Genomic DNA, 144,179 nt, shown 5'->3' with positions numbered 1-144,179 from the left:
ATCCTTGCCCATTTTGGTTTTTTGTATTTTGAAATGTTTGAAAATATTTATTAAAAAGATTTGAATAAAAAAAAAGGTGCAAAATGGTGTGTGAAAACAATGTAAAAAAAGAAAGAAATGGTGTAAAAAGAGTGACTGTACTCAGGGTGCCAGCAGCACGCCTGAGCTGCCTACGTACCCCTCAGCTAGGGATCAAGCCATCCGTAGTTCGGACGGAAAGGTGAGAAATATTTACAAAAATGGTGTAAAAAGAGTGACTGTACTCAGGGTGCCAGCAGCACGCCTGAGCTGCCTACGTACCCCTCAGCTAGGGATCAAGCCATCCGTAGTTCGGAACAGATTTTCCTAACTACACTCTAATGACTCGAGATTTTTGAGATTTTTGATTTTTCAGATGTTTTTGATTTTTTCGACACAAGAGGACAAAATCCTATCATCACAAGGGGAGGACGGACTCCTGATATCCCGCAAAGGTTGGACAGCATCCTATGCTTTGCGGGGGGGAATGAACAGAATAACAACTCTGCAAGGGTTGGACAGCATCCTATACCTTGTAGGTGTGGATAGAAAAAAATGCGGAATGAACAGAATAACAACTCTGCAAGGGTTGGACAGCATCCTATACCTTGCAGGAGTGGATAGAAAAAAAACGCACGACTTGATGAGAGGGTGGACAGAATCCTACCCCCTATGATGATAGGACAGACTCCTAAAAGACTGAAGGATTGACTCCTATGCTGAAGACTGACTCTGAAAGATGGAAGGACGGAATCCTAAATTTTATGAAGGGATAGGACAGAATCCTAAACTCTATAGGGGTAGGACAAACGCCTAAACCCTAGGATGGTAAGACTGACTCCTAAACTCTCTAGGACTGACTCTAAAGAGGAAGAAATCCCTTAACCTGCGGAAACTCTAAGGCAGGAAGGGAAGGGGTTGGCTCAAGATACATTCCGTCATAGCCTCTGCCGGGGAAGTTTTTTTAAAAATCGACGAAGGTATCGAATGCTAACGACAATCTCGAACTCCACACAAAACATATGTAAATCGCAGCACCACCCTAGCAGCAATGATGTGCACATTAAAAATATCATAACATCAAGAACAAGGCACAAAGAGATTTGAAGGTGGCGATCTACACTTACAGTAGGTACACTTACAGTAGGTTGATGCTACGGACAGCTCCTTGATTCTTTGGGAAGTCTGCTAGCAATGGTGGATTCACGGACACGCAAAGGCAACAGACGCAGCCCGATGTGAGAGGGACGATGGCGGTATTAGACGGTAATGGGATGACCCTCTTCTCCTTTCTTCGGATTAGATACAAAGAACGAAAATGATGGGAAATTTGGGGGGGTTCGAAGAGGGTTTGGTGAAATGAAATGGGTTAGAAATAGATCATGAGTAAAACAGGGGATGTGGGTGGAAGAGAGGGATGAGATGGGTTTGGAGAAGAGGAAATGAAAAGAAGGTGGAAATGGGCAAAGGAAAAATGAAATGGGTTTGGAGAATTAAAAAAAAAATGGTTTTGATCGCTGATGGTGGTGATTGGGCAAAAATGGAGGGAGTGGGATGAGCTCACAGATGGAGGAGATGGAAAGGGGAATGGGGGTAATCGGATTCCGATGATGGCTGCCGGAGGAGATGACCGGAGTCTTCTTCCTCCCTCTCTCTCTCTCTCTCTGTCTTTCTCTGTGTATTTATTAAACGAAAATGGGGTTTTCAAACAGAGGTGGGTTGGATCGGAGATGGTGAAGGGAACAAAGGGGAGAATCGGGTCTGCTGGGGTTGGAAAATGAGATTTTGGGGAAATGGCAGAAGAGGGTGGCTGAAAGGAGAAGAAATGGGGTTGGGGATGATGGCTCGGTGGAGGAGTGGCCGGAGTAATGTTGCCGGAGCACTCCCTCTCTCTCTCTCTCTTCTCTCTCTCTCTCTCTCTCTCTCTCTCTCTCTCTCTCTCTCTCTCTCTCTCTGTATTTCACTAAATGAAAATGGGGTTTTCAACTGAGGTGGGTTGTAGAGGAAGGAGATGAAGATGGGGTTCGATGGTGGCTCGCCGGAGAGGGGTTTTGGGAGAAAACCGAAATGGATTTTGGCAAAATAGCAGAGGATGGGTGGATGTGGAGGAGGTGGGATGGTGGCTGAGGATGGTGGCCGACGGTGGTGGTTGATGGAGGTTTTTTTTTAAAAAAGATGGGTTTTGGGTTTAATGGGTTTTTCAAAAATGGGTTTTGGGTTTGGGTGGTGCGGTTGGTGGTGGTTTGGGTGGAGTTCGGTGGTGATTTGGGTGGAGTTCGGTGGTGATTTGGGTGGAGGGAAGAAAAAGGAGGTAAGGTTGGGGGCTTGCCGGATTTGCAGAGGTGGAGGTAGGTGGAGGTGGTGGCTGGCCGGAGAGGGGTTTTGGGAGAAAACCGAAATGGATTTTGGCAAAATAGAAGAGGATGGGTGGATGTGGAGGAGGTGGGATGGTGGCTGAGGGTGGTGGCCGACGGTGGTGGTTGATGGAGGTGGTTTTTTTAAAAAAGATGGGTTTTGGGTTTAATGGGTTTTTCAAAAATGGGATTTGGGTTTGGGTGGTGCGGTTGGTGGTGGTTTGGGTGGAGTTCGGTGGTGGTTTGGGTGGAGTTCGGTGGTGATTTGGGTGGAGGGAAGAAAAAGGAGGTAAGGTTGGGGGCTTGCCGTATTCCGGCAAGCTCGCCGGAGAAGAAGGTGAACGTGGGTTTTGGGTTTTGCAAAAATCCGTGTGGAGGTTGAAGATGTGGGTTTGGTCGAGCGGTGGCCGGCCGGCGGGAGTGGATGGATGGGGGTAGAGAGGAAGAAGAAGGTTTGTGGATGGGGGCTTGCCGGATTCCGGCAAGCTAGCCGGAGAAGAGGGTGTTCATTTTTATTTTGTTTCTTCTTTTTTTTTTTTTTTTTTTTTTTTGAAATGGGTTTTGCTGGTTGATGATGGTGGCTGTGGATAGGGTAGAATCGGTTTTGGGTGGCCGGAGTTGGAAGGGGTGGTGGTCTGTGGTGGATGGTTTTTTTCTTTTTTTTTTCTTTTTTTTTTGAATGGGTTTTGGGTGACAGAGGAGGTGCAGAGGGGGTTCGGCCGGAGGTGGGTTTGGGTGGTGGCCGATTTGGGTGGAGGGGAGGAGGAGGATATGTGGAAGGTTGATGGTGGTGGTGGCCGGAGTAGGGAGGAGATGGAGGGTGGCCGGAGTAGGGAGGAGACAGAAGAAGGTGGGTGCCGACGGTAGGCTTGCCGGATTCCGGCAAGCTTACCGGAGAAGATGGTAGCGGGAGAGGAAAATGGTGGACGGCAGCGGAAGAGGGGAGATGGCGGCCAATGGAGATGGGCGGCTGTGGAGGAGCTTGGCCGGAGGAGTGGCCGGAGGTGGAAGAAGGTGATGGCTGTGGGTTTTTTTTTTTCTCTCTCCCCTTTTTTTTCTGCTGTTTCCTCTCCTCTGGTTTTCTCCTCTGCGAGAGAGAGATCCCATGAGTGGGAAGACTCATCATGAGGAGAGGAACTCATGATGAGTTCTTGTCCCCCTCATGTCCCCCCCATTTCCTCTAAATTTTTGCAAAAAAAATAAATAAAAAATAAAAAACAATTTTCAAATGGCATCGGATGCCATACGAAAACCAAAACTACTCATTACTCCCATTTTAAAAACAAAGAAAATGATGACTGTCCTTATTCTCTCTTTGAATACAAGCGGATCCCACATTAGTGGGCCCCACACAAACGGGTCCCACATCAGCGGGCCCCACACAAGCGGGTCCCACACCAGCGGGCCCCATACAAGCGGGTCCCACACAAACGGGTCCCACACCAGCGGGCCCCACACAAATGGGTCCCACACCAGCGGGCCCCACACAAGCGGGTCCCACATTCTCTTTTGCTCGGATTAATTCCATTCGAATACGCGGGTTTAGGGCCCTGTCAAAATGGGGTGTCTACACAGGGCTGGGTAAATATCATCAGGGTTTGACTGAGTTCCCTGAGTTTGAATCATTCAACAGTCTATTTGGGCTGGGATACAAGCCCTCAAAGAAGGAAGTTAAAGAAATGAAACAGTTGATGCGGAAATGGGCTGAATGTCGCCGAAGAGGGTTAGAATTACCAATGGCGCCGATTAATTTGACAATGAACGGCCGGCTCAGACAAGTGGGTGCAGATGTCCCTTTCTGTGGCTTTGCCGAAACTTGGCTAGATGAGAATTCAGGACAGAGGTTGCCAGGTTTTGAAATTTTCTTTAATCTGGAGTTAGAGGACAAGTAGATCGGTGTGCAGACAGAAGCTGAGTCAGAAGCTGATTGGGCAGAGCATATAGAGCCGAGCCTGCTGAATTCAATGTTCCTTGAAGATTCGCAGATTATTGATGTGATTGATCAGAGGGCCGTGATTCTGAATCCTACTCACTTAATCACCCCGGCAGAGGAACCATTGACTAATTGGACCTTTCAGGTCATACCTCAGGTTACTTACCTAAACAGTCGTGTCCCTTCAAAAGAGTCTGTTGTTCGTAAGTCCATGTCAGTCTTTGAGTCTGATTCAGAGTCTGTTTATTCTAACAATTCTTTTGATGCAGGTACCATAAAGGTCGAGTCTCCTAAGGTCGATGGTGATTCCTTTTCTTCCAGCAAGATCGAGTCAGATGCTGTTTCTATCGTTGATTCAGATATTATTTCCGTACATAGTTCAGAGTCAATTGACACAAATGTCAATCTATACGTTGAGTCTGTAAATTTGTTTCAAGAATCTATTGTAAAGCCCGATGTGGGTAATTCATCATTTGATGTACTTGATTCAACATTCAATGAAATAAAGGACTTTTCTGAGTATATTTCTGTCCCTACTTTTATTTCTACTGTTTCTGCTTCAGAATCTGATAAACTTAATAATAACAATCAAGACTCCCCCTCTGATGAGGATGTCGACGACACTCCCCCTGAAATCAAATACATGATTCAACAGGATGAGAGTCGTCGAGCAAAACCACTAGAAGAGGAAATTGAAACCGTGAATATCGGTGATGAAACCTTGATTCAGGAGATTCGAATTGGCAAAATTTTATCTCCTGAAGAACGTGAGGAATTAATCACCTTGCTCAAAGAGTTCAAGGAAGTTTTTGCTTGGTCATATGATGACATGCCAGGATTAAGTGAAGAAATTGTTCAGCATCGCTTACCCTTAATCCCTGGTATTAAGCCAAAGAAGCAAAAACTCCGAAAACTCAAAACTGAATGGGAGTTGAAGGTTTATGAAGAAGTAAAGAAACTGTTAGAAGTAAAATTCATTCAAGTGGTTGAATACCCAGAATGGCTTGCGAACATCGTACCGGTGCCCAAAAAAGACGGGAAAGTTCGAATGTGTGTCGATTTTCGAGACCTGAACAAGGCAAGTCCTAAGGATGATTTTCCTCTTCCAAATATTGATCTCCTGGTTGATAATACAGCTGGTCATGCTCTTCTATCTTTTATGGATGGATTCTCAGGCTATAATCAGATTAAGATGGCGCCAGAGGACATGATGAAGACAGCGTTCATTACTCAGTGGGGTACTTACTGCTACAGGGTAATGCCGTTTGGTTTGAAGAATGCTGGTGCTACATATCAGAGGGCTGCTACAACTCTTTTACATGATATGATCCATAAAGAGGTCGAAGTATATGTCGATGACATGATTGTGAAAGGCAAGACTCGACCTGAGCACACTGTCGCACTGAGAAAGTTCTTTGAGCGAATCAGGAAATATCAGCTTCGTCTAAATCCGAATAAGTGCATCTTTGGTGTTACATCAGGAAAGCTCTGAGGGTTTATGGTCAGCGAAAGAGGGATCGAAGTAGACCCACAAAAGATTAAGGCGATTCAAGAAATGCAGCCGCCGAAGACAGAGAGGCAGATCCGAGGTTTCCTTGGCAAAGTTCAGTATCTGAGAAGGTTCATAGCACATCTGACGATGACGTGTGAACCCATTTTCAAGCTTCTGAAGAAAAATTCCTCGAAGAAATGGAATGAAGACTGTCAGGAGGCTTTTGAAAAGGTTAAGCAGTGTCTATCCTTGCCCCCTGTTTTATCGCCAGTTATTCCAGGTCAGCCGTTATTGTTGTACTTGTCTATCACAGATACAGCGATGGGTTGTATGCTTGCTCAGCAAGATTCCGAGTCTAAAAGAGAGAAGCCCATTTACTACATCAGTAAGAAGATGCTAGAGTATGAGTTGAAGTATACAGTTTTGGAAAAGACATGTCTAGCATTAGTTTGGGCTACCCAGAGGCTTAGACATTATTTGCTTTCAAGCAAGATCTTTTTGCTTTCACGGATGGATCCGCTAAAATACTTGTTTGAGAAACCCGCCCTTACAGGAAGAACCGCAAGGTGGTTGTTATTATTGTCTGAGTTTGACATCACCTATGTCACTCAGAAATCAATTAAAGGGCGTGTCGTTGCTGAACAGTTGGCTGATGCACCCGTTGAAGAGAATGCTTTTCTGAAAGCAGAATTTCCTGATGAAGAGATCATGGATATTGAAGAAGAAGCTTCGAGTACTAAATGGCTTATGTACTTTGATGGAGCTGTAAACAGTCGAGGACAAGGAGTAGGAGCTGTGCTTATATCCCCTTGGAAGGAGTATATTCCTGTATCTATCAAGTTGCAGTTTGAGTGCACCAACAATATGGCTGAGTATGAAGCTTGCATCGCCGGGTTAGAGGCAGCCCTAGCTTTGGAAATTCAAGATATTGATGTGTTTGGGGATTCTATCTTGATCATTTGCCAGATTAATGGGCAATGGAAGACTCGAGAAGATAAATTGATCCCTTATAACACTTATTTGGAATCTTTGGTCAGAAAGTTCAAGAACATTACGTTCACTCACTTGTCAAGGACCAGAAATCATTTTGCTGACGCTTTGGCTACTTTGGCCTCGATGTTAGACATTTCTATATCAATGGAGGTTCAACCGCTAGTTGTCAGACTTCAGTGGGCCCCTTCGCATGTGAATGCAATAGAGATTTTAGCCAGGTGTCCAGATGGGAAGCCATGGTATATAGATATCAAGAATTTTATTGCTGGTAAAGGGCATCCTTCAGAAGCTTCAAGTAAAGAGAGGAAGACTCTTCAGAAGTTGGCTGCCAATTTCATTATTTGTGGTGAAGAGCTGTACAGAAGGTCATTTGATGGCATACAGCTTCTCTGTGTTGATGAAGACAAAGCTGCAGAGCTTATTGAGCAGACCCACGAAGGAGTTTGTGGACCTCATATGAATGGGAAAATGTTGTCAAGAAAGATTTTGAGACTTGGATTCTATTGGCCCACAATGGAAGCAGACTGCTTCGCATTTGTGAAGAAATGCCATAAGTGTCAAGTCTATGCAAATCTTATTCATGTACCTCCTTCGGAGTTGCACTCTATGACTTCTCCATGGCCGTTTTCAGTATGGGGAATTGACATAATTGGGAAGGTTCATCCGAAGTCTTCGAGCGGACATGAATACATTCTGGTCGCAATTGATTACTTTACGAAATGGATTGAAGCCGCTTCGTATGCTTCCATTACTTCGAATACAGTTGCGAAGTTCATTCGTGCCAATATTATTTGCAGATATGGAGTGCCTCATGAGCTGATTTCAGATAATGGGTCGCATTTCAAGAAAGAGGTGTTACACCTGTGTGAAGAATTTAAAATAAGACATCACAAGTCATCTCCTTACAGACCTCAAACAAACGGGGCTGTAGAGGCTGCGAATAAGAATATCAAAGTCATTATTAGCAAGATGACTGAGACTTATAAGGATTGGTCGAATAAGCTTCCATATGCCTTATGGGCTTATCGGACATCGATCAGATCTTCAACAGGTGTAACTCCGTATTCTTTGGTGTACGGAATGGAGGCAGTCCTCCCTGTTGAGATAAGAATTCCCTCTTTGAGAGTGATGATGGAAGCTGACTTACCAGAGTCTGAGTGGGCTAAAGCCAGACACGATGAGCTGCAGATGATAGATGAGAAGAGGTTGAGAGCCTTATACCATATCTAAGGATATCAGAGGCGAATTGAGAGAGCTTTCAACAAGAAAGTCCGTGTTCGTGATTTGAAGCCTGGAGATCTTGTTTTAAAGTCCTACAGGGCACCGATATTTGATCCGAGAGGTAAATTCAGGCCAAACTGGTCTGGTCCTTATATCGTCGATGAAGTCCTGCCTGGAAAAGCCGTAAGACTCCTCAATGAAAATGGAGAAAAATTAAATGAACCTACAAACCTGGATCAGTTAAAAAAGTATTATGCTTAAATATACCAGTAGGCCGTCTTTGATCGACCTGAGCTCTGAGCCAACAGCCTAAATGTTTTAAATCGTTTTGCAAACCCTTTGGGCCTCTAAAACAATTTGTTTCTTTGATAAACCCAAACCAGGGGCATTTTTTATATATATATATAAAATAATAATAATAATAAAGAAAGTTAGTTTGAACTACGTTATGACCTGATCCCTTTTTAAGGGTACGTAGGTAGCCTGATCAATTCGGGTTCGATCACGTCTTTTGCAAAGCCAAATGGGGCGAACTACGCGGATCTGATTCCCATTTCTTCAGGGATACGTAGGAAGTCTGGAGGGTCCAGATTCGGTCCAGTAACATGCAAATACATTAGGGTTTAGCCTTTTTGAACCTAAGCCTACCTAAAAGTCCTTCTGATATATTTAGGCCCAGGTTTGTAGAGAAACAGAAAAAAAAAATGATGGAGTCTTAGACCCGCTAAGCTGAAAACCCGAAAGGGCAGTTTAGGCAAAAATCTGGGCACTGGGCCTGCTGGATGGAAAATCTGCAAGGGCAGACAGTCCAGGCAAAAATTAAGGCATGCGGTCCGCTAAATCGAAAACCCAAAAGGGCGATTTGGTCGTGGCAGGACTTCGTGAAGGACAGAGCTTTCTGAAAGCCGGTTGAACTTCTATTTTTCTCTTTGGCTCTTCTTTAATGTCTGAGTAAGTGCCATCAGAGCTTCTTTTGCTACTCTTTGAGTAAGGAAATTGAAACTAAACAATCTGAAGGGATAATAACCATGACGGAGATCTTGAAAAGAGGTTGAAACATCTTAAAACATGATATTTAAAAGACTCTAAGAGTGATGGACCTTTGACCCTTTTAAAATGTTTATCAGTTTAAGAAGCAGATTCAGTCTCTTTTGGAGTCTTGTTTAAAACTCGTCAAAGTCTTTGGTCATTATCTGTCAAAGTCAGTCTGTTGTCAAGTCGAAGTCAATTTTCAGAGTCCTGTTTAGTCAGTATTCCTCCCAAAGCCGGGGTGATAAAGACTCAGAGGCTCAGAGAGGCAGAGAATTTGTGGTTCCTGTGGATAATGTAAAGCGGAGCAGTGTTCAGATGTCGGCAAGCTTTTAGCTCAGTTCCGGTATCAGCAAACGACAAAGATGAGAAAATTTTGAGCATAACAAGTTTCTTGTACCGGTGAAAAGCCTTGTAAACCCGAGTGTTTACTTGAAAAATTTGTTGTAATCTCAAATGTTCAGTAATAAAAGCCTTTGGCCCATTCCCTTTTGTTGCTCTCTAATGAATTTTGTCATGGAAGTAATCATACTAGGGGCATCTTTTATGACTTATGTCATAAAAGATGTCAAATAATCATTGATACTTGAGATAAATATCTTTATAAATTAGAGACTAGAGAAGTTCGAACACTCTTTGTATTGAGCTTTTTAGTCAAGTTGTTCTCCTTTGGAGTTAAAATTTATGGAAAAATCTTTATCCCAGAGGAGTTTAGAATTTACTCCAGCGATTTTTAAACTTTAATAAGAATGCTTTGCGTCTTTGAAAAAGGTTTGACCTCCAAAAATTGTTTCAAGTTACTTGAGTCTAGTCTTTGATCAAAATCATGCATCTTAGTTACTCTTTGCGAAGAGATGACTGGTTCATCAATGAAATCATTAAGAGTTGATCTTTTCTTTCAGTCATTTTGAGTTTCTCAACTTCCTGCTGTCTTGAAGATTTTCTTAATAAAGATAGAAATTACCAGAATATGTGTTACACGATCTGGTCTTTTCTTCAAGTGTTTTGAAGAGTGTTTTAATAGAATAAGAAATTATCGGATTTAGTGTTGCACTATCTGATTGTTCCTTCAATCTGTTTTTGAAAAAGTTTTACAAGGAGAAATTACTGAACTTGTGTTACACGGTTTGGTCCTTTTGAGAGGTTCTCACCAAAAATGAAAATTACCAAACCTGCGTTACGCGGTTTGGTCTTTTTGAAAGATTTTTAACAAAGTTTGAAATCATCAAACCTGCGTTACGCGGTTTGGTCTTTTTGAAAGATTTTAACAAAATTTGAAATTATCAAACCTGCGTTACGCGGTTTGGTCTTTTTAAAAGTTTTTAACATAGTTTGAAATTATCAAACCTACGTTATACGGTTTGGTCTTTTTGAAAGATTTTAACAGAGATAGAAATTACCGAACCTGTGTTGCACGGTTTGGTCTTTTTGAAAGATTTTAACAGGATGGGAAATTACCGAACCTGTGTTACACGGTTTGGTCTTTTTGAAATGTTTTAATAGGGAAAATATTTCCGATCCTGTGTTACACGGATTGGTCTTTTCTTCCTTCTCCCGAGTATTTAGTACCCTGATGATTAGTATTGTAATGTCAAGTAGTGACTTACCTAATCATCGTTCCGCAATGTGCAGCTTCCTAACGTGTTAGGAGTCATGTATAGCTGCGAAGAGGTTTGTATGGGACTGTTTAGCAGGACATACGAATTTGGATTTATGTGGAGCTGTTTAGCAGAACCGCATGATCCGGAGTGATTCGCTACCTTGAAAGAGAGGAGTCAGAGTTACTCGGATAGTTAAACAGATTTATTTTCAGCAATGATCTGTATAACTATCGCTAGGCTTGAGACTTAGTTTCGCCTCGGTATTAGATGTTTGAGTTTAGCTCAAATATTCGAATACCCTAATAATTGATCAAGTTTTAGACTGATCCGCATGAAAAAAAAAATTGAAAAAATAACAACTCTTTGAGTGTTTGGTTTTGAATTTATTTTGAACGAATTTCATTACAGTGGTCTTTGGCCTAGTTTTGACAGGTTTCTAAAAAGGAAAAACTCTTTGAGTGTTTGGATTTATGCTTGTCTTAAACAAGTTGCATCGTGGTTTCTAAAAAATTAAAAAAAAAAATGAAAACTCTTTGAGTGATTGAAATAATTCATTTGTTTGTTTGGTTGGTGCTCTTTGAGCAATTGTTATGTTACTTTGGTTTCACCTGATAAAAAAAGAAAATGAAAAAATAGTGTGTTTGTGTTTTACAATTGTTCATTCATCTTTGCTAACTAGTTTAGATAGTTGAGTCGTGAGTATTAAGGAGAAGCTATCTCTTTGAGATGTCATAGTTGTCGAGTTAAGAGTCAGTGAGAGGCTATCTCCCTATTGTTAGTTGAGTCTTACCTTTGTGAATATCGTTTTAAAACTGAAAACCCAAAAATTTGCTTTGCTTTCGGGTCAGTCAAAATGTGTCGTCTGTTCAGCTTTGCCATTCGCGTGTTACACACGCTCTGCCAAAGAGGGGCATCTGTAGACACCCCATTTTGACCGGACCCAGGTTCGCAATTAGTTGTGCGCAATCTCATCAAACCAGTGAGTTAGGGTCCCAAATTGCACCCTAAGCCAGGTTAGGCTCCCCCTCAGGTCTCCGTAAAATTTCATCGAGATCCGAGCACGTTTGATCAGTGAACGGATCGAAGTAGTGAGCGTAGTGCAAATCTGTAAGGGGGGTGAATTATCTGCAGAGGGGGTGCTCCTTTGAGGTGCAAAATTTCAATTTTTGTTTTCCCGATAATAGGACAAAGCGGCGGGAGTGCGCTTAGCGAACCGCGCGCTTTATCCGTATTTGGAGTGCCATTATCAACACAGCTTTTTAATATATATAAAAATTCGGGGTTACTGTAGCAGAGGGGGAAAATCGGAGAGAGAGAAAGAGAAAGAGAGAGGGTTTTTTACTGGGTTTTATCTTCTCCGGCATATCTCTTGCCGGAATCCTGTCATCACTTCTCCTTTCCCATCGCCTCCGGTCTACCTCTTTCACCGGCAGATCTCTTGTCGGAATCCGTCCAAATTCACCTTCTCCGGTATCTCCACCACCGATCCTCCTCCTCTGCAGATCCACCGGCTCCACCACCGATCCTCCTCCTCTGCAGATCCACCGGCTCCACCATCCAATCCTTCTTCTCCGGCCAGATCCGTAAGATTCCGGCCAATCCTTCTTCTTCCGGCCGCATCCATTGCTCCGGTAATCTTCAACATCTCCGGCAAAACTCCAATCTCCTTCATCTTCTTCTCGCCGATTAATCGAGCCGTCAACCTCCGATTGGATTCCTTTTTCTTCGGTCAAGATTCCGGTAATCTCTCTGATTCTTCTCCGGCAAGGATCCTTCTCCGGCAAGCTCTCCGATCATTGATCCACCTTCTTTGATCCTTTTCCGGCAACTTTTTCTGCTCCGATCACCTCTATTTTCCGATCATTTCTCCGGCTCAGGCTCCAACCGGTGGATTCTTCCATTTTCTTTCTTCTTTCATTTTCTTTTATTCATCATCACTTTTGTTTTCCTCTCTCTGTTATTACTAATCTTGAAGCCATAGATCTGATCTTTTGAAATCTTAGCTTTAGATCATTTTCCACCTCAAATCCTAGATCTAAACCTAAATCTGAGATCCTACCTAATTTTTTCTTCTCCGAGGGAATTCCGATCGATTCTCTGGTAGATCCGGATTCCGGCCATCGTAGCTCAATTCTCAGAGAGAGTGAAAGCTAGATCTGGAGATAAGCAGAAGGAGATCTGAAAAAGAAATCAGATCTGTGAAGAGTGAGGTCTAAACTTCTCGAATTCGTGTAAAAAAGGTGTGGATCTCCAATTTGGTTAATCTATCACATGGATCTGTCCTAGCTTCAAATAGTTTTGAAATCCTTTTCAAATTTAGATCATCAATTGTTCGTTTAAGTTCAGATCATTAGATTTTGAAGTAAAATCTTTTTATTAATTGTTTGCTTTTTATTATTTTTTTTATACTGAATAAGACTCTGGAACTTGTTAGTATAGATATTTTTGTATTTTTTTTTATTATTATTTCACTTCGGGGCATTGGCATTTATATTCACTTGATTATATTGCTTCCCCTGTATCCAGACTAATATTACTTAAATAAGAATATTCATTTGGTCATTTGTGGGTCGCCGTTAACTGGTAAAAAGAATTGGTTTAAATTTATTATGGTTAAGTGCATTTCATACATAGCCACTGTTGCTTAAATGTTTAATAGGTTTGTCCAATGTCATTGCTTTAGCTAATAAGATAGGCATTACCATGTTCAAAAATTGCTAAAGCCAAACAAGAAATGCTCCCAAATCTTTTAGAAAAGAGTCCAGTTGGAATTGTGTGGCCTAGAGCCTGAATTAACCTCGCAGTGCTAACCTTTATTTGCAGTTGTCTGAACTCTGTACATCTGTACATTTGCTTAGAGCTCAGCCCGGATTAAAAAAAGAAAAAAGAAAAAAAGAAAGTCAGGCAGGGAGTAGCAGGTAGTTTTCCTATGGTCCAACTACTTTCATTCCATCCCAGAGATTTCAAGGAGTTCATATTGTAGGTTATTAACATGGTTTAGTCAAAAGCAAATTTAACAAGGGCCAGAGGTATTTTATATCATTTGTTGTCTTTGGCTAATACCATATGGAGATCTGAAGGATCTGGCTCTTGAAATTTTCTGGTGAAGCAAATCTAACAGCTGATATAGTGTTTGGTTTTAAAAATCTATGGAGGGTTTGACGTTGCTCTCAGGGCCTTAATAGCAGTACACACACACACACTGTGCTGTCCATAATTGCTTAGTTGCTATCCATAATTGTGTATCTGCTGTCCTATAGTTTTCTGCGCTTTATGGTCATGATTTTGGATGATGTCCCGAGATCATGCTTTTTCCTTTTGATTATCTCAACCCAAGCCCATCTTTAGGGGACTCGCTCAATCTAAGTAGCGCTCCCCTCTTTTGTTTAGTAGGCCTACTCAACCTTTCAGATATGTCCCCTGTTATGCATCAAAATTTATAAAAATCAGAAATATCATTGCATGCATTTGTATAATCTGTTAAAAATTTTAATATTCTTCTCTTGTACTGAGCTTTGAGTTAGGGTTTGAAGACGGTAATAAATGTTGTTCAAGTGAGACTCTCTTGAGGTTCATAAACTTGTCTTTTATTTAAATAAATTGTTTTAGGAAAGAAGGAGATCAGATGACTACTCTATTCGATATTATCGACATGAGTACTGTCTGATCTCAAGGCGGGCTTAGAAATATTATCCTGTGTATTTGTGATATCAGATGATTACTTTAGCATCATCTGATTTCACCCCCATATTGGGGCAGTGGTACTTGTGGTTGGACATAGAAGTGTTTAATGTTGTTTTTTTTTGCTTTATTAGGCTATCCAGCGGCTGGCCTGGACTAATTAATGTTGTTTATCATTCTATGATTGCTATTATTACAGATTGGGTACTCTTTAGTTATAAGTCTTTCTTTGCTTAGTACTTGATTTGTTTACATAAGAATTGAATGGAAATTTGAGATTGCCTAGTAGCTCTTTTCTGCTCTCTTGGTAGATTAGCGCATGTCTTTTAGACTTCTTTAGATACTAGAACCTGTACTAGGAGACATACTCTGTCTCGTTAGGCAGTCCTCCTTTGGAGGCAAGCCTCTTTTTTAGCTTAACCTCAAGGAGGTTGCTTTGATTTTGATAAATTGTGTACCCATAGGAGGCATGTCTTGCCTCATTTAGAGAGCTTTTGAATCATTCGTTTTATTGGGGGAGTCTTTGACTCATTTGATTTCTATTGATGTTATTAGGGAGTCATCTGTCTTGGCTTTGCAAGTAATTAGCCTTTAGAAGGCCTGCTTGGCCTCATTTGTAGAATCCTCTCTGAGGTTGCACCTCAATTTGTACCTCTGTAAATTAGAGACCAATTTGGTCAATTAGTTGTCTTAGCCTTGCTTCCCCCTTGCAAGGGCAATGATAAGGTTACTTGGAGCCCATCTTTGTGTGTGTTTGGGAGACCCACCCGGTTTCATTCTCTCGTTAGTCCTCTTTGTGCGCCGTTTGGTTTTGGGAGAACACCCTACTCGGCTTGGCTTCATACCCCTACCCTTATGGGTATCAGGTTGCATATTTGTTGCACCCTAGGGCTAGGTAGCTGTCCGGCCCGGCTGGGTGTTTTACCTTTGCCAAATATGCACAAGGTCTCTTATTCTTTTTAGACCCGCTCGGTTTCATTCTCTCGTTAGTCTTTGTGCGCCGTTTGGTTTTGGGAGAACACCCTACTCGGCTTGGCAGCATACCCCTACCCTTATGGGTATTGGGTTGCACATTTGTTGCACCCTAGGGCTAGGTAGCTGTCAGGCCCGGCTGAGTGTTTTACCTCTGCCAAATGTGCAAATTCGTGTTTCCTTTTCTTTTAGAGAGTCTTTGACTCATCTATTCTTTAGTTGGTGTTGGTGGAGTCTTTGACTCATGTTTCTTTCTCTTTTAGAGAGTCTTTGACTCGTCTATTCTTTAGTTGATATTAGTGGAGTCTTTGACTCGTGTTCCTTTTCTTTTAGGGAGTCTTTGACTCATTTATCCTTTAGTTGGTATTAGTGGAGTCTTTGATTCGTGTTTCATTCTCTTTTAGAGAATCTTTGACTCGTCTGTTCTTTAGCTGGTGCTATTGGAGTCTTTGACTCATGTTCCCTTTTCTTTTAGAGAGTCTTTGACTCATTCGTCCTTTGGATGATTTTGCTGGAGAGTCCTTGACTCGCTCGTCCTTTAGATAGTGTTATTAGAGAGTCTTTGACTCATTTGTCCTTTTAGGAGTGTTATTAGAGAATCTTTGATTCGTTTACCTTTGCTTTTGATAGTGTTATTTGCTTAGGGATTTCCCCTATTTGCCCTAGGGTTTAGCCCTAGGGTTTTGCTTTGTATATTCCCTTAGGTCTTTGACCAAAAGGGTGAAAACTCTTTAAAAACTTCAAGAACATTGGAAAAAGTTTAAAATCCAAAAAACATTAAATATTTTAAAACTCAAAAACATTAGAAATTAAATCAAAAACATTTGAAAAACCTTAAAAAGCTTAAAGTATTGAGTGTTTTAAAAATAGTCATTAGGGGAGTTCGTTTCGAACTACGTTGGCTTGATCCTCTTCCGAGGTACGTAGTGCAGCTTGGGATTTACATCCCAAGTCCAACCAAACTTTTTTGTAAATAAATGTTTTAAACCTTCTTCAAAAACCTTTAAAATCTTGTTTTCAAAAGATCTTCCTCTAGAGTTAGGAGTTTCTCCTAGATAGAGAGTTTTAGAGTTAGGTTGTGTCTTTTGATAGGTTGTTTGTTTGTTTGTTTGTTGTGTGCTTGTTTTAGAGTTAGGAGTTTGTCTTGGATTTGTTGTGTGCTTGTTTGTGTTTGTTTTAGAGTTAGGGGTTTGTCCTAGATTTATAGGAGCGCCTCCGTCCGGTCAGTCGGCGATCCACATCGCCGAGTGATGACTAGAATAGGATGCGTTAGTCAACTCTTTGTTTTCCTTAGGAAATACAGCCTAGTTACACATAGGTTGTAGGAACCACCTGCATTAGCTTAGGGCTAATCTGCATTTAGTTAGGGCATATAGGGTGTCCTAAAATCCACAATTCACTGGAATTTAAATAATTGTACAAGAAACTTTAATAACTAGTCTGGTCTTTTAGATCGAGTCTAGGATAGAGGTCTAGGTGTCTTAGGCATCCTAGCTTAGAATAGGCGCGAAGAACTACGTTGCCTTGATTCTCGTGAAGGCGGGGATACGTAAGCTTCTTTGGATGAATACCAGACCATCCGAGGACTCAGGCTAATAATTTAGAGTCTTATGATTTGTTGTGTAGTTATTGTATGATTTGATATGTTTTCTCATTTTTTGTACTGATCTCATACCTTTAGCTATAGCTTGCATGTGTTTGCACATCAGAACTTAGACACCCATTAGGCTTGTCACTCATAACCTAGCTATGCTTAGGTGGCACATCTTTCATTTTATTTTATGTGTGTTTATTATTTTTATCTTCAGGAAATGCATGCTTAGGTAGACGACTCCTGAGGATTGTTCCCATTTCACATGATTTTTACCCAAACTTCTTTGAAGTTAATAAAAATGGCATAAGAGACCAAGTGCTTGCACTCGGACGAATTGGGGGTGCTCTCAGACCTTCCCCATTCGTAACCAGGCACGAACCCATATATATTTCTCGTTATCCATTGCACAGAGGATTTGATTTTAGGGTTCCATGGCATATCCATGGATGGCGACTCTGAGTTTATTTTAGGTATGTCTCGGTTTCGAACCTCGGTTCCGGATCAAGACATATCTCTTTCTTTTTATATCGCCACTCGTGCTATGCTATGAGGGTGGCATCCGTTTCGAGAGTTCCTTGGTAGAGCTCTCCTTCACACGTGGATGATCCAGAGGATGGTGTGGGGACAAGTTTCCCTCACCTCGCCGCCTATCTCGGATCGGGGTCCACAGTGAGCAATTCAGGAATTTTTGTGAAAGACTCATGATTGAACAACGATTCACTTTGGTTGGACATCCGCAGGCGAATGGACAAGTCGAGGTAACCAACCGAATTCTCCTTCAAAGTTTTAAAAAGAGAGTTGAAGATACCAAAAACATTTGGGCGTCAGAATTACCGAATGTCCTGTGGGCCTATCAAACTACCCCACGCACCGCAACGGGCGAATCTCCATTCAACCTAGAATTCGGTGTTGAGGCAATTATTCCAGTTGAGATAGCCATTCCCTCTCCAAGGGTCGAAGGCTACAACGACCAAACGAACGATGAACTCATGAGGAGCAGTTTGGATCTCGTAGGGTAAACCAGAGAAAAAGCTCGAATCAGAGTCGTCGCATACCAGCAGAGGGTCGCTCGGTACTACAACCATCGAATGAAAGAAAGAGCTCTTAAGGAAGGATATCTGGTACTCCGACGGGTGGAGGTTTCAGACCCAAGGAATGCCGAATAACTCGCCCCCTCATGGGAAGGGCCCTATAGAGTTATAAGGATCCTATGCCCAGGAGCATACCAATTGGAAAATCTAGATGGCGCACCGATTCCCAGGACATGGCATATGCAAAACTTAAGGAAATTCTATTAGTAAGTTTAGTTAATTTCCCTTTATTTGTTTTTGGTATTGTGTTTTGTTTTCGTTTTTTCAAATGCAGGAATAAGTAGAGACAAATCTCCAAGAAAGAAAGGATGTAATAAGGAATTTCACGTGATGAAATAAAGTTTTGTTTTGTTTTAATAAGTGTTCCTATTATACTTCCATGAATGATTAATGTTTCTATATGTATTTGAAAACTTCTTGAAATATTACAGCCCTCACTAGTCATGTAGGTAGGTTGATTAAAACAAGGTGAAAATGCTTATCCTCGAAAAGGAAGAGATAAGTTTATACACACCTATGTTAAATAATTATGTTAAAAAATAAACAAACAAGAATATTTATATGTATATAAATATGACTACATCAATTAACCTTGTAAGGTTAATGCCCACCGACCGAGCAAAAAAGCCGGCCAAGTAGGGTGAGGCACTCGTCCGACCCATTAGACAGGAGGACCCGATGCCCTGATCTTTAGATCAAACCAGATGATATGAGAAGTGCGACTGAGGTTGATCATCCCGGATACTACTAAGAATATCACTAGATATGAGTTACCTCTTCATAAAAGGAGGGCGGGTCTGTCGACTTCGAATTGATTAATCGAAGAAAGACGACCGACGTGCAAAGCACAAAGGGAGTACCCGAAAATTGTTACCTTTATAAAGGAACAAGAGAGCGTATCCCTAAATAAAATGGGAACAGGACTTAAGGTCCGGCCCACTCATCGTAAGTAAAGTACGGACCAAAGATCCGGCCACTTCTTTACCTGGATTCCCCCTTTTTATTTTTAAATAAAATGAGAGAGGAGTAACCAGAGTAATAAAAGAAAACCCTGCCCCTCACTGAGGAAAGGCAGGAGGTTTACAAAATTTAAAAGTACAAGTCTAATTCCCCCATAAAGGTGAGGAGTACAGTTCGTACATTGTATAAATATAAATTACTTGTAAGTATCAAAAAGTGCTAACAAAAGCACACCAACACAAAGTATATACCCCATCATGAGGTAAATATTACAAACCAAATAAGATTAACCAAGCGCATCTAAAAAACTTTACACATTAGCAGCAGAAGGAGGGTTCAATTCGGCAATGATCAGAGAGTCAGTAGCTACGATATCGATCTTAGGGGCGGTGAAGCGTTCAACCGGACAATCGGGCATAATTTTCAGAACTTGCCTCTTGTATTCTTCGAACCCCCTCACTTCAAAGTCAAGAGCGTGGAACGCCACTTCAAAACCAAAATCCTCGCTTTCCTTAAACTTGGAAATCGCCTCTGCCTCGACTACCGACCGATCTCGAGCTAGATCGCTAACGGCCTCCTCCGACATTTTGAGTTTCCTCTGTGTGTCCTCCAAGTCCTTTCGGAGCACGGCAATGACCTCTGCATCAGTTTTCTCCTTTCCCTCCAATTCTGTAACTCTGTCTTGTAAAGAACCATTTTTTCCCTCTAGCCCGTTAACCGCATTCCGAAGCTGTAGATTGTCTGCCAACGTATCCGTAATACGGTTTGAAGCTACGGCACTGAGATCACTCATCTAGCAAGGGATAGTGGAGAATATTGTAGACACCCCATTTTGACCAGACCCAAGTTCACTGTGTTTGTGCGAAGCCCCATCCAATCACCGAGCTAGGATCCCAAACTTCACCCTAGGCTAGCTTAGGGTCTCACTAAGGTCCCTGTAAAATTTCGTCGAAATCCGAGCGCGTTTGCCTAGTGAACGAGCTGAGATGGTGTCATAGAGTAAACCAGAAAGGGGGGGTGAATACATCCTGAGAGGGGGGCGAATTTATCCTGGAAAGCACGAATCTGGGCCTAAAAAGACATGGATTGCGCGCGCGAGTTCATCAATTTTGTGCGCCCATCAAATATGAGTGCTAATATCCACACCCTTATTTTGATATAAATATATGTTTTCTTCTCATTTTGAAAAAAAAAAAAGAAAAGAAAAATTCGTTTGAAGAGAGAGAGAGAGAGAGAAAGAGAGAGAAAGTAGATCTCTGTTTTTTTTCTTTTGTTATCTCCGGTCGTCTTCACCGGCGATCTTGCCGGAGATCCGACTATCATCCTTCACTTACCTTACCGAAGCTCCAATCACCTCTTCTATTCAATTTTTTTCCCCAAATCTATCTTTACCTCTATGATTTCCGGCTAGGAATCATCTTTTCCGGCGGATCCTCGAAACTCCGGTCAACATCAACCCCTTGCCTTTGCCTCATTTTCTGCAACATCGAAGAAAGGAGAGGTTTGCTGATTTTGATTAGAAGAATTAGGGTTTCTAAATTGAAGAAAAATAGAGATTTTAGATCTGAGAGAGAGGAGTCTCAGATCTGAAATTTGAAGAAAATTAGAGAAAAGATAAAAGATCTTGTCTGAATTTTAGAGTTAGAGAGAAGAGCGAGCATGTGAAGATGGGAGAAAAAGGAATTTTTTCGTCCGATCATCTTCTCCGAGAAGGCTTCGCCGGAGCTCCGGCCGGTCAAGCTTTTGGTGTTGGCATGCTTCTAGAAGGTTGTCCCCATCAGCAGCAGCATTTGCCTGAACAGAATGAACAACCTTCTCTAGCAAATCAACATTTACAACGGCATGTGATTCAATGGCCGTTGCAAGAGAGTACTAATAGTAGTGGAGGTGTACAACAGCAGCAACCTGTTGGTGGACAGAATGGAATTGCCAATGCAGCTGAGGATGTAGCTAGTGAGGCTCACTGGAACAAGCGGTTTTAAGGGCCCGTGGTGCTATGCTCAGATTTGGAAGATCTTTCAGAGTCTTTAATGAAGCTCCTTTAGTGGATTTCGATTTCCCTCTCTGCTCTATTTCAGTTTCAGGTCCGTGAACTTCTTATACTTGTGCTAACCATTTGAGCATTTGACTTTTGGGGTATTAATTTAGAAGTACTTATTGAATTCGAATTCTAATTTGTATGGGTATCATAATTTGCTCAAAACCCCGTGATGACCGAACATGGTGGAATTGTATGTTCCTATCTCAGCACCTGTTTGGGCAATACAAGTTAATCCAGGAATCAGCCCCTGTTTTGAACAGGTTCAACCCGTTTCAGCACAGATTCACCCCCATTTCAGCTCCATTGCTATCCCTGTTTTAGCACATTTCAGCCCATGAATATGCTCCCAGTTTTAGCACATTCCAGTCCATGAATTAGCTCATGTTTCACTCCATGTTTTGATACAGTTCAGCCCTCTAATCAGCCCCTGTTTGGGCATAAATTCTGCTCATAAATTCTGCTCATGAATCTGCCCATAAATCTGCCCTGTTTTGGCGCGGGTTTGGCTAATTTTCTGTACAGATTTCTGCCCATAAATCTGCCTTGTTTCGGCACAAATCTGTCCTCAGATTCAGCCCTTGTTTCAGCACAATTATGTTCATAAGTCAGCCCTGTTTTATGCATTTTTAAGAGCGAATCTGTCCATAATCAGCCCCTGTTTGGGCCTAGTTTTGTCCATGCATTCAACCCTTATTTTGGTGCATTTATGTCCGCCATTCAACCCTTATTTTGGCATAATTCTGCCCATGGTTTAGCCTGAGTTTTATGCACATTTTAAGCCCACAATTCAGCCCCGTTTTACACACAATTCAGTCAATGTTGCTGCCCTTGTTTCGCGCACAATTTAGTCCATGTTGTTGTCCCAGTTTTGCACAAGATTCAGCCCCTGTTGTTGCACAAGTTCAGTTCATTTCAGCCCCTGTCTTAAGCACCATTCAGCCCATGCATGTTTATGTCGTCATTAGCTATACCCATTTGTAAAAAAAAAAAAAAAAATGTGTGATTCAACATAGACAAGATTTACCTACAGCTGCTCTATATAGAGCTCTTATTTTGTAGTTTCATGTAACTTGATGCAAGGTACATTGGAATTACAGTTCAGCCCTATGCGTGTCTTTTGTGTGTATAAGTGAGTGTGTGTGTGTGTGTGAGGATATGTTTGTGAATGTATATGTGTAGAGTTGTGTTTGCATGTGTGTTGTGTAAATGCTCGGAGCTTTCAAAAAAAAAAAAAAAAAAAAAAAACAAACATCTCAATCTTCTAGATCTCGTCGAGCCGGTCACTTCGACATATGGCGGCTCAAATTTGGCCAAAAGACGAGAGAGTTATGCTCGTTTAAAGTTTAGTCCATAATGATATTTTTGTTCTAAGTGTTTTAGAAATTATCGTGTCGAGTAACTTTTGGGCTGCTTCTGATCGGAATTGTTCGAAACTGTCAACTGGAAAAGTGTTTACTATAATATTTCCTAAAACTGTCTTATTGAGCAAATGTTTCCATAAATGCTTTTTAATATGTCAAAAACGACTTGCAAGCTTCAGTTTTTCTGAAAAAACTGTCATTTCTGCAACAACAGCTTGTTGGCAATTTTTAGGCTATTCCAGGTCTGTTTCGTCCGAAGCCATACAAAGAAAAAATGTTCTTCACAAGATTTTCTAATACTTTGTCCTTGAATGAATTTTTCCAGAAGAGATTTTTTAAGTGTCAAAACTGAGCCCGAACTTTTAGTTAAAACGCTAATATGTCTTTTAATGGCGCTGGATCGGAAGAGGCCATTTTCCGGCCACTTCTGGTTAGATCCAAACAAAATGGTCAACTGAGAGAATGTCATTCATGCTGAGATCTACAGTTTTGATTAGTAGAGTTTTTGATGGTTTTGATGTTTGAGGGGTCTAAAAGTCAGTGCAAAGTTGCATTTTTCACATTATATGACATAACTGTGCCATTTCTTGAAAATCATGGACAATATGAGCTCTATTCAATTTTAATGATTGTTTTGGATGTTTTTAACTTGGTAGCAAGTTTTAAATCATATATTGAATCATTCCCATGATTTGTTTGGCATTTTTGACCATTTTTGGTAAAAATTACATGTTGGGTGGAAATTTCACCCTTTCTTTTTCTTTTAGATGAGCCTATATTGATTCTAATGCTTGTATCGGGATATGATGAGCATGCTAGCAAGTCACAAATCATATATTGATCAATTTTCATGATTTACTTTATATTTTAGAGCCTTATTTGCGAAAATTGCATGTTGTGCAGAGTGCTTTCAAATTTTATTTTATTTTTCCTAAATGAGTAGAATCCGTGCTACATGTCAACCTAGACATCTAAACTTCTAGAATCACTTCTAAATCATGTCTAGACTTTCTAAATTCCATTGAGTCTCATTTTAGGGGACACACTTTGTCTCATTATGATGTTTTCCTCTTTTCAGGAGACATGCTCTGTCTCTATAGAAGAGTTTTCTTTTTAAGAGACCACATTGGTCTCATCAGAGGGTTAACCCATAGGAGACATGCCCAGTCTCATTTACACCCCCTCATAGAGTGTTAGATGTGCTTTGACTTACTTGCATCCCTTTTTAGTATTGATTGTTCGGAAGTCTATTCCATAGACTGTTCGTTTGTCCTATAGCTTAGGAGTTAGTCCTTTAGAGTCGATTTTCTTCTTTGTTATTAGAGCCTTGCTGGTTTGGGATCTTAGATCGTTTTCTCTGTTCTTGGGACACTTGTTTACTCGTTTGTGGATTGTTACATCTTGTTTTGAGGTACTAGTTTGTTGGTTTGGGGTTTCCCCTTTACCCTAGGGTGTTGCATTGTGTGTTCCCTTTGGCCTTTGACCAAAAGGATGAAAGCATTTAAAATTTTAAAATCCATAAACAATTGAAATCTTAAAATCACAAGAGCATTGAAATCATTTAAAATCACAAAAACATTAGAAATTGGAAACCCAAAAACAATTGAATATTTTAAAATTCAAAAACATTGAAATATCTTAAAACTCAAAAACATTTGAAAAACATTAAAACCGTTAAATCATTTGAAGTGTTAGGAGAGTTCGTTTCGAACTACGTTGGCTTGATCCTCTTTCACGAGGTACGTAGTGCAGCTTGGGATCCATATCCCAAGTCCAGCCAAACTTTTTGTAAATAATATTTTAAACCTTCTTCAAAAACCTTTAAAACCTTGTTTTCAAAAGATCTTCCTCTAGAGTTAGGAGTTTCTTTTTGATAGGGTGTTTGATTGTTTGTTTGTTGTGTGCTTGTTTTAGAATTAGGGGTCTGTCATAGAGTTATAGGAGCGCCTCCGTCTGGTCAGTTGGCGATTCACATCGCCGACTGATGACTAGGTCTTGGATACGTTAGTGATCCCATTGTTTTCCTTAGGAAACACAGCCTAGTTACACATAGGTTGTAGGAACCACTTGCATTAGCTTAGGGCTAATCTGCATTTAGTCAGGGCATATAGGGTTACCTAAAATCTACAATTCATTGGAATCTAAATGATCGCTTAAGAAGCTTTAATAACTAGTCCGGTCTTTTAGGTCGTGTCTAAGATAGAGGTTTAGATGTCCTAGGCATCATAGCTTAGAATAGGCGCGAAGAACTACGTTGCCTTGATTCTCGTGGAGGCGGGGATACGTAGGCTTCTTTGGATGAATATCAGATCATCTAAAGACTCGGGCTGAAATATTAGAGTCTTAGGTTTTGTTGATAGTACTTTAGGGTTTGTGTTTGCATTTTGTTGATGATTTTAGCGTAAGATCATGGTAGCGTGTGTGCATTTCCTTACTTACGTACTTAGCTGTAACATTTACCTGTTTATGTGTTTTACCTAGTTGTTTGGTTATAGTTCTTACCTGCTTAGCTGTAGTTCTCGCATGTTTAGCTGTAATTCTCTATCTTTATTAGGTTACTGATTATTATCCTTTACTATCATCTACTGATGTTTGCTCATTGCGCAGGTTTATCTTCTTAGCTGTAACACTTTACGGTATTTCTACATTTTTTTATCTGTCATTTACTGCTTTCTAGATGGGATGTGTTAGGATTTTATATTAGGCGCTATGTATTCGCCACATTGTAGATAGACGCTATGTGCACGCCATAGGTTTTTATTACTGCATTTCCTATCTGTCATTTACTGCTTTCTAGATGGGATGTGTTAGGATTTTATATTAGGCGCTATGTATTCGCCCCATTGTAGATAGGCGCTATGTGCACGTCGTAGGTTTTTATTTCTGCATTTTCTATCTGTCATTTATTGCTTTCTAGATGGGATGTGTTAGGATTTTATATTAGGCGCTATGTATTTGCCCCATTGTAGATAGGCGCTATGTGCACGCCGTAGTTTTTTATTTCATTATTCTGTTCTTTGCCTGGCATTTTGTTTATTCCTTATTTCATTTACTATTCATGATTAACTGTTAATTTTGGATTTACTTTCATGTACAGATCCTATACCTTTAGCTGTAGCTTGCATGTGTATGTCCACCAAAACTTAAACACCCATTAGGCATGTCACTCATAACATAGCTTTGCTTAGGTGACACATCTTTCATTTCATTTTGTGTATGCTTATTTCTTTATCCTCAGGAAATGCATGCTTAGGTAGACGACTCCTGAGATTTGTTCCTATTTCATATGATTTTCGCCCGAAACTCTTTGAAGTTAATAATAAATGGCATAAGAGACCAAGTGCTTGCACTCGGACGAATTGGGGGTGCTCTCAGACCTTCTCTATTCGTAATCAGGCATGAACCCATATATATTTCTGGTTATCCATGGTATACGGAGCCTATTTTGTTTGAGGATCCATGGCCGTATACCATGGATGGCGACTCTGAGTTTGTTTAGGTACGTTTCGAATCCGGACTTGTTCCCGAATCGAGAGGTATCTCTTTTATATCGCCACTCGTGCTATGCTATGAGGGTGGCATCCGTTTCGAGAGTTCCTTGGTAGAGCTCTCCTTCACGTGTGGATGATCCAAGAGGCCGCTGGGGGCTCGTCCCTCGCCTCTCTCCCGGATCGGGGTCCACAAATATGTCCGAGCAACTATGAAGGGAAAAAAGGAAAAAAAGAAAGGTTCGGTTATACTTACTATCTTCTGGTGGTGAAGGAAGAAGCGGCTTAAAGCCCCGGCGCTCAATTTCCGTAATTCTTCCTTATCAGTCGGAAGTACACTGTTCAAACACATTTCTACCCCACCCTCGGGTTATGGATTGCAGAGTCGTTGTCCCCAACCTTCCAAGAAGGAATAAAGGGGTCTCCTCGAACTTGGGCGTCCCCTTTCGGAAGGTCGACATGATGAAAGAGAAGTTGTGTTCGCCTACTCCCGTCAACGGTAAAGGAAGAGGGAAGATTGCTGGGACCTCCATCAGTCGGAACCCCGGAAGTGCTTTCCTTGAGTTTCTTCCTCGGGTCAGGCCGTTCTCCTCCAGACGGTTCTTTCGATTTCCCAAAAAGAGTCGTCAAAGGAGGAGCGGTACCGGGTTGATTCCCTCCATATCGGGATTTTCGGGCCCTCTCCAAAGTCGCCGCTGATATCGTGGGAGCCGGATGAGGAAGAGCGCCACCCCCTTTAAGGATTTTATCCTTCTCGGACTCTCTACTCCTTTCAGGAGCCGGGATTTTTTCTGGGACTTCCCCCCTCTCAGGAGCACCCGCTTGTTGAGATGCCATTCCTATATAAAGAAGCATAATTATTAGAATTTTCACCAAGGGCACAACTGAATGAATAAAAACCAGAAACGAGAATTACCGCTTTTAGCGGATCCGACCCCCTTGATGGAAACTCTGGGGCGAACTACCTCCCAGCACAAGCCAAATTCTACAAGCTTCTCTTGGTCTTTGAACTCCCGGGTGTCAATCTTAAAGCCAGATGAGATGGACCTGAAAATCTTATTTCCCATATCTCCTAGCTTCGGCAAAACGCTTAATCTGTCGGCCGAGGGTTTTCTCCAATAAAAGGAAAAATTCCATCCACGCGCTCATTGGAGGCCGAATGAAAACAAATTCATTCTTCCACCCTTTGATTGAAGAAGGGGTTTTTGTCCCGATCATTATGTTCCGGCGATGCGTGATGGTCAACCATCCCCCATCATCCACCAGTTTAAAACACCGACGGAAGATGTCAACCGACACATCAGCATTCAAAAGTTTGCCTTTGGCCAAGTAGGGCAGTAAATTTCTCCAACTGTTCGGAAAGACTTGAGAGGGAGCTATCCCATAAAATTTGAAAATTTGAGGAATTACTTCCGCCATAGGGAATCGTAGACCTCCGCGAAAGGCCTCTAAATAAAAAGCCGTTTCACCCATGATCGAACTTTCGCAAGCTCACTCGGTGGAAGTCGGTATCCGAATAAAATAATCATCGGGAATGAGGTACTCCCCGCAAATATCATCTACATCCTTTCCGATCAAGGTGCAAACCTGAGTGGCGACTATTTCCGGTCTATGGGGTCCCCCAACGTCCCCCATAGCCTCGAAAAAATCGGCCAACTCTTGAACCAAGGAAATGTGTTGCTCCCCTAATGGCGTTTTCATTCTCAAACCCAAGGGAATATCATCAGGTTTATAAACTTCGTTGGTAGCCCCTGAATCGGTTTTTGTCCTTTTAGAGAATTTCGGAGCCCTCTCCTTCCTAGTAGGATTTCTCTTCTTATAAGATTTCACCAGAGCCGGTGGCTCACTATCGCTACCCTCGTCCCCAAGCCCTTCCTCCGAATCTACTTTATGAGGAGACTCTGAGTTCTCCATGTGTCCTATACTCCGGATGGATTTTGTGAGTCTGAAGCATCAGATATATTTAAGGGCAAGAGTATCAGAAAGAATAGGAGAAGAACTTACGAGTTTTCGCGGAGATGAAGGTTCCAGATGAGCCTTACAAGGCAGGGAAAGCTTCACTACTCTTGTCCACCACCTTTGAAACAAATTCAATGGGTAAAAAGGCTTTTGGTAAAAATAAAAAGAGGAAAAAGTCTTATAAATAGCATAGAACCCTTGGGCGGGAAAAAGCCAGGATTACCATCTAAAAAGAAACACGTGTCATGTCCTTAGACATTGACGCTTCACATCCTCATCATTGCGCCAAAGATAATGGCGGTTACTATCATAATCAAGAATGTCGATTCCCAAGGTGATAACCGTCAAAAGTTAAAAGGTATGGTCATTTTCATCCGGTACCGATCCATAAGAAAATGACAAAGGTGACCATTTTCTAGCAAGCAGTAGTGGATCGCTTTTCGGGGCTGAGGCGAGATAATCAGAATGAACTCGCGACCCAATGAATGTGCATTACAAAATGACATATATAAGTAAAGGAGAATTATTATTAATCTGTTCAAGAAATTACATTTGGGAGTTTAGGGTCGACTTCATAAAAACAAAAATTAACTTGACCGAAAACAAGAAGAATTGACTATGATCAGCAAAGAGGAGTGAAAATTATCCGCGCCTGCCCTGGATTCTGTGGAAATACGGGAGTGCAAAGAGCAAAACTCCCTTCTTCTCAACAACAAAAACAGAGTCTGGGGTGCCGAGGAACATCATTCGGTAGGGAGCATTCCGGAAGGATTGCCCAAGGGGCCGGCTTCCCCCTTCAAACTCGCCAGACGAGCGCGCAGCACCGCGTTCTCTTCCTCTAGGAGAGCCGCCTTCATCTCCAGATCACTCAACTCCTCCGCTAATTCTACAAATCGACGGGCAAACTCTATGCTTCAATCCTTGGCCTGCCCCACTGAGCGCCGATAGTTACGGATGAATAATTTCATCCCCTTTAGATCAGACATCTCGCATTGCCTGAAGAAGAAGGTTTAACCTCCTCCGGCTTCTTTCTGGCCGACGGCAGAGTGGGAGAGGGGAACCCAGTGATCTCTTCCTTCATCTCTTCTTGTTTCGCTACCCCCTTTCCGGTTGAGGCCCTCCTGGTTCTCTTGGCCACTGGTTCTGCCGGCGGTTCCGGTGAAGATATAGGGATAACATCTACCTCTGGAATAGCCTCCACATCAATGGCCTCAGCGTCAATGGCCTGGGCTTCGAAAATCCCAGGGTGGAAAGATCCAAATCCTGGTTTTCAGCCATCGCAGTGGAAGAAGCGAAACAAGGGAAAAGGGGAAGAAAGAACGGGTCACTGTCGAAAAAACCTCAAGGATGAAGAGCCCAGAAAAACCTCCCTTTAAATAGAATTCGAAAGGCAGGTGAAAAAGATATCTTTTGGATTCTCGCGCCCTTTTCTGACACGTGGCATACGGCCATTTGTCTTGGTAAACAACGATCATTATGAGGAAGTCCCTTCCCATCGTATCATCATGATAAAAGTAGTCATTTCTTCAAAAAAAGATTTGACGGCTGGTAATGATACGCAATAAACAATGAGAAAATACGGTAACCCGCGTATAAGAAATTTGGTTCCTCCTGACCGACCATATACCAAGAACGATCAGTTATTAGTAGAATAAGTTCAAACCACGATCGGCACCGTGATGATAAATATTAGTTTACATGTTCGGCCAGTACCTTTAAGCATTGAGTGATGCACCACGGCATGGTATTAAGTCCATGAACCTATAAACATGTAGTTCGGATCAAAACAGGTGAGTGGTAAAAACAAAATGAAAATATTATACTAGTAGGAAAGTAAACCTTTTTCATTAAACCTTCAAAATATTTACATGGAAAAGGCCCCATGGCCTACGAACATGTGAAATAAAAAGGAGATGGAAAACAGAAAGAAGGGATCCTGAGAAGTCCTTTAAAGGGGTAGCCCGCCTAGTTAGACCAATCACGAGGAGAGTTCTCCTCGTCTGAGTCATCCTCACTATTGAGTCTGTGAGGGGGAGAAGCCTCCAAGGAGTCAGTCTCATACTCACCCAGCTGTTTATTGAGTCTATCCACTTGCTCCTTCAAGCTAAGATTGGCGGCGCGCAGATACATGTCTCCCTCTCTTGGGCCAACATTTTCTCACACATCTCTATTCCCTCGCAATGTACAGAAAGAAATAAAGAACGTTTTCGAGAAACGTATTTCCCCATGGACTCCTCTTCTGACGAGGAGGGTGGGGTGCGGCGAGAGGGGAAATCAGGTGGAGGAGGAGAGGAACCTCTAATCTTGGAAGAGGAAGGGCCTACCTTCCCCTTTCCCTTGTTGAGTGATGAGGGGCTGCCGAAGGACTTAGACATCTTGAAAAAGAAAAGAAAAAAAAAGAACGAGTCTCTGTCAAAAAGATTTTCTAAGGACATAATCTCAAGATTAGACCTGTATATATAGAGGTAGAAGGGAGGGGAAAGGATTTTTTCCGCCTCCTTGCCGCGTGGCATGCTGCCATTTTCCCCTAGAAATGATGTGTCCATTATGAAGGGGTCTTTTTCTATCGCGTCATTATGGTTACAGCCGTTTTATCACTTATCGAAGAAGATTCGACGCTTCCCCATAATGACTAGCGATGACCGAGAGAATTAATTAGTCTATATTTATGAGACTTAGTTTGCTTCATTAATTAAGCAATCGAGGTCGGATGATTCATATAGGATATACGTTCATAACATCTTTCGGTACCGAACAAACCGTATGAGGAACAAAGCAATCTCCGAACTACTTCCTTGACCCAAAGATGGCTCAAGGAAGTGGGGGGCAATATGTTAGGGGTAAAATCGGTATCTACCGTCGATGAGAGACACGTGGCCTCCCCGGATAATTAGAAACCGACCTAGGGATAATAGAATGAGATATTATCCTCCCCTTATAAATAGCGACCTTTGTAATTGGGAAACCGACTCTTAAAGAGGCAATACACTCTAAGGCGGTGATTTTCTAAACATAAGGGTTTCATTATTAGTAACTTATTGATATAGGGAAATAAGGTATCTATTGATGATAGATATAAACTTTTCTCCCGAGAAAGTCGACCAATTAGGAAAGACTCCTAAAACAATAACATTCTAACTATTATGGACTCTATTCTCTATAAAAAGGGATCCTTACTTCATAATGGAACTACGTTAGACTTGATCCCCAAAGAAGGGGTATTTAGGCAGCTTGGGAAGACCAAGTTAAGTCTCAATCCATCTCCATCAAACGCTGTTGGTAACACTTCTGCACTTCATCTCCTTCCCTTCAATTTACCTGTCATGCCGATTTCTAGCTAAATATAGTAGTATCGTAACTCTGGCATTCTTAATATCTTCCTGTGAATGCAAGTTGCTTACAGGAACAACTCTATCACCGTTAGATCGTATTGAGCGGATTTCGGCATCATCAGCCATCACATGGGTTGATAAGAAAATATTTGTTACAATGATGAGTGGGGAAACCATTAGTATTAACGTCGAGTATGACTGTAAGATTGGTTTTGTGAAGACTAAGATCAAAGACAGGAGAGGGATTCCAGCGCATATACAGAAAGTCATGTACTTTAACAAAGAGCTCACATATCAGCCTACTATAGCTGAGTACAAAATTCCCATGGGATCAACTCTACACCTTGCATGAATAACAGAGAAATGCATTTTGGGAAGAATTATATAATTGGGACCTGTGTATTTTACAATAAAATTCTAACAAGTACATTCTTTCAATGTCTCTATCTTAGTTCCTGTAAGAAGTTACTAACAGGTGGAAATTTGTTCCTTACCAATAGGGTTGATAGATAAAGTTCGTTGTACAAAAAGGGAAACTAACATTATTGTAAGGCTTATAAAAACTCTGTGACCTTTCATTTCTGGTGATAGATAAAGTTCGTTCAATCTTTGTCATTATCTCCCTCTCTCTCTCTCACTCTCTCTCTCTCTCTCTCTCTCTCTCTCCGGTCACCTTCAAAAAGGACATAGAAATTTTTTGTTTTTTTATTTCTTTATATCAATTTTTATGTCAATATTCCATTGTTTCCGAATGTTCTAAGGGCATGCATGAATATCTCTTTCCATAGTAGAAATATTTTTGCTTGAATCAATTTTATCTATTTAAATTAAATTTACTTTTAATTATTATTTGAAGGAGAGATGAGATGAAAATTTTTTGATGAGATGAGATGAGTCCCAAACCAATTATTGGACTCAAAATTACCCTAATTTGCAGTCCAATAATCAGCCCGGGGACTCACAATCGGTTGTCAAAATCAAATGGCCTTCTTCATTTAAGATTAAGTGAACCGATTGAGTTTGAAACTTGAACACAAAATGATGCAAAATTTTAAGTCCAATAATCGGTTTGGGACTCAAAATCGGTTCTCAAAATCTTAAACGAATAGGGCCTTAGGCCCATTGACAACACTAGTTAGGAATCAATTTTTTTTTTGTAACCCTAATTTTTATCCTGAACATTTCAAAAAATCGACCTAAGTTGCAAACCCCAAATTTTACAAAAATAAAAAATAAAAAAAATCGAACATTGGAAAAATATTACTTAGCACTAATGACATTTTAGGTAACATATACACTTTTCTTTTCATTACAAAATCATTTTCTAATGCACAATTTTTCAAATGACAGCTGCAAAACTACTCCATCGCTATTAGTTTACCATTAACTAAAGTTTCTTCTAATCTGTCGCCGAAAATATTTTATATACCGAAATAAAGTTTATTTTTATTATAAATTTAGCGAAAGTGAGAATATTCATCGCTCAAAAGGTGTTATTGGCAATGGGTTTTGTTTATTCGTTGTTGTTTAAATTTTCTTCTCATCGAATTTTGGCAACAGAATTTGTTTGTCGCCGTTGACTGTATTTCTTATAGCGACGTGCTCTAAAATATTTATTCATAGATACACTTGATTAAAAGTTCTAGACACTGTGATAACCTCAACAAATACGAGGGTATTGAGTTGTCCTTATAATTCTTGAAGTGTTGCAATTAAATCACAGTCAAATTCTGTGCCATAAATTTCCAGTTAGGAGCCTAAAATCATTATGTTGAAGCAGGAAAACAGGTGAAAATGAGATTTCTTTTTGAAAATAAAGACGAAATTGTCAAAAACATTGTGATGCAAGAGACTTTTGCTAGATCGCATGATTAACGACTGGAATTTTTTTATACGTAATCAGATTCCTAAAGACTACATATTGGCAATCAGACCCGTGAAATGACATCATCAGGACACTTTCCACTTTGTGATCATTCCAATTTTATAGTTTCTAATTTTGGTTATGTCTATTTTTTTACGGTTTCCAATTATGGCTCTACGAGATTTAGAAACATCTTCTAAATCTACAGATTTTTTATGCAAGCCTCTCCTAGCCTTCTTAGACTAAGGATCGGGAGAGTAACAAACACACACTCGGCTGCTTAATAACTCAGATATAGGAAAATAGATTTGCACAAGTTCAGTAAAATGAGTGTATCTCCTACGATATAGGTCGGAATGACCTGATTCCAAATCCAAACTTTCAAGGACTCACAGATCTAAAACTTTGATAAATAAAGTTTTCTCAGAAAAGCACTGTAAAGTACACGAAACTATGCTAGAAGTGGGGCGGTCGTGCAAAGATAAAATTCAGGGTATAGATAACGACTTCAATAGCTACTCTTCAAGGTTGCCAAGGAAAGTATGTAATATCAATTCTTCTAGATTGATGTTTGCAACTCTTCAAAGATGCAAACGATAGGGGAAAGCTCCTACTCCTCAAGGAAGGAGTGAAACTCTTCTAGGTTTCAAGGATGAACTCTTCAAGGTTCAAAGGAAATGCTCTAGGCAAATTTTCATTCAAAATTAAACTAAAAACTCATTACAGATGTTTGCTGGACTTTTATAGAGAAATATAATAAAAAAAGACGTTCAAGCTAGCCCACTAACTATTTTAGGGACTTGCATATATCATTAATAACTTAGGAACTCAAAACACAATGACTAGTCAAAGACCTACAGATACAGTCTACTTAAATTGTCATAACTTTCCAACCACTTGGCCAAATGAGGATCATCAATGTCCGTTGGAAACATAATTAAAAGATCTACAACTTGTTAGTTTACCATTTTCCATGATTCATTCATCTAAAGGTACAAGAACGTGCTTCTGAAACAACCAGAATCGTTATGACGGGAATTGCACCTGGATCAAGCCCGAATTATTTTGTCCATGATCTTGGGTTGGAGATGGCCTTTATGCTTGGTGGATTCAAGTTGTGCTTGGTCCTTGTGTTGGGCTTGAATGCGGGGTGATCTTCTCACTTGCTTGGGATGGTTCATGTGGGTTTCAAATTTGTTAGCCACATGGGTGTGGGCTGCATCATTGCCCCTTATTTGAAAGAATTCGTCTCTGAATTTGAGGTATCATCATCGGTGTAATCTTCCATATAAGGTGTCCAATGACGGACGTTAAACACATCATTTATCTTCATACATGAAGGGAGCTTGAGACGATACGCATTAGGATTGATGCGTTAGAGTACTTGAAGTGGGGCCATTCTTTCTATCACTAAGCTTGTTGTAGCTTCCAACGGGATGACGGTCCGGTGGCAAATAAGCCCAAACAAAATCTCTGGGTTAAAATATGGCTTCATGATGCCTCCTATCAATAGCCTTCTTATAGGTTTCAGATTTACTTTCCAGCTTACGATGCACATCTTCATGTATAAGCTTCATTTGAGAGACAAAATCCTCAACTTTGGCAATGGGCTTTTCAGGAAATGGAATAGGTGCAAGATCTAGTGTTGTTGGTTGCCGTCCATAGATAACCAAGAAAGGGCTATAGCCTGTAGAACGGTTCACGGAACTGTTGTAAGAAAATTCTCCAAGTGATCGGCGATCTTCCCAAGAACAGGGATATTCATCGATCAATGTTCTCAACAAATTTCCAAATGATCGGTTTACAACTTCAGTTTGCCCATCAGTTTGAGGGTGGAACACAGTACAATATTGCAATGTGGTCCCAATACTCTTCCATAATTGACGCTAAATGTGACTAAGGAACTTCGTTTCTCGGTCGGAAGTGATGGTATTTGGTACACCGTTCATTCTTAAGATTTCTTGAAAAAATAAATCAGCAATGCGCAAAGCGTCCATAGTCTTTCGGCAAGGTATGAAATGTGCCATTTGTAAAATCTATCGACGACCACAAATATGAAATCCATTCCTCGGTGGGTCCGTGGGAGTCCAAGGACAAATCCATGGATATATCCTCCTGTGGTGCATGTGGTATAGGCAAAGGCAAGTAGAGACCGGGCAATTGTAGCTTGTCCTTTACCAATTTGGCAATTTCGACATCTCATAACATATCGGTGTACATCCCATTTCTAATGTGGCCAAAAGTACTTTGCTGAAACAAGTTTGAGAGTTTTGTCACGACAGAAATAACCTTCATTATGTATCTCACCAATCACCTTTTGCCAAAGGGGGCAATTCGGTACACATAAGCGATTTCCTTTGAAGAGAAAACCATCACATAAGGTGAAATCAGCAAGCTTCTCATCTTGAGCATCTGGTATGGATTTGGAAAAACATTCATCCTCCATGTACAGCTGTTGGAAGGAGTCAAAGCTAAGCACAATAGTGCACATGGTATTGAGCAAGCTTTTCTTTCAGCTAAGAGCATCGGTAACCTAATTTTGTACACCCGCTTTGTGCTTGAAGTTGAAGGTCAAATCTTGAAGATATTCCGCCCATTTTGCACGCCGGGAATTGAGCTTTTGTTCACCTAAAATGTCCTTCAATGCTTCATGGTCAGTGTACAGAATAAATTCTCTATGGATTAGGTATTGCCTCCAATGCTCAAGTGTGTGAAACAAGGCATAAAACTCCAAGTCATAGGTACTATATTTGAGCTTGGCACAATTCAATTTCTCACTGAAGAATGCAATGGGACGTCATCCTTGACTTAGAACTCCTCTTATGCCAGTTCCGGATGCATCTCAAAAATGAGATCGAAGTGGAAAGCGCAAGGACCGAGGCCGTACATAAATTTTCCTTGAGCTATTCAAAACTTCTTTGGGCTTCAATGGTCCACTCAAAAACTCCTTTATTCATGCAAGAACTGAGTAGGCAGCAATAGAATTGAAGTGTGCAATGAATCATCAGTAGAAGGAAGCTAGGCCATGGAAACTTCAAACTTCATGCACATTTGTTGGTGTTGGCCATTCTTGGATCACCTTGATCTTGGCATCATCAACTGAAATCCCTTTTCGTGAAATGTTAAATCCTAGGATTAAGATTTCTGGCACCATGAAGTGACACTTTTAGGGCCTGCAAATAAGCGTTCTTGCCTTAGCAAGCGTAAAACATCTTGAGGTGCTGCAAATGCTCATTAGTAGTCTTACTATAAATCAAAATATCATCAAAATAAACAACCACAAAAAATACAAGATACGGCTTTAGAACCTATGTCATGAAACTCATGAAGGTGGAAGGTGCATTAGACAACCCAAATGGCATGACTAGCCACTCATATAATCCATCTTTAGTGTTGAACACCATCTTTCATTCATCTCCGGACTTGATTCGGATTTGATGAAATCCACTCTTTAAGTCTAACTTTGAGAAGATGGTGGCACTGGAAAGTTAGTCCAAGAGATCATCAAGACGAGAGATCGGAAAGCGGTATTTGATGGTGATTTTGTTGATGGCTCTACTATCAACACTGATGCAATCCAAGAATCTAGACGCTCTTCGTGGCACAGCAGTGGATGCAAGATTGATAAAATAAATGAAAAAGGGGCCATTCGAACACCGTCGTAGGGAATATAATACTTCAATCACCGTCGAAGGGGATGTGATTTACTTCGATCCCGTCGAAGTCGAGTTTCTCAGAGCGAAACTAGAAAATACTCCTGCAGGTGCTAATCCAAGCAACCAAAAGTTCTTAAAAGAACTCAAAAGCCAAAGGCAAATTTCATTCAATAATCAAAGTCCATTACATTACTTTCATAACATCTATTTATAATAAAAGAAACCCTAGAATCTAACTTAAGGCTTAAGCAACTAATCATAGCCGTCCATCTAAAATATCATAAATTAAACCTAAAACTTGACGAAAACTTACCTAAAATAGTAATCCGTAATAGACACTTACTATATCCTAAAATTGCCTATAACCTAGCCAAATCAAGTCCAAATCTCGTAATATTGGGCTCTTTAGATAGGTAATCGAAAAACCTTTCTCGAAACACCAAAACTAGGCCAAAAGAACAAGATTCGATGCCCTAAAAAAATACCACAAATAAAATGACGAAAATACAAATTAAAAAATAAGAAGGTTGTCTCACGCCAACGAACCGAACTATTCTTGGTGATTTCCGTCCGCATCATACTCCCTTGGTTAAAGAAACTCATCCTTGAGTTTTGAAGTGTCGAATAATGTCTATCATATGAAACTCTCGAGGATCAAATCTTACTTCACAATCTTGAAGACATAAATGTGACTTGTCTTGAAGTTGAACATGCTTGAAGTCATTAATATCAACTGTAGGCTTTAACTCTGAATTTAATATAAACGGATCAATATAAACTGAGGAAGAAATCAATGCACAATTTTTTCATTCACATATCTCTTCAATCTTCATAAGTTCACCAAATGAGATATCCAATCTAATTTCTTTTGTTGCTTCGTTTTGGATACCATAAGACTCATCGATTACCTCTTCCAGTGAATTGTTGGTCACTTTGTCACCATCAAATGTCAATAAATCACCATTAGAACTTTTAGGAAAGATTAAATATCCATCCTCTGAATATTCATCATAAATTGGTGGTGACTCCCAATTTATGATTTCTTCCTCTAAATAATAATAAAATTATCTCAAATGTGATGTTACCTCCCAATCTTGGCATTCGGCAACTCTTCTTTGAATTGATCGAAGATAATCTGTAGCCATCACGAATCCACGCAAACTTCGCTACCAAACTTTTTTCTTCAACCCAAGGAAGGAGTCGGCTCTGATACCAACTGATGCAGTCCCAAAATCTGGACGCTCTTCGTGGCGCAGCAACGGATGCAAGATTGATAAAATAAATGACAAATGGGCCCTTCGAACACCGTCGTAGGGAATATAATACTTCGATCATCGTCGAAGGGGATGTGATTTACTTCAATCCCGTCGAAGTCGAGTTTCTCAGAGCGAAACTAGAAAATAGTCCTGGAGGTGCTAATCCAAGCAACCAAATGTTCTCAAAAGAACTCAAAAGCCAAAGGCAAATTTCATTCAATAATCAAAGTCCATTACATTACTTTCATAACATCTATTTATAATAAAAGAAATCCTAAAATCTAACTTAAGGCTTAAGCAACTAATCGTAGCCGTCCATCTAAAATAACATAAATAAAACCTAAAACTTGACGAAAACTTACCTAAAATAGTAATCCCGTAATAGACACTTACTATATCGTAAAATTGCCTATAACTTAGCAAAATCAAGTCCAAATCGTGTTGTGCTAAAATTGGAATGTCTCTTTATTTTTCTAACATAGGCTTGATTTATATTAGTTTATTTGTTTCCTATGTTGATATGCTCTTATCATGCCAATATACTTTGGATTATACTTCGATTTTAATTGGTATCTCATGATAAGTAGTTAGGGGAGCATCATATTCTCATTGTATATCTTGATGCTTTATGTATTGAGCTTAAATGTTTAATCCTTCCTTTTTGCTAATACCAAAAGGGGGAGAATTTGTATAATTGATTAGATCCATTATCATATGCATTTTTGTATTATAACTTGTTAAATATAACTCATGCATATGTTGAGGGGGAGTAGTAATGAATAAATTGTTTATCTAATCCTCATAAGAGGTTCCTCCCACCTATTTAATCAATTTGGTTTGTCATCATAAAAAAGGGGGAGATTTTAAGCCCAAGGGTTTCCCATGGGTTCATTCAATGACCTTGTTTTAATGATTAACAAATACAAATTGATTAGTCGTTTATGGACTGATCATTTGCCTTGAGTGTTGTGCTTTAGACAGGTCCTGCACAAGTCAAATCAAACTAGTACACACCTTGTTGGCCTATGCTTGAAGATGAACCAACCAATGGACAAAGGAGCTAGAGCATACTTGTACAAACCACACCTTGGAGGATCTACTAAGGAGAAGCTCAACAATCATCTCAAAGTATTGAACATACAGAGAAGATCATGAAGGCCAAAGCTGGAAGATCAAGATCCAATGCAAAGGACCAAGGAGCTTGTACCACAACTTGAAGATGTCAAGCATGGAAGCTCAACCATAGAAGATCCCAGCTCAAGACTAGAATTCAAGAGAGTGGTAGAAATGGTAGAATGTATTCCTATCTCTTTTGCATTTTCTATTGTCAAGGCACATTGTTTAAACCCCTAAAACTAGTGAAAAATAATATTTTTCAAAGAGACTACAACACACCCTTAGAGCCTAATTGGATTACTGAATGACCATGTGGTGTTCCATAATTGTGAAACCCTCATGACATTCCATTTAACATGATAAAATTGAGTTCCAAAAGCCCAAAACAAAACAGCACTAAAAACAGAAATAACCTGCTGTTCATAGGCTTCTCGGAGCTCAGAGCTTGGAACTCTGAGAGTTCCCTCGGAACTCTAAGAAATGGTCCAGGAGTATAATTACTCTGTCCACTTTCTCGGAACTTCGAGAAATGGTCCAGGGAGTGAAATTCCACTATCTGGCTGTTTTCTCGGAACTCCGAGAATGGTATTTGTTCAAAAAATATAGCCATTGCGGTTACAACGGCTAGTGGTCTTTTTTATCCGAAAATTACCAATTTTCCCCTGAAACAGTAACATTGAGTTGGGAACCTATATATATATATATATATATATATATATATATATATATATATATATATATATATATATATATATATATGTTGTATGGTTTCAAAACATTAATGAGAACATTTCCAACTCTAATTAAACCCTAGAAACACACTTGCAACTATTTTTAGTTAATTTCTCTCACCAACCAAACTCATTGTGCCTTGATTTGTGAAAATCATTTGAGATTGGTTTAGGCTTAAACTTGTTTATCTTTGAGAGCATCCTATGGAGCTTCATTGTACATTGTAGGCTACTTAGAAGCAAAGCTTATCTTCTTCGAAAAGTGCTTAGATTTCGGCGGTGAAGAAAGGTGGAAGGGCATCTCGTGTTAATTCCCTTGGGTGAAAGGCTTAGTTCTCGGCCGTGTAGGAGAGACATTGTAAAGGTGGAAGGGCATCCTCATTTAATTCCCTTGGGTGTAAAAGCCTCGGAGCCGGGCGTCGTGGAGGTCTCAATAGTGGAAATCCTCAAGTGCGACCTTGAGTAGAGTGGAGCAGGCCTTTGGCCGAACCACTATAAACCTTTGTGTCACTTGTGTGATTGGTATTTCTCTCACTCCCTCTCACTCTCTTATTTGATTATTTGTGCTTGCATTGTTACTTAGAATTGAGTGAGTAGTTAGCATTGATAATCAACCTAAATATCTTAACCTTGCTAACTAGGCTATTAAATCACTTAATGAAGTTTGCTAATCAACAAAGGTTTTGAACTTACATTAATTTGTATTATTGTTTTAAGTTCAACTATTTCAAACTTAATTAAACAAGGGATAAAACTAAGTTGAAAGTAGTAAAAAATTTTAAAAGGTAAAAGTTTTATAAGCATCCTATTCACCCCCCTCTAGGTTGCCAAACCGAGTCACTCCTCGGATTTCATCATTCAAAAACACAAAAAATTTTCAAACAAATATTTTACACCCAGTTTTCGAAAAGATCTTCTCCTAGAGTTAGGAGTCTGTCCCAGATGTTTGGGGTGCCTTAGAGTAAGGAGTTTGTCCTGGTTATGTTGATGCTTTGCGTGTTTCGTGTAAGTGTCCCTAGAGTTGGGAGGCCTCGAGTCGTGGTCGGTTAAACACTTAGTCGAGCAGATGGCTAGATTAGAATGCATTTTGTTAGCCCATTGTCCAAAAAACAGTCAAGAAAAACACTCAAAATCAGAAACAAAAACCCTAAAAAACAGGCCCCGACCCTCGAAAATCAGCCATGAGGTCCAAAACTCAGACACAAAAAAATCCCAAAAACAGCCACAAAAAAGCCCAAAAAACAGTAATGATAAACCCCCACAAAATCAGACATTTGAAAAGAAAAGTATATCACCCGAATGAGAATATCATATTATTAAAAGGGAAATAGTGCAAATATCAGCCCCTGCAAATTAATGTTGGGAATTGATACCACCATGACCATATTTTGACCATGGTACTAAGTCATCTTGTCTGTTATTGGTAAAGCTTTTGTCAAGAACAATTACAATGCTTGAAGGAGACTACATAACAGAGAAATCAATTATACTGAAAAAAGAAAAAAAAATGATTTTTATGCCAAGAATTAAAAGATGATAGTCCCAATATCAATAGCCAACTAATAATGTCACCACCACCGAGTTCATATCATCATATCCAAAAAATTTGACTTTTATTCTTATGATAACTAACAGAGATGGTTTTAACTCTTAGAAATAACAAGATAAAAGAGAAAGGGTGAACTTCTATAAATGAAGCTTCTGAGTACAACTACAGGAGAAACCATTGACGCGAGAAGGGTAAGCAAAATGGGTGCAATCAATGCCGCATAGCAATGCCTATGTCAAAAGCATGAGAAGGTGAAAACTAATACATGCACTACTCTGTTTAAAAATAACTACACCAATTTTATCCCATCTTTTGCAAGCAAAACATTACCCAATCAAAATAAAAGGCAAGTGGATTTGAAACAATTTTAGGACTTACGGTGGTTCTGTTATGAATAGTAAAGAGTACTAGCTAAAATGCAAAATTACTGTGAAGATTTCACTAAGCTTACTTGTTTTTCATTATTCAAAGAGACATTAAGATTTTCATGATCTATAATTAACTGCACTGAACTATCCAAATAAAGAAATAGGGCACTGACAGAGTTGCATAATCATCTAGATAGGAACATCTACCTAACAAAATGACACATGGCAAATCAATAGAGTTGATAGGATATAGCAATGTAGACCTTATTTCCCATGAGAAAGAGAAAAGTGACAGAAAAGGAAGGGAGAGTTAGATTATCTTGGGGTTAGATATGAGGGTTTAAGCCATAACTACAGACTGAGCATGATTTTTGCTCTCAAATTTGCAGACACAGAAATCTAAAGCTGAAATTAGAACCAAAATTCAAAAATCGAAGAGAAAGTGAAAACACTAAAATCAAAGACTAGAGAAACCAAAAGAAAACAAGGAAAATTAAAGGAAAATGAAATTTAGAAAGTAGTAGAACACCACAAATCAGAGAATAAAATGAATAAGAAGACTAGCAATGAAGGATAAATCAAGGAACAAGAATGAAGAAAGAGATGGAGAGTAATACCCTTTTCTTATGTGATGCACCGCTTCAATGGTAGTTGCTTAATTCTGAGGTGGATGCCGGATTTGGCAAACTCGATGACTGGTGCCGGAATCGATGGGAAATCGCATTGCCCTTTTATAAGTGAGGGTGTGCTGCTATCAGCACACCCTTGCTTTGATAAATGCACCCTTTTCAATCATTTTCTTCTATAATTATTCACACATTCGAACTAGTATTGGCACACCCTGTCTTGAAAATTCACTCCTCTTTTTCTTGGAGAGAGGGAGAGAGCAGGTTGTACAAAAGTGTTGAACCGATTGTGGCTTTGCAAATCACAACCACTAATTGGGGTGAATTTAATCACTGCCTTTTCCTTTTTGCTTCTTCCTATTTTTTGGGAAAATATAATTCTCTTTTTACCTTCTCCGTGTATTTTTGGGCAAAAGACTATAATTTTGTTTTTACCTCTACGACTACTTTCCCTCTAAATTTTTAGCCGAAAAGAAGAAAATTAATTTTTAGTAGCTGTTCATGAGAACTTTATTTAATTCGAAATTAATGCGGAAGTTACCTCCGGCAATGACGATTAGAATCGAATATCACGACTCCCCTGAACTTCGATGAACCACGAACACGATCTCCTCTGTGCACACGAACAAGAGAAGAGAGATCTTTTAATCTTAAGAAGACCTTAAGGCTCGATTGATGGAATTGTAGGCACACTTTCCTCTCCGATTAGGGACCCTCTCTTTAGATGGAACTTTAGTTATACGTATGTGTGTGTTTCCATCAAACTGAACACACATATATATAGATTTTGGAACTCACGTATTTGTGTCCTTCCACACCTCTAACACTAATGTGTTTTAGAGTTTCAAAACACTTGGGACTTATCTCTTAAAACTTCCTTTATGAATAGAATAGAAGGTGGAGAAGGAAATAGAAAAGCCAACGTTTTTCTCTTCAAGTGGGACCCACCTTGGACACTGAAGCTTATGATCGAAAAACATAAGGGCGGACGCAACCCATGCAACTTGTATCATGTATGTGTCTTATATTTTTATTCTTCTGAGCTCTTTGTAGCTTATATCGGATGATCTCAAAAAAAAAAATTGAATTCACAAAGTAGGTTTACTAATCCCTTGCGACCTTAGAGGGTAGGGTGTTTCCATTCAGTATCTCCTCAGCTAAAGTTTCGGTGCAAATATTTACTACTTCAATTTCTTCTATAAAGGCATGACTCGGTGTTCCTCCTTTTGTTTAAGCATTTGCTTTATTTCAAGGGGAGTTTTGTCGGCCTCCTCATCCGAGGAAGGATTGTTGACTTTATTAATGTCATTTTATCAGAAGCATACACAAGAACTGACATGAAATTAAACTTTTATTGAATTAATCAAAAGAGATTACATCGGTTATATTTGTGTAGACACCCCATTTTGACCGTGCCCTAAAACCTTCCAATCTTATGCAAAACCCCATCAAACCAACAGAGGAAAATACATTGCCATCAAGAAATTCAAGTAGTCCAAGGATGGGGATGATGTCTCTCTCACCATGATTAGGGAGATCATGTTGATGTGGAATTTTTGTTTTTTTATAAAAAAAAATGTGGTCAAATTTGCGAATTTACACATCAATTATGCCGCTAAGTCATGGTTCTAACAGCTGCTCCATGGGGCCGAGCATTATAAAAGTCCTGGTTGCATGTGGGTTGTTGGATGCATTTTATATTGGGTTATTAACTTTAGCCAATATTTCAAAGGGTGGAAGTCAAAGCCATACCTAATCACTTTCGACTTAGACCTCCCCTTTAGAATAAAATAGTCGAAATATATCATGAGGGGTCTGTCCTGTGAAGGAAAAAGAGTGAACATATCATTTATAGGTAGAGTGGTTTTGCTTGGGCTGCCCCGATAGACAACTAAGGTGGGTATAAATCAAGTGGGGGTGTGCATTTACTAAGGCAAGGGGGTGTCAAAATCAACACACCCCTCATCTATATACTAAAAGTCTGTTCGTAGAGGAGAGGAGGAGGATTTTTTTTTGAGAAAACAGGAGGGAAGCGTGAGTGAAAAAGAGAGAGAGAGACCCACCTCCTCCGGCCGGCCAACCGTCACCTCCCCCATCTCTTCTTCTCCACCGGAACTCCACCCTTGCCACCGTCAACCACCACCGAAACCCCACCAAAAATCCATCTCTGCAACCGGTCTCTCGAACCACCCAAAAACCCAAAAACCCAAATAGCCACCTCTACCTTCTCTCACCACCTTCTCCGGCATCCTCCCAGCCAACCACCGGAGCTCCACCGGCATCCCATCTCCTCCACCCTACCTCCAGCGGGTCCTACATCAGCGGGTCCCACATCAGCGGGCCCCACATCAGCGGGCCGACTCCGTCAACATCTTCCTGGATCTTCTGTTCCTCCTATTATAGCCGGTGTAAGTTCAGTTTTTTATTTTATAATTAGTCATTCTTTGCACTACACGATACACCACAGTAGCGGGTCCCACAGCGGGTCCCACATCAGTGGGTCCCACAGCGGATCCCACATCAGCGGGTCCCACATCAGCAGGGTCCCACAGCGGGTCCTACAGTGGCGGGTCCCTCAGTGGCGGGTCCCACATCAGCGGGTCCCACAGTGGGTCCCACATCAGCGGGTCCCACATCAGCGGGTCCCACAGTGGGTCCCACATCAGCGGGTCCCACATCAGTGGGTCCCACAACAGTGGGTCCCACAGTGGGTCCCACATCAACGGGTCCCACATCAGTGGGTCCCACATCAACGGGTCCCACATCAGCGGGTCCCACATCAACGGGTCCCACATCAACGGGTCCCACAGCGGGTCCCAAAGCGGGTCCCACAGAGGGTCCCACATCCGTGGGTCCCACAGCGGGTCCCACATCAGCGGGTCCCACAACAGGTCCCAAAGCGAGTCCCACAGAGGGTCCCACATCCGCGGGTCCGACAGCGGGTCCCACAACGGGTCCCACAACGGGTCCCGCAGCGGGTCCCACAACAGCGGGTCCCACATCAACGAGTCCTACTATGAATAGTAGTTTTGAATAGTACTTATAAATAGTAATTATGAATAGTAGTTTTGAATAGTACCTATAAATAGTAATTATGAATAGTATTTTTGAATAGTAATCTTGTATAGTAATTATAAATAGTAATTATAACAGTCTTCAGCACAGGAGTCAGTCCTTCAGTCAGTCCAGGAGTTTTTCCTATCATCATAGGGGTTAGGATTCTGTCCATCCTCTCATCAAATCGTGATCTTTACCCGCTCCTGCAAGGTATATGATGCTGTCCAACCCTTGCCGAGTTATTTTCCTGTTCGTTCCCCCGCAAAGTATAGGATGATGTCCAACCTTTGCGGGATTCCAGAAGTCTCCCTACCCTTATGATGATAGGATTTTATTCTCTGGTGTCAAAAAACAATAAAAACATTTCAAAAATACTTGAAAACAACAAAAACATTCCAAAAAACACTTGAAAATTCAAAAACATCTAAAAAACAATTCAAAATCCAAAAACATTTTAAAAATCAAAATTTCAAAAAATCTTGAGTCATGTGCAGAGTAGTTAGGAATTCTGGTCCGAACTACGTTGGCTTGATCCCTTTCAACAGGGTACGTAGTGCAGCTTGGGGTCCACATCCCAGGTCCAGCCAAACCTTTAAAAATAAACATTTTAAATATTCCAAAAAAATACAAAAAAACTTCAAAACCTTTTCAAAAAAGATCTTCCCCTAGAGTTAGGAGTCTGTCCTAGATATTTAGGGTGTTTTAGAGTTAGGAGTCGGTCCTGATTTGTATTGATATGGTGTGTCCTGTCGTGTGAGTGTCCCTAGAGTTAGGAGGCCTCAAGTCGATCGGTTAGACATTTAGTCGAACCGATGGCTAGACTAGGAAGCATATAGTCAACCCATGGTTTTCCTTAGAATGCACAGCCTAGATACACATAGGATATAGGGCCCACCTGCATTAGCTTAAGGCTAATCAACTTGCATTAGTTAGGGCATATAGAGTCCTAAAAATTACAATCCACTTGAATTTAAGCAATCGCACAAAAAACTTTAAACATCAGTCGAGTCTAGTGGATCGAGTCTAGGATAGCGGTCCTAGAGTTTTAGGCATCGTAGTTTAGAATAGGGCACCGAACTACGTAGTGCAGCTAGGATGGATGGCCATCCTGGTCCGAGTCAAGTATTGCATTAGAGTCTAGGGCTTGTCGTGTCGGGTCATGTGTCGAGTCGTGTTGTGTTGTGTGTTTTGCTGTGTTTTCTTATTTTTATGTACAGATCCTATACCTTTAGCTGTAGCATGCATGTGTTTGCCCACCAGAACTTAGACACCAATCAGGCATGTCACTCATAACCTAGCTATTCTTAGGCGACATATCTTTCATTTCTTTTGTGTGTGCTTCTTATTCGTCTCCGAGACATGCATGATTAGCTAGACGTTATCTCGGAGATATTCGTTCCCATTTCGCATGATTTTCGCCCAAAACTCTTCAAAATTAATAATAAATGGCATAAGAGACCAGGTGCTAGCACTTGGGCGAATTGGGGGCGCCTAATCCCTTCCCCATTCGTCATCAGGCACGAACCCTATTTTATATCTCTGGTTATCCGTTGCAACAGAGCACAGCATGGGATCCAGGGCCCACTTCCTTGGATGGCGACTCTTCTTTGTTTAAGGTACGCCTCGAATCTGGGCTAGTCCCCGAATCGAGAGGTATCTCACTTTACATCGCCGCTCATGCTGTGAGGGGCACTCTTTCGAGAGTTCCTTGGTGGGGCTCTCCTTCACGTGGACGATCTCCTGAGACTCGCGCGGGGGCCCGTCCTCCACGCCCGTCCCGGATCGGGGTCCACAGGCTGGCGACTCTGCTGGGGAACTCTTGAAACATTGCCTAACTCTGTAAAAATGCCATTGTTACTAATTTTGAGGAAATTTGGGCCAAAATCGAGTTAAATGGGAACTTTATCGTTAGAAATCCAGGGGCACCAAGTAGGTGCGTAAATAAAACAAGGGATTCACACACTGCACATCATGCATTGTCATATTCTTTATTTCTTTCATTTTCCTTATTGGCCTCAGGGAATAGATAGGACGCGCACCAGATGGGAGCCGTTGTATCTATTTCCTAGCTATGCGCCGGAGCTGCAGCCGTAGACACTGGGTGTGCTGGTGTTCTACAGCAGCCGATGAGCAATGAACATACTCTGTATAATGCTGGGTGTGCTGGCGTTATACATCAAGGGTATGGTCATAGGCATAGTACCCTGCAGAAATGCCTGGGCCCTACTTTCATTTCATTATATTATGTATATATATTAGTTGCTCCCTTTAGAACCAAAATTAGGGAACCCTTGCTAGGACACTATATATATGTACTCATATAGGACGAACATATGTTGCTTACACATGTGAAGCCTAGAGTTAGGAGCCTTGTCCGATTTGTAGACTAGGGTAGCTCACCTTGTGTGGCTACAGCGCGGTCCTAGTACACTCATCAGTCTGTCACGAGTCGAGACCTCTTTGGCTCCGCTAGATCAGGTTAGGGCCGGTGCCCCTGGTTAGGATATGTATGTATATATGTACGTGTACGTGTTATATTTATTCTCAGATTAGGACCTGTCTCCTAGATTAGGTTTCTATGTCTGTCGCAGTCGTGCATTCCTTCAGATCTGATCGATGACCCTTACTCTTGCTTGGCAGTCAGCCAAATCAATGATTTACCCCGTAATCTCTTATCATATGGTCCCCCGGTGTGTTGGGTTCATGTGTTCGAATTGTTCTGATCCATTATCATCAGGTGGAGTCTATTCCTTCTTTCAGTTTGGGTCTGGCCGACGGTTTTGTTCACCACCTTTCATGGTCATGGTCCAGTCCTTGATTCCTTATTTTCCTGTTCGGTCTGTGTGCTAACCTGTTAGACCGGGGTCTGTCTATCAATAGAATTTTCTGGTCTAACTATCAGCTACATAGTTTCATTCCCTAGTCTTCAAAATGGTTAATCATTTTCTCTGGTCTTTATCCTGATCATGGTCTATGTTTTGTCTCCAGAGTTTATGGTGGTGTTGTTTCTTTGTACATGTATTACTCGCTGAGTCGATGTACAGTTTTGCCACCGTCTTGTACGTACCCTATTTGTTGAGTCAGTCGCTCAGATCAGGCCACCTTTTGCAGTAGGCGTTCCAAGTCTGATCCATCCTATTTGCACTCCTTCGATGCAGTCGATAGTATTTCTTTTACCTTGTTGAGATTATGTCTGTCGTTTTGTCTTCAGATTGTACGAGTCTTTTCTGTATATTCAGTGTTGTCGGTTGTTTAGGTTAGGACCCTCTTTTCCAGTGAGGGATTCCTGGTTTAATCAATCATATGTACATTCTTTCAGAGTCACCTGATTAGTGGTCTGTACTCGTCACTCTCGTGACCATGACCTATTCATTGCCTTTTTCATGTTGTGTACACAGATCCATGACATATATGTATATTACCCTTCGACTGTGTACCCTTTCTTTGGATGTGTCATAGATCCGTACTGTGTGTAGATATTACTCATTGGGTTAGATTTTTGCTATTTGCATGTTCTGTCTTAGATGTGGTCGACGGCTTGTCCGCTGTCTCTGTGACCATGATCTATCATTATCGATCCTCTTGATCATACAGTTGTCAATGTCCATCATCATATTTGAGACCCAGTCTATGACCTACTTCTGTCATTTTGTGGCCGTGGTCTACCTTTCTGATATATTCGAAAGTCCACGTTTATTGATGAACAAAATTTGTGTCACCAGTTGTATCCTTCCCATGATCGGTCAAATTTATCCCTATTATTTCATTATTCAGGGTTATCTTCACTCTCTTCTGATCTTATCCTATCTGTGATTAGGTTAAATCATGTCGAACAAAGTGATGAGGGTTTGGATAAGTGAGTCAATTCGAGCTCTCCCGCGCGAGCGTGCACAGTGGAGTACGGCCGACAGGTTCATCAGCACGTTTAATAATTTGAGCGCATCCGGTGTGAATTGGCAATTTCTTCAAGCAGCTGCAAGACTCTGGGATCCTATTCTTCATGTTTTTCAATTTGGTCCCTTTGAAATCTGTCCTATATTCGAGGATTGGTGCGCCCTGTTAGAACTCCCACCCGAGGGACTCTGGATCCAACCTTCGAGTATAGCGTCTCCTCGTTCCATTTTCTGTAAGCTTTTCGAGAACCAAACTGTTGATGCTATGCCCTATTTCAAAGACACGTACGTGCAATTCGATGACCTCATTGAGCGTTTTTCTAAAAACGTTGACCCTATCGATTCCCGTTTCCAAAATTGTCGACGCAGTGCCTTAATCTTTGGTGTCCTTGCACGTCACGTTGTCCGTGAAGACTCCAGTATTGCCCCTGTGACCTTATTGAGTGTAGTCGATCAAATTCATGAAGGAAGGAATCCTGTCCCCCTCATGCTAGCAGAAACCTTCTCTGGGCTGGATCTTATTGCTAGGCAAGAGGTGAAAGATAATTTCCATGGGTGCGTCAAGTTACTTTATTTATGGCTCTGTGAAAAACTCACCATCCTTCGGCCACAGAGTTCCCTTCAGTACACCCTCAAGGATCATCTTTCGTGGCAACCAATGGCCAATAAACCTCAATCCATTGATGAGTGGCGTAATTGGTTGCAACACGTGGAGGAGGATCAATTTCACTGGGTGAGTCATTCATGCTTACATGTTATCACTAGCACCTACCCACACCCATTTGTGTATCTTATGGGTTTGGAAAAGTCAACCTTTTATGCGCCCACTCGTCTGCTTCACCAGATCACGGGAAATCCATGTCCTCCCGGATTTGTAACCCCTCCTCCTTGCGAAAAGCTTACTCCCGGTCTCATAAAGTCTATAGTAGCTGCTTGGGGAAACAAGGTTACCACTAAGAGACTTGCTCTATCATCTAAAGTTCATCGGAAGGAGTTACCAGAAAAGCCTGCGGGAAAGAGAGCTCGGATCATGGAACATTGAAGACCATTTTCATGCAATTGTCATTTTAATTTCAAGTTTCATTATGCTCATTTGGTTCATCTACTTGTTTATCAATCGTAACTACAGTCGGATTTGTGAATCGTAACTACAGTCGGATTTGTGATTAATGGAAATGTGTTCTTTTCAATTTCTCTTGTCTGGAATTTGTGTGAAGTGTTCCATCTCAATTGTCAAATGTGCAATCTAACTTATTAACTTCCATTCAGGAGTCTTAGCGGGACATCATTGCTCCCAAGAAAGTCAATTCAAAACCAGCCTGGTCCCGTCCGTCTTCAGATTCCAGGCTGAATAGACTTTCTTTTTCCCCAGAATCCTTTACTTCTCCTGCGCCGCTTCTCCTTGGTTGTCCAGAAATTCTTTCACCCATTTCACTTGCATCTGAATCAATGGAAGGTACCGGAAACAACAATCCAGATACGAATGAGATGATGAAGGCTATCCTTCTTCAGCTGAGTGCCATGAAGGACGACATAACCCTCTTGAAAAATGATCATCTTTCTACCTCTAAAGATCATGCCAATCAGCAGTCTCCAGTCATACCTTCCGTTCCTCTTGTTCCATCCAGGCCGGCTGTATTGCCTGAATTCGAAGACTTTGATGAGGGCCAGTACGCAGCAGAGAACTGTCTTCCCAACCTGGGAAATCCTGATAAAGCACAAGAATTGGCTGGCCAAATTGAAAAGCTGACCCGGGATATGGAAACCATGAAGTGCCAAGGTCCCAAAAATTTGGATATGTCTGAATTCATGATAGCTCCAGGGGTCGTACTTCCGCCCAAGTTCAAAATGCCAGACTTTGACAAATACGACGGAATGGGGTGCCCTCGTAGCCATCTCAAGTCAGTCATTCCTCTATTGCAGCAGCACGGTTTATCCCCAGAGCAGATTGCTTTGGTGTTCCCTAGAACTTTGACCGGGACAGCCAAGAAGTGGTTTTTGCATCTGAAGCCAGAAGAAAGCAGGACTCTTGAAGGTGTAGCTAACAAATTTGTTCAGCAATTCTCCATGGAAGAGGGGATTGACGTGACAAAAAGGGATCTGAAATCGCTGAAGCAGGGACCTAATGAGACATTTACTTCCTTCATTCGACGATGGAGGAGAAAGGCAGCACAAATGACCCACAAGTTACCGGATGACGATCTTATCAAGATTGCCGTCAAGAATCTTTCCCCCTTTTACTTTCCTCATATGTCAATCCAGTACTTCAATGACTTCGATCACCTGATCAAGACCGGGACAAGAATCGAGGACATACTGGCTAAGGGCGGCCTGAGAACTAGGGCCTCCACTTCAGATGTCAGAGAGGGAAAAAGGCCTATGGCGCCTCCGAAGGAAGTTAACAACATGAATACTGCTCGTCCAGTTAGGAGAGAAGGTCCCGGAGGAGTTCGTCCGGAAAGAAATGAGCCCAGAGAGTTCACTCCTTTACCTTATTCCCTGTCTGTAGCTCTCAAAAAGCTGTTGAGAGACAAGAAGATCACTCTACTAGAACCCCGGGAAGTTCCCAATCCTCTCCCGAAATACTGGAGAAAAGATCAGTACTGCGAATATCACCAGAGTGTTGGGCATTTGACTGACAGATGTTTGGCACTAAGGCATAGGATCCAGGATAAGATCGAGGCAAAAGAAATTGTGGTGGAAGCTCTTCCCAATGTCACCAGGAATCCATTGCCGACGCATACTATGCCTCCTCCAAATGTCTACGCTATTCTCACTGAAGAGGTTGTCCTGGACCATTCTCGTATATGCGCCGTTATCTCTGATGAGCCGTATATCTTACGATGGGAATCCGATGATGAAGAATTAAAGCGCGAAGAGCCTTATGTCTTATCCTCTGCGCAAGAAGTTGGGGAATCCTCTGGATGTCCTTATGTCCTCAGATTCGAGGGGGAGGAGGAGAAAAGCAAAGTCCCATATGTCCTTAAGCTTGAGGACGAGGACTTGCTGCTGTTGAACGATCCGTGTGATGAGGTTCGCCATGTTACCCGTGGTGGACGTTTCTTTAAGCCCCCTGAGTTGAGAGCAGAGAATCCCGCTGAGATTGCCAGAGCTGTTGAGAATCAGAATCAGAGGTTGAGTCCTGAGGAAGATGAGGACATTCTGTTGAAGCAGCTTAGAAAGACCCAAGCTAATATTTCTATCTGGGGTCTGTTGATGTCATCACCTAAGCATCGGCAGGTTATACTTCGTGAATTGAATACAGCGCAGGTGTCTGTGAATATAACCCCTGATGAGCTGGTTGGGCTCGTATCTATGGCCAGATCAGCTATGACCGTGTCCTTCTCGGATGAAGATTTGACCCCGGAGGGTAAGAATCACACAAAATCTCTCAGAATTACCGTCGTGTGCAATAAGAAGAAAGTGCCAGAGGTTTTGGTCGACAACGGGTCAGCTCTGAATGTGTGTCCTTTGAGCACCGCTACTGCCTTGGGGTTTGGGCCGAATGACTATATTCCGTCGGAGCAGGGGATACTAGCTTATGATGGGACTAGGAGAGACGTCATCGGCACCTTGGTCACCGAAATTGAGATCGGAGGTGAAGTGTTTGACGTAGAATTCCAAGTTCTAGATATCAAGACCTCTTTCTTTCTCCTTCTCGGCCGACCTTGGCTTCACAAAGTCGGAGTAGTTCCTTCCACTGTCCATCAGAAGCTCAAGTTCATCAAGAATAACAGAATTATCACTGTTAGAGGGGATCCAGAACCAGAGGTTGGGCAGATTTCCCAAGAGCAGATCGGTTCAAGCACCATAGATGTCAGTCTGACTGGATTTTCACTTGAAGTTTCAACCATTACTATGGAAGAAGCCATGAATGAGGAAATTTTGTTTATGTCCAGTACAAATGCGCAGGTAGCCCGAATAATGCGCAAGTATGGGTATATTCCTGGAACTGGTCTGGGGAGAAGCCTGCAAGGTTTAACTGAGTGGCCGGAGCTGAAGGTTGCAAACAATTTGTTCGGGTTAGGATATGAACCCACCCAGAAAGAGATCAAGGAGAGAAAGCAGTACATGCTGAAGTGGGCAGAGCTGCGTCGTCGGGGCCTAGAGCTGCCTATGGGGCCGTTCAGTCTGTTGATGAATGGTAAGTACAGGAAAGAAGGAGCCGATCGCCCGTTCTATGGTTTTCCCGAGCCGTGGTTTGATGAGTCTGGAAAAGAGTTACCAGGTTTTGAAATCTTCTCCACTGATGAATTGCCAGATGAATACTTCCATGGACAGATTGTAGCCGTCGAAAAGCAGGAATCTGATTGGGCTAAGAACTTAGAGTCGCAGCTTCTGGACTCCCTCTTCGAGGTTGAGGCACCGGTCATTGCTATGATCGGAAAAGATGCACGCTTCCTGAATCCGAAGGGCCGAATTACCCCAGCTGAGGTACCCCTTGATAACTGGACTTCTCAGGTCATTCCTCAATTAGTTCTTCAGTGTGGTCATGTTCCTCCAAAAGAGTCTCAAGTTTCTGAGTATGTGTCTGTTTCCGAGTCAAATATAAAGTCTGCTATTTCTAACAATTCTTTGGATGCAGGTACCTTAGAAAGCTTAGACATTCCTGGTGTGGGTGGCGAGTCCTCCGGTATAGATGTTGTCTATGAAGATGAGTCTGTTATGGAATATACTACAAAGTCCATACATGGTCCAGTTGAGTCAAGTGTCAGCATTTCAGTTGACGATGCAAACTTTCTTTTTGAGCATACTGTAAAGCCTGCTGTGGGCCAGTTGATCAATGATGTAAACTTTGATTCTATGAATGAAATAAAGGACTCGTTTCAGTATCTTCCTGTCTCTGTTTCTGCTTCTCAAATTGATAAAACTAATAACAATGATCAAGACTCCCCCTCTTACGAGGATGTCGACGAAACTCCCCCTGAGATCAAACACATGATTACTCAGGAGGAGCAGCGTCGGGCTAAACCACTTGAAGAAGAAATTGAAATCGTCAACATAGGTGATGAAACCTTAATTCGGGAAATACGGATTGGCAAAACGTTATCCCCGGAGGAGCGTGAAGAATTAATCACTTTGCTTAAAGAATACGAAGAAGTTTTTGCTTGGTCCTATGATGACATGCCAGGATTAAGCGAAGACATAGTCCAGCATCGTCTTCCCTTAATCCCAGGCGCCAAGCCGAAAAAGCAAAAACTTCGAAAATTAAAACCAGAATGGGAATTGAAAGTCCATGATGAAGTCAAGAAGCTGTTAGATGCGGGCTTCATTCAAGTGGTTGAATATCCGGAATGGCTGGCTAACATAGTACCGGTGCCCAAGAAGGACGGAAAAGTCAGAATGTGCGTGGATTTCAGAGATTTAAACAAGGCGAGTCCCAAGGATGACTTTCCTTTGCCGAGCATCGATCGCCTGGTGGATAATACAGCTGGTCACGCTTTGTTATCCTTTATGGATGGGTTTTCCGGATATAATCAGATCAAGATGGCCCCTGAGGACATGATAAAAACTGCGTTCACCACTCCATGGGGAACATATTGCTACAAAGTAATGCCGTTTGGGTTGAAGAATGCAGGGGCAACCTATCAGAGGGCGGCTACCACCTTATTGCATGACATGATTCACAAAGAGGTCGAGGTTTATGTCGATGACATGATTGTTAAATCCAAGACTCGACCAGAGCACGCCATAGTCCTGGGGAAGTTTTTTGAAAGGATCCGGAAGTACAAGCTTCGCTTGAACCCGAGCAAGTGTGTATTCGGGGTCACTTCAGGGAAGTTGTTGGGATTCATGGTCAGCGAAAGAGGGATCGAGGTAGATCCTCAAAAGATCAAAGCAATCCAAGAGATGGAGCCGCCGAGGACCGAGAGGCAGATCCGGGGTTTCCTGGGAAAGGTTCAGTACCTCAGAAGGTTCATAAATCAGTTGACAATGACGTGTGAACCCATCTTCAAGCTGCTGAAGAAAAATTCTCCGAAGAAGTGGAATGATGAGTGTCAGGAAGCATTTGAGAAAGTCAAGCAGTGTCTAACTTTGCCTCCTATCCTGTCACCAGTTATCCCGGACCAGCCACTGTTGCTGTACCTGTCTGTCACTGACACAGCTATGGGTTGCATGTTAGCCCAGCAAGACCCTGAGTCGAAGAAAGAAAAGCCTATCTACTACATCAGCAAGAAAATGCTGGAGTATGAAATCAAATATTCTATCTTGGAAAAGACTTGTCTGGCACTGGTTTGGGCAACTCAGAGGCTTAGGCATTACCTGTTATCGAACAAGGTTCTCTTACTCTCACGGATGGATCCGTTGAAGTACTTGTTCGAGAAGCCCGCTCTCACCGGGCGAACATCCAGATGGTTGCTGCTATTGTCTGAATTCGATATTGCCTATGTGACCCAGAAATCAGTTAAAGGGCGTGTGATAGCTGAGCAGTTGGCTGATGCGCCTATAGATGAGAATGCCGTTCTAACGGCAGATTTTCCTGATGAAGAGATCATGGCTGTAGAAGAGGAGGTCCAAAGCACCAGATGGTTGATGTATTTTGATGGTGCTGTGAACAACCGAGGTCAAGGAGTTGGAGCAGTGTTGATATCTCCGAAGAAAGAGTACATCCCTGTGTCCATCAAATTGCAGTTCAAGTGTACCAACAATGAGGCCGAGTATGAGGCTTGCATTGCTGGTCTCGAAGCAGCCTTGGCTCTGCATATTCAAGGGATAGATGTTTTTGGGGACTCGATCTTGATCATTTGTCAGATCAATGGTCAATGGAAAACAAAGGAGGATAGATTGATCCCGTATCACACGCACCTGGATTCCCTGGTCAGGAGGTTCAAGAATGTTACATTCACTCATCTGTCGAGGACAAGAAATCATTTCGCGGACGCTTTGGCTACGCTAGCCTCAATGTTAGATATCTCTGCATCAATGGAAGTTCAGCCTCTAGTAGTGCGGTTACAATGGGCTCCAGCGCATGTGAACGCTATAGAGATAGCAGCCCGATGTCCAGATGGAAAGCCCTGGTACATTGATATAAAGAATCTCATTTTAGGCCAAGGGCACCCCCCTGAAGCGTCAGGAAAAGAGCGGAGATCTCTCCAGAAGTTGGCGGCTAACTTCATTATCTGTGGCAATGAGCTCTTCAGGAGGTCGTTTGATGGAATCCAACTTCTTTGTGTAGATGAAGATCGAGCAGCTAATCTCATAGAGCAGACGCATGAAGGAGTCTGTGGGCCTCACATGAACGGGAAGATGCTGTCGAGAAAGATCCTGAGACTTGGGTACTACTGGCCAACCATGGAAGCTGACTGCTTTGCTTTTGTGAAAAAGTGTCATAAATGTCAGGTTTATGCGAATCTCATTCATGTGCCGCCTTCTGAGTTACATTCTCTGACTTCGCCGTGGCCGTTTTCAGTCTGGGGAATCGATATTATTGGAAAGGTGTTTCCAAAATCTTCAAGTGGGCATGAGTACATCCTGGTAGCCATCGATTACTTCACTAAGTGGATCGAAGCCGCATCCTTCGCATCGCTGACTTCAGCCTCAGTTGCCAAATTCATTCGAACAAACATCATCTGCAGATATGGGGTACCGCATGAGCTGATCTCAGACAATGGATCGCACTTCAAGAAAGAAGTGGTACACCTCTGTGAGGAGTTCAAGATCAAGCATCACAAGTCCTCACCATACAGGCCTCAGACGAATGGAGCCGTCGAAGCCGCAAACAAGAACATCAAAGCCATCATCAGCAAGATGACAGAGACGTATAAGGACTGGTCAAATAAGTTACCATATGCTTTGTGGGCTTATAGAACGTCGATCAGGGCCTCTACGGGAGCTACGCCATATTCATTAGTGTATGGGATGGAAGCGGTCCTACCAGTTGAGCTGAGAATTCCTTCGTTAAGGGTAATGATGGAAGCTGATTTGCCAGAATCAGAGTGGGCAAGGGCCCGGTATCAGGAGTTGCAGATGATTGATGAGAAGAGGCTCAGAGCCCTGTATCACGTCCAGGGATACCAGCGTCGAATTGAGAAAGCCTTTAACAAGAAGGTGAAGATCAGAGATCTCCAGAAGGGTGACCTCGTTTTGAAGTCCTACAGGGCACCGGTCTATGATCCCCGAGGAAAGTTCAGGCCAAACTGGTCAGGTCCTTATATTGTCGATGAAGTCCTGCCTGGAAAAGCCGTCAGACTCCTTGATCAAAATGGTGAAAAACTAACAGAACCCACAAACCTTGATCAACTTAAAAAGTATTATGCTTGAGACACCGGGAGGCCGTTCTTGGTCGATCTGAGCTTCAAAGCCAAAAATCCCATTCAAAAAAAAAGAAAAAGAAGGGAAAGTCAAAGACCGTTTGCAAACCCTTTGAGCCAATAATCAAAATTTCTTTGTCACACTCAAACCAGGGGCATCTTTTATGACTTGCGTCATAAAAGATGCAAAGCCTGAACTACGCCATGACCTGATCCCTTTCCACAGGGTACGTAGGCAACCTGACAAACTCGGGTTCGGTCAAATCTTTTAAAGCTTTCGAAAAAAGAAAAGAAAAGAAAGAGACTTAAATCAAAGCAATCTCTACCCGAAGTCCCCAAGGGGCGAACTACGCGGACCTGATCCTCACTCTTTGGAGGTACGTAGGCTATCTGGAAGGGTCCAGATTCGGTCCAGTCAATGCAAACATCCTAATCCAATTCTTTCAAACCCTAACCCACCTAGAAGTCCTCCTGGTGTGATAAGGCAAAGGTTTGTGGCAAAACAGAAAAAGAAAAGAAAAGAATAATGAAGTCTTAGACCCGCTAGACTGAAAACCCGAAAGGGCGGTCTAGGCAAAAGTTAGGGTCATTCGCCCGCTAAGTTGAAAACCCGAAAGGGCGGCTTAGGCAAAAATCAGGGTGCAGAGCCTGCTGGATGGAAAACCTGCAAGGGCAGGCAGTCCAGGCAAAAATTAAGGCAAGCGGTCCGCCAGATTGAAAACCCAAAAGGCAGTCTGGTCATGGCAGTGACTTCTCGCGAAGGACTAAATTTCAGAAGCTAGCAAGACGTCATACCTGTATCGGCATCACTTCAAGGTCTGAAAAGTGCCGGCAAGGCTTCCTTTGATATTCCTCTAAGCTAGGGGTTAAAACCGAGCAATCCAAAAGGTATAATAACCATGATTAAATACCAGAAAGAGGCGAAATCACCTTAAAACACGGTATTCAAAGAGTTCCAAGAGTGGTAAACTGTACCATCTTAAAACAATTATCAAATTGAGAAGCAGATTCAGTCTTTCTTCAAAGTCAGTCTTGTAACTCGGTCGTGTAATCACCAAAAGTCCTTTGTCAAGCAGTCGTCAAGGTCATTCTTTGTCAAGTCAAAGTCGTGTACTCAGTCGAATCAGGTGTGTCCCAAATTGACCTGTTTGGTCCAGTATCCTTTCAAAAAGCTGGGGTAACAGGTACCAGAAAATGCAGTCGCATCTTTAGAAGGCGAAATGACCTATACATGGTCTAGAAGCGTGGCAAGCTCTCAGGCCCATTTGAAATTCCTGCGACAGGCGGAGGGTTGAAGATATGTCAAGCAGAATCAGTCTGCTTGGGGGTTGAAAACCATTGTAACCTGAAATTCTGACAGCTGGTGGAAAATTGAAAGTGTTTCAAGCCGAATCAGTCTCTTGTGCATTTTGAAAGCCTTTGAGGTCCGGAGCCCTTGCAATTGGCATAAAAGTGGTAGACCTTTCGGCAAGAGTCGGTCTCTTGTACCTTCAAAATCTTTGTAACCCAAGTTTCATAAAAGAAAGCTTGGATCTGTTTGAGTTGTGTTAAGACTCCTGAACTGGAAGCGAAATTTTACTAGGGGCATCTTTTATGTCCTGACGAAAGTCAGACCATAAAAGATACCTAGCATGCATTGATGTTTGAGATATCAGTTTTAACGAATCAGGATTTGAGAAAACTTGAACGCATTTTTCAAATCAAATTTTCAATTTAGGTTTGATCATGATGCTGTCTAATCATTCCGTTTTTTACGATCTGTCAAGATGCTGTCTTCTCAGATCCCAATTTAGGTTTGATCATGATAACTGTCTAATCATTCCGCCATGTTGATCTGTCAAGATGCTATCTTCCCAGATCCCAATTTAGGTTTGATCATGATAACTGTCTAATCATTCCGCCATGTTGATCTGTCAAGATGCTGTCTTCCCAGATCCCAATTTAGGTTTGATCATGATAACTGTCTAATCATTCTGCCGTGTTGATCTGTCAAGATGCTCTCTTCCCAGATCCCAATTTAGGTTTGATCATGATAACTGTCTAATCATTCCGCCATGTTGATCTGTCAAGATGCTATCTTCCCAGATCCCAATTTAGGTTTGATCATGATAACTGTCTAATCATTCCGCCATGTTGATCTGTCAAGATGCTGTCTTCCCAGATCCCAATTTAGGTTTGATCATGATAACTGTCTAATCATTCCGCCATGTTGATCTGTCAAGATGCTATCTTCCCAGATCCCAATTTAGGTTTGATCATGATAACTGTCTAATCATTCCGCCATGTTGATCTGTCAAGATGCTGTCTTCTCAGATCCCAATTTAGGTTTGATCATGATAACTGTCTAATCATTCTGCCGTGTTGATCTGTCAAGATGCTCTCTTCCCAGATCCCAATTTAGGTTTGATCATGATAACTGTCTAATCATTCCGCCCTGTTCATCTGTCAAGATGCCGTCTTCTCAGATCCCAATTTAGGTTTGATCATGATAACTGTCTAATCATTCCGCTTCGTTCATCTGTCAAGATGCTGTCTTCTCAGATCCCAATCCAGGTTTGATCATGATAACTGTCTAATCATTCCGCTTCATTCATCTGTCAAGATGCTGTCTTCCCAGATCCCAATTTAGGTTTGATCATGATAACTGTCTAATCATTCCACTTCGTTCATCTGTCAAGATGCTGTCTTCTCAGATCCCAATCCAGGTTTGATCATGATAACTGTCTAATCATTCCGCTTCGTTCATCTGTCAAGATGCTGTCTTCTCAGATCCCGATCCAGGTTTGATCATGATGCTGTCTAATCAATTCGCTGCGTTCATTTGTCAAGATGCCGTCTTCTCGGATCCCGAATCAGGTTTGATCATGATGCTGTCCAATCATTCCGCTTTACAATCTCCAAATCCCTGAGTGGCTTAATTAGATGTTGTCTAATCATTCCATTCTGCAATTGGTGAGAGTCTGTCTCTGTCTCACTATCCCTTGAGAGGCCATCTCATCCATATATCCATAATTGAGTTACGAGTTCAAGAGAGGCTATCTCACCAGCGTTTGTAGAGTCAGCGTCCGGGGAAAGGCTATTTCACCATGTTATCTTTGTGAGTATCATTTTCAAAAAAAAAAAAAAAACAAAAAAAAAAAAAAAAAAAACCCTCTGATTTTGGGCCAGTCAAAATGTGTTGTCTGTTCAGCTTTGACATTCGCGCGACAAGCACGCTCTGCCAAAGAGGGGCATCTGTAGACACCCCATTTTGACCGTGCCCTAAAACCTTCCAATCTTATGCAAAACCCCATCAAACCAACAGAGGAAAATACATTGCCATCAAGAAATTCAAGTAGTCCAAGGATGGGGATGATGTCTCTCTCACCATGATTAGGGAGATCATGTTGATGTGGAATTTTTGTTTTTTTATAAAAAAAAATGTGGTCAAATTTGCGAATTTACACATCAATTATGCCGCTAAGTCATGGTTCTAACAGCTGCTCCATGGGGCCGAGCATTATAAAAGTCCTGGTTGCATGTGGGTTGTTGGATGCATTTTATATTGGGTTATTAACTTTAGCCAATATTTCAAAGGGTGGAAGTCAAAGCCATACCTAATCACTTTCGACTTAGACCTCCCCTTTAGAATAAAATAGTCGAAATATATCATGAGGGGTCTGTCCTGTGAAGGAAAAAGAGTGAACATATCATTTATAGGTAGAGTGGTTTTGCTTGGGCTGCCCCGATAGACAACTAAGGTGGGTATAAATCAAGTGGGGGTGTGCATTTACTAAGGCAAGGGGGTGTCAAAATCAACACACCCCTCATCTATATACTAAAAGTCTGTTCGTAGAGGAGAGGAGGAGGATTTTTTTTTGAGAAAACAGGAGGGAAGCGTGAGTGAAAAAGAGAGAGAGAGACCCACCTCCTCCGGCCGGCCAACCGTCACCTCCCCCATCTCTTCTTCTCCACCGGAACTCCACCCTTGCCACCGTCAACCACCACCGAAACCCCACCAAAAATCCATCTCTGCAACCGGTCTCTCGAACCACCCAAAAACCCAAAAACCCAAATAGCCACCTCTACCTTCTCTCACCACCTTCTCCGGCATCCTCCCAGCCAACCACCGGAGCTCCACCGGCATCCCATCTCCTCCACCCTACCTCCAGCGGGTCCCACATCAGCGGGCCCCACATCAGCGGGCCGACTCCGTCAACATCTTCCTGGATCTTCTGTTCCTCCTATTATAGCCGGTGTAAGTTCAGTTTTTTATTTTATAATTAGTCATTCTTTGCACTACACGATACACCACAGTAGCGGGTCCCACAGCGGATCCCACATCAGCGGGTCCCACATCAGCAGGGTCCCACAGCGGGTCCTACAGTGGCGGGTCCCTCAGTGGCGGGTCCCACATCAGCGGGTCCCACAGTGGGTCCCACATCAGCGGGTCCCACATCAGTGGGTCCCACAGTGGGTCCCACATCAGCGGGTCCCACATCAGTGGGTCCCACAACAGTGGGTCCCACAGTGGGTCCCACATCAACGGGTCCCACATCAGTGGGTCCCACATCAACGGGTCCCACATCAGCGGGTCCCACATCAACGGGTCCCACATCAACGGGTCCCACAGCGGGTCCCAAAGCGGGTCCCACAGAGGGTCCCACATCCGTGGGTCCCACAGCGGGTCCCACATCAGCGGGTCCCACAACAGGTCCCAAAGCGAGTCCCACAGAGGGTCCCACATCCGCGGGTCCGACAGCGGGTCCCACAACGGGTCCCACAACGGGTCCCGCAGCGGGTCCCACAACAGCGGGTCCCACATCAACGAGTCCTACTATGAATAGTAGTTTTGAATAGTACTTATAAATAGTAATTATGAATAGTAGTTTTGAATAGTACCTATAAATAGTAATTATGAATAGTATTTTTGAATAGTAATCTTGTATAGTAATTATAAATAGTAATTATAACAGTCTTCAGCACAGGAGTCAGTCCTTCAGTCAGTCCAGGAGTTTTTCCTATCATCATAGGGGTTAGGATTCTGTCCATCCTCTCATCAAATCGTGATCTTTACCCGCTCCTGCAAGGTATAGGATGCTGTCCAACCCTTGCCGAGTTATTTTCCTGTTCGTTCCCCCGCAAAGTATAGGATGATGTCCAACCTTTGCGGGATTCCAGAAGTCTCCCTACCCTTATGATGATAGGATTTTATTCTCTGGTGTCAAAAAACAATAAAAACATTTCAAAAATACTTGAAAACAACAAAAACATTCCAAAAAACACTTGAAAATTCAAAAACATCTAAAAAACAATTCAAAATCCAAAAACATTTTAAAAATCAAAATTTCAAAAAATCTTGAGTCATGTGCAGAGTAGTTAGGAATTCTGGTCCGAACTACGTTGGCTTGATCCCTTTCAACAGGGTACGTAGTGCAGCTTGGGGTCCACATCCCAGGTCCAGCCAAACCTTTAAAAATAAACATTTCAAATATTCCAAAAAAATACAAAAAAACTTCAAAACCTTTTCAAAAAAGATCTTCCCCTAGAGTTAGGAGTCTGTCCTAGATATTTAGGGTGTTTTAGAGTTAGGAGTCGGTCCTGATTTGTATTGATATGGTGTGTCCTGTCGTGTGAGTGTCCCTAGAGTTAGGAGGCCTCAAGTCGATCGGTTAGACATTTAGTCGAACCGATGGCTAGACTAGGAAGCATATAGTCAACCCATGGTTTTCCTTAGAATGCACAGCCTAGATACACATAGGATATAGGGCCCACCTGCATTAGCTTAAGGCTAATCAACTTGCATTAGTTAGGGCATATAGAGTCCTAAAAATTACAATCCACTTGAATTTAAGCAATCGCACAAAAAACTTTAAACATCAGTCGAGTCTAGTGGATCGAGTCTAGGATAGCGGTCCTAGAGTTTTAGGCATCGTAGTTTAGAATAGGGCACCGAACTACGTTGGCTCTGATTCTTCCCGAGGCCGGGATACGTAGTGCAGCTAGGATGGATGGCCATCCTGGTCCGAGTCAAGTATTGCATTAGAGTCTAGGGCTTGTCGTGTCGGGTCATGTGTCGAGTCGTGTTGTGTTGTGTGTTTTGCTGTGTTTTCTTATTTTTATGTACAGATCCTATACCTTTAGCTGTAGCATGCATGTGTTTGCCCACCAGAACTTAGACACCAATCAGGCATGTCACTCATAACCTAGCTATTCTTAGGCGACATATCTTTCATTTCTTTTGTGTGTGCTTCTTATTCGTCTCCGAGACATGCATGATTAGCTAGACGTTATCTCGGAGATATTCGTTCCCATTTCGCATGATTTTCGCCCAAAACTCTTCAAAATTAATAATAAATGGCATAAGAGACCAGGTGCTAGCACTTGGGCGAATTGGGGGCGCCTAATCCCTTCCCCATTCGTCATCAGGCACGAACCCTATTTTATATCTCTGGTTATCCGTTGCAACAGAGCACAGCATGGGATCCAGGGCCCACTTCCTTGGATGGCGACTCTTCTTTGTTTAAGGTACGCCTCGAATCTGGGCTAGTCCCCGAATCGAGAGGTATCTCACTTTACATCGCCGCTCATGCTGTGAGGGGCACTCTTTCGAGAGTTCCTTGGTGGGGCTCTCCTTCACGTGGACGATCTCCTGAGACTCGCGCGGGGGCCCGTCCTCCACGCCCGTCCCGGATCGGGGTCCACAATTTGGATGAAACAACTTATCTTGAGCATGCTCAGAAATTAATAAACCTAGCACCTGACATGCCCTGCCCTTCCTGGGCAAAGATGAAAATGACTCACGAGACTGACTAACTTTTATTGAGCTTGACAACTGAGAAAAGATATTATGTTTCAACTGGAGAGACCTTCTTCAACTGCAACAATCTAGCTCTGAGGATCAATGACTGTTTTTCCTTTGACTGTTACGACTTCTGGATCAATGTAGCAAATTCATCTCTATCTCGAGCTTATCTGGCAATACTGACATTTCTTATTCCTCCCCTTTCCCCTATTGGTTAAGGGCGTGAATGATGGATATGACAGCGGATGGATCAAATTCTAGGTGAGGAAAGGAAATGGTGCCAACATGGTTAGAGGTTGAGGCTGAATGGTTTGGCAACAGTTCTGAGTAATGTTAGGCTTAGGAGATAAAACAAGTTTGCTCTTGTCAAGGAGGTCCTGAAGAACGTGTTTTAAGCTGATGCACTTATCTGTGGAATGCCAGGGTTCTGGTGAAAGTTGAGATGTTCATTCTCATTGAAGAACCTTGGAAGCGAGTTAGGGATAGAGCGAGGAGCAAGTGGAACGATGAACTTTACAATGACACACTGTTTTAATGCAACTGAGGGTGAGACAAAGAGATGGAATAGACCATGTTGGACTTGATCTATGCACGAAATGCCCCTAATATGGCAAGACATAACCAAGAGATATCAACCAGATCTTACAAGTTGCGACTGGCATCATAAATGTGATTAGCAGGGTCATGTAGTACATGAATCCTTTCTAAAAGAGTTTAGCCAATACCAAAACCAAGGGAAGTAATGATCTAGTCTAAAGCGAATCCAACCCTTGGCTTGAATCTTAGGGATTCAAGGATGAACTCCGAGGAGATGCCCCTAGTCTAAAAGGATTGGCACATTAGGGGTTTAATGATGAACTTTAATGAGATGCCCCTAGTCTAAAGGGAAGACGGGGTCCTAAACTAGGGTTATGTGATGAGTCTTGAAAAGATATGACCCATAGTGAATGGACGATGATGTATATACAGGAAGATCACATGTAATGAGACGATGATTGACCATGGGATCAGATGAGGGACTGGTAAATCATAGTTAAAAGAACCTAAGTTCATCAAACCAAATGAGATATGATTCCCTATATCTAAGAGTGATGAGATTCTTATCCTAATATCAAAGGCTTCTTTTTTTATTTATTTTTTGTTTGGAGGGCACAGTTCCTAAGTCCTAGTCTAGCGGAACCGAGGTGATCAGTTCATGACTTTGTTTGTGGTCCTAAGACGATGGGTGCAGCCACAGAAGATTGGCTACCTATTCTACAAATGGGAAATGCCTTCCTAGTCTAGGCTTGCATGTGTGAAATACACATGTCCGATCTACATGAGTACCCTGGGGTAATGCAAGGAAAAAGGCCAAGAGTTCCCTTATCGCGGATCCGCATTCGATATACTCTACCAGTGTCCGGATAAAAGTACGTGAATCAACATATCCGTTTACGCACCATAAAGGTACTAGGCTAAGAATGGGATGTTTCTCCAACACAGTGCGACTGACCCTACCACGGCCCTGCCCACCATGTCAAATACGCACCCCTATGACAAATAGGTATGCAAGAATGAAATGCAAATACGTAGTGGATGCAAGTGAATTTTGTGTGTGTAATCTTTTTTTCGCAACCAAGTACCCTCAAAATCCTTTATTGATCTTTTAAGCTCATTTTATGTACAAGCTAGTTTGATGTGCAAGTTATAGTACAAACAATTAGCATGCAAAAATGTGTCGACTTGTAACCCCATTAATTATCATTTAAGTGATTGAAGTTCTCAAAGTTCTAAAGTTAGAGTCCCCAGTAGAGTCGCCAGTCTGTGGAGCCCCCCGGATCCTAGATCGGTCGCACCCACTAGTGTGTTGTAGGCATTGTTGGTTGTTTGTTGGCGTTTGCTCGATCCGGCTGTGTAGCATTTGATTTTCCTCGCTTTTCTTTGAACTAGGGATGAGGGATCCGAATTCCACGAAAAAACTGTTGACCAGAGTCGCAACCTAAGTTAGGCTAGGACTCTTAAGGGACTCTGCGAATTAAGTCCGCATTCCCATAAGATTGGGTCCGTTGCCTGGTTATGAGAACAAAAGGTGTTAGGCACCGTTCTTGCCCGGTTAAAACCGATCTTTATATTTGAGAGCTTTATTTACTTAAGTGCTAACTAAAAGTGGTTGCAAGTCTTTATTAAGGTGATTTATGCAAAGGAAGTTAGTTGAGCTAATGTTTTATGGAGTTAGTTTCGCCGTTCACAGTTTATACTCATACGGCCCAGGAGTTTTGAAATAGGAACTGAGTAGTGAAGGGAATGGAGAAGGAGACAGAAGGGTGTGACTAAACTTGGGTTTGCCAAGTCGCCTACGTTCCCTAAACATTAGGAATCAAGCCATCACGTAGTTAAAACTGTCCTAAGATGCCTACCTAGAATGCGTAAGTGCCTAGCATGATATCTATGTGCCTGAGTGTGGTTTGACTATGCCTGAGAATTGAGATTAGATATTTTGGGTGCTAAGTGCTAGTGGGGTTTGAGCTCGGAGTTCGGGGTTTGGGGTCCGGAGTCAAGCTCAGGTTTGGGGTTCGGGGTCGGCATCGGGTTAGTGGGTTCCCAGGTCAGGTTCTGGGTGAGGGCAGGGTTGGTTTTGGGGTTGGATCGAGTTGCGTTAGCTCGGGTCAGGTTGGATTTGGGTTAGGTCGTATTTAGCCAAGTGGGCCCTAAAATGGAGGTGGATAGGATTGAAGTTCTCATAGCAAGCTATTGTTTCATTCGAAATAATGAAGGCATTTGATTACATTTAAACGGATGGAGGCATTGCATTTGATTAAATCATGCGCATTCAGCTAGTGTTTTGCTTGTTTAAAAGATGGAGGCATGCATTTGATTAAATCACATGAAATCTACTGTAACAACATGTTTATATTTGAACAAAACAAGCATATACTGTACTGAAAAGACAAGAGTATGTTCCACCGACACTAATACAGCCCCGACATGCTGTTTGTTTTAAAAACAAAAGCACATTTGATCGTTTCTAATACAGCCCATGCATTGATTCTAATGCAGCCCATGTTTACTGCTTGCATTATAGCAAAAGGCACATTTGATTAATTCCAAGAAAATAAACAAAGCATTGCCTTTTATAGACCAAATGAAAACTACTGACCTTTCTTGTGAGATGAGATTCGAGTAGAACTTGGCTGTGCCTTTCCTGAGAAGTTGTTTGAAGGAAGAGATTGGGCAAGGGCTCGACCAAGGTGAAGCCAAACATAGGTAGTAGGAGAACAATGGTCGGTCACTAGAAGAGGAAAGAGCGAGAGAGCGAGCGCTGTTGCTGTTGGGAGGGGAGATGGAATGGGAGAGGGCCAGGGGCTGAACCACATATAGCGTGGGCCAATGATTTGCAAAATCCTTGATATGTGGAGAAATTTTTTCTTGTATATTCCAAACTGATATGGCCCTTAAAAATCGTAAAAAAATTGATTCTGTCTTATCCCAAATTTTTTCGTGTAAATTCCAAAGTGCTACGGCCCCCCAAATTTGTTAGTGCAAATTCCAAAGTGATATAGCCCTTAAAAATCGTAAAAAAATTGATTATGTCATATCCCATAATTGAGTTTTACGGAATTGCCCTTTTGCCCCCATTTAATTTTTCCATTTTTTTGGAAGAGGGTATTGGTATTTCTCTAATAACTCTCTCTGTGCAAGTAAAAAATTTTGGGGATTTCCTTCCAACGATATGCTCTTCTTCTGCCACCCTATTAGAATATCTTTTTTTCTTTCCCACTCTCCCTCAATCTCTATCAATCTCAATATCTCTCTCACAGTCACACTCTCAACCTCTAATCCCATAGAGACCTCATCTACTCTTAACTCTTCTCTGTTAAAGTATAAAAGATAAATAACGCATTTCTCCAACAGCTTAAGCTTTTGGAGAAGTTGGTAAGTTAACATGGTATCAGAGCCAAATGTCTCGAGTTCAAACCTCCCATATAGCGTAAATTCACATGGTCGGCCCAAAGTAGGACCACATGTGCCACGTGTTTGCCAAGTGGGCCACACGTGCGGGGGAGTGTTAAAGTATGAAAGATAAATAATGCATTTCTCCACAACTTAAGCTTTTGGAGAAGTTGGTAAGTTAACGTTCTCTATTATCTTATTTTAAGGTTCCTTTTTTACTTTCTCGCAGTAAAACAAGGTATCTAAATTGTGGAAAGAAAAATTTTCAGAGAAACCACGGTGCCACCATCAAAATATAATAATGCATATACTTGCACCTTATTTAAATCCCCTTCTTTTGGGATGATGCATGTGTTTTAAATTTAAGTCCTTCATAAGCTACTAGCCTACTACAATGCCTCATCAAGTCATCTTACAGAGTCCAATGACCAATGAGCTATGGTAGAATAAAGAGGTACACGGTATAAAAAACAAGGGGGGTGTAAATATCAGTCACTAGATGTGGATATACAAACAAACAAGGGAAAACTAAATATAGTGGCAAGTTTCTGCATCTCTGTTGAGATCTTCAATTAATTATTTATATTTATTTCTAGAATTTGTGCATGATGCCAAGAACATACAAATAGAGGACATTTTGCTATTATCTTGTGATCATCTTTTTCGAACGGATTACATGGACTTTATCTAATTTTTTTCATGGACTTTATCTAATTTTTTATCATTTGGTAAAGTTATTTTTCATGAAAAAAAAATCCAAAATAAAAAAATTTCAGAAAAAAATTACAATTTTCAGACAGTTAGTGTTAAGTAAATATTTTATTAAGGGGAGTGATATTTACGCCCCTTTTATCACCAGGGACACCTAGCGCCAATGTACCTGGTAATCAAACCCACTAGATTCGTCTGACGTAAAGTAAATTAGTCCCCTTTTAGTCGTTCATACCCTGGGACCGGGTGTCCCTAGTAATAAAAAGGGGCGTAAATATCACTTCCCTTTATTAATTGAGTGTATATCAATTGTAATTTGACAGCCAAGTTGTATATTATCAATTTAACAACAACATTCAGATAAGATTCAACTAAAAGATGTCATTAATTTCAGCAACAGTAGTCCATTTAAAAAAGAAAAAAGAAAATCAACACAAGTCAAAACTAATGCATAAAGAATCACAATTCAAAATCATTAAATTCCGGGTATTGTAAAAATAAAATTAGTCCAGCCCCCCAGTGTAAATTCCTGGCTCCGCCCCTGGAGAGGGCTACTGTTGGCTGGGATGAGAGGAGGCTGTTGGTTTGGGGGTTATACCAAGGAGGTTTAGAATGGGGGTTGGTATGTGTAAAATGGAGAGATAGAGTGGGCTGCCGTTGGGTGTGTCGATGATGGTGGGAGCGAGGGGGCTGCAATGGTGGTGCAAGGGGAGAGAGGACTGGAACGGTGGCGCAAGGGGAGACAGGGCTTCAATGGGTGCAAGGGGAGAAAGGGGCTGGAATGGTGGTGCAAGGGCAGAGAGGGCTGCAATGGGTGCAAGGATGAATGTGGCCATCTCCCCCCATCGAATGGTCTCCCTTCTCCTTTTAGAGAAAGATGAGCGTAGAGGGATAAGGATGAGAAGCAAAGTCGTTGAGGAGGTGGAAGGGTGGGTGAGAAATATAAGGGGAGGGAGCTGGAGATGAGAGCTAATCTTTTTTTTTTCTACCATGTATGGCATTTATAACATCACTCCTCTCCACCCTTTGTGAATTAGAATCCTCAAAAGTTAGGATAGATTTGGTAGTTAAAATGATAAGGGCGAGAAAGCTTCTTGGGCTAGCAAAAATATGGGATGAGAATAGAATGAGAAATATGGGTTCGGTTGGTGGTCAATCAAGAAATGAGGTTCGGTTGGTGGGAGAGAGAGAGAGAGAGAGAGAGAGAGAGAGCATCCTAGTAGATGATCTAAGCTATTCATTTGATTGCCTTTTAAGTCTTATAGTTTTGCTTTAGTTGCTAAAAGAGTCTTCTAGTTTGACAAACTGAAAATATAAGCATAATATTTGAATGAATTTTGCAAATCAAATCTTGCAATCAACTTGTAACCAAAATACCCATGGTGGATTTTTTTTGTTTGTTAAAAAGACAGAAATGTCCTTGTAAAAAGTGTTAGGATTTAATCCTAACGGTGGATGTGGCCTAAGTAAGATCAACGGCCGAGATCATTTTTAGTTAGTTAAGTGTTTAAAGAATAAGATGTATCCATTTATTGTGAAAGGGTATAACAGGTGTAAACAAATAGACGTTTGATAGAAGGGTCAGCGTGATGAGGAGTTGCATCCCTTCCCCCAAACGTCTATAAGAGAAGCCTCCGGTCCCTGCTTGTACACAACTAATCTTTTCCATTCTCTGTGAATCCACGTCAAAGAGAAGAGGAAAACAGTCCCCATCACTGTCTGTTATGGAACAAGGAGATATACCGGAGTGGAACCATCTCAAGAGACAACAAGACAATATCCATGGCTTCCGGTATGTTCTTTTACTATTTCAATTTCAATCCATATGGTTAACTGTGATTTTCTCGAAGTTGGACCACCAAAGATCCATTGCCCGTGTTCCTTTTATGATGAACACTTACATGTGGTGTCAGAGCCACGGTTCCGGCGAGAAAATGACGAGAAAATTGCATTAAAAGTGATTGAAATAGGGTTCGTGAAAACTAGTATTTTGAGTGCCGCCATCAATTCTGGAGTCGGATCGATGATTAAATGGCACTTAAACGTTGCTTGTGTTCCCACGAATCCAACACAACAAACGCTTCGTCGATCCGATGTCTGGATTGCGTTTGGCGGCTATTTAAAGATGAAAATTTTAATATTTGGGACGTTTTGCACATCGCCGGAAAACGGCGTGCCGCTGGACAACGGTTGCTCCGACCGGTGATTTTCCGACATGGTTGTGAAGTTCGTCGAGAGACGAGTCCAACGGCATATTCTGTGCCTCAATCAGACTTCAAATGAAGCCGCAATGATAAATCAAACTTTGAGTGTTTTTTTTTGGATTTTGCTGGAATTTTCACTATTTTAATGAAGAAGACGATGAATAGTGTCGGGCTTCGCAGGCCGAACCGGGCCGCGCGGGCCCATCAAGGATCCGCAAGCGGTTTTTCAATTAAAAGGGCCCAGTAGACCCTCTAAATCCACCAGACCACTTGGCCCAACCTGACCCGAATCGGACCATAGGCCCAAACGGCCCAAATCTGTGTTTGACTCGGTTTGGCCCATTTTTGTGATATGTTTGACTCGGTTTGGCCCATTTTTGTGATATGGTTTGCCGGATTATAATTGTTCTGGGGGTTTTGCACCCTTCTGAATCCATCTTCGGGGTCGGTTTTGGCATTTGGGATCTGTATCATATAGGTACAGTGTAAATTCAGAAACTTTCAATTTTTCAAGTTGGTTTTTTAGTCAAATATTTTAGGGTTTTAGGCCAGAGTAAAACTGGTTCCGAACATTTTCCAACCCTCTGAACCCATTTTTACTATTCATTTTGCTATTTGAGCACTGTATAATACACGTATAGTGTATTTTTAACACTTTTGACTTTATAAATTTGGTTTTAAGTCAAAAGTTTTGGAGTTTTGGGCTTGGATTAGACTGGTTCCTAAGGTTTTAGACCGTTTTGGACCCATTTTAGGGGTCGGTTTTGGTATTTGAGCACTGCATAATATACTGACAGTGCAACTTCAAAAGACTTTTGATTTTATAAGTGTGATTTTAAATCAAAGTTTGGAGGTTTAGGGCTAGGGTTAGATCAGTTCCAAGGGTTTTGGACCCTTCTAAATTCATTTGTGTTTTCAGTTTCGGCATCTGAACACTGTTTGATATGAGTCCAGTAATCTTTATTACTTTTGGACTTTTAAAGTGTGTTTTGAGTTTGATTATGATTCCAAACTCTTAAGGAACTCAACCAAATGCCATAGGGGCACTGATTTTTAATGAATTTATTACTGATAAATTATTCTAATTAAGGCAGTTGACTCGTTGGGAGAGCCAAGACAGCCCACGGTGACACGCCTAGTGTCTCGCCATAATCACAGTATTGTGATTGCCTGAATTAAAAATTATTTGTGTATTGTGGCACGGCCCACCGAACGGCCCACAATGACACGTCTGATGTTTCGTAAGGATCACATTTATGTGTTTCTGTGGTTCTGGGCAATCCAACAATTTTTTCCTAAAGATGAATGACTGAGTATTGTATTTGAGAACCAATTGTGTGCCGTGGCACAGCCCAATGGACGACCCACGGTAATACACCGGTGTCTCTTCATAATCATGGTATTGTGTTTTCTAAAGTAGAAACCAATTGTGCATCGTGGCACGGCCCAACGGACGGCCCACGATGGCACGTATGGTATCTAATTAGAAGCACACTTATGTATTATCATGATTTTAGACATTTTAGTCATTCTTTTCAGTTGGATTGATTGAAATCGTGGATTGAGTTAATTAAACTCCATTTGTGGACTGAATAGATGTTATAAGAAGTGAGCATGTTTGGAACTGCAAGTCTGTGTCCGCGACAGTAAAGTTGTTGGTATCTTTTCTAGATACCGATTATGTTGAGTACTTTAGTGGGTCTGAAACCTTAGCAAGTGATGGAATAGATCTGCATAATTCAAGACTACAAAAGTCTAGACTATGCGTCATTGAATGACATGCTCACTAAACCCACATCTAAAAGATGCTTATGAATAGTGGGAGTTCAATGTTAGTATCAATCTAGTAGTAATGGTAGACCTCCATTTTTTATGCAATTCGAGATGTTTTTAAGACTGAAAAATGCAAAGGAGTTCTTGAATGTAGTTAGTGAATATTTTAGAGGATCATTTGAAGCACTTGCAAATACCCTTATGATGTGTTTTGATAACCTTAAAGTATATTCACCAAAGTTGTAGTTTTGAGCACATTTTGAAAGGCTTTACATTCAGAACCTTGGTTGTGCTCACTTTACGACACACCACTTTGTTATTCTAAATGGCAACATTAGAGTCCCGAAGATATAGACTAGCCTTAGCATTATCAATTAAAGAGAGTGAACTTGGTATCAAGTGCCATTATCTTGAATAATAAATGACACATAAAGTATGGATCCCTTAAGTTCGATATGGCCTGGAATTAATATCATATCTTTGTATATTGTGATTCCTATTTAGTAAGTACTCCGGAAAAGATTTGTGAATAGATTAAGGCATTACTATTCACATTTAGAATTCTATGTGAGGTCTCCGTGAGAGTCAGGTGCTTATTAGAGGAGAGTATACCATTATATCGGGAAATAGAATAAAGGTAGTTGTTGAATCAATTGTTACTCGCCACTCTTTTCTGAAATTTTGGTTTCATATGAACTAGAAACCTTGTTCTAGAAAAACTTGATTCCTTTGGCTATGAATCAAGGTCAGGAAGTATAATGGATTCTCTCTAGTTTTTCATTTCCCATTTAGTGAGCTTAGTTCTCTTTAGGGCAATCCTTATTGACTTGGATTGCACTTCTCTTAAGGTTAGACTTGGCCCACCTTGCATTAGAATGAGATAATCGGTATTGTTAGAAATAAATGAAATCGCGTGGACAAGAATTTATCCAATCAGTGGCTTAAGTTTTTTAACCACATTTCTGAGGATAGTTGGGTAAAAGAAGAATTCTAGATTCACTTGATTTTACCGATTTAAACAATGATACGGGGTACATTGAAGGAAAAATATATAAAGATTAATCGGTTTAGGGTGTCACCAAGAGTATCGATCTACTAAAAATCATTCACAATAACAACTTGGATCTTTTGACTCTGACGGTCGGTGGCAAAAGGTGTTACCCTTTTGGTTAAATTTTCTAGCCATAGTTAAATGTGTCTCTCTAATCAGAAGTAGGAGGCCCTATCTTTGTTTGTAATCTATAAGGTAAGAGTCGAGAATTAACTTAACATAAACGATCAAAATAATGAGGGTCATTTATGCAACTCTCTGTTGCCTAAGATTGTGGGTTAAAACTCTTAAAACACCCATGTATTTTGTGATCCAAGTAAGGCTGTGCCTAAGACCCTTTAAGATTTATGGGTCATAAGGAAGCTGAAATTGGGAAACATGCAACTTTGTAAAAGTTTATAACCCACAAATAAAGTGATTAAGCTCTATGACCATAAGTTACAACTTCATAGATTATCTTAAAGTATTTAAGGGTTTTAGGTTTTGTTGGTTGACCCATACTACGTATATTTTCGGGATTAAATGTGCCAAGACTTCTAAAGGATGGTGACCTTAGTGGGAGTGTAGTGTCTTTAGTAAAATCACCTTTAAGGAGAACCAGATTGTAGTACCGGTACTGGTGATCCAAGAGCAGGTGGTACCAATGCTCGTTGGAACATCAAAAGGCACATATAAGTTAACAACTCACATTATAAATGTTTTGGTGGTGACGACTACCGAACAATTCTTGATATGGTCACATTAAGTGAGAATGACGACTTTTGCTGATGACTATATGTCTTTCTGAGTGTGTGAGAAATGACTAAGTAATTTCATTTCTTTCAGTCAAGCACTAATGAGAAATCAAGAAACTCAATGGCTCGAAGCCATGAAAGAAGAGTTTCTCTCAATGAAACCTTGTCGAAGACTTAAGAATCAAGCCATTTGGCTGTATATGGGTCTTTAAGACTAGGAGAGACTCCATAGGTGGAATTAAGAGATATAAGGAAAATTTGATTGCAAAGGCTTCACTCGGACAGAAACAATAAGAATACTTTCTCTCATGTTTTAAGAAATATTCTTTTGGAATGGTCATGAAGTTTGTAACTCGTTGTGATCAAGAGTAACAATAAATTATTATAAAAGTGACTTTCTTAAAAGGTGACTTTTTTGAGGTTATCTATAACCTGAAGGTTTTGAGGCTAAGGAAAGAGGCACATAGTCTGTAGACTTAGAGATTCTGCTTAAGGTTTAGAGCAGACTTCTTGACAATTGTACATAAAGTTTCATTTAGTACTCTATGTTAGATTGTAAGGAATTGTCATAGAATAATGGATATATCTTAAAGTCAGTGGGAGTAATATTATCTTCCTCGTGTTATGTGTTGATGTTATACTACTTGCTAGTAGTACTTGGCCATGTTCAGTGATATTCATACAAAAGAATTCAGGTGAAGCATCCTACATGATAGGAGTTTAGGTTCACGTAGTTGGGACTCGAGGATTACTGAAATTGCAGAAAGCCTATATTGGTATAGTCCTTTAAGTATTGAACATGGATAAATTACTCCATTTGTAGTGTTCCTATAGTTAAGGGTGATATATTCAGTCAATTCCAAGGTCCCAGGATCGATTCATTATATGAGCAGATAAAGAGGTTCCCTAATAGTTCCGCAATTGGGGGTCTATTGAATGTTTAAATCTGCACCTATTTGTGTATAACCTATATGGTGGGAAAATTTAGAAAGTACCAATGTTATTTATGTGTGGATCATTGGAAATTTGCCAAAAGGTTATACATTGTCTGTAAGGGACTAAAGGTTTAATGCTCACATAAAGTAAATGAGATAACCATAGTGTGATTTGTTAATCTAATTCTGACTGTTGTCGGAACACTTAGAGTTTTGCTCTAGTATATTTTGCAGAAAGTCCTAAATCATGGAAGAATGTCAGTTTGACACTCAGTTGTTTCCACCTTGGGTACGGAGTTTATTGTGTACTTGTAGACACCCCATTTTGGCCTGACCCCCAAATTCGAATAAATCCCTAACGTCGAGTAAAGTCCCGAAATCAAGTGAGGTCTCGAAAAAAATTTCTAATGTCTGAAGCCTAGCTCTTAGATTGGAAAACCTAAGGTTGAACCCTGAACATCCCAAGATTGAGCCATAATTCCGAACCCCGGTCCCTCCAATCTTTGTTTTCCAAAATTTACAAAATATCCCAAAGTTTTAGCGTTAACCCCCTTGTTGAGTTCCCGAGTCCTGAGGCTTAATTGTACAACCTTATGTTGATATTTTCACTAACCCACCTTGTCTGCTTGAGCACAGAGTGTTACCCAAAATATTGTCAGTGTTCTCCAGAATCCTCTCGTAAAATTACACAAAAAATGGGAGAAAAATGGACAAAAAGACAAGCCGAATTTATGCCATTATCAATCTGGCTGTGCTCATATCATTTTCCTTGTTTGATACAAAAAGGGGGTGCATTATAGCGGCTAGAGAGTGCCCATGTCAACCCACAGGTCAATCGGTGTAGAGAAAACAAAACAGGTTAGTGCAACTATCAAAGCGTGGCAGTGTTGATGCTATCTCTCTTTATTGTAGAAGAGGGGGGTGAACTAGCATAGCAGAGGTGCCCATTGATGAAAAGAAAAGGCAAAGTAGAGTGTAGTGGCAAGAGGGTAAAATCATCTTACCCTTGGGACATTTTAGTAAAATTGGCTTTGCTTTCTTTACAAGCAATGAACATGGGTTGTTGGATCAAAACAGCTGAGGTGTAAGGCTAAGATTAAGAGGAACATTCTAGATTTTTAAGGTTTGTTAAACGGTATTAGGGCTAATAAAAAGGATCAATGGTGGAGAAAAGGAGTATGAGGTATGGAGGGTGAGGATTGACTTGCAAAAAGAAAAACCCTAGTCTTGCATATAAAAGAGGGCTCGTTGGAAAAGAGAAGGGAGGAGGCGTCCATTTTTTTTCTTCTATCCGAGCAACACAATAGAGAGAGAGCTTCCTTCCCCAGCCTTCTCACCAGAGCTCTGACCATAGCAGAGAGAAGAGTAGAGAAAGAGGTTGAGAGAGATTTGCAGAGAGGGGAGGAGGAGGAGTGAACAGCCAACCACCATCTTCAGCCGTTTTTCTACCTCTGGCCATCTCCCTCTTCTTCGACCACTTCTCCCCAAATCCGAACCCATCTCTATAAAATTTCTTCAAACCCTCTTCTTCTCCCTTCACCCTCCTCCATCTTAATCCCATCTCTGCAACTTTTCCATCACCGGAGCTCCGGCCACCGACCCTACCTCCACCATCTTCCTTATCTCCTAAACCCACTTTATTTCCCCATAACCCATTTCTATTTCCCTCTTCACAAGATCCCACCTTCCTTGCCACTGTCATAGCCCCATTTCACCCAAACCCTCTTCCACCATCAGCCACTTCTGCAATTTTCCCCCAACCTCCATCATCTTCTCTGGCCATCCTAGCCGGAATCCGGCAAGAATCTTGCCCTAGCTACCCTCTCTACATCACCGCCCCTAACCTCCATTACATCCATCATCCCTACATCTTTAACCCTCCACTACAATCATCATTATCACCTCATCTTCTTCAAAACCTTTGTCATTTTTAGCCCCTATTGAAACCCATTCGTTTTCTATTTCCACCATAAATTCTGGTGACACCCTCCTCAGCCACCGCCCAAACCCACTCCATTTCTGGCCATTCCTTCACCACAAACCCCTTTCTTCTACCATAACTGTCTCTAAAATTTCACCCAAATCCATCTCAACCATCATCACCCTTGCTGACCAATACTAATCTCAATTGGAGCGTAGTTGAAGGAGCAAAAATCTGAGGAGATCGGAACTCTGAAATAACTCGAGAAAAGTTTAGTCTCCTTTGCATTTCATTTGATTATTCTTTGCATATCTTTACCTTAATCGATGATGCTTTTGGTTTGGGGTTCGTCTTCATATTGCCTTGGTGTTTGTTATGCATCATTTTCTATTTCCTTTATCTAATTGAAATCATATTTAGAATTGTATGAATCCTCAGAGTTTAAATCTTAGCTATAAAACCCGATTGTTGCTTCTAATTTCATGGTCGAAAATAATTTTGAGGCATAATGAGGTTGCTCCAACAGTTTTAGCATCAACTAGGCATGTGGATCTCATTTCCTTAAATGGTATCAGTCACCCCCTGTCGGATTGTTTGATTTATCTCATATGATTCTATTTCAGTATAGAAATTCGAGTGTCAAATGTCCTCCTCGTTCTAGCTGTTTAGGTTTATATGCGTCGCCTCATCCCCTACACATATCAGAAGTATCTTTCATCATCTTTTGTCATGACTTGAATGCTATAAATGGAATCAAACATGGAAGATAATGATACTTGTGTTACCTTGCTTGATAATCATGTTTTCCAAGTGACACTGGAGTGAAAGATTTTATAACTAACGGACTTTTGTCATGATTTGAATATCATTAGTCGAGCAATTTATGGGTCTTTGTCTTTATTTATTTGTGATACTCCCCCTAAGTTCAAGTTGAGATTACTTTGAAAATTAGTTAGTCTTGCATGTTCCTTTAAATCTATTGACTGAACCATTACGGAGTAACTGAGAGGTCTGTTACAATGAAACAAAATTGCTCCTATAATGTTGTTCGAATAATTAGTTGAATTGAATTATCACCTTAAAAGATTCTGTTGGTATGGGGTCTCCTGCATTCCCCAATCTGTTATAAATACAAACTGCTATCTTAGAAGATTTTATTAATCATCTAAAACAGTGGAAGGTATCATCGTGGGAGTTTTTAAGGTTGTAATGAAAATACTTGAGTCCCTTCCTTTTCTTCTCTCGTCTACCCTATCGGGTCTTGTGTAGGAATTTGGGTTTCATTTTGGTGTCTTGGAAGCTTCCTTCTGTTTTAAAGAGCATTCATTAAAATGTAGGATAATCGTTGGTGTTTGATAGTATTTGCAGGGTTATGGGTTTCTTCTTTTAGGGCGACTCCTTCCTCTCCTGTCCCTTCTCACGTCTTGAGATCTTCGTAAGGTCAGGGATTCCATCTTCCTGCCATTTCATGCTCATAAGGACGAGGGGTTTTCCTTTCTTTGGGTTCCATTTTCCACACGTTCCTCAGGATTCTCCTTGCATTTTGGGACCCCATCGATTTAGGGAACACTTCGTTATTCTCCTCGGGTTTAGGCTATGATGGAATGTTTCTTGAGCCAACCCCTTGCTCTTCCTATCATTGTTCTCACCTTAGGGTCTTCACAGGGTTTGAAGGGTTTCCTTTCTTTTCAGGATTCTTCTTTGCACGTTCCTCGAGATCCTTTTCGAGTTTTGGGATTCCATTGATTTTGGGAACACTTCTCTCGAGTTTAGGCGACGATGGACGAAAACCTTTTGAGCCAAAACCCCCTTTCAATCAAAGGGATAAAAACAACAAAAAAACATCAAAAATACCAAAAACATTTTTCGTAAAAGCTGCTTCGAACTACGTTGGCTTGATCCCTTTCCACAGGGTACGTAGGTAGCTTGGGTCCACCCAAGTTCAGTCAAACATTTTTAATAAATATTTTTCAAACACTTTCAAACCTTTCAAAACAAAAACAAAAATGGGCAAGGATGGTGATTGTCAGGTCACTCGGAGTCCCCTTTTCATTCCTTTTCTGATTTTGATCGTGATTTTTTGATTTCTTTCATCGGTTTTCCGACGTTTTATCGAGTTTTGGGACGGGCGATGACGTAGCGTGGCCCCTTCACGGGGATTGTTCTCGCTGAGCCCAACAATGGGTCATGACAATCGCGAGACTTGTCCGATCTTCAGCAGATTAGGATCACTGAGCTTGATTCCTTTTTGAATCGCCCTCTGAGCCTATCATATGTCCCCTCATCTTTTCCCTGGCATTTCTAGTCCTTGCATATCGTCGACTTTCTGATTCCTTTCTTTTCACACATCGTTTAGCTCATTGTGTGTTTGTCTTTAGTTTCTTTTATGTTACCTTTAGTTTGCTTACTTCTCTAGCATGTGATTGATTGCTATTTTTCTTAACCTTATCTCTCATATAGGTTTGCATGTTAATGTGTTTACTTTACTAATTTGGTTGCTTAGTTATAGCGTTTATTCATTTGTCTTATCTTGATTATCTATCTAGATACAGCTCTTTACTGCTTTCCTTATCTCATTATATCTATCATTGTCTATTTAGTTATAGCTCTGCATGCTGATGTTATTGCTTTCCTAGAATGTGATGAGTTAGGATTAGATGCGATGAGTTAGGATTTGGATGTTTATTTTCTTTTGCCCATCCCCGGGCCATGCATGCTTAGATAGACATTTTCTCGGGGATACTCGTTCCCATTTCACATGATTTTCGCCCAAAACTCTTCAAAGTTAATTAAAAATGGCATAAGAGACCAAGTGCTTGTACTTAGGCGAATTGGGGGTGCTCTTCGGATCTTCCTCATTCGTCACCAGGCACGGACCTTTGCATCTCTGGTTATCCGTTGCGACAGAGTATTTTAAGGGGTTCTAGGGCCGACTCCTTGGATGGCGACTCTGTAGGTATGTCTTGGTTTCGAGGCTCCTGTCTCCGGATCAAAATGTATCTCATACATATACACCACCACCCATGCCGTGAGTGGCATCTGTTTCAAGAGTTCCTTTGTAGAGCTCTCCTTCACATTGTGGAGATCTTAGAGGATTGACGGGGGATCTCGCGTTCCTTGCTCACCGTCCTCAGGATCGGGGTCCACAGTACTTCAAGGCCTTGTACTATGCCTTGAAGTAGAAGAATTTTGTCTCAGGGTTTTATCTTATTGATAGTCGAAAAGTTACTGAGAATGTATTGTGATAATTTCGCTGCGGTTTTACAATTCCAAGAACGACAAATCAAGCAATGGGGTTAATGTATTGACATATTGTCGTGAGGAACTTCAGAATCAGTGTGTATCTGAAAATTACATAAGCACCGCACTTCTGTTGGCGGATCCTTTGACTGAGGGCTAGTCACCAAAGCTCTTCAGAGAGCATGTAGCGCGCATAAGGTTGGTTGACACTTTTGATAGCCTGTGACAGTGGGAGTCTGCATTAAGTATTGAGATACACTGTTGTGATCACATTTTATTTTATGATTCTGATATATATATTATTTTCTACCGCTCCATTTTGTTCAAATTACGTAAATGGATTGTGAGTAAGAGGTAGAGTGTCTGTAGACTGTTTTGGACCATATTTACATCTTATGCATGCATGCGTTTACATTCATGTTGGTAAGTATTACTAATGATATAATCGTGGGGTAGGCTATTGGGTAGAGTTGGTGACCCAATGGTTACATGGTTTATTGTTAGTAGTATTTGCTGAACGAAATGTTTTATTTATTACTTAACTAACTTAAAGGTATGATTCTTATGTATGGCACAAAGATCTTGCTGGCCAAGTGGGAGAATGTTAGGATTTAATCCTAACGGCGGATGTGGCCTAAGCAAGATCAACGACCGAGATCATTTTAGTTAGTTAAGTGTTTAAAGAATAAAATGTATCCCTTTATTGTGAAAGGGTATATTTGGAACAGGTGTAAACAAAGAGACGTTTGAGAGAAGGGTCAGCGTGATGAGAAGTTGCATTCCTTTCCTCAAACGTCTATAAGAGAAGCCTCCGGTCCCTGCTTGTACACAACTAATCTTTTCCATTTTCTGTGAATCCACGTCTAAGACAAGAGGAAAACAATCCCCATCATTGTCTGTTGTGAAACAAGGAGATATACCGGAGTGGAACCATTTCAAGAGACAACAAGACAATATCCATGGCTTCCGGTATGTTCTTTTACTATTTCAATTTCAATCCATATGGTTAACTGTGATTTTCTCGAAGTTGGACCGCCAAAGATCCGTTGCCAGTGTTCCTTTTATGATGAACACTTACAAAAAGACCATACATGTGATTGTCAATGATAAGTTCTGAAAAGGGGTTGGGAATATCATCCCTATATATACAAGCTTTCTCATGTGCGCATGTGAAAAATGGGCCTACCCATCAAAACATGTCATCGGGCATCATTGATACCTTGATCTTTTTAAACGGTAATTTTCATCTTTAAAAATATTAGGACACTATACACTTTTGTGAGTAAAAAAGAATATTACGTAGGTATTTTGGCAACAAATGGATCGAATAACCCCATTTGCAAAATTCTCTTAAATGTGATGACTGTATTAAAAAATTGTCAAACTAGACGACTGCTTTATAAATATAACTTATTTTTGCTAAAAACCCTTTTGGATTTTAATGTGAACAGTTTTTTATTCATTCCTTTTGGGGTCACATGGGGTATAAAGCAAAGCCAATTAAATGAATAGATTAGATCTACCAAAGGTGGGTCTCATAACACTGTAATGAACTAGTTTAACCTTGTATTAGGGTAATCTACGAATTGAGAGAAAGAGATGGATTCGGATGGCTTATGGGTCCAAGGAAAATGAGAGGTTAGAGAAAGGAAAGGAGAGGGGAGTTTTGAGAGGGGGGGGGGGGGGGGTTAGTTTTAGCGAGAGAAAGAGAGGGAGAATGAATTTGAGGGAGAAAATAAATGATTTTCTTGTTCTTTTTTATGTCACGATCTCCTAAGAAAATCTAATTTATCTCGCTTGGGCCGTTGATTTAGACAACAGCCAATCTTGCCAAATTTGACGAATAGGTTCCGATCGATTCCGCCATTTTAGTATTATTCTGACCGATGACCCAGATCCTTGATCCATCAATCCTATGCCCCAGAACAACCCAATTATCAGCTCAAGTCATTGATTTAACATTCTGACGGTTTATATCGATGCAATCATGATTTGTCAATTTTAGCGCTCAATGCTCGTAATCCGACAAGGTGGGTCCTAACGATGGCATAATCTTTCCTCTAAACCACTTGATAATTGACGACGCGAGCATGTCCCATCATTCTCGGTCGTTGATTTGGAGTGCCTTCAAAAATTGGGTTTCAATATATTTTTAGAAGTTTAGCAGTGAAGCAACCTAGGGTGATTTTAGATCGATTAATGATTTATGCGGTTGGATTACTGTTTTGATGACCCGCAATTTTCAAAATAATGCTCAAGGGTCTCTCACATGATTTAGTACACTTAAGGCAATAAATGCTATTTTTCGTTATTTTTGGGGTAAAAATAGTGAACTTTACTCGTGGAATATTGTCTGTTAAAGCGTAGCAAAATGGGGGTGTCTACAACCAGTGGCGTTATTTGCGTTTTGCGCTCATCTACGTTTTAATAGACCCCGCAAGTATTCCATGTTCTGCGCGTGTCCAGGGGCGATGCCAGAAATTTTGCACAAGGGGGGCAAAAATTATAGTAATTTTTTATCTATCTTAAAATTAAGATAGAAAAAATTTCTATCTAAAATTTTCCACAAGGGGGCAAAAATTATAGTAAATTTTGCACAAAGAAGGGAGATAAAAATAGTAACATTAAAATTTTAAACTTATTTTCTATCTTAGGGATATTGGAAAGGGGGGCATATTTTTTAAAAAGGGGCAAGTATAAAAATATATTAAAAAATTAAAGGCATATATATATTTTTTCCAAAAAATAAGGGGGGCAATTGCCCCCCTTTCCTTACAAGTGGCATCGCCCCTGCGCGTGTCGATGTGTCATTCACATTCTACGTGTGTCGACATCCTCACATTTGGCGTCACGTCAATTAGAAAGTCATTTTCATCTGTGTTAAGGTAGAGGAGCCCAAAGAAGAAGTGTCTTTCCCTTTTTCTTATCAATCACCAAAAATCGAATCCCAGGGTTGAATTGAGTTTCCAATTCTTCCCACCCAAGAGGTTGGCAGGCCCTCGCATTTCACCCATGGTCACGCACCCAGACACCACACCCAACCACACAGTGGCGTGGCTCACTGATCGATCGCGCCAGAGAGCATTTTCGACCGAACAACAATGTATAACTTCTATGAGATTTTACATGGTTCCATATTGGGCACGTACACTGGCAGGGCATCCACCCTTGAAATTTACGGGTTTGGGACATTGGTCTCGTTGAAATTTGACCCAGCCCGCACGGGTCCCATCAAACTGGGCCGGTTGGGTGGACTCGCAGGTGCCTGTAAAAACCCAAATGATTGAGATTTTATATGGTGAAAGCCCTTATAGTCCGGTAATTTTCAGAAAGTACTGTACGGATCACATCATTGGATGATCTAAACCGTCGATGTGATAGAACACAACATATATAGGTTGTGGCCAAAAAAATCATTTCCACAGATGATCCTAGCCCTCCAATCTATAGAGGTTTCAATTCCAAAAATCAATTCCATAGGATCATCTACGGAAATAATTTTTGGGGCACAACCTATTTTACCTTATGGTCCATCGCATGGAGAGTTTGGATCATCCAATTATAGTGTGGGAATGAAAACAGCAACAGATAAAAAATAAAAAAAAAGGGTGACCCGCTGGTCTACCCGGCCCATACGGGTGGGTCTAGGTTCACCAAATAGTGACCAGTAAGATTCCGGGTGATTTGTGACCCAGCCCGTACCCCCCGGACCTGTATGAGTTTGTGTGAAACCCGGCCCACCCGTTGGCTAGGACTAGTACTCATCTCCCATGCTTGGACGTAAGCAGAAAAGCAATGTCAACTGGGCCCACATTATTCTAGTTGAAGTTTGTTCAAACTACGCAACTCTCCTAATAAATTCTCCGTATCAATTAAATATGATTGCTTTTCTAATCAAAGTCCCCCGTCCAAATTCCAAGCTCAAAAACCAGACTTTTCTCCTCCTTTATTTCTCTCATCAATCAACTAAACTCTGTTATAAATCACCAAATCTTCCTCTAATTTATCAGCAATGGCGTATGTGGATCACGCTTTCTCAATTACAGATGAAGATATAATGATGGAGTCTTCTTATATCATTCAAAACCGACCACCAATCAAAGAGATCGCTCTCGCTATTTCTTTGCTCGTTTTTGGAACCCTAGGTATTGTTTTGGGCATTTTCATGGCTTGCAACAAGGTTGGGGGAGACAGAGCTCATGGTATGGAATTTGAAAACCCTATCTAGGGTTTCTCCTTTCTTCTTCTTCTTCTTCTTTATTTCATTCTTTTTATGTCATTTTATATGGATTTGTTAAAACAGGGTTTTTCTTTGGAATTTTAAAACCCTAGATAGGCTTTCTCCTTTCTCTTTCTTTTTTCTTTCTTTTACTGGCATTATATGTGGATTTGTTAAAACAGGGTTTTTCTTTGGAATTTGAAAACCCTAGCTAGGGTTTCTCCTTTGTCCTTAGTCTTTTTCTGGCATTATATGTGGATTTGTTAAAATTGGGCTTTTCTTTGGAGTTTGAAAACCCTACCTAGTGTTTCTCTTTTCTTCTTAGTCTTCTTCTTTCCTTTTTCTGGCATTATATGTGGATTTGTTCAAACTGGGCTTTTCTCTGGAGTTTTAAAACCATAGCTAGGGTTTCTCCTTTCTTTCCTTTTTAATGTTATTTTATGTGGATTTCTTAAAACAGGGCTTTTCTTTGGAGTTTTAAAACCCTAGCTAGGGTTTCTCCTTTCTTCTTCTTCTTCTTTCTTTGGATTTCTTAAAACAGGGCTTTTCTTTGGAGTTTGAAAACCCTAGCTAGGGTTTCTCCTTTCTCCCTAGTCTTTTTCTTTCCTTTTCTGGCATTATATGTGGATTTGTTAAAACAGGGTTTTTCTTTGGAGTTTGAAAACCCTAGCTAGGGTTTCTCGTTTCTTTCTTTTTATGTCATTTTATATGGATTTCTTAAAACAGGGCTTCGCTTTGGAGTTTGAAAACCCTAGCTAGGGTTTCTCCTTTTGACTTTTTTTTTTTAATGTTATTTTATGGGGATTTCTTAAAACAGGGCTTTTCTTTGTAATTTGAAAACCCTAGTTCTTTCTTTTTCTGGCATTATATGTGGATTTGTTAAAACAGGGCATTTCTTTGGAATTTGAAAACCCTAGCTGTGTTTCTTCTTTCTTTCTTTCTATGTCGTTTTATGTGGATTTTTTAGAGCAGGGCTTTTCTTTGGATTTTGAAAACCCTTTTTCTGGCATTATATGTGGATTTGTTAAAACAGGGCTTTTCTTTGGAGTTTGAAAACCCTAGCTAGGGTTCCTCTTTTCTTCTTAGTCTTCTTCTTTCCTTTTCTGGCATTATATGTGGATTTGTTAAAACAAGGCTTTTCTTTGGAATTTGAAAATCTTAGATAGGGTTCCTCTTTTCTTCTTAGTCTTCTTCGTTCTGGCATCATATATGGATTTGTTAAGAAAACCCTAGCTAGGGTTTACCCTTTCTTCTTCTTCTTCTTCTTCTTCTTCTGGCATTATACGTGGATTTGTTAATAAAACCCTAGTTAGGGATTCTCTGTTTTTTTGGCATTATATGTGGATTGTTAAGAAAACCCTCGCTAGCATTTCTCCTTTCTTCTTCTTTCTTATTCTGGAATTATATGTGGTTTTGTTGAAACAGGGATTTTCTTCGCGATGTTGGGATCGGTTCTCTTCATACCGGGGTTCTATTATACACGGATAGCGTATTACGCGTACAAGGGATACAAAGGGTTTTCATTCTCCAACATACCGCCTGTGTAAAATTTTACCTGATCGATGTATTGGTAACTCTATGTACAAATCATCTGCCGATTACTATTTTTTACAGTTTTTTTAAATAATCTATTTATGTAAATGCGGATGTGTGTATGAAGACAAGGACCTTTTTTTATGTGATTTATTCCAATACAGTAATTTGATTGTTCTTGTGGAATTTATCGATCAGTTTTTCTATCAAAGTCTGATAATTACTCGCATATAATTATCTCTCCGGAGAGCGTTTTTATATCTCCGGATCCATTTACCAGCATCTATTAGTAAGAAAAGCAGGCTCGAATTGCTCTACTGATTACTTGTTATTTTTTTGTTCTATATCATTCATGATTAATATTTAAAATAGAATTTTGTTTTGAAAGGTAATATTGAAGGTAGAATTAGTTAGTATGGGGTCTCTTTCTCTCTCTTTTTGTCCATGTTTTCTGCATCCATCACACTCAATTGCCTTTTCTTCTTCAACATCTTCTTTTCAGTTTTTTACTTTAAAACGGAGGGCCTTGACTCTTGAATTACAGAATATTGGGCTTCTTTTTTTCTTCAAACGTTAAGCAAATGGCTATGTATTGTGGAGAGATTGTTGACATGTTTTGATGAGACATACAAATCTGAGGTGAGAGAAGGGATGTATCTTGTCTATATATAGTCTATTATGTTGGTAACAGGAGCTTTAGATCCTAAAGACATATTTGTTTTGGATTTTGAGAATCGATTTTGGTCTGCATCCAAAGTTGGATGTATGGGACACGGATTGGCATCAAGCAGTTGGACTAATGGGATACATGTTGAAAGCAGTAAACAAAACACAAGCACAAAATACACACTTATATATAAGGATCGGTAAAGTTGCCTAAATTTATAGAATTATAGGAGAGAAATTATCTTTCACTATGACCAATGCTTACAAGAAATTACAAAGAGATAATCGTAAATCCCTTAAACCTATTGTTACATGCTCAACGCTCACAACCCGAAAGATCAACCCAAGCCTTCTTCAGCTGCTAAGAGAAAATCCACACATCTCTATTCTCTAAAAACTCTCATTACGTCTTTCTTCTCTAAGGCCGTGTCTGGTAGTGGTAGTTATAGCTCAACGGCTACTTTAGTTGTGCAATCTAAAATTGGATTTTGAGTGCAATATCTACGTAAGCTTACGACCCGGAATAAACAAACCAAACTACCCATTAGCTTTCGGCTATGTTTCCTCACTGTGCAAAATAGTTGATTCCTGATCATGTTATTTGACGGAAATACTAAATAGCTCTCTCTAGGTTTGCTTTACATGAAGAAACAAACTTTGGGACATTCTCTTTTCAATTGAAATGCTTTTATTCAAATTGGATGGGAATTTAGCATCTTCTCTTGAGTTCGTGGAACCCTATTATCAGAGTCTCACAGACCATTGCCGAGCATGGAAATCACTGCTTGATGTCCTTTAATATTCAGCACCTCTGATTGGTCTCAAGTCTCAATTCAAAATTTCAATGTAGGAAAAATTCTATTTTTCCTTTCCATCTTCTCAATACATCTGTGCTTTCAGAAAGAGGGGACTGCTCTAAATAATTAATAGTTGTCTACTATCTAGCGGATTCCTTTCCACTCAGTCCATATTTTAGACCAGTATATTTCCTATGTAATGTTCAGGTCTTTCATCTTGTTCTAGTTGGCGTGCTTTCAGTAACAGTTGGCCAGGGCTTGGAAATGTGGAAAATGTTATGCTGAGGGAAACAAGAAAGAACCTTGCAAAAACAAGATGGAAAAGTTTTTCCTGGTAAAAACTAGCTGGAAGAACTTCTAAATTTCCCATAAGTTCGTCACCTGTTTGAAGTTCCGTCATGTGTTTCTTGTGTGTGCACTAGTACTCAAGAATCCTGTTTAGGAATAGATTAGGGAGAATAGGAAAGGACGTATAGGTCACTAAATGTTTCAAGTTTCATCCATCCACAGATCCACTTATGCGTTTGTTAAGGAACTCCTTTTTTTTTTTGAAATGGTACGGGCGGTGTGTGCAGAGGGCAGGGACGTACTCACAGGCGGGAATACTCCTATTAACATCGCATATGCAAGATTAACGACTTCATGGGGTTAGAAGTATTGTTTCTTGAGCTGGGAGTTCTTCATATGCTTCACGAGTTATCGGCTGATTGGAATCAAACAAACTTGTTACTTTACGCTTGCCTTATTATGACTTGTGGGTAGTTTGGTTTCTACCCTTGGGCATTGAAGTTTTACTGTTATGAATTATTATGTGACGGAAGGATGTCATGTTCTTAACTGTTACATGGAGGTCATGCCAATGGAACAGTTAAAAACATGGGTGTTGGGATGCTATTATGGTGGAGTAGATGCAGGTTTGGCTAGAAGTACTGAGAGGGAGAATTTTTTATTTATTTTTGAATGGAGAGGGAGAAATTTTAGGCGGCACACAACAGATTGATGGAGTAGATGCAGTTAAAAACATGGGTTTTGGGATGCTATTATGTTGGAGTAGATGCAGGTTTGGCTAGAAGTATTGAGAGGGAGAATTTTTTTTTGAATGGAGAGGGAGAAATTCTAGGCGGCACTCAACAGATTGATGTAGGGTTTAGACTTTAGAGTGTGTGCTGGATACACTTGATAAATATATTTGACAAATTATTGGCTCCCTAATCGTCGAAATTGGGTTGATTGCACATTTTTAGGTGGGTTTCTTTAGACGCTATAGTTGCCAGGCCATGATTTGTATGAGAGGGAGCACGGATACCATTGGTTGTGCTTTGAAAAATGGACTTTCAATTCCCTAGGCTTCAAGATAGTTTGTGTTGCACCGACTATCTGTCATGCTATCATTCTAAGCATGAGTTATGAGTATCAGATTATCAAGAGCTTCTTTTTTTGTTGTTTTTTTTAATAGATAGATTGTCAGAGTTACAGCTATACATTGATGTGCGTACATAAGCATCAATTTGGGCCAATTGATGCTCCCCATGTATTGAGAGGTTTTAATATCAAATCTTAGTTGAATTTTGTCATTGCTAGATGATCAACGGGTTTTTAAGAGTTTAAGACTTATTACATGAGAAAAGGCAAAGAGAAGAGGGCCGAATTGGTGACATTATGCTGACATCAGCACATGCCATTGCTGATGTTATCAGAGGGCCTACATTTGGTCAAAGTTATGTGGAAACACCCTATACCATTGAGTTTTTTGAGTGAAAAACTTTTTGGGATATTTCTGTAAAAATTTTCTAAGTTTTTTAGGATGGGTTTGTCCCTCGATAATAATCACAGTTAGGAACTGGTAACAACCTGAATGAAGTCAACCTGTATGATGCCGATGGATATATACTGTGAAGTATAAGCCAAATGGTGGGGTAGAAAGATACAAGTCTGGTGTTGTGGCAAAGGGATACACACAGAGGTATGGTGTTTGATTACTTGGAGACATTCGCTCTTGTAGACAAGTTAAAATATTTTGAGTGATCATTTCCTTAGCTGTCAATCAGTAGTGGCCTCTATACCAGCTTGATTTCAAGAATGCAATCCTCCATGGAGAGTTGCAAGAAGAGGTGTATATGACTTCACTTGGATTGGTTCCTCCCAGGGAGAAGTACACAGTTTGCAAGTTGGAAAAAATAAAAATAAAATCAATCCATGGCTTAAAACAATCTCCTAGAGCATGGTTTCAAAAGTTTAGCATGAAACTTTTAGAGATTGGGTTTAGACGAAACAGTGTTGATCGCACTATGTTTGTAAAAAGAAGATAGAGAGGTATGCCAATTCTTATTGTGTATGTAGGCGATTGCCATGATATCATTTTGACGGGGGACAATAAGGAAGCATCCAAGAACAAAAACAGTACAAAATATTTGAACAGTATAAAGTATGTGACAGTAAAGACCTTGGTCTTTTGATGTATTTCTTTGGGATTGATGTGCCAGTATCTTCTCGTGGTGTCTTCTTCTCCTTCTTCTTCCTTTTTTGGTAGGTAAGCTGGGATCGAATCTGAGACCTCATGGTTGAGAAACCAAGCCTCAACCAGAGACCTTTGTCTTCTTATCTGAGAGGAAGTATGTGTACCTCTAAATAGACCCTAGCAGGCTTAGGATGATTCCTAAACACACCTATGGGTTTAATCACAGGTTATCTGCATAAGATATAAACCTTTTGATAATCTAGGGAGACATCAAGAAGTTTAAGGTTATAATGAAGGGAGGAGGAAGGAAAGAAAAGAGGAGAGAAAAGAGAGGAGAGAAGAGAGAAGAAAGATGGAAATGGTAGCTTAGGATTCAAATGACAACAAATGATGACCAAGGACCCCTAAGGGCAATACAAATATACTTAAACCACGAAGGGCAAAAAAGGGAAAGTGGCAAAAAATAAAACACACAATTCTCCCCTCAAGTTGGAGCAAAGATGTTGATCATGCCCAGCTTAACTTGAGTCGCCTGAAGAAATGAAGGGCCCAAAGCCTTAGTGAGGAGATCTTCCAGCTTCTGGGAAGATGGAACCAAAGGAGTAGCGATGTTGTTATCCCGTACCTTCCCTTGCATGAAACGAGTGCCGACCTCTTTATGCTCCATGTGCTCATGAAGCACAGAATCGTAAGCTATATGGATGGCATCCTAGTTGTCACAACGGGGAGAATTAGGGCTCTGTTCACTTGTTTTCCCGGGAAAGGAAAGGAAAGGAAAGGAAAGGAATCTGACGTGGCAAAATGAAAAGGAAAGGAAAAGAAACTGTGATTTTCCCATGCTTTCTCGATGTTCACTTGCCCAGAAAGGGAGGGAAAATATGCAGGAAAGTTATTTTCTCGCTGTTCACTTGCCCAGAAAGCAAGGGAAAATATGCAGAAACCCATATTAAACATATTTTGCACAAGATTTTGGTATGGGGTTTTAGAAAAGAAAGTTACTCACGGGCCCGTCTCTATTCAGCTTGATACCAAGACCATAGTGGTGGCCTAACAGATCAGAGTTCAAGCTAGTTGAACTAGTTTCTTTTTTTCTGGAATGGTTTGAACTTGGTTGAGAATGACTACTTTGAATTGTGAATCAGACGTTACTGTTCTGATTCTTGGTGACTAATTAAAATAATAGACTAGGGATTTATTGGTAAAAACATCCTTTTACTTGAAATAATAAAGAGGCTGCTTGGTTATCAGATAGAAATATGTAAACCTATTGACCATAATAAAACAGCTAATTCTATATTTGCAAACCAAACAAGAGATTTCATACAGGCCAGAAATCAAATATGGTTTCATATTCCTACAAGTCACATTCTTTCCAAAACCTTCTTGAACTCTTAACAATTGAATAGATGGAAGTGTTCAAGTAAGAAAAGAAATATGGTTTCATATCTTTACAAGACATAACAGACAATGCTTCTTACCTTGTTGAACTCTTGCACAACTGAATAGAAGAAGATGTTCAAGTAAGAAAAGCCACAATCCTATTCAACAGGTTCAGGCCAAACACTGTTTCTTCACAGTTAACTTTGACTAGGACATCCAATGGTTCAGTGCATTTGCCTATCAGTACAGAATTCGTACAAGGCATTCACCCAGTGCACATCTTCTATAATTTTAAAGTTCCAACTTCAGTAGAAGGTTGCAACTATTGCTAGAAAATTCATGTCCAAGTACAAAAATAATGCAAAATTAAACGTTTTGAACGTAGGGAAAATCAGCTCATCAGTTTGTCTGTGCTTTATAAATGAATCTTCTTGTGGTAACGGAAACTTGATTGCTCCATATGATGCAAATAACTGGTATTGTTGCCATCCCCTCAGGCCTTCCATAAGAGCCCACACCATGGCTTGAATCAAATGGGCTGCTCGAGAAAAAAAAAGAGTTTAGTGCACTAGAATAGTAACATATAACATACATAAATAGAGAATCACAGCAAAATGCTTCACCTGGAAAACCGTCCCTCAAATATATCTCTAGTCACAACCTCAAACATGTCCTGGAAAAGAATGACGACCTGATCCCTGTCTTCAGGTTTATTTTCCATCTGTAATGATTAAATACTTGTAGCTTTAAAAACTCATCCCACTCCTTTACAAGAGAAATAGAAACAAGATGTTTTCTGTTGGATGCCTACCAAATATTTCATCAGCTTAACAAAATGGTCGTAAAGGCTGGGGAGAGAACTCATCTTCAGTTCACTTATTAAAGTGTCCTCCAGTATGTGTTTTTCAACCTCAGTAAATATATCTTGTATGACCCTGAAAATTAACATTAACAAGAATTATCAAATTAAGGTAGAATGCATAGAAAGATAAAATTCACTAATAAGAGGTAAAAGATCATAGCAGAAACATCGCTCACTTTTTCTCGGGTTTCTCGGGTTCCCCATCTACTAAGTACGTGATAATGTTTCCAAATGATGCATAACACTCACGGACATCACAATACATGTAATTATCTGCATTGATTCTCTTTTTCAGTTCACGGTCCTTTCCTTTACTATCTTTTGCCATATCCAATGCAATTGGGATCTAAACAACAAATCAAGACTGAAAATGAGAACAGATGGGTTTAATAGTTCATGACTAAATCGGGGAAAAAGGAAAAAAAAAGACCCACAAACCATGCTAGCAAGTAAGAATGGAGGCCATTGGATAAGATCCAACTCCCGATCAGCTGAGTATGGAACAAGCAACAAGTCCATCTCCCTGAAGTTTCCACTGACCACAACATTCATGAATTCAGGGCAAAAAAATAAATAAAGAAAGAACCAGTTCCTACCATGTTCTGAAGCATAAATAGAATTAGGGGCCAAGTTCTTGTGTTTGTTACTATGTCAAAAGAGTAAATATCTTCCGCTCAGTATCCAAAAATACCTGTCACTAATTAGATCTTCCTCTCTGAAACTACTAATATTTTTGTTCCATATTTGAGCAAATTTTGCAGCCTCCTTTCCTTTACTAGCAGGGATCTGAGAAAATTAACCATTTTCTTGTCATTTCCAATTTCAAAATTACAACTAGAGTTCTTGATAAATCCATAAGCGTAACTGCAGCCGCCGCAGAGATTACTATAGCTGCAGCTCGAAGGATCAACATTCGCCTATCTGCTGGTTGTCGAGGCATGATGATAAACCTACCAGATATTAAAAAAACATAACTCAAGATAAGAACCCAACACCCAAAGACATCATAACCACAGTTACAACAATTGAAACAAAACTCCCACAGCCACCAACAACCATCCACAACCACCCAACAACCACCCACAAACAACCATCAAACAACCATCGCCCACAACCACAATGTAACAATAGCCTAAGGAAAAAAAACTGTGCACAAATGAGAAGTATCCTATTTCTTAATTAACAAATGACAGTACATTCGCCAAAAATTAACAGATGAACAAACCACAAATTATTGATAGATGATCAAACCCTAGTCGAAAATATTAACAGATGAAGAAACCTTAGTCGAAATTAATAACAGATGAACAAACCCTACTCGAAATTATTCACATTTGATCAAACACTACTCGCTATGCAAAACAGATGAACAAACCCTACTCGAATATACTAAGATGAACAAACCCTTGCACGGAGATATTTAAAACATCTACTGGTTGCAAAAAATTGTCAAACTATATTTGCACAAAATTAAATGACCATCAAAATATTAGCAGATGAATAGAAGACAGAAACCTGAAGAAACCCTACTCGAAAAAATTAGAAGAACATCTATGCAAGATAAGCTAAAACAAGAAACCCTAAATTAGAACCCACAAAAAATAAGAACAGAAAAGAAATCATATCCATAAAAAACAGAAATGAAGCCTAAAATGCAGTAATGATACCTAAAAAACAAAAATGAAAGCAAAAAATGCAGAGAAAAGAAGAGCTCTGCAGAAATGAGACCTAAAAAATGCAGAGAAAAAGAAGAAATCTGCAGAAAACCCACATCTTTAAAAATGCAGACAAAAAGAAGAAATCTGCAAAAAACCCACATCTTTAACAAAAAAATAAAGCCCCTATCACAACATCTGACGGAAAAAATAAAGCCCCATAGCAATAGATGCAAATCCACAGCTTTCATTTCTTGTAGAAGATGCAAATCTGTTGTGGAGAAGATGAAACCCCCGACACAACATTTGACGGAAAAATTAAAGCCCCTATCACAACATATTACACGAAAAGATAAAAACCCCATAGCAATAGATCATAGAAAACAAACCCCCAACACAACAGTTATTGAATAATGGAGAAGAAGAAACCTTGTCAATAACAGATGGCGGAGAAATGAAACCCCCAACACAATAGATCACGAAAAAACCCACCCACAACACAACAAATCGTGGAAAAAAGTGAAAAAATTGCGTGGAGAATATGAAAAGATAACGCACCTTGAAAAATGGAGGAGAAAGAATGGGCTTATCCGGTTGTTCGATGCTTGCTGGTAGGATTTCCGTCACCGGAGTGTGTGAGGAAGACGAAAGAGTGGCTAGGGTTTCGCTGGGTAGGAAAAAAAAAAACGTACCTTGAAATGTGTTGAGAACGGTGGGTTGAAAAAAAAGACCCTTGATAAATTTTCTCGCGCTTGTGGGAAAGTAACTTTCCTCACCTTTTTGCGAGAAAACAAATCGAGGATTCGGCGAGAAAGACCATTTTCCACGTATTACTTTTCAATATCCATGTCATACATATTATTTTCTCGAGAAAGGAAGAGAACAACGAGATTTTATATTTCCCGAGAAAATACACGCAACTTTCCTTTCCATCCCTTTCTCGAGAAGGCAACTGAACAGAGCCTAGGAGAATCAGAAGGAAAACTAAGTTCTGATAGGAGTAAATAAAGTAAGCAGAGATTTGAAATCTCATAAAAGGGTAGTCACCTGATGTGGAATAAGTTCCGGGTTCCGGGCTTTGAATTGTGTGAGCTTTTGCCAAATCTTCAAGATCCGAGGTAATCATCCGTTAATCCGCCATCCGGATCCCTATCATCTCCCAACATCAATTTCCTTCCCAAGATCTGATATATGTTGATGAATCTTGAAAAAGTGGAAATGAAATATGAATCCGCAAGAAGATCCTCACAAGAATGACTAGCAAGGGATCCGCCCTTAAAAATAGAAGCAAGAGAAAGGATCAGCCTTGTCTTAAAACTCCCCTGCATCATCCTCGACTCCCCTGAGTTGACTCCCTTTTACTTTGGTTGCATTCTTGTCCAAGTCCGCATTTTACCCTATAAAGTCTGTAGTTTCAAAACTCCTTCGCTTTATCGTAGACTCCCTCGAGTCAACTCCCTTTTACCTTTGTCGCATTCTTGTCTAAGTCCGAGTTTTGACCTACAAAGTCAATCTAAACTTCTTTGGCTCTCCCGAGTTATGACCGTGTCAACTGAGTACGTAGCTGCATCAATCGATTACTTGACCGTGACGTTCCAAGTCGACTAGGATTTGCTTTGGCTGCACTTTGACTCGCATCCGCATTTTGAAACAGTGCTCCCAAATGTCATAGTCCACTGTCCCCTCTTCTAACCCTCAAAAAGAACCCAAGTGGGGCCCTCATCGATCACTTAAAGCTCCTTTATTCAAATAAATGCCAAAATACTTCAAAAATAAGTAAGAGGAACGACCCACACTACCCCGACCCAGATCTGATCTCTGTTCAAAAGATGACATTACAACACCACCTAAGTATATGCTTGGGTGAAATCCATTCCTTTCATGGGCATTAAACAAATGAAACCAACTATTTATTTCTGTTATTTTTTAAATGATCACAAGTGACATAAACCCATTTTTTAAATGATCACAAGTGACATAAACCCCTCAAATACTACCCTTCCTTAAAATTCCCACATGATGTTGAATCATTATTTTGGCGAAGCTTCTAAAGCTTAAAACTCTGCATAATCTGGATACTTGATTCTCCCCAGAGCAACCATGTTTTTCAGAAGTCCGTCAATTTTAAGATAGAAGTGAAGGTTCTTTAAGATGTTAATTGACTTATGAAGAGTGAATTACAGAACCCATCTCCTGCACGAATACTTTTAATTAGTGACTAAAGAATCTATAACTCTGGTCAATTCTTAATACCCCTCTGTAAACTTCTTTGTTTTTTCTTTTGAGTGGCCTGTAGACTCCTTTGTTCTCTCTCACTTATTGATCTGTATTTGATACACCTCTATAGACTCCTTTGCTCTCAGTTATTGAACTTTAGAAAGGATCTTTGATACATTGTGTGTGTCATGTAATTTAACTGATCCACACAGCTATTGGTTAAGGTGGTCACCGAGTCATTTCACAATAGGGTGTCTGTGTGTATAATGATCATTGCCTAGATCTGGTACTGTAAGCTCCCTTGAAGAATTAACCTTGAAAGACTAATTACTGGACGTTGAAATACATATCATGTCAACTTAAATCCTATACTGGAAGGTTCTTTGCATTCTTGCATCCCTAAATGGTCAATTGTGTTCCAAAGCCAGTTACAGTTATTCATCATCCTAGTTTTGCTAGCAACTATTTTTGTTCGATGTATTCGAGGTTCCATGGGAGAAAGAGAAAGATGAGAAGTGGGAGAGAAAGAGAGTGAGAGAAGTATGTTCTCCTATCACACCAAATGTGTCATTAGGGTTACATATGAAAAGACAATAATACCCTTAGTCGGAATAAGGGGCACAGTAAAGAGATTGCATAAATTCCAGAGCAGTTAGAACCTCTAAAAATTGTTGATCCAACTTGGTTTGGCAGGTTCCTAGCACTTAGCCTAAACTTGAGACTCCAATTTTGAGTCTGTCATCGGTGCTAATTTTTTCAACAACCTGGAAATCGAGATCAATTTCAAGGTGGGGTTTGAGCTTTCAAACATTGGTTTCTCATTGGGTTCACCGAATTATACATTTTTGTAAATTTTCAGTTGAGAATTCTGTGAGTTAGCAGCCTGGTCTAGCTAGGTCGTGTTCTGGAGTACCAGATGCTTTGAACAGGACTGTATTGGCATGTAGTTTTGAGGCTTGATCTGGGTGCACGTGTACTTTGGATTCATTATTAGATTGTCGCAGTTAGATCTAATGCACATGCATCTCTTCTTTAGGTTATTAGTTTTCACTTTTGATGTTCTATTTGGTTTCACCACATGTTGCTTTGGTGGAATAAAAAAATGGCTGACTTCAGATCCTACTTTGTTTTAAAAAAAAAATACTGATTTCAAAAAATAGAAAAAAAAAGATTTCAGATCTAGTATGTTACTCTCAGAAGAAACATACTAAACAGATCTGAGTGCATATGTGTACTTTCAGCTATGTTTTGTTTAAAAATCATGGATCTGAAATCATGATTTTTTTTTTTAATTCATAACCCAACTAAGCTGGTTTAAGTTTTTTAGTTAAACTCAGGAATTGCAGTTTTTTAACAGAACCATTATTTTTAAACATAGCTGGATTAAAGGTCATGAAACCAGAGGTAATCTTGAGTTGTTCCAGTATGTTTCGTCTAGCTGTTTTTTTTCCGTGTTCATAGTAGTTCACAACCGATCTGTTTAGCATGGAACCAAGTATTGATCTTAGGGTTGTGTTGGTTTCATGTACACTCAACAATTGAAAACCTTTTGTAGAGACTTGAGGGAGTTCATGGTCACTCAACAATTGGAAACCTTTCTGTTGTAGTTTAGCATTATATGTGCGTGTTTATTCAAATACATGTAGAAGCATTCATGGCCATTCCAACAACCCTCATACCTCTTGAGGTAGATATAATTTATCTTGTTTTTCTCCCTATTGCTAAACTTCTTCAGTATGTCTTGAACTACAATGCTTCATTTCCATGTGATTTTATGCATTAACAAGGGAATTCATGATTATATTTTGATCTAGGTATACAAAGGGTACCCAAAAAGAATGGTGTCTTAATCTAGGTATACAAAGGGTACCCAAAAAAATGGTGTCTTAACCCTTTACACAACAGTTTTAAAGGTTGGATATGCAAATGATGAAGCCTAAAAAAAATTATTGGGTGCTCTACAATGAGCTGAATAGTATGAATATCCAAAATGATAACAACTTGATAATAAAAAAGAAGAGGAAAAAACATCTTGATCAAAACACAGTTGTCAGCTATCTCTCTTACCAAAGAATAGCTCATTTTATTTAGAAATGGAGAGTTCTTTTCCATCATCGTTTTGGGTGAATTGATTTATATATGGAATATGGATTTGGGCTCTATTTTTTTTTCTTTTTTTTTTTCCTGTTAAGGATTTCAAGCTCTTTTCTGTCCATGGTTTTATGACTCATGCAAGATTTTCTTCCTTTTATTGGTATGATAAGCTAATTGTGGTGCATTCACAGATGTACAGTGGAAGTGAAATTTTGTGTGACAATGAACATTTCCAGTTGTATTTTATGGGTAAAGCAACTAGGATCATTAGCCCAATGTGATTCTTGGATCGTAGCTCATGTAAAGGATCCAATCATGGCTTTTAAGACGGTGATCGGCATTTAAGGAAATCCCAACATGATTTGGGCACAACTTGACTTGACTCTGCCCTTTGTATCTATTTCCTATGGTCCAAATTAAGGTGTATAAAAGCCTTTCCACTGTGCATTAATTAAGTTTTTTTTTTACAAGAATACACTTGTTCTGTGAATAAAATGCCATTCATAAACTTATTGGTACATGGCAACATTCAAATGAATGCTTGGGGCAATCTTACAACAAGTGTATCTATATATCTAAAAGAGAAATAGCACAAACATATAAACATGCAAGAATCTAGATTCAATGGCAACCATGATGCCAAACATTGTAGGCATGGTTAAAATAGTTGATTTTTAGTCCATGGCCAATCCAAGTTGGGGCTCTCTGTAGGACCTGTTTGGATTGCAGGAAAAACAGTTCTTGCAGAATTGTTTCTTGGAATTTTTTTTGGTTCCGCATTTTTGATGAAATTGATATAGTTAAGACTTCTGAGTTATTTAGGGGGGAAATTATTATAAATTTAAGATTATTTTTTTTTCATGTGATCGGATAAATTCTGAAAAAGTTTTTTCTTTTCCGAATTTTCCAGAAATTCCTGCCTTCCAACCGTTTGGTTGCCGGAATTTTTTGGTTCCTGGGATTTTTTGTGGAACAAAAAACTCCCTGGGAGATTGGTGGAAAAAAAGACTCCCTGGAAGTATCCCGATAAAATAAACAGGATGCTTTGTTTGGTTGCTTGAACTGTTGGGAAGAAAAAAAAATCTTCTGCAAGCTTATTTTTGGTCCCTGGGTAGGGTTTCGTGCGGGGTTACTTTGGTTCCTGGGATTATTTTGGGCCCACTATATAACCAGCAACCAAACGTGGGTTTCCTGCTGAAATTCCTCAAAAGTCCCAAGAACCAAAAAATCATCGCCCATTAATATTTCAAGGGAAAAACTTTCACGATTTTCAAACAAGGCCATGAACAGTATAATATCCAGACCGTATGTAGCTGTAACCCGATTTTTTTTCTCAGTTAATATGGAGCATCCTTGATTTTTTATCAACATTTTTTCTGTAATAATTCGTTTATATTCCATCAATTGCACCATATGGTAAATAGGTTGTGTGATAAATATCATCTCCATAGGGTGATGCCTGCCCTCCGATCTATATAGGTTTCATCTATATAGGTTTCTATATTGTACCATTCCTCTACCGATCAAAAGGTTAGGATCATCCAATGGAGTTGGTGAGGCACGGACTATTTATGTTGGAGCCTAACAAATGAATGATTTGGATATTCTAATAGAGTGGGTCATGCTCTATTATTATATTGAAATTTCGACCGAAATTTGGTACGTTTTGGGAATTTCGGTTTCGGAACGTTTCGGTTTCAGTGTTGACCGAAATCCAAGATTCGGTCGAAATTTCGGCGAAATAATTGATAAAATAATATTATTTTAATCCTGTACCAAATTTCAACTGAAATTACCTCTTAAAAAAATGACATTTTGAGAGCTTTTACCAAATTTCGGTTTCGGTAAGGACCGAAATTTCGCCCGAAACTGAAATTTAAAACCTTGCTCATAACAATTTTTTTTTTTTTTTGATGACATAGTGCAGCAGGATAAGTCCAGGGGGATTCGAACACTCGTCCACAGGGAGCAAACCCGCGACTTATGCCGAAGAGCCAACACCCGTTTCGTCTGACCTTAGGAATAACTCATAAGTCATAAATACACTGAGGAGGGTGTCCCGATGAAGAAAGAAGGGTGAATATATCACTTCCCTTTTAAAAATAGAAAGGGAGCAAAAGGGAAAATTACCAATGGGGGACAAACATTAGGCAGAATTATCAACTGGACCCAGGCTTTTCATAAATTACCAATGGGGGACAAAATCTGTCTTTTCAGTAAAAGCTGGACGAAAATACCCTTTGGCATATAAAACACGTTTTGACTTTGGAAGGGGGTTTTCAAGTCTCTACGATTGGGGTTATTAGGTATCAAAATGGGGTTACCAATTTCAGAACGGGGTTTTCAAGTCCCTAAAAATTGACCGAGAGTTCTGGAGTTTTGGAAGAGGGTTTTCAAGTCTTTAGGAATGGGGTTATCTAGTATAAAAAATGGGGTTACCAATTTCTGAATGGGCTTATCAAGTCCTTGAAAATTGGCCGAGGCTATTGGAGTTTTGGAATGGGGTTTTCAAATCTCTAGGATTGGGGTTATCAAGTATCAAAATGGGGTTACCAATAACCCCAATCGTAGAGACTTGAAAACCCCATTCTGAAATTGGTAACCCCATTTTGATACCTAATAACCCCAATCGTAGAGACTTGAAAACCCCCTTCCAAAGTCAAAACGTGTTTTATATGCCAAAGGGTATTTTCGTCCAGCTTTTACTGAAATGACAGATTTTGTCCCCCATTGGTAATTTCTGAAAAGCCTGGGTCCAGTTGATAATTCTGCCTAATGTTTGTCCCCCATTGGTAATTGGTCCAAATAGAAATACTAATGAGCCAAAATGCGATATTTTGGGTTATACTGGTGGCATGACCGAGTCACCGAGAGTGGGCTTTTACATTGCCGACACGTATTCACCTGTTTTTAGTATGATGTAATAAACCCCGTCCTCCGGCCTCATCTTCTGGTTTTTTCTTCTTCACCTCCTCTCTCCCTACAACCAAAACCTAACCCTAAAATCTCTCTCTCTCTCAAATTTACTTTCTGCTCTTTGCATGCCTTTCTCCTTCCATCCTTGGTACAAATCTCAGATCTTTTTGTTACGCCCAAAATGGGTAATAGCTAAGGCAGTGACAAAGGAGCTGATCGGGCGAGTCCAAGTTGCTGAACTGATTAAAAGATTGTGTCCTGCACAGGAAAGTACAAGATTAGAAGACTAACCCGGAGTTGTAGCTCCGGATGGGCCCTTCGACACTCAAGTCAGTAATGGCACAGGAAGGGAAAAACCAAAACTAGGGATGATGATTCTTTGAGATTCGGGCCCCTTTCTTGGCATTTGTGAAGGCTATTTATAGTGAGGGTTCAGGGTATTGGTTTACCCTCTTACCCTTGGGACAAGTGTCAGCCTGTTAGTGGGCCAAACCCCATCCTTCTTTATTGGATTACCTTTTTACCCCTAGGACAGGGGTCAGCCTACTAGTGCGCCATCTTTTGGGCCACGTGTCGACAACTGATTGGGGGTTACTTTTTATACCCCATCATTTGGCCCCCGATTCCTCAGGTCATTTTGATGACTTGGGGAAGCATGAGAGGCCATGCTTAGGAGGCTGAATGGACGGGATTCCAGGGTCATCTTTCAGCTCGGCTGGCTGTGCCCTGAACGGCTGGACGAGCTGGGTTTTGAAGTCAAATTTCCTGGTAGGCCATACATGTTCTGAACGGTTTAGGACGAACTGAACCTTGAAGTCAAATTTCCTGGTTGGCCGTGCTCTGTACGGCTTAGGACGAATTGAAATTTGAAGTCAAATTTCCTGGTCGGCCATGTTATGTACGGCTTAGGACAAACTGGATCTTGAAGTCAAATTTCCTGGTCGGTCGTGCCCTCTACGGCTTAGGACGAACTGAAATTTGAAGTCAAATTTCCTGGTCGGCCATGTTCTGTATGGCTTAGGACGAACTGGATTTTGAACCCAACTTTCTTGGTTGGCCATACATGTTTTGAACGACTTAGGACGAACTGAATCTTGAAGTCAAATTTCCTGGTCGGCCCTGTTCTGTACGGCTTAGGGCGAACTGAAATTTGAAGTCCAATTTCCTGGTCGGCCATGTTCTGTACGGCTTAAGACGAACTGGATTTTGAAGCCAAATTTCCTGGTCGGCCATACATGTTCTGAACGGCTTAGGACGATCAGGATTTTGTCGTTTTGTGAAACGCGTCATATCCTAAACGGCTTTTGACGACCAGGATTTTGTCGTTTTGTGGAACACGTCATATCCTGAACGGCTTCTGACGACCATGATTTTGTCGTTTTGTGAAACGCGGTCATATCCTGAATGGCTTCTGAAGACCAGGATTATGTCGTTTTGTGGAACGCGTCATATCCTGTACGGCTTCTGACGACCAGGATTCGGTAGTTTTGTGGAACGCGTCATATCCTGAACGGCTTGGGACGACTAGGATTTTGTCGTTTTGTGTAACGCGTCATATCATGTATGGCTTCTGATGACCAGGATTTTGTCATTTTGTGGAACGCGTCATATCTATATGGCTTCTGATGACCAGGATTTTATTGTTTTGTGAAACGCATCATATCCTGAACGGCTTATGACGACCAGGATTTGTAGTTTTGTGGAACGTGTCATATCCTGTACGGCTTCTGATGACCAGGATTTTGTCGTTTTGTGGAACACGTCATATCCTGTATGACATCTGACGACCAGGATTTTGTCGTTTTGTGAAACGCGTCATATCATGATGGCTTCTAACGACCAGGATTTTGTCGTTTTGTGGAACGCGTCATATCCTGTACGACATCTGACGACCAATATTTTGTCGTTTTGTGAAACACGTCATATCTTGATGGCTTCTAACGACCAAGATTTTGTCATTTTGTGGAACGCGTCATATCCTGGAACGGCTTCTGACGACCAGAATTTTGTCGTTTTGTGAAACGCGTCATATCTTGACCGGCTTGGGACAACTAGGATATGTGACGAACTACCATACGAACTTCAATATGAACTACCATACTTGGTAATTTTTATAATGCTCACATCTTTTCAATAATAATAATAAAACCCCCCATTTTTTTGAAGTGTTGTGTCGCCTCGAATCTCGTGCCTCTCTTCATTATTGTTGGCCACGTGGCAAATCGAGGTTTGCGAATGCGAACCACCTTCTGACAGGCTTGGCTATAAGAGGCCTGAGACCTCATTTTCTTCTCATTCGTATTCGCTTTTCACTCTCCCTGTTCTGTTCGGTTCGGGTTGCTGTGTCGTCGTTGAGCTTGAGGGCCTTTCCTGTTCAGTTCGGTAATTTTCTTTTCAGTTCGTCTTCTTTTTGCATTTTGTTTTCTTCTAGATGTTCGGTAGTGTAGCTCTAGTTCAGAGTTGGTAGCCAGATCGTCCTCAAGAGGGTCCTCCTCCTCGAGTGATTCAGAGTCTAGTTCGTCAGAGAGTACCAGGTTCGATCTGAATATGCGTCCAGGCCCATACATGGCCTGCCAGGGGGAAGATATAGTGGTTGATCTTGATAAGGAGTACGTAGATATTGGAGAAGATAAAATATTAGATTTAAATGTTACTCCCGTCCGAGTAGATAGTCTCGACCAAGCAGAGGAGAGCGGGGAGAGCGATGACCTAGAAGCATCTCATTCGTTTGCCCCAGAACGGGCGGCTAAAGTCATAACTGAGGCTCGGATGGAAGCCAACCCGCAGTATAACATAGCAGCCGTTTACGAGGAGAACTTCCTCGATGAGTCCCGGCTGGGGGATGTTCGGGACAGATATTGCATTCCTTAACGGTTTACCCTGAGGGCGACAATTGAGGGAGATCGGGCTAGTAACGACAACTCCGATGTCTGCATATATGAGGAAGCTTTAAAGGCCGGATTCAGATTTCCCATAAATTCCTTTTTGCCGAGGTTCTCCGATACTACGGCCTGGCCCCAGCTCAAGTGGCACCGAACTCATGGAGAATGCTGGTCGGCTTCATGTACCTGGTGCAAGGTCATCTGCAGCAGAACTTATCCATACTGTTGTTTCGTATGTGCGCGCATTTGAAAATACACCGGGATGGAGGTTGGATTTACATTAGCCAAAGGCCCGACGTGCAGATGATCACGGGCATCCCGACTTCCATTCATGGGTGGAAAAATAAGTTCCTTTACGTCGGGCTCACAGATCCCTCTGACGCGTGGTCGGTCCCCCTCAGATGGTCCTATGTTAACACAAGGGCGCTAAGTCGTAAGCCGTAGTTAGAGGGAGAGGATGAGGTGACGTTTGTTCGGATTTGTGAGGAGATCCAGTTAGAGGGCCTGATTCACTGCTCTGAATTCTCCAGGGAGGAAGTCCTGGTCGAGGTAGGCGTTAGTACTGCGACCCGAGCGCGTAGGTGTTTTAGGCTAGCTGTGTTTTTGTCTTTCTTAACTTCCCTGGCCCGATCTCTACCACTTTGTTTCTCTTGCCTTTTGTTTTTCTTTCAGAAATGCAGAAGTAGTCAGCGTTGGAGAAGGTGAGGAAGAACGTCCTCGGCAAGGGCCAAAAGAGGAAGGTCCCTGAATCATCCACTCCTCCGCCCGCTCAGGACAAAGGGAAAAATATACGGCCCGACAAAGGGGGCAGGTCCATGGTGAAGATTGTTGGAGGGAATCAGGGCGACCGGGCTGGAGGATCCGTCCAGGATGTGATCTAGTTCATCAATCCCGCCCGTGGGCAGCCCATGGATAATGTTTTTTGCCAGAACTGGGCCGTTCAGAAAGGTGACTCTGGCCTGGGAGACGGCCGGGTTGCACGAAAAATCGTAACGAAGGGCCGGTTGCATTACGGCAAGGTCAAGGTTATGAACGAGTCCCCAGGTACGGCTGAGGAGGCCATGTTCACTTCGATCTACCAGGTGTGCTCTAGTGTCTTGGTTTGGATTTTTTCTGTTCTTCTATTCTTTGGCCGGTTGCTACTACCGTTTTTCTGACATCTCTTTATTGGTTCAGATCGGGTGCTACTGGACCGACTCGTGCGAAAAGAGCCGGGGTTCTCTAAGGCGATCACCGACTCTCAAGTTGAGGTAGAAAATCTTAAGAAAGACAAGGAGAAGCTGAACAAGACCATCAATTACAAGGATGCGGAGAATGCGAAGCTCAACGGGGAGCTGAAGACTTAAGGCGAGAGGGCCCTCGACGCGCTCAACAAATTGAGGGAACGGTCCCAGCTCAAGCTGGAAACAGCCATACGAGCCAAAGAAGATGAGCTTGTGACCCTGTCTAAGGACTCTTGCCGACTGGGCTTCACTGATTGTTTGGCTCAGGTAAAAGCGGCGCATCCCAATGTTGACCTGGACGACATCAGGTTGCCCGATCTTGAGGTGGAGGAGGTGGGCGATCAGAACGCCCCTCCCTCTGCGGATGTTCCGGGGGTGACCGGTCATCAGGAGGAGGGCGCCCACACTCAGTCTTAACGTTTCCACATGTTTCCAACACTTTCTGTGCGTATTTGCACGTTTTGAACGGAATTTGTGTACTTGCCCTTCTGGGCTTTTTGAATAGAAGTTTTATTGCTTTCTTGTGAATATAAATTTTGTTCTTCTCATAGTGTTCTTTGCTCGTCCTCATGTTATGATAATTGACTAGTGCAGTTTTAATACGTATCCCGGAACTAATCAGTTTGGTTTTAGTCCGTCTACCAAAGCTGTGCACGGTGGGTGAGGACTTAACTGTTCTGGTCGGTTTTGATTCGCCCAAGCTTAATTACTTGGGCTTTTGTTTCCTGGAACCAATTAGTACGGTTTTGGTCCGTCCACCAAAGGTGTGCTTGGTGGGCTCAGACTTAACCGTTTTCGTCGGTTTTTGGATCCAATCAGTATGGTTTTGGTCCATCCACCAAAGCTGTGCTGTGGGCTAGGACTTAACCGTTATGGTCGATTTTGATTTGCCCGAGCTTAATTACTTAGGCTTTTGGTTTTTGGAACCAATCAGTACGGTTTATGTCCGTCCAAGTTTTTGTGCTAAGCTGAGGCAACAACAAAACATTTCATTGATCTTCGACTAATATTGCGTACAAGATTCTAATTAGCGTTCCCCAGTTCTTGAACGCGGGGGAGGAGTACAACATCTTTCCTTCATTGGTAGAATTTTCTTAAGTTCTTCGAATTCCACGCGTGGGGGAGCTGGAGCTCATCAAGGGTTTCCATTTTGTAGCTGCCTGGCCGTATGATATCTTTCACGCGGTAAGGCCCCTCCCAGGTTGAGGAGAGTTTGCCTACCTTCCTTGGTTGGGACACAACTGCCTTTCTTAAGACCAGATCACCCATACGGTGTTCTCTCTGTTTGTAGGCAGCTTACCTTGATGTGAGATTCTTCATGGATTTTCTCTAGCAGGTCCAAGTTTGCACGAAGTCCGTCTTCGTTAAACTGTTCATTGAACTCGGCTACTCGAGTAGAGGGGACGCCGATGTCAATGGGAATTACTGCCTTTGTTCCGAAAGTGAGGTAGAAGGGGGGATTCTCCTGTCGCGATGCGCGGAGTAGTACGGTATGCCCATAGGACATGGTCAGCTCTTCGGCCCATCGTCCCCCTTTCTCGTCCAACCTCTTTTTAATCCCTTGAAGGAGGATTCTATTTGTGACTTCCGTCTATCCATTTGTCTGCGGGTGGGCTATAGAGGTGAACCGCTACTCGATCTTGAGGTCTGAACAAAACTTTCGGAAACTTTGGTTATCAAATTGCTTGCCATTATCTGTTATTAAAACACGGGGACCCCGAATCGGCAAATCACTGATTTCCAGAAGAAGGTTTGTATATTTTGCTCTGTGATCTTGGCCAAAGGTTCCGCTTCCACCCACTTTGTGAAGTAGTCTATAGTGACTACGACAAATTGACGTCCTCCGGAGGCCGGCAGGAAGGGTCCTAAGATATCCATTCCTCATACTGTGAAAGGGAGTGGGCTGATAATGGACGCCAAGGGCACAACTGGCTGGTGGCTTGTGGGAGAGAATTTTTGGCACTTTTCGCATTTCTTCACAAGGTCCAAGGCATCTCGTCTCAAGGTAGGACAATACAACTCCTCAGTAGTACCTTGATGGCTAGGGCCTTGCCCCCCAGATGCTCACCACAGATTCCTTCGTGTGTCTCTTGCAAGACGTATGCAGCATCATTCGGCCGGAGGCACTTCAAGTACGGGAGGGTGTATGACCTTTTGTATAGGTTCTCACAGTCAAGGGGAAAACCTAGCTGACCTCTGAACTATTTTGCGCGCTTCCTTCTTTCTCTCGAGGAGCTTTTCCTTAAGTAAATAATTGATGATTTCATCCATCCAGAATGTTCGTCATCAACTTGCATCAATTCGAAGATCTAATTCTCAATGCTGGACTTCTTCAGAAACTCCATAAATATGCTCCCGAGAGCGGTATATCCAGAGGCTGCTAATCTGGAAAGTATGTCTGCCTTCCCATTCTCTATTCTAGGGATCCGAACAATCTCAAAGCTTTTGAATTTACCAGGAAGGTGGTGGACTTTTGCCAGGTACTTCATCATTCGTTCATCGCGGGCTTTGTACATTCCTTGTATCTGGTTGACAACCAGTTGGGAATTGTTGTATGCTTTAAGTTTTTGGGCATGCGTCTGGATTGCCAGGTTCATTCCTGCTAAGAGAGCTTTGTATTCCGCCTCATTGTTAGACGCGTGAAACCCAAACCTTACTACATAATCCATGACAAAGTTTTCAGGTTCGGTGAGAATCAGGCCTGCTCCGGTGCCTAGCGAGTTCGAGGACCCGTCCACGTACAATTCCTAGAGCAGTCCCTCATCCGAGGGACTTCGCTTCTCAACTTCTTTCAATTCGTCTTCGTTGAGGTGGGTTTCTTCCCGCTGTGCTCCCCGGGTGTAATTATGAGTTCTGCACTAAGAGACTGATCCATCTCTTCACGACCCCACCCCTCGGATGGGGTTAGGACTTCTCCATCCAAGGGTTGATTTGTTCCTTCTTTGGATTGCCTCTGGGTGTAGTTATATCTTCTCCACTCAGAGGTTGGTCTGCTTCTTCTGCACTCGAGGTTGCATTTTACATAGGCACGGTGCATTCGACGATGAAATCTGCCAGCACTTGAGTTTTAATTGCTGGCCTCGGTAGGTATCGGATATCAAACTCACTAAGTTCAACTGGCCACTTTACAAGCCGCCTTGAAGTGTCCGGCTTGTGGAGGATCTGCCTGAGCGGCTGATCCGTCATGACTTTGATTGTGTGCGCTTGGAAATACGGCCTAAGTTTTGTGGCCACCATAATGAGAGCATATGCCAAATTTTCTACCCGTTGGTATCTAATTTCAGCCCGTCTAGAACCTTGCTGACGTAATAGATCGGTTTCTGTTGGTTATGCTCTACTCGAATCAGCACTGTCGCCAACGCCATCGGACTCACCGATAGGTATAGTACTAGTTATCCCTCGTGTTCTAGCTTGGTTAACAACGGCGGGGAGGCCAGGTACTGCTTCAGCTCTTCAAACGCTACTTGACATTCTGGTGTCTAGGGGACCGTTTTGATCCCCTTTATTGCGTTAAAGAAGGGTAGGCACCTTTCTGCAGATTTCGTGGTAAAACAGCCCAATGCGGCTACCATTCCGGTGAGTCGTTGTATTTCCCTTATGGTGATCAGTGGATTCAATTCCACTACTGCTCGAATTTTCTCTGGGTTTGCTTCTATTCCTCTTTGGTTCACCATGAACCCTAAGAATTTTTCGGCGGCAACACCAAACGTGCATTTCGTTGGGTTGAGTTTCATATTGTGCTTCCTTAAGACCTAGAATGCCTCCTTCAGGTCGGATAAGTGGTCTACAACTCTTTTACTTTTAACCAGCATATCGTCGACATAGAATTCCATGTTTCGTCCAATCTGTTCTATAAAAGGTTTATTAACAAGCCTCTGGTACGTTGCCCCAACATTTTTTAGACCGAAAGGCATTACACGGTAACAATATATTCCTTGGTCTGTTACGAAAGAGGTCTTTGGTATGTCTGCTTCATACATCTGGATTTGGTTGTACTCTGAAAAGGCATCCATAAAACTTAACAGTTCATGACCCCAGGTGGAATCTATCAGCTGATCAATTTTTGGGAGCGGGTAACTATCCTTCGGGCGGGCTTTGTTCAAATTGGTGAAGTCTATGCAGATTCTCCACTTCCCGTTGACCTTTTTTTTTACTATGACGACATTCGCCAGCCAGTCAGGGTATTGGATCTCTTGAATGAAATCAGCTCTCAACAGCTTCTCGACTTCCTCTTTGATTGCTTGTCGCCTTTCTGGGGCGAAATGTCTTCTCCTTTGCTTTAACGGTTTGCAAGTAGGATCAACACTGAGCTTGTGCACGGTGACCTCAGGATCTATCCCGGGCATGTCAGCGGGAGTCCATGTAAAGACATCTGCGTTCTCTCTCAGAAATTGGATGAGTTCTTCCAGAATGCCATCGCTTCAGGATGAGCCGATTCTGACCAGATTTTCCTCACTGTCATTGTACAAAGGAATGTAGACAAGGTCTTCGACCGGCTTGTTTATGATGATTTGAGTTTCATCTCTCAGATCGAGCAACTCAATCGGTAGTGCCTCGGATGCATTCTTCCCGTTGAGTGCCACTGTGTAGCACTCTCTTGATTGCGGTTGGTCTCCTTTGACTTCCCCCATGCCGTTTGGCGTTATAAAGTTCATTTTTTTTATGATAAGCTGAAGCGACGGCACGGAGGTGGTTTTGTCGGGGTCTTCCCAAGATAGCGTTATATGCCGAGGTGGCTCTCACTACTAGGAAATTGATCATCGCGAAGGCCTAGTGAGGGGGTTCTCCCCCATGAACAGGGAGTTCGATCTGTCCATCGACCTTGACTACTTCTCTCGAAAACCCGAACAAATCGGAGTTCGCGGGCTTTAGGCGGTCATCCCCTATCAGCATCTGCTTGAATGCGTGATAGTATAGGATGTCCGTCGAGCTTCTGTTGTTTACTAAGATCTTCTTCAACTCCCAATTGGCGACGAGCATGGTGATGACCAAGGCGTCATTGTGAGGGAGTATTAAGTTGTCCAGATCTACGTCCGAGAAGGAAATCTCGTTCTCCACTTTCATTTTTTTGTTGCAGGTATGGACGGCGTTGACTTGATGGGCATAAGCTTTGCGAGCTATCGAAGAGGTTCCTCCTGCCGCCGGCCTGCCAATGATGGTATTTAACTCCAGTAGGTTGGGACCATTGCATTTCTGAATGCTGGCTGAGAGGGGCAGGAGATTCATGGTGTGCTGGGGATGGTTGAGGCCATCGAGGGTTCCTCCTGCTCTGGGGACTGCTTTTTCAGTGCTCTCTTCTTTTGCCATCGTCCTTAACATATTTCTTGAGATATCCCCTCTTGATCAGTAATTCGATTTCTTCCTTAAGATGTTTGCATTCATCGGTGTCATGGCCATGGTCTTTGTGGAATCGGTAGTACTTGGACAGTACTTGGACTTATCCCTCTTGTTTCCTTTGGAAAGCATATTTTTGGCCATTTAACGAAATCTTCTTCTCTGATCGCAGCCAAGATGTGGGTTATGGACATGTTAAGCGGTGTGTAGTTCTCTTCCTTTCTCTGAGGGCTCCTTTCTCTTCTTGGAGGCTTTTCCTGCCTACGCTGCTTCGTAGGGTTTTTCTCTTCTGATGTTCTTCTCTGACTTGAATCCAATGCAGCCAGCGTCTCTTCTACGAATATATACTCTTCGGTTCCAGTCATGAGATCCGCTAAGGAGTGTGGATTTCGGCGGGCTATTGAATGCCAGAACTCATTGGACTTGGCACCTGCTAGGAGTGCATTCATGGCGGTAGAGGGATCTAAGCTCGAAACTTGTAGAGTTTCTCTATTAAATCGGCTCACAAACGCTTTCAGAGCTGATTTAAACGCCGACGTCCTCTTGTCTTAATGCCATCAACGATGCTGCTGTTTTCCGTGGCCTTCGACTACTCATGAAGTGTCGGACCAGATCATCCCCGAACTCTTCAAAATTGTTGATGGAGTTTTGTTTAAGGCATGAGTACCAGGCTCTTGCGGCTCCTGTTCGAGTGGTTGGGAAGGACTTGCAAAGGAAATCATCGAAAGTACCGTGGAGGAGCATCATGGTCCTGAACGTCTCCAAGTGGTCCACGAGATCAGTGGTTCCATCATATTGCGGTACCAGCAGCATTTTGAACCCTTTAGGCGCTGGCGCTTGTAACACTTTATCCGTAAAGGTAGTTCTGCTTGAGAACGGCCTTAGAACGGGCCGGTTACGATCTTTCGCTAGCTCTTCGATTCGGTGATCTATTTCTTCAAATCTCGGTAGCACTGGGTCGGCTCTCCTCTCGACTCGGCTAGTTGGTTTGTTCCTTCTCTCCACAATGGTACTTGTTGCTAAGTCTGAATACCTTTCTGAGCTCTTGAAACGGTGCCGGGATCTCGCCTGCTTTGCACGATCCTCTCTAGCTCGGTGTCTATGCACTGAGCGAGAGGGATCAATGACGGTAATGGGGCTCTGTTTGTGCGTGTCTTGTCCTGGAGTGATGGACTCACCTCGAAAGGAGTGGTGGGTCTGATCATGACAGAGAGGTGCAGGCTCTTCTCTAGGAGGGCTCAACCTTTCTTGTGCAGGTCGGGAAACTTCTGGATGATGCTGTTGAGGCACTTGTTGGATCAGGCTCTTGTAATGATCGACAAAGGTTGTCATTTGCTGGAAAAGGGTTTGGATTTGTTCAGGTGTAGGAGCTGAAGCGGGGGTTGTATGCTCTTAGCAGGACGGACTTCGTTCTATCGTTGTCGGCTGAACAAATACTTGTGAAGCGATCTGCCCGTTCTGAGGTGGAGGATGTGACGTTGACCGAGTTGCCCGAACAGGCGGCACCCGGGCACTCCTCCGTTCTGCCATTGTTCTCAAGACTTGGGATGACTTTTAGTTCGGGTCCCATGGATGGCGCCAATCTGTTACGCCCAAAATCGATAACAGATAAGGTAGTGACAAAGGAGCTGATCTGGCTTGTCCAAGTTGCTGAACTGATTAAAGGATTGTGTTCTGCTCATGAAAGCACAAGGTCAGAAGACCAACCCAGAGTCGTAGCTCCGGATGGCCCTTCTACACTCAAGTCAGTAATGGGCACAAAAAGAGATAAACCAAAACTAGGGATGATGATTTTTTGGGATTCGGGTCCCTTTCTTGGCATTTGTGAAGGCTATTTATAGTGAGGGTTCAGGGTATTGGTTTACCCTCTTACCCTTGGGACAGGTGTCAGCCTGTTAGTGGGCCAAATCCCATCCCTTTTTATTGGATTACCATTTTACCCCAAGGATAGGGGTCAGCCTACTAATGGACCATCTTTTGGGCCACGTGTCGAAAACTGATTGGGGGTTACTTTTTATACCCCATCACTTTCCATTCTTGATTGGACTTAAATTTAGATTTTTCTTCTTCTATTTCTGTCGTTGATTTTTCTCTCAAATTTTTATCTCAATTTGTTGAATTCTGTTTGATTATTGACCATTTTTTTTTGGTTCACATGTTAGGTTTTGGGATCTCGTAAACAGAGACAATGAGGCGGTTAACGGGATTTCTACCTTCCTTATAGATTTCCCTTTCTCTCTTTTTTTATTGAAATTCCTTTTTTTAAACTAGAAGAGGGAGAAGGTTTTTTTTCATTTTTTTTTCTACAATAGCATTTAGTAGTATAAAATTTTGGATAGATATTATAATGGGTTATCATAATTCCGGTTTATCGACTAGTGGTACGCAGGTTGAGGAGTCCCCAATCAGTGGAGGAGGCCTCAGGTAAACCCTTTCTTTCACTATATGATCATTTTGAGCTGTTTTTATTGGTTGTGATTGATTGTAATCATGAGGTTAAGGTGTAGCATTGTGTATAATTTTTGAAATAATCGGCATAACTGTATTCACGAATCATCTGAAATGTTGTTCCTCGTGATGAGGTCAGATAATTTGGATTCTCTTTTGATGTTGAAAATATTTGTAGATTTTCGTATGAAATTGTTAGGTTCCTAACCAATATGCCAAAAGCTCCAAAGCCGATGGAACATGTTACGCTAGGCCTTTTAAACCTGCCCCATATATCAGGCTGACTACTCCTACCTAGTCCCATACATAGGCAGGCCCCCACTTAGGACCGTAACATTCCACCACGCTTCCTTGTCCGTTGTCCTCAGCGGCCCACTCTGTGGCAGCTTTCACTCATGGCCTTTTCTCTAGGTAGCCCATTCCACAGTTCGCCCCTTCCTGAACTTCTGGGCTTCTGTAACTAAATCAAATTTTGTGGGGGTGATTACGGGGTTAGTGAGTAGTTTAGGAATTGTTATCTCTACTGCTCATCCCCTACACTGGTACGAGGGTCTTTGCTTTGACCTTAAGTAATGGAGTCAGATATTGCGACTCAGGATGGGAAGGTGTTTTATTCAAGATCTTCAAGGAAGATCGCAAAAGTTTGTTGGAAGTTCTTATGATTTTTGGGTTGCACGGGGACTGTAAATGGACATAGTTTTTGTTTCTTTTTCATTTTTCTTATCTTTTAGGGCTTTGGAGTTCTCTCCTTGGCCATCATACGATCTAATCATGGGGGACTCCTGGTCCGTTCTTCATGTATCTTCCATGTTGGGAAAAGAATGAGGAGAAGAGATAGTGAGTTGGAAAGTCTCCCCCTCACTTACGTATTTATATATGTTGAGAGAGAGTGTGAGAGAAAAATGAATAAGTTGGAGAGATCTCCCCCTTACTCATATTTATATTAGACCATAAATATGTACAAAGTCCGTTATGCCCTTAGGTTTATTACATATTCCAACACTCCCCCTCAAGTTGGAATGTAGATGTCATACATTCCCAGCTTGTTACATATATCACTCAATTTGGCCCTGTTCAAGGACTTTGTAAACATATCGGCTAACTGGTCCACCGACCGAGTAAACATAGTGCAAATCTCTCCCTTCTGGATTCTCTGAAGAATAAAATGACAATCCACTTTAATGTGCTTGGTGCGCTCATGGAAGACTGGATTGGTAGCAATGTGTATTGCAACTTTATTATCACAGTACAACTGCGATGGAGAGGATGAACCAAAACCTATCTCAGATAGAAGTGAGCGCAGCCAAATGAGCTCGGTACCCTGTGGTGGATCACCTATCTGCTAGGGATCCAGTCCAATCTGCATCAGAGAAGCCTTCAATTTTCATATGTCTAAGTCTTTTGAACAACAATCCCTTTCCTGGAGCTCCCTTCAAGTATTTGAGAATTTAGACTACTGCAGCCCAGTGAGAGGTACGTGGAAAGCTCATATACTGACTGACTACTCCCACGACATATGAAATATCTGGTCGAGTAACTATGAGATATATCAGTTTACCGACTAACCTTCGGTATCTGCCAGGATCTCCTAACAAATCACCTTCCTCTAGAACTAGCTTCACATTAGGGTCCATGGGTGCAGATGCTGGTTTGACCCCAAGATTGTCCGTCTCTTCTAACAAATCCAAAACATATTTTCTCTGCAATAAAGACAAGCCTCTGGAAGAACGAGCTACCTCTATCCCTAAAAGTACCTGAGATGACCCAAATCCTTGGTGGAGAATTCCTTATTCAGGAAAATTTTTAACTGTTGTATGCCTCTTGAATCATTACCTGTGATGATGATGTCATCAACAGAATGCACCCAGCTGAAGAGTGATGACTGAAGACGGAGTGATCCACTCCACATTGTTTCATTCCAAAGCGCATGACTGCCTCACTAAACCTTCCAAACCACGCTCGTGGAGATTGATTGAGACCATAAAGTGACTTGGCAGGCGACACAGATAGGAGGACATCTCCCCTTGAGCAACATACTCTGGTGGTTGCTCCATATACACCTCCTAAGTGAGATCGCCATGAAGGAACGCATTTTTCACATCCAACTGATGTAGAGGCCAACCATGATTCACGGCAAGAGACAGAAGTACACGGACAAATGGGATCTTTGCAACTGGGTTGAAAGTCTCAGTGTAATCCACACTGAAAGTCTGAGTGTATCCCTTCGTGACCAACCGTGCCTTTAATCATTCGACAGTACCATCAGGTAGATATTTAACGGAGAATACCCATCTACATCCAACAGGTTGAGCACCAGAGGGTAGTGCTACCAGATCCCATGTCTCATTACTATGAAGAGCTCCCATTTCTAGATTCATGGCATCGCTCTAGCCAGGATGTTCTAGAGCATCAGCCACAGACTGTGGTAAGGGCATAGACGACAAAGAAGAGACATAACTTTTGAAGGCATGGGTTAGTTTATCATACGAAGCAAAATTTGATATTGGATGTGCAGTAGAGTAGGAGCGCGTACGAGACGCAATAGGAGAATAAAAAATCACAGCTGAGGATGGGATAGATGATACCTGGGAGCTGGAGACTGGGATCACCGTCTGAGAAGAAGATGGTTCGAGAGGAAGTGGCATGGATCCAGCATTCTGCTTGCAGCGCTAATACTACTTTGTAGTTTTAGGTGGAAGTGGCTCATCCGACGGGACAAGAGAGTGAGGATCAATAATTGTAGGCGGAGCTGGAGTAGGTGGAACTGAATCAGACTCAGGCAGCACCGGCAGTGGAAGAGAGACCGCGGAATCTAGAAGAGAGTTGCATGGTTCCACACCCTGATGAAAGAATGGCTCAGACTAAAAAATCGTAACATCAGCGGAAACAAACCAGCGTCGTAGGCGAGGACTGTAGCAACGATGCCCTTTCTGCGTACGTGACTACCCTAGAAAGACACACCGTTTAGATCGAGGATCAAGCTTGTCCCTGCCTGGACCTAAGTAATGGACAAAACAGACACATCCAAAAACACGAGGTGTTAGAGGAAATGGATCCCGCCTAGGAGTCAAGATGGCAAAGGAGGAGGCACCAATGTAGAACTGATGAAGGGAGGCGATTGGCTAAAAAACAGACAGTGAGAATGGCATCACTCTAGTACAACTTAGGGACACCCATCTGAAAGAGGAGAGTAAGCGCGACTTCAAGTAAATAACAAAGTTTCCATTCAGCGACACCGTTCTATTGGGAGGTGTACGCACAGGAGGATAGGTGGAGAATCCCATGATGGGAGAGATAGTCCTGAAAACCATGCGTGCTAGAAAAATATTCCCTGGCATTATCGGTACGAAGGCATTTAACGTTGCAATTATATTGATTCTTAACTTCAGAGTTAAATGTGAGAAAAGCAAAGAACACCTCAGATCTGTTTTTAAGTAAATACGCCCAAGTCATGCGAGAAAAGTCATCAATAAAGACAATAAAATACTTAAATCCAGTAGTAGATGTGACCCTAGAGGGTCCCCATATATCAGAATGAACTGACTCGAAAGGACTAGACACCCTACTAATGACCCAGGATGGAAATGACACGTGATGGTGTTTCCCGAGTTCACATGACTCGCACTGAAAAGAGGAAAAAGGTGCTGGGATGAGATGGGTCTGTTGAAGCCACTGAAGTGAAGGATGTCCGAGGCGACAATGCCAGTGAAAGGTATCCACAGAGCTATGTAAGATAATTGGCGGTCGACAGTCAAGACGATAGAGTCCATCTACCTCACAACCCGTTCCAATCGGAAGAGATCCTGTAACAAACAATAAGAGGGGTAAAATGAGACAGAGCTACGAAGCGCTTTAGTAATCTGACTAACTGAAAGTAAACTAAAAGGGGATCTAGGCACACATAAAACAGAGGATAAGGTAAGAGTAGGATGAGGGGAGATAGTGCCAACACCGGTGATGGGAGTAGTGGACCCATCAGCAAGGGTGATGGATTGAGAAGTAGATGGAAATGAATGAAAAGATTGAAGCTGAGAGGAGTTACCAGTCATGTGGTTGGAGGCTCCAGAATCAATGATCCAGGACCCTGAACTAGATAGAAGAGTAGTAGGTGAACTACCTGGCTGTGCAAAACCTGTAGTAGGAGGGCGAGCACTGAGACGAAGCCGCTGGAACTCCTCATAATCGGCACGGGATAAGGTATATGTGTCATCCACTGGCGTAGGGACAGATGTAGGTGGCATAGAGGGACCAGAAGGAGTCGCGGCACCCAAATGCGCCGAGTGTGACTGACGAAGCTCTGGGTGTAGAGTATAACAAATGTCAATGTGATGACCCTCCCTCTAACAATGAGTGCAAAACCACCGGCCACGGCCACCACCAATACGACCACCGCCTAGGCCTCCACGGCCACGGCCATGGCCAAAGGAGTCACCACCACGAGCGGGACGAGTAATACCATCGGAGCCCGCTAGAGCGGAGCCATCAATAGGGTCTGAGATCAAAGGATCGCCAAGAGAGCACTGTTGAACCCTAGAGTAGACCTCTTTGAGGGAAGGGATATTCCCAGATCCCATGATCTGCTGGCGGAGATTGTGTACTCTAGACCCAGACTCTCAAGATACCGAACAACACGAATCAGTTTCCTCCGACGAGCGGCAATAGTAAGATCTATGGTGAGGGGCATAAACACATCAAGCTGATGACATAAAGCCACAAACTGGCTGTAGTGATCAGTGGCAAGTGACAGATCACCGCGGCGAAGATGAACCCATTACGAATAAGTGGAGCAGATACGACTAATATTGGCAACACCAGAGTAAAGGAGAGTAATATGATCCCAGATCTGTTTGGCGTTAGGAAGAAGCATCAGAGGTCCGGCAATGTGAGAAGCCATGCTCTGACACAGAAGAGTACGAACAAGAGCATCCTCGTGCTCCCATCGATCATATGTAGAGTCGGTCTTCAGAGGAGGATCACGACAAATAATGTGGGCTTTGCCACGAGCAAGTAGGTAGGTTTCGACGGCGGCCTTCCAAGTAACATAGTTTACCCCATCCAACTTAACAGTAGTCATCTGTGGGAATGAACCATCCACAGAGGTAGAAGATGATGAAAAAATCATTAGACGGATGACAGGAACCACACCGGTCGATGGATTCTCAATCAATGGATTCACAATAATAAACGACAAAAGAAAGACCAACTCTGACAACAGCTGTGCACAACAAACAACCAAAGGCCAATAGAAGGGGCAAACTAGGGAAAGCCGAGAACACTACATGCGGCTCCAATTGGGACATCTATCGAAGGAACACTGCCAGATGGAGGCGATGGATCATAGCGTGGAGCCGCGACGAAGAATGAGAAAGAGAAATATAACGTGATGATCTAGGGCATCAAGGAACTATGGGTGGGAAAGAGAGATTGTTTTTTTTTTAAAGAACCAGAAAATAAAACTCTGAGGCGAGGGTGGGGGAGGGTCGAAGGATTCCATATGAGGGCGGGGGGGGGGGGTCGAGGCAAAGGGGGGACGGGAAGTTTAGAAGGTGGGGAGGGGGACGGGAAGTTCAGAGGAGGGGGGGCAAAGGGGGAGCAGTTCAATGGAGGGGGGGTTGTTTGTTGCAGATGGGTTAGGGTTAGGGTTGGAGTTAGATTACGGAGAAAAGGAGAAAAGAAGAAAAGAAAAAAAAGGAGAAAGGATTAGGAAGAAATTAGGGCATGGAGATGAGTGACGGCGGGGTGGAGAAGAAGACAAGGGGTCTTCAATGGAGGTCCTTAGGGCATGTGAACCCTAGGGCTCTGATACCATGTTAAGAGAAAGAGTGTGAGAGAAAAATGAATAAGATGGAGAGATCTCCCAAGTCCGTTATGCCCTTAGGTTTATTACATATTCCAACAATATATAAAGAGAGAAACATACAAATGACCAATATGCCCATAGGCATATACAAACACTAATACTCCCCTTCAAGCTGGAATGTATATGTCAAACATTCCTAGCTTGCTACAAATATCACTCAATGTGGCTTTGTTCAATGGCTTGGTAAACATTTCCACGTATTGGTCCACCGATCTAGTGAACACTGTGCATATTTCTCCTTTTTGAATCCGATGCCGGATGAAGTGGCAAACAACCTCGATATATTTAGTTCTCCCATGAAAGACTGGATTTATGGCAATGTGAATCGCCGCCTTGTTGTCACAATGTAACTGAGAAGGAGATGATGGGGAGAAACCAATATCTAACAAGAGAGAGCGTAACCAAATGAGCTCTCCACTTGTGTGCGCCATAGCTCTATATTCCGCCTCTGCACTAGATTTGGAGATAACATCCTATTTCTTACTTCGCCATGACACAAGATTACCTCCCACAAATGTGCAGTATCATGTGGTAGATCTCCCGTCATTTGGAGATCCTGCCCAATCTGCATCTGTGTACCCTTCTATCTTCTGATGTCCAGATTTCTTGAATAACAGCCATCTACCTGGAGCACCTTTCAAAGCCTAGAACCGAGGAAGGAAGTAGATTGGCCAGATAGTTTGTAGTGAGAACTGCATCACCCCAATAAGATTTGAGAACCTGCATTTGGAAGAGGAGTGTGAGCTCCATCCAGTAAGGATCGCATTTTCCTTTCAGCAACACCATTCTGTTGAGAGGTGTCAGCATAGGAAGATTGATGAAGATACCATGAGTGGAAAGAAACTCCTTTAAACCATTGGATTTTAAAAAATATTCCCTGGCATTATCAGTGTGAAGGCATTTAAGAGTACAATTAAATTGGTTAGTAACTTCTACATGAAAAGTACAAAAAACAGAGAACACTTTTGAACGGTCCTTAAGGAAGTAAAGCCAACTCATACGTGAAAAATCATCAATAAATATGACAAAATAACGATGTCAAAAAACAAAGGTAGTCCACGAGGGACCCCATACATCAGAATGCACTAAATCAAACGGGTGCGAGGCCCGACTAACAGGCGTAGACGGGAAGGACACCCTATGGTGTTTCCCAAGTTCACAGGCCTCGCACAAAAAAGACTAACAAATGAAGAAATAATAGATGTCCGTCGCAAATGATCAAGGCTGGGATGTCCAAGACGACAGTGCAACTGATATGCGTCGCTGGAGCTGTGTAAAATGACACGGGGAGGGTCACAGTCCAGACGATAAAGCCCATCAATGTCACGGCCCTAGCCAATCGTCCTCCCAATCAAGAGATCCTGAAATAAACAATAAGAGGGATATCATGAGACAAAACAGTTGAGAGTTTTAGTAAGTTGACTAACTGAAAGTAAACTAAAGGGTGACTTGGGCACACATAAGACAGAGGAGCATAAAGGGGATGAAAGGAACTAAGTGAGGAAGAAGTACCTGTCATATGATTAGTGGCTCCAGAATCAATGATCCAAGAGTTGGAGCTAGTAAGAAGAGATGCAGGGGAGCTACTTTGCCAAGCAAAAGTCGCAGTCGGGGGACGACTGGTAGACCTGAGAAGCTGTTATTCATCATAGTCGGCACGAGACATAAAGATAGCATCAGCCATAGGCGCAGGGCTGGGCTGAGCTGAAGGGGAAATGGCTCTGAAGACTCTGGTGCTGAATGGCCAAAACGGGGCTCAAATGAGGGATGAAGCTCAGGGTGCAGAACATAGCAAGTTTCCATATAGTGTCCCTCAGGACGATAGTGGGAGCAGTATGGATGTGGTCAGCCACCACGTCCTGCAGGATCAGCATGTCCACTGCCACGACCACCACGACCAGAGTCACGTCCACGGCCAAAGGTGCCCCCACCACATGTAGCACGATCACCTACGCCCTAGGTAGTTGTGGCAGTAATATCAACAGAAGGAGCTGACACAGAGTCACCCAGAACACTGCTGAGCACGCAAGTACACCTCCTGAAGAGAGGGCATCGTGCCAGACCCAAATATCTGCTGACGAAGGTGCATGAACTCAAGACCCAAAGTCTCAAGAAACTGAATGACACATATCTGATCACGCTGTTGAGCTGCCGTAGTCAAATCAGTGGTAAGAGGCATAAGAGAAGGTGGCACAGATGCGGGCGAGGTTGCCCACCCCGGAGAAGGTAATGGCAGTATCCCAGACCTGGCGAGAAGTCAGAAGATGTATCATGGTCCCGGCAATCTGAGGGGACATACTCTGCCAGAGGAGAGTACGAATAAGGGCATCACCCTGCTCCCACTTCTCATAAGTGGGATCAGTGGAAGGAGGGGGATCACGACGAATAATAGAGATCTTCCCCCTAGCAATAAGATAGGTCTCCACAGCCAGTTTCAAATTCAGGTAATTGGAACCATCAAGCCTGACTGTGGTCATGAATCATCTATCGAAGAAGATGAGGGAGTATAAGAGGAAGAGGATGGGCGAGTCATAGGAACAATAGCCACAGAAGGCTACCCGAGAGATGTATAACGAGGGAATCCATAAATGAATAATTGAAAAACAAAGGAGAGTCCATTGACGAGAAGAAACGACCCCGAGACGGAGATAAGAGAGATCAATAATGGAGATTGTGACTCCAAAAAGAGACAAATGAGAAATAGGGCATGAGAGAGACCCTCGATGACATGAATAAGACAAACAAATATAGGTATAAAAAATCAGAGGCGCGAAGAGAAGAGGGAAGGAGATAAAAGAGATTTAAGCCATTAGAAATAGAAGGAAAAGAGAAATTAGGGTTATGGGGTTTGGGGTTTTTTTTTCTTTTTTTCTTTTTTAGGGTTCTGAAAAGGGGGGGGTGTGGACCCCGATCCCGAGGACAGTGAGCGAGGGACATGAGATCCCACGTCGATCCTCTAAGATCTCCACAATGTTAAGGAGAGCTCTACCATGGAACTCTCAAAATGGTGCCACTCAAAGCATGGGTGGCGATATAAATGAGGTATCTCTCGATTCAAGGACTAGCCCGAAACCAAGATGTACCTATAACAAAAAAGAGTCGCCATCCAAGGAAGTAGGCCCTGGATCCCATGAAATACTCTGTTGCAACGGATAACCAGAGATACAAAAGTCCGTGCCTGATGACGAATGGGGAAGGTGTTAAGCGCCCCCAATTCGCCCAAGTGCAAGCACATGGTCTCTTATGCCATTTTTAATTAATTTTGAAGAGTTTTGGGCTAAAATCATGTGAAATGGGAATGAGTATCCCCGAGAAAACGTCTATCTAAGCATGCATGACCCGGGGATGGGCAAAATAAAATAAACATCCAAATTCTAACTCACCGCATCTAATCCTAACTCATCACATCTAGGAAAGCAGTAACATCCACACGCACAGCTACAGCTACCAGATAATAGCAGATATGATAAGCAGAAAAGCAGTAAATATCTACAGCTAAGCATGTGAGAGGACAGATAAGCACAGCAGTGAACTACCAAAGCAATAGAATAAACACACCAGCATGCGAGCCTATGTAAGAGATAATGCTAAGAAAATAATAATCAACCTCATGCTAAGAAAGTAAGCAAGCTAACAGTAGCACATAAGAAGTCAAAGATAAACACACAATAAACTAAAAGATGCGAGGAAAGAAATGAATCAGAAAAAAGACGGTATGCGCAAACCCAAAATGCCAGGGAAAAGAAAATGGGACATACGATAGACTCAGGGAGCGATTCTAAAGGAATCGAACTTAGTGATCCTGATCCGCTAAAGATCGGACAAGTCTCGCGATCGTCATAGCCTATCGTTAGACTCAGCGAGGACAATCCCTGTAAAGGGGCCACGCTACGTCATCGCCCATCCCAAAACCTGATAAAACGTCAGAAAACCGATAAAACCGGAAAACCACGATCGAAATCGGTAATGAAATGAAAGGAAGGCTCCGAGTGACCTGGCAATCATCATCCTTGCCCATTTTGGTTTTTGTATTTTTGGGAAAAGCTTGAAAGATATTTTTAGATGCTGAAATGATTTTTTTGAAGGGTTTAAATGATTTTATTGAAAAGTTTGACTGAACTTGGGATGATGATCCCAAGCTGCTTACGTACCCTGTGAAAAGGGATCAAGCCAACGTAGTTCGAAACAGCTTTTCGAAAAACGCTTTGAGTGTTTTTTTTTATGTTTTTTTGGATTTTTGTTATTTGATTTTTATGTATTTTTATCCCTTTTGATCGAAAGGGGGTTTTGGCTCAAGAGGTTGCCGTCCGTCATCGCCTAAACCCGACGAGTGTTCCCAAAATCGATGGGGATCCCGAAATGCAAGGAGAATCCCAAGGAACGCGAAGAGAGTAGTCCCGAAAGAAGGTAAGAAAGGAAACCCCTCGAGCCCTGTGAAGACTCTAAGACGGAGAAAATGATAGGAAGGGCAAGGGGTTGGCTCAAGAACTATTCCGTCATCGCCATGACGACGAGAGAAGGTCCAAAGATGCTTAATCCCAAACTTTAATGAAAATCTCGAAAATAAGAAGTCCTAGACTTTGGAAATAAAACCTGAGCATCGACTTGAAATCCAAAGAGGAGGGAAGGAGAAAAATCAAGGAAAGGAATCTTAACAACTTCGCAAATGCCCAAATAACTAGAGTCCATGCATGCCATGGAGGAGAAGATCTCTAGACCACACAGCCTACCACCTAGGAGAAATGATTTTACAAATACCCCAAATGACTTGAGCTCACACATTGTATGGAAAAGGAGATCCTTGAGCTACACATCCGGGCACTTAGGAGAGAAAGTCTTAATGTTTTTCCAAACACTGCAAATGATTTGACCCCACATACGCCATGAAAGGGGTGATCCTTTGAAACATATGAAGAATGCCGATGGCAGGCCCAAAATGGAAGAACAGGGACCTTGAAACATCTTATTCACTCCATGGACAGATGATGTGTCCAATGCAGGCTACTGATGGGATGAGGTTGCTGATCTTATGGTTCTTGTAATCATATATTGCTTAGCTAAGACCCTAAAATGAAGACACAACCTATGAGAACGAAGCCTAAATGCAATTCTAAAATAATCCAAGGTTAAGATATAAGCATTATGAAGGCAAAATACCTGGGATAAGAGAAATTAATTGAGTACAAGCATGAAAGGATCATTGCTAACACTTAGAACTGAACCCCAAGGAGCTCCGGAATCATGATAAAACTAAAGCCAAATCAACTTTCTACCATTATATTGATCTGACCATCTAACCATGCGATCAAATTTCATCCTTATGCGACCCAGGCATATACATTAGAAGATGACGGGATCAAAGTGAGGTCGAAATGGGGAATCATACTTCATCTGGAACTCTTTCGAATACAACTCCTATTCTCTGAATCAAATAAGATGGGATCAACAAGGCAAAACTCATTCCTCTTCTTTCTCAGATACAAGCAGTGATAAAAAACGAAAATCCAGAGAGCAAACCGAACGCTTATACGCACATTACATGAAACATTTGGACTTTTGCTAAAATAAGAAATGGGGGTCTAGAAAAATTCATAACACACAGACCATTCGAACTAGCAATCACATGCAAGCAAAGTTACACAAGAAAACAGGGGAATTGAAGGAACAAAATTTAGTGGTCATTACCTTCTCGGCCAATGGACTCGACCAAGAGAAAGTCAAATTGTTGTTGCCAGGGAACGGTAGATGGATTAGAGATAGCAAATTTGTCAGCGAGGTTAGACCTGATTGGGAAAAGCAATGAAGGTGCCCTGACCTCCCTCTCTTTTCTCTTTTCGTTTATTTGCAGCCCCTTTCAAATAAAAATGAAGATCCCTCTCCATGTGCAAAATTATCCTTGTACGAGAATCCTTTTGTAGATGGCGACCGGATTTCGGCCGATGATCGAGGTTGCGTCTTTGCCGGAACTAGTGATGGCGCGGTCGGATTTGAAGAATTTGGAAATGATGATGAGGGTATCGGAGTTGTGGTGGAAGAAATGGGTTTGTGAAATCACCTGGCAGAGGAAGTGGAGGTTGGGTGGTGATGTTGGCCGGAGGTGGAGATTTGGTCGGAGAAGGGTGGAAGGGAAAGAGGGTTTGGGTGAAATGGGGTTAATGGTAGTCGGTGGCTGGTGGTGAGATTTGCAGAGGTGGCCGGCTGATGTGGGTTTGGGTGGAGATGGTGGTGGGTATGGGGGAATAAAATAGGTTTTGAAGGTGAGGTGGGGTCGAGCGGCGATGGTGGTGGTGATTGTCGGTGGCGGTGACAGAGAGGGTTTGAGATGGGTTTGTGCCGAAGATGGGTATGGTGGAGGGATTTCAATGGAGGTGGTGGTGGCGATGCCGGATTTGAGGATGGTAGTGGTAGTTGGTGGCTGGTTTGGGTGGAGAAGAAGGTGCAAATGAAATGGGTTTGGGTTTTATAAGTCTGGGTGGCCGGAATCCATGGTGGTTGTGGAAGAAATGGGTTTCAAGGGCAGAGATGGGTTTGGAGGAGGTAGTGCAGATGGTGATAGAGGCGATGGCCGATGGAGGGGTTGGAGGTGGCGATGGAAGCCGAGACCAAGCTCTCTTCTTCCCTCTCTCTCTCTGTGTATTCTCTCTTCTTCTTTTTTTAGAAAAAACCCCCTCCCCTGCCTCTCACGAGACTTGCTATTTTTATAGGTAGGGTTGCCACCCTCCTCCAATCTCAGCCATCCATTTCCTTCCTTTCTTGATCCTATGGCCCTTGATTCCCTATCCCTCTTGCCCTAATTCTATCCTAGAAACCCTAAAACCTAGAGTGCCTAGTTGATCCAAGCCCTACACCTCATCTCTTTAATCTAATGGCCTATGCTTGTGGCTTGTATAGGAAGCAATGGAAATGTCCAATAATGCCCTCTTGGAAATGGGAAATGATATATTACGCCCCCCCCCCCCCCCTTCTCTCTCATGGGCAGCCCCCCATCTAGTGTATTTTATTTCTTCCTTTTGCATTTGAGTGGGCTGCCCCAAGTAATAAAAAATATATATATATATATATATATATCTTTCTCTTTTTAATACAAGGGCTTGGTATTGCCACACCTTCCTTGTTTAAATCAACCCCCTTCCATTTGCAAATGAAACAACCTCACCCTCGCTTTGATAATCACACAAACTCAGCTTGTCCCTTGACAAATTTTAATTCGAAAATGTACCCATTTAATCACGGTCTAAACACTAAGAGACAAGGTAAGTTAGTAAAATATCATGGAGAGGTCGAGTTAGCATCATCCACACTTGAGAGATTTGTATAGAGAGGTGCCAATACCAAAACTCAGGGGTGTTTTGTAACTCTTTCAAATTTTTGCGAAAATGAGCTGGAGGATCAGGGCAATTTGAACGGAGGATGCCAATGGGGTTCAGAGATCACCCAGGCTTTCAAACGATTTCCAAAATATATGGAACTGGGCATTTTTAGGGCTTTCGAGTTTGATTTTTCGAAAATTTTGAGATTCGGCTCCGGGATCTCGACTCAACTTCGGGATTGGGATTTTACTCGATTTCTAGAATTTATTCGATTTTGGGGGAAAATTTTCCGGTCAAAATGGGGTGTCTACAGGGGGGAAGAAGGTCGCAGGTGGGGAGGTTACGGGTGGGGAGGGAGGGGTGGGGGGGTCGCGGGTGGGGAGGTCACGGCTGGGGATGGAGGGGCTCGTGGGTGGGGAGGTCACGAGTGGGGAGGGAGGGGCTCGCGGGTGGGGAGGGGTCACAGAGGAGAAAGGGAAGAGGAGTGGGGTTGCTATGGGGGTCCTTAGGGGATCAAAACGCTAGGGCTCTGATACCGTGTTGGGAAAAGAATCAGGAGAAGAGATAGTGAGTTGGGAAGTCTGCCTCTCACTTATGTATTTATATATAAAGAGAGAAACATTCAAATGACCAATATGCCCATAGGCATATACAAACACTAACATTCCATATGAATTATCAATATATATATATATATATATATATTTGTAAAAAAAAAGCTAATTTTAATGGTATCACATTGAATCTGATTAGATTGTGCCGTCTCCAATAATTAATATAGGTGTTATTTTAGTTCATGATTTTCTAATTAGAATTTTGACCAATGTTCAAATTGAAAATTCGACTTGGCGTCCATGATCGGAAGAGAACTCATGTTATTTATAGCTAGTATTCAATTTGCTTTCTTTATGTGTTAGAGAAACTGAGTTGCTCTTTAACTCAACCCAAGTCTTGACAGAGTATGACTTCGTGGGGTCATCAAGTTTGCGATCGGTTAACAGGTCAACTGGTTTTAGCCTGTTCAAGATAATCGGTCAAGTTTTTTTTTAAATACTTGTACATGTGGTTTGCTTCATGTTTGTTGGGAAAGTTGCCTTGTTTCCCACCACCAGTACCAAAGTTTCGTAATTTGATTAGGACCGTGGGTTTTGGTGGGAAGGAAACTTTGTTTTTGGTTTTGGAAAAACCTAGATATATAAAAAGGTTCCTAAATTGCACGGTAAATTGCACGGTCAAGGTGGGAGGCTCTGTGTGTCAGGACTGCAAAGAGGAGTCGAGAGAGAGAAAAAATACAAGGGAGAGAGAAAAAGAGAAGAAGAGAGTTTCTTTTCGTGGTTTTCTCGGGTTTCGCTTGTTTACAATCTTGGTTGAGAGGACAAGGCTTTGTGGGTTGTGTTAATCTGTTGTAATCCTTGTATATTGCTTTTCTCATAGTGGAAGACTGTGATCTTACCCGTGGATGTAGGCATCTTGGCCAAACCACGTAAAATCTCGGTGTCATCTTGTGGTTTGTGTTAATTTATTTCAGCAATAGTGAAACGTGCAGACGAAGGGTTAGGTATGAGACAAACTATGAGCCTTGTCCCAAGCACAGGGTGAAATGGCTAAGCGTGACTTATTCAATTCATTGCTGACTTTCTGACTTGCTTTACTTGTATTACTTACTATATCTAACAACAGGAACTCAAGCTATTCCAGGAAGGGAGGGTGTTTCGAAAGTTGCCATTTTTCTGTTCCACATACATGGAAAAGCGACATCAGTGTCAAAGTGATATAATTATTTGATTCTTAGCATCAATCATTAATAACCTTCATGGTATCATTTTCCTGTTTCGTTCATAAGTGGCAGAGGGGAGCACAAGGAGTTGAAATCAGACATTCTTAACAAAATGAATCTGTATCGGATTTTAATTGAGAAATCATCTTCTGCCACTTTGTTGTGCACCAATACGACTAGTAGAATGGAGCTGTATAGGCATTCAACTCCTTTGGAAATATCACTGATGTTGGGTGTCGCTTTTGTTTAATTGCGGTAGTTGGACATCCTTTCGTTTTGTTTATTTTGGTTGGTTTAGAGCATCACTATATCTCAATTGTTGTTTGTAGTGACAACGAAGTTTTCTAAGGCATACAATAGGTCCCTTTGAGGTAAAAATTGTTTGAGAAATGATATTTACTCTTGGCCTATATAACGTGGTTTTTTTAGTGCCACATGCTTAGTGTGTTCAAGGACTAAATATCTGTTAAAGTATAAAAGAACTAATAACGCCTTCTCCAATAGGTTAAGCTTTTGGAGTAATTCGTTGTTTGACATGGAATCAGAGCTTTGCCTCACGACAGGTCCTGGGTTCAAAGCTCATCAACTCCTTGAAATTAAAAATCCACGTGTACGGCCAACCCAAAAAGAAAGGGCACACGTTGAGCGGGAGTGTTGAAGTATAAATGATTAAATAACACCTAACTCTAACAGCTTATGCTTTTGGAGTAATTGGTTGTTTCACATGGTATCAGAGCAAAGGTCCCGACTTCAAACCTCCTTGATGTAAAAAATCCACATGCAATGGTCAACCCAAAAGTGGGGCCACATGTGCCATGTGTAGGCCAACCCAAAGAAAAAGGGGCCACACGTGAGGGGGAGTGCTAAAGTATAAAAGCATATATAATGCATTCTCCAATAGCTTAAGCTTTTGGAGTAATTGGTTGTTTGGCAATATCAATCATTCCTCAATTTGCTTTGAGCATCATTTTCCCTGATTCGGCTATGGCTTGTCTGTGTACCCGTTCAATGTATAAGATCTCGTTTCTTGTTTCATAAGTGGAAAGACTTCTATCTCGATGTGAATGATAAAGTTGTTTTAACCCATTGCATCTTTTTTTTTTTTGAAAGATGACAATTTTATTGATACTGTGGAAGTTACATTGGAGACCAGAGGTCCCATCTTGCAATACATTGAATTAATTAAGGGTGGCTTGGAGCATACTCCTAAACCAAGTAACAGCAATGAAGAAAATCTACTACTTCATCCACTACAGTGAGGACCACCCATCCAGACACTGCAATCCTACCGAATACCTATTTTACCTCCCTACTATCTAGAATCGTAGCCTAGATAGACTTCACATCTCCCCCAAAATCTCCATAGCACTACCCCAAGGCCTCCAACATATCGAATCCAACGAAAAGTGCCATATTTGGGGGCCTCTCATGCAAGGCTTTCCTCAAAACAGATTTGTCATCACCATTTGGATGATCATTTAGTTTGGTGATCTAGACAAGACAACAAAACTAGAGGAGACTTGAACATGCCATTCTGAGTCAGGGACTCTAGCAGATATACAACCCCGAAAAACGGGATCAGGACTTCCATAGGGTCACTGAGCGCCAAAATTTTCTCCGCCAAGCAACAACCCACCGCCTTAATGTGGAATCACTTTTGTCTCCATCAAAAGCAAAGTCCGATCCCCGAATTCCTGGTGAGGTCCCAAAACGAAATAGAGAGGGAGAACTGACTACATGGGGAAGCTGGCCTTCACAGATCCTCAAGGGAGGCCATTCCAACTTTGTTAAGGATCATATTCTTCAAAACTAGATGTGGATGGCTTTTTAATAGCAAAACCATGTAGTTTTGGACCCTCCATTCCTAGGGAGGAGAGCTATGATTCTGACAATATGCCTCCCTAGCTACCAAGGAAAAAATCAAATCAAATCACCAAGGTGCTTTTGATTGTCATAGCCTTTTTCAACCCCTGGAACCCCAGCTATAGATCTAGTTATAGATAGGGCCAAACCTAGGAGGCCTGGAATAGAACTTTAGGAGTTTAAACAACCTGCTAAGTTTCTTCTTTGCACCCGGTATGGAACCCAAGATAGTGCTCATCTTATTCATGATGAGATGATCTTGGGAACTTAAATCCCTGACTGAGAAGGTTGTGTTTTTGTAAGAACGGCCAGGGGCGCAGTAGAAGAAGTTCTTTCTGACAGCATGCTTCCGTCTGATGTGATGGGTAGGTTTCTTCGGACTTACCAACGAATCCAAATAATCTTCATTCCTCTGTTCAGGTCCCATCATGCCTTTTTCTGGGATAACCAACGTCTCTATCTCGGGCCTCCCAGCAAGGAATTTTGAATTTGAATTTGAATTCCCAATAGGGTCCAACGGTTCACCTAGCAATGGTCTTGAGGTCACCGGAGGCCGATCCGCCGCTAACGATGAACCAGATTCCTTGACGTCAGTTTCATGGCTTTCCCTTGAGAGCTCAACCCCGATGGGATAGTACTGGCCAAAGATTTGGAGCCTTACTCCTGAATTAGGGAAGAGCCATCGAGGGGCTAGAATCTTAGCCGAAACGAAGCTCATACAATTTTGATGGTTACCCTCCATCTTGGTTTCTATAACCTTACCAAAGAGCCCCCTAAAGCCTCCACCGTAGAAACAGCCCAGGCGTGCAAAGGGATGCCATAAAAATGAACCCAAAGCACCTCCTCTCCTTGAATAAATTCCTTCTTCCATGGTGAGAGGAAAAGTAGATTATTGTCCAAGGCCGCAAATCCCTTAGCAATGATCCATGAAGCCTGCAACTCTGAATCAAACATAAAAAGAACTTCATCCTTTGCCAGCAAAGAAGGTCAATATAATGATGGGAGCTCCCAGAACAATCATGCCCAATTCCACAGCTCCTGCAAAGACTCATTATCATGTTTCTTTTTCCCGATCAAGCAGGATCGAAGAGAACTTGATCGCACATCCACTTCCTGCCCTCAAATAGATAAAGTTGGAATCGCAGAGTTTATGTTGCGATGAATTTTACCCGAGTCGGGCCAAAGGTTATCTTCATCATCATCCTTAGCTTGCACTCTGGGAGATTGAGGAATCCATTTTAATGATGATCTGGTCGAATGACACCAACGACGGAGATCGAGGAATTCATTTTAACGATGATCTGGTCGAATGACACCAACGACATTCAACCCTCCATTTATAGTTTAGGTATTGGCAAGGACAACAAAACCATGCCCCAATCCTTTTCTCTTGGGCATATTTGGGTCTCCCTATAGATACTCCTTCCCCACCCCTAGGAGGGAAAGGGGAGGGAATCAATCTAGCCTGTGAGCATCTTCTACATCTAAACCGCCATCCAAAATTATGATAGCAACAATCAGGACATTGCCAATCCTCTTCCCTGGGCATCCTTCCCTATCTACGCTCCCTCTCTCCATTGCATCTTTTTTTTTAAATTACTTTTTCATATGATTTGGTTTATTTCCTTTATACCTTAAATTTATGATAACTTTTCATATGATTTTTACCGATCTTGTCAATCGCGATGGTTGCATTCTACAAGACTACGTTTGTGATATGAAGCATATACTTTAACAATAGGTCATTTATTCATATCTTAATTACTTAATGATGATGATGACCGGCATTGAACATGATTCTATTGCTCAATATCTGTCTTGTTAAAACACTGAATACTACTTGTCTTGGTAAAATCTATTACAGAATGGATATAGATCCAATAAAAGTTAGTGATATTGACTGCATATAATAATATCACTACTTTTCGGCACATGGTAAGTGTTGGTTTTTATATACATCTGCATATGGTAGAAGTCTATACTCTTAGTCATATACTAATTAGCTACCTGTTTAGCCACTCCAGTCAGAATGGGAAATTTAGTTATGGTAATGCGAGCTCCCTAGGGAAAAAGTCCTCAATGGAAGATTTCTATGAAACCAGAATTGATGGTGTTGATGGAGAAATAGTTGGCCTGTTTGGTGTGTTTGATGGTAAGTAGTTATGTTTCTCCATCTGTGCTATAGCCAAAAAAGTCGGTCATAGTTGAAAACATTCCTTCTCGAAAAAATGAAAAAAGAAACTGAAAACATGCATGCGCGGAAAATATAGGGTGGTTTCCTTTTTCCTGTGCACATTTTCATTTTGACGGAAAATCAAATAAATTTAGTTGGGGTTGTTTTCATTACTCTCAACCATTGGTAAGGATTTATGTTTCTCCATCTGTGCTATAGCAAAAAAAAGTCGGTCATATTTGTATGGATTCGTAAATTAAAAACATTCCTTCTCGAAAAATGAAAAAAGAAGCTGAAAACATGCATGCGCGGAAAATATAGGGTGGTTTCCTTTTCCCTGTGCACATTTTTGTTATGAAGGAAAATCTAATAAATTTAGTTGGGGTTGTTTTCAATACTCTCAACCATTACATATGGTAAGCTGTTGGAACTTCAAGAATGGATAAAGTGAAAGCAGAAAACATGCACACAAAATATGGATTGGTTTCCTTTTCCTGTGCACATTTCCATTACGATGGAAAATCTAATAAATTTAGTGGGACTTGTTTTCAATACTCTCAACCATTGAATGTGGTAAGCTGTTGGAACATCAAGAATGGATAAAATCTTATACATTTGTCTTCTTTGGGTGTTTGATGCATTTGTTATTGTATATCAGGTCATGGGGGTGCTCGAGCTGTGGAATATGTTAAACAAAATCTCTTCAGTAATTTGATTAGTCATCCAAAGTTCATAAGTGATACCAAATTGGCATTAGGTACTCTTCTTTTTCCAGTCTGAGTATACGTGCTAACTTTTTGAACGTTTTGTATAATGTTTAACACATTTTTCCCCTCGGATTTTACTAACTTTTCCTTGGTTCCTAAGCTGATGCATATAACCATACAGACTCAGAATTTCTCAAGTCAGAGAATACTCAAAACTGAGATGCTGGCTCAACAGCTTCCACCGCCATCCTTGTTGGTGATCGTTTGCTAGTTGCGAATGTTGGGGACTCCAGGGCTGTTATCTGCAGGGGTGGAAATGGTCAGAATTACACACCACTATTTCTTCTTTCCCAACTATTTCCTATGGTTTTGTGAATCCTCATTTTTTTTTTGAATTATTAGACTTTTGACATCACCATAAGTATCTTGAAATTTTTTGAAATGCACAATAACAAGCAATGTGTATAGAATTTGCAAAGATGGTAATCAAAATCATGCTTTTAAATATCAGTATTAGAGTGCATATTAACTAGAGGTCTTTAGCAAAACATCGAAGAGAAAAAAAATCAGAAATGTCAACTAATCATTAGGCTAGCCTCAAAAATTTTAAAAACTTCAAAACTGTGAGGTTTCTACTACCTTTGTCGCGCTTACCGGAGTCTGAAACGAAGTTGTGCAATGCCCCCGTGTCAACTAAGGCTACAGCGTCCGTTTACCGTGACCCCTATGGACTAAAGTGTGCGCCTCTCCTGCTCGACTCACTTCAAAAGTTTAAAAAACTTCAAAATTGTGAACAGAAAAATAACAAAACATACATATTGTGCAGATGTCTTGTATTCTAGCAGTGATTGATCACCTTGACGGACAAACATGTGCACACACAGGACGTAGACCAAACCACATAAATCTTGGGTTTTTTCTTTGTGTGTTTGTGCTCCTTCCATCTCATCTAATCGTTTGTGGCACGTCTTGTTTGATCCAATTTTGAGAGATTAGAGATCTCTCAATTTTCTACAATACATTATAGAAAATAGAAAACGCAAAAAGTAGCGTGAAGCTCATAAAAGATGCTTATTCAATGAATCATAAAAGTTTTTGATGAAAAACTGGTTCCTAGTACAAAAAGTGTAACATGGATCATTAACCTTGAATGGAGAAAACCCTAAATCGCATGATCGATTTACACTTCTGTCGTTTTTTTTCCATAAAATGCAACTTCCATTAAAGAATGAAAAGATTACAAAGAGTGCAGAGATTTCCAGTCATACACTAACTTCGGTCGTGTTTTTATTACTAAATTTGAGTGAACTTCATGATCCGATAAATCATGAAGGTTTTTGATGGAAAAAAAAATTCTTAGTGGAAAAGGTGTAACAATGTTGCATTGACCTTGAATGGAGGAAATCCCTAAGTCACAAGATCGATTACACTTCGTTTCATGTTTTTGATACTTGATTCGAGTCAAGAGCATCAAATAATGATTAGACTATCCTTTCTCCAAGGGATGCAAGCTTGAAAGAGGTGAAAAACACATGACATTCAGTGAATATGGTTGTCTTGGCCTGAAATTGCTGACATATTACTGATATAGTGTTTTTTTGGCTCTGACTGATATTATGGGTCCACATCATATCACACCCATGTAATAATGAACAAGCCATCACGTATAATATTGTTGTCTGATTCTCTTATTAAATATGTATAGTGTGCAGAGTTACTAAATGCCATATCATTTTTTTTTTGAAAATTCATAAATATATTCATACTAGCAAAATTTACAATGGGGACCAGTAGTCCCACAAGATTTACATAGTATGAATTGCCCAGGAGCATTCTCCTTCGCCCAAAAGAAAAGCCCATTACCCCTTACATTACCCAATAGCCTCAATTGTAACGAATTCAACAAAAAGTGCCATATTGTGGGGCCCACCAAGTCAAGATCGTGACCTGCCACGCCACGCAGCCTTCATCACATTCCGAATTCGATTTTCAAAAAGAGCTTGCAGTTCCTGCGGGTGCCCTCAGCTAAGCTTAGCTGCGGTGGCTCTTTAAAAACATAGGGGCCCCACATTGTTAGGATGATCTGAAGCATTCATTTGAAAGGCCACATCATAGATAGGGTGTGTACAAAAAATCAGCTCCATTGGATCATCCTAACCCCTCCAAAAGTGGGGGCAAAAATGGGCAGATTTGTGGACAAAATGTGTCTATCCATTTTTGCCCCTACTTTTGGAGGTGTTAGGATGATCCAATGGAGCTGATTTTTTGTACACACCATATCTATGATGTGGCCTTTCAAATGAATGCTTCGGATCATCCTAACAATGTGGGGCCCCTATGTTTTTAAAGAGCCACCTCATATAAGCTATATGAGGGCACCCTTAGGAACCCTTTTCTCTTTCAAAAATCCCGCTCGAAGGCTCAAAGCTATTGTGCGCCCCTAACCGTGCATGATAGCTGACCACCCAACAACACCGTCGAATCTCCGGCGGCCTCCACCTCATACCACCACCAAAACCCGGAGGGTCATCCTCCCCATCGATGACCACCTCCTTCTCCACGATCACCGCCCCCAATCCCTTCTACATCTCCTCCACAAAAGTCATCTCCGCCGGGGGAGTCTCAGCCACCACCATCGTCATCAAGAATCCGGCCACTGGCCATCACACCCGTCCTCAGGTCATCGTCCATGATCTTAATTCCGACGACCACAACCTCCTATGGTCAAACTCAGCAACCCCATTGCTAAGTCCGGCAATCCACAGCCTCCTAGATCCCCCATGGCCTCCAGATCCGATAATCCACGGCTTCCACGGTCTCCCACCGCCTACAGGTGGCCTTCCATAGCTCCAGGTCTAGCACCCCATGGTCTTTCACGGCCTCTAGCAACCTCCACGATTATTCTCGGCTCCAGATCCAGCTTCACGGCCTCCATGACTTTAGATCGGGCCTCCATGGCTTCATATCGGACCTCTATGGCTCTCAATCCAGCCTCCACGGCCCCAGATCCTGCCTCCACAATCCTAGATCTAGCCACCATGAAAGAGCCGTACTCCAGATTTGGCGTCCACAGTTCCCGATTCGGCCTCCACGGCTCATTTTTTGTCAACAATGGGAGAGACGAGAAAGAGAGGGAGAGACGAGAGGGCAAGATTTCAAAAGGAGAGAGAGAGAGAGAGAGAGAGAGAGAGAGAGAGAGAGAGAGAGAGAGAGAGAGAGAGAGAGAGCGCCTCCCTCCCTAGGCAGAAGCCCTAGGTAGGGAGCGCACGAAGTTGCCTTTTTTTTCGCCTCAGAGATCGCCTCTTTGGCTTCTAAAATTACAAACTATGAGTTGGATCTTTTGAGGTTTCTTTCTATTTCAATTTCTATATCATTTTAGAAATTCAGTTTTAATGATGACCATGGATAGGAGAGAATGAAAGAAAATGATCCATGAAGACGAACCCAACTAGTGTCAGGATTAGACTTAGCCAATTTGAGCCAGATAGATTCTTTCACCTTTTTCATGAAAATTTTCTAAAGGATTCATTAGCTGACCCCAATTAGTTTGGGACAAAGGCTTAGTTGAGTTGAGTTCTGAATCCTTGTAGCCAGTAACAACATAAACATGGGAGCAATTGCAGAGAAACTTTCTAGGCACTTTCATCTGGTCAGGTGAAAAGAAGTTTGTAAGTCCAAGTATGAAGGAGGCTTAGTTATTTAAAGGCTGAGGCTAGTGAATGGAGATTTACTAGGTAAATGGTTATGGAAATTTGATGAAGAGAGATCTAGCCGGGAGGTCACAAGTTGTGCTACATATGGGCGAAGTTTTGGAGGGTGGGAGTCTCAAGATTTCTTTAGAGGGAACAATTCGTTAGTTTTTAGAGATATCTAGAGGGTTAGAGAGCCTCTTCGAAATAACGTCAGATTCAAAGTTGGTAGAGGTGATCGTATTAGGTTTTGAAGTGATGAGTGGTGTGGTGTGAGGCCTCTTAAGTCTGACTATTTGGATCTTCACGCTTTGGCAGTGCATAAAGATGCAAATGTAAAAAAATCTTTTAACAGCATTAACGGGTATATATATTTTTTTGAACTGGCAATGGGTAGATTGTTTAGAATGTGAGATTCAAAAGAAATTTTGTTTGATTTGGAAATGGATAAAATGAGCTTGTCTTTTGCTAGGTCAGAGTTAATTTATATCAAAAGGCATGGTCCTGATAAAAAAATTTGGAAAGGAAGCATTTCTAGAGATTTCTCTGCTATATCTTTTTTTCTTAGCTCAATCAAACCATATCACCGAGTCTTAAGGTTAGGAGGGTTAGGAGGTGTTTGAAGTTTGCTTGCCCCTCTTAAGGTTTTCTGCTGGCTATCTTGTTTGGATAAAATTGTTACTATTAGTCCCATTCGTAGCAGGCATCTCATTATAGTGAATATTTGCCCTTTATGCTTGACTGATGGAGAATTGGTGGAACATCTTATTCACTACAGTTTCACTAGAACGATTCAGGATAATGTTTTCGGTCTTTTTGGGTAAGTTATGTTCTTCCTAGGTATTTATCTTAGCCATTCGAGGCTTGGGTGTGCTCTAGGAGTACTTTTTTCCATTCGAAGACGAATCTTTCAAGGTGTGGTATAATGGGTAATGGTGTTTCTCTTTTTCATATGTGGTGGGAGATCATCATCACAAACCCTCCAGCATCCTCGATCCGTTGCCGCTTATCAGTTTGGTCAGGCTTGTGATCCCGTGAAACAGCTATAGCTGCAGTAAGTCACAAGATGATTCCATGAGAAGGTGGGTTAAAGAAGCAGGTGAATAAAGAAACACACTTCCAGTTGCACATATACAAACATGCAGAATTAGACATAGGTGGAAAGAATAACAACCAACACTATGATCCGATTGTTTACAAGCCATCGCAGGCATAACTGTCAAATCTGGACCAAAGTACTCGAATTTTGACAGAAACCCCTAATTGAGTAAGTGATAGAATGTAGCCTTGAGGAGTGTCTAGTATGTCCAAAGATTTTTGGTTGGGTTCAGGAATACAATAACTTTTAGCCGGACCCAAGTTGCACCCCTAACTCAAAGGCTCAACTTTAAAATTAAAAACAAAAATACTAAGGGCTCGTTATGGACTGGATGAGATGAGCAAAGGCAGTACTGCCCCAATTGAACACATCAATCTTGCTCATGTCTTGAAGCAATGTTAGGCAATAACACTTGAAAGTGTTCTGGAATTTCAAAAGATTTTTTGACGAAAGAGGTAGAAAATGAACGCTATAACCATCTTGCATGTCAATGTCCTCTGCTGGGCCCATGCTCGATCACCTCCAGCATATTCCTTAGACATTTGAGCGTGAGAGATTTTTTAGGCGCAACCTCCTCCCATCCAAGCAAAGCTTTTACATATGTGATGGTGATATCCCACAACATATGAAAAAGAGAAACACCATTACCTATCTTCTTTTATTACGACTTCTCCACCTGAGAAAGGACATTGATTAGCCTACTTTCCCCCTTCTCTTCCCCCCCCCCCCCCCCCCCCATGGTTTTAAATTTCGGCCGAAATATTTTGATTTTGTCTGTCACCAACTCTAATAGTCCAATCAACTAACCATTTATTGTGACATATAGATAAAACTATAAAATCCCGAAATAATCCCGAGATTTTAAAAATATAGAATTTTTTCATTTTTATCATAAAATATCATGATAATATCCCAATATTTTCCTGTTAATTTTATTTTATATTTTTTCTTAAATTTTATATATTTATATTTTTTAAATAATTTTATTTTTATCTTTTTTTCCCGAAATAAAACCGAAAAAAATAATTTTTTTTTATATATCCTGAGATTTTCCCCTGCCGTGAAATTCCTGGGAACGATATTTGTGACATATACATATATTACAAATATCGTTCTCTGGAATTTGTCGGCGAGGGAAAATCTCGGGATATATTAAAAAGTTTTCTTTTTTTCGGGTTTATATCGGGAAAAAAACGATAAAAAAAATTATATAAAAATGTAAATATATAAAATTTAAGAAAAAATATAACATAAAAATACTGTAAAAATATCGGGTTAATATCGTGATATTTTATGATAAAAATGAAAATATCGCTATATTTTTAAAATCTCGGGATTATTTCAGGATTTTGTCATTTTATCAAAATATCGCGCTAAAAACACGATATTTTGAAAATATCGGAGATATTTGTGAGATAGCTTGAGATTTTAAATGACCTCCCGATTTTAAAAATATCGGGTTAATATACTCAGCTTCAACACTTGATCTAGCCACAATTGGTTGTCTTGGTCCTCCAAGAAACTAAATGACCTCCCATAAATGTACAATAACCACTAATAGAATGTCTATCATCACATTGTTTATTTTTGCTGGTATTGGATCTACATTTTAGTACCTTTACACTTACAATATGAATCATATGATTCATGTTTTTGGTTCCTCATGCAATATAATTACTTGAACTAACGAAATTAACACCCCAAAATAGCTCTGCATCAAATATATTTGAGATCATCTACGAATCACAGTTTGTCGATGCTAAAATATTATATCTTTGTTTGTATGTTGCATACATTTTTATCTGATGAGAATTTCCAGAATGATTTCTGAGATAAATGTTAATCTTTTTGCATGGTGCAGAATTCTGGTCGAATTGCTCCACTTGATGTGATTGTCAAATTGAAAGAGAAATATAAGTTTCGAGTTGTGTTGGATGAGAGCAATTCATTTGGTGTGCTTGGCAGTTCCGGAAGAGGTCTTTCTGAATATTATGGACTACCGGTATGTCTTAGGAAACACTGGTTAAATTTGTGAGCTATTCTCTTTGTATTTCTTGGAATGGAATGGGTCAATATTGACATCCAAATACTAGAACGTCATTTAAATTTGTTATGATATTTAATCTGTTTGGCACAAGCTGAACCCGAACAAACTCGACTCCGCCCGACCCGATTTAGGGTTAGATGGGTTGGGTTAAGGTTGAGAAATTTAGAGGCAGGTTGGGTTAGAGTTGACCATCTCAACCCAAGGCTCGGGATGTGTTGGATTAGGGTTGAGGGAATGCTATATCGGGTTGGGTTAGGGTTGGCTTCAACCCGACCTGAGTTGCACCCCTACTTTGAGTACATCAGGCTCATTGCCCCCGCTTAAAGGCCCCTAAGGCTAAGTTCTAGACATGAACGTTGTACTCCAGCTCACACGCTATAGGTTCTCAGCCCTTTTGTTTTGAATCTTGGCTTGATGACGTGGTCGAGGGCAATTGCAACAAGAACTCTTCAGCTCCGATGTGGAATCCCACCTAATCACTATCGAGATCGTCTTTATCTCTGCCAACTTCACCACCAAGACATGTATCTCACATTGCAGCGGTCGTATCACATATTAGGAGAGTCCCGGTCGAATGATCACCCATGTGGCCAAATCTGACAATATTGTAAGAAATGTACCGTGCCATGAGGCCCTCATAGATGATCGAGAAAATCCGACATGGAGTTCTTGGTAGAGGGCATTGCCATTGACGACCTTGCCAACCCTAATAAGGTTTGTAGCATCTTAATTGGAAAAAGTGAGACCCTTGAAGGCTAGAAAATTCTTGCTGCTCACTGGGTCTCGTTCCCGAAATATTTTGTCATCAGGAGAACCTGTGGTTTGTTGAGTTCTCCTTCCCCAAAGTGTCACCATGTAGGCGTCAGTCCGCCTCTATGAGGTCTTTGAAGTTGCTAATGCCATTCTTACTCTGCCTGTCTCTCTCTCTCTCTCCCTCTCCCTCTCTTCACTTTCTGCGTTATTTTCTCTATGAACAATAGGCATTCAATCATATTCAAACAAGTAACGTTCAATGCCAAAAAGGAGGTTGATAAGAGGGTGCAAAATGCATCAAAAATCTATAGTAGTCCTAACATAAGATTCAGCAACGATAACGACAAAACCCCTCTTATTTTCCTTTTTGCCTCACCTCCCCTCTCCTCTACATAGGAGTTCGGAGAACTGGCCCATTTCAAAGATTAGTAGAAGCAACACTTTGACATGAGTATTGACATAAAAGTTGATAGGCTTACTCACTGATTGTAGGTGTGCATAAATTTGTTTTTTATGCATAAATATTTGTTTAGTTTATTTGTTTGACCATAGAAACTACTCTCTATTGGCTCTCCGAGAAAATTTATCTAACGATTGACATGTGAGGTTTTTATTGGTTCGGCATTGTCAAATTAGGTTTTGATTGACTCAATTGTGACAAAATTGAATTGATTCAGGAGGGTCGTTGATTGAATTGGAGAGCTTTTAAAGAATTGGAGAGTTTTTAAACTGTACATAAAACAACATGGAAGACTTTCTTTAAAGTTCTTTTGACTTCTTTCATTAGCCCTCTAGAAAAGAAAAAAACACATCTCTGAGTCATGAAAAGGAAGAAAGTTAATTTTATTTTTGATCAATGAAAGTTTCATGAGTCATATTCATGCAGTTATCATTTAAAAGGCTGACACAATATACAAGTGTTAATTTCACAGACCCGTTTCAGAAAACCATCTTTCTAGAAATTGTTTAATCCCAAAATTCATCTTTTCTGAAAATAAGTTTACAGAACTCAGCTGAAGACTTTTAATAGCTATGTAAATTTTCCACACATGATAGAAGGTCGATTTGATCGATACTGTTAAAAAAAGGTTTGTTTGGCGGATTGCTTCAATTAGATGATCAACAAAAACCACGAATGGATCAGTCCTATTAATTGATAAAAGAATAATCTATCGGTCGCAATCCAATAGAAAGAATAATTTATCGAGAGCCCAAATCATTGATCTCCAGATCCAACCATCGATTGACAGATCGAACCCTTGCTCGAGGGAATGCGCAGGATAGCAACCACAGAATTTAATTTTAGCACATTTTACTTTAGTTTTCTTTCTTTTCTTGGATGAATTCGTGTTGGTTTAGGGTTCTTTTTGCATGTAAGTGCTTCCGCTATAAAAGCAAGTACATTCTAAGGTTTTAAGGACTTTTTTTGTTGTGTTATGTTGCTTTTGGATTTGCTTATGGAGTTTTTACCATGTTTTGAATGAGGTGGAGTAAATTTATCGTATCTTCTTGATTTTACGTATTATTCTTGTTATCTTAACTTGCAAGACGAATTCAAATACTCAAATTGTATGCTCTGCTTCACACATTGCATCATTTGGTATTAGAACAAGAGTTTTCGTTCTTAGAGATCGATCATGCTGTGCCGACAGGTTGATGATCTTGACTAGAATTTGAGAGAGGAAATAACTGAGTTACATTTGTAATACCCGGTTCCAAGTACTAATTTATTTATATATAGTTGTCCTTATCAAATTTAAATTATGGCTATTTGTTTTCTAATGGGTGTCGTTATCAAAATAAAGCTTGTGACTTTTCTTTGAAAGGGTGTCTTTATCAGTTGAATGGGTAGGTAATTTGAATGGATGGATGGTTTGAATTAGCCTAATTAGCACATCATAATCCCTAAACTATTGCTATGACATCTTATTTTATTAAGCAACTAAGGAGTGACTTCCAATTTGGATTGCAAATGGACCGGTCAACATTCTTTTTGATGTCCTTGCATAGCAATTGTAGCATCCGAACCATACATCTTGGAATGTTGCTGTTGGAAATGTTGTGTGACAACTGTGGCGTTTGGAAATTAGCTATTTCCTATGCTAATTGGTGGACTTTACTTCCATAGTTAGATGGGATTCTATTTTTGTTAGAATAAGAGAAGAAACCTATTGGTAGTGGCTGACTCATTTTTTTGTACCTTCTAATAAGAGTGCCTTTATAGATGGTATGCAACTATGGAAAACCTCTACATTGAAAATAAGTGGTCGTGAGTTTTGGAAGAGCCATGAACCTTATGATTTCCCCTTCTAACCCAGCCTTTGCAATGGAATTCTTTGCCATTTGTTGATTTGTTCTAAGATCCATAAGCTGCTGAAATTCATCTGGTAGTTCCTTAGTCCAAGAAGACACTTCTCTGATCCATTTGAAGCCCTTGTTGTCCTTCATCATCCGGATTTTGATAAACCTGCAAACATATTATAAAAGTCACATTCTTGTTAGTGGATGTTCACAAATTGACTGAAGTTTTCTAATACCATTCGAACTCGTCCAAAATAACTCCATCCGTTGGCGAATCGCCGCTAATATAGCAGCCACAAGTTCCTAATCGGGCTGACTTTTTTTTGCTTTGGCAAACCAGTTTTTGGGAATTGTCTCCATCAACCACTACGCTTGTTTTGGAAGCATGTTAACAGTTGTGTGCCTTATTTTCATAACCAAAATTTCGGGTAAGTGAAATTATTACAAACAGTTCTTATAGCTAATGTTCTTGGGTGTAATTCACACCCCAAGAAATCCTATATAACTCTAAGATTTTATATGATTTCAGCCACGTACTTTACTCCATATTTATCTAAGCTTTAGGAAGATCTTCTTCGTGGACCTAACCTTGCAAATGAAATTTGGAGATTTTGCTTGAGGTAGGTGATCCTACCCTATGTCAGTGTATTATGTACATTTCATATACTTAGATTTGTTGCAAGCTTTTATTACAGTTCATTACATGGAACTTGTTTTGAAAAGGTTTCTCACTGTTTTCTTTTAGCATGTCATTCCAAATGATTGAATTGTCATTATCCATGAAATGCTTTAGTCTTAACATGCTTCCTTATCTATACAAAAAAAGAAAAGAAAAGAGCTTTGTGACTAACATGATTTTTGGAAACTCAAGTTCATGAAACACTATTGAAAAGCATTTTATATATGATATGGTTTCAATGGTTTGGAACGGGGGAGCCCCCAATGGTTTGAAACGTCTACAAAATTTATGGCACGGTATTGCAAACATTAAATTGCTTCTCTCTATATTTGTATACAGTCTTGGTATGGAATGGATTCCGCCAGTAAGGTTGATCTCTGGTGGGGATCAAGTGCCCAACCTGCCAGTGGGTGAGTACACTGGACGTGATCACGTAGACCGGTCAAATTTTATCTGCCCGTAAGGT

At 41.3% G+C, this 144,179-nt stretch overlaps 4 protein-coding genes and 1 pseudogene across 8 annotated transcripts; 4 read left to right on the top strand and 1 right to left on the bottom strand.

The window, feature by feature from the left end:
- The first annotated feature begins 30,931 nt into the window (after positions 1-30,931).
- LOC143855761 (uncharacterized) lies at positions 30,932-31,472 on the top strand. Its single transcript, XM_077365830.1, has 2 exons — positions 30,932-31,067; positions 31,192-31,472. The coding sequence occupies exons 1-2, from the start codon at positions 30,932-30,934 to the stop codon at positions 31,470-31,472; spliced, it is 417 nt and encodes a 138-aa protein (XP_077221945.1).
- A 19,006-nt stretch (positions 31,473-50,478) lies between these two features.
- LOC143856438 (uncharacterized) lies at positions 50,479-54,075 on the top strand. Of its 2 annotated transcripts, none has more exons than XM_077366651.1 (2): positions 50,479-53,697; positions 53,822-54,075. In XM_077366651.1, exons 1-2 carry the CDS (start codon positions 50,686-50,688, stop codon positions 53,828-53,830), a joined length of 3,021 nt encoding a protein of 1,006 aa, XP_077222766.1. In that variant the 5' UTR covers positions 50,479-50,685; the 3' UTR covers positions 53,831-54,075. The 2 variants fall into 2 exon arrangements, with proteins under 2 accessions (XP_077222766.1, XP_077222767.1); XM_077366652.1 differs by having other exon boundaries at positions 50,479-53,670; positions 53,822-54,074.
- Positions 54,076-84,640: 30,565 nt separating this feature from the next.
- Positions 84,641-86,709, top strand: LOC143856352 (uncharacterized). The gene is made up of 2 exons (XM_077366549.1): positions 84,641-84,973; positions 86,416-86,709. The coding sequence occupies exons 1-2, from the start codon at positions 84,784-84,786 to the stop codon at positions 86,535-86,537; spliced, it is 312 nt and encodes a 103-aa protein (XP_077222664.1). The 5' UTR covers positions 84,641-84,783; the 3' UTR covers positions 86,538-86,709.
- Positions 86,710-91,769: 5,060 nt separating this feature from the next.
- LOC143856376 (callose synthase 3-like) lies at positions 91,770-125,994 on the bottom strand. Of its 4 annotated transcripts, none has more exons than XM_077366573.1 (8): positions 125,001-125,994; positions 93,552-93,636; positions 93,378-93,472; positions 93,125-93,209; positions 92,863-93,032; positions 92,636-92,759; positions 92,448-92,545; positions 91,770-92,362 (listed from the first exon to the last, which is right to left on the bottom strand). In XM_077366573.1, exons 2-8 carry the CDS (start codon positions 93,624-93,626, stop codon positions 92,224-92,226), a joined length of 786 nt encoding a protein of 261 aa, XP_077222688.1. In that variant the 5' UTR covers positions 93,627-93,636; positions 125,001-125,994; the 3' UTR covers positions 91,770-92,223. The 4 variants fall into 4 exon arrangements, with proteins under 4 accessions (XP_077222688.1, XP_077222690.1, XP_077222687.1 ...); XM_077366575.1 differs by having other exon boundaries at positions 93,573-93,636; positions 125,001-125,993; XM_077366572.1 differs by having other exon boundaries at positions 93,125-93,221; positions 125,001-125,992.
- Positions 113,355-141,422, top strand: LOC143855760 (putative protein phosphatase 2C 59; annotated as a pseudogene).
- The last annotated feature ends 2,757 nt before the right edge of the window (positions 141,423-144,179 follow it).

Source organism: Tasmannia lanceolata, unplaced genomic scaffold (assembly GCF_043159265.1).
Source record: "Tasmannia lanceolata isolate RefF3 unplaced genomic scaffold, GAP_Taslan_0.1 ptg000023l, whole genome shotgun sequence".
NCBI lineage: Eukaryota > Viridiplantae > Streptophyta > Magnoliopsida > Canellales > Winteraceae > Tasmannia > Tasmannia lanceolata.
The sequence above is the reverse complement of the archived record's forward strand: the minus strand, read 5'-3'. Positions and strand labels throughout refer to the sequence as shown.

What these genes read in the sequence shown, in the direction of transcription:
- LOC143855761 (XM_077365830.1), top strand. Translation starts at nt 30,932, where the DNA reads ATGGACTCTATTCTCTATAAAAAGGGATCCTTACTTCATAATGGAACT. An exon ending in ATCTCCATCAAACGCTGTTG is followed by an intron (nt 31,068 to 31,191) that starts GTAACACTTCTG and finishes AGTTGCTTACAG; the next exon opens with GAACAACTCTATCACCGTTA.
- LOC143856438 (XM_077366651.1), top strand. Translation starts at nt 50,686, where the DNA reads ATGGAAGGTACCGGAAACAACAATCCAGATACGAATGAGATGATGAAG.
- LOC143856352 (XM_077366549.1), top strand. Translation starts at nt 84,784, where the DNA reads ATGGCGTATGTGGATCACGCTTTCTCAATTACAGATGAAGATATAATG. An exon ending in TGGGGGAGACAGAGCTCATG is followed by an intron (nt 84,974 to 86,415) that starts GTATGGAATTTG and finishes TTGTTGAAACAG; the next exon opens with GGATTTTCTTCGCGATGTTG.
- LOC143856376 (XM_077366572.1), bottom strand. Translation starts at nt 93,626, where the DNA reads ATGCCTCGACAACCAGCAGATAGGCGAATGTTGATCCTTCGAGCTGCA. An exon ending in GAAGATCTAATTAGTGACAG is followed by an intron (nt 93,222 to 93,377) that starts GTATTTTTGGAT and finishes TGTTGTGGTCAG; the next exon opens with TGGAAACTTCAGGGAGATGG. An exon ending in CCCGAGAAACCCGAGAAAAA is followed by an intron (nt 92,760 to 92,862) that starts GTGAGCGATGTT and finishes GTTAATTTTCAG; the next exon opens with GGTCATACAAGATATATTTA.